Here is a 130,452-nt window from a genome sequence, read left to right on the forward strand (position 1 = left end):
ACTGGCATGGGGTCAATAATTGATGTAACACTAATTTGGCACTGAGAGCACTAAGGTTAATTGATATGCCTTTCCCTCCACCTTTACACTATGTCACTGTTTCTAGCCCTATGACCTCCTTTTACAGTTTGACTTATCCCTCTTCTTTTCAAATATGATGAGAAATTACTAAATATATCATGTTATACATATATACAAATTAAGTAATCTAGTACTGTTATCTTGTAGAACATGCATAATAGATGAGTTTAGGACCTCATGGCCTCATTTTGATTTGGTTTGGATCGATCAATCCTCATTTTAATTTGTTAGATCCCACCTCATTCTATTTTCCTTAGCCAATCCTCTTGTCACCAGTCAATTGTTTCTCTTACATGAACTAAGTTAGAAACAAGTTGTAATGAAAAATAGTATTCATAACACCAACATTAGAATAAATAGGATTTATTTTGTACTACAAATATACAAGATCAGATAAAAACTCGTTAAAATGTGCACTAGTTTCTTGAGTTGTAAGATTTTTTGTAAGTGTGAAGACTCTACGTGTGTCCACGAGGAAACTAATCTTCTTGTCAACTTTTTAACTGTGAAATAATTACCAGCAAAATGTGTTTGTGAGAGGAAAAAAGAACTCTATTGATCCATTTTATTTTTTCCAACATCTTAACGTGGAGCATTTGCTTAAAATATATAGTAATATATTCAAGACAGTTTTACCAACCCTTAAGTCACCTTCAAAATCAAATTTTGTAGTGCCTCATTTTTTTTTCCACTGCTTTATAACCATTAGTTTGTTTTTTCTATTTTTGTCAATAACCCATCAACTAAATCAATTGCTTGAACCGGGAGATGCACCTTTAACAATTGAATTTTAATTAGTTATCAATACTAAGTGATAGCATGCATTATTTGTGCACATTTTCAATCCTTTAGAGTGTGTAAATTACCTTTCATGTTCCCTTATTTCACAAATTATGGCATTTCCTAGTTAATTGGATGATAGGAACTCAATTTCAATTAATGTCTAAATTCTGTTTTTAGACCTGCACTCACTGTTTTGATCGTAACTTTTTCCACAGATTTCCGTTCGGTCTGATTCCAGTTGCATTGGATTCCTCATTTTCTGGGCTATAAAATTCATATGCAGATCATCCAAATTGGAGCAGTTTTCTATTTTCTATGAATTTTTGAAGTTAGGAAAATTGTGCAGGAATTTTTGTATTCGAATTTTGTTCTTGTAATTTCATTTCATTTGTATTAACATTTCATTAGCTTGTAATTTGGGCTGTTTAATCACACTTGTGGTGGGCCCTTCCTTTTAGTGTTGGATCTGATCATAAGTGGTGCCTATTAATATGTTAGAGGCTCCACTTTGCAAACGTTTTGTTTTGGTTTTTTTGTTTTTTTACACATTTTTTAAATTCGGTTTTGTCTCCTAAAATTCTCTCTCGAATTCTCTCTCTTCTCTGGGTGTGACTTTTCGTTTTCTTCTTTCTTCTTTCTTCTTCTCTCTTCTTGACTTGGCTGAGCATTGGATTCAATGGAAGGCTAGGCTTCTTGGATTGATACACAAGGAATAGGGAATTGCAAGGAAGATTCAGAGTGGCTTCAAGTTTGAATTCTCTTTTCTCCTCTTCTCTTTCGTTTTCAAGATATTGATAATGTTTGGGGATAGGAATTGAATTGAATTGCGATTGTAGTTTGATTCATGAAATTGAATTAGATTGATATATCTATTAGTCAAATTCGTAATCTAGTTTGTTAGCAAATTCGATTAAATTAGTTAATGGATTAGATGTTCAAACTAGGGAAACAATGAAGGATGTTCTTTGCATGAACCTATGACTTGTGGATCAATTAATTCTCATTTGATTTCTCTTTTATTCCAGAATTTTATGCGTTTGATCAGATTGTTCTTAAACTTTCAAAATCCCCCAATTTTTTGTTTCATTTTAACAATTTGGCAATGAAGAATTAGATACAAACGTGTCCTCGAGAATTCGACCTTGGTTGACATTATTCTACAAATAATTGCGAAAACCTTGTGCATTTGATAAGTGTTCGATAAAGCTATATCACTAAGCTAGTAATAAATTAATAATTATTAATTTACTAAGTGAGGTTTATGCTAGCAACACTCCTTAATGTATCTGATGAATCCATATTTTTACTAATATTTTAGTGTAATTCTAACCCATTTGGTAAGAAAAATACGTTAGAAAAAGTAGAAAAACTCAGAAAAATAGAATGGTTGAAGGTTTTCTTTTAATATGTAGTTATTTTAGCATTTGTGAGATTTCTGCTTAGAAATTAAGATTTTAATCTTGTTTTTGTAGGAATAATCTGAGTAAGGTTCATGGAAATGGAAAATGAATGGAAAGGAAGAAGAAGAGTAGCAATTATGGACTCAAAGCACAAGAATTATGGAATGCAAGCTGAGCGTGATCACTATTGTCAGTGAAAGTGATCACTCCAGGCATCAAAGAGGAATAAACACTAGGCGTTAACACTCTCGCTGGCAATAGTGAGTGTTCTAGAGAAGACTAAAATTCAGCAAACTTCTGCGTTACCACTTTTACCAGCAAAAGTAAGTGTTCCAGAGAAGACTTAATTTTAGCAAGAAGCGTGTAACCACTTTTGCTGGCGAAAGTGGATGTTCCAGAGAGGAGTGTATCAAGGCAAGTTGTGCATGGTCACTCTTGCTCTCGAAAGTGATCACGCGCAACTACTTGACCTCTTGCGTTGCAACTCTTATCATCGAAAGTGATAGTTCCAGTTCCCAGAAATTACATGAGCCTCTGCGTGGCTACTCTTATGAAGCAAAGTGACAATGCCAGAGTCGGGAATTCTATAAATACTAGAAAAAGCTCATATTTTGGGGCCTTTTGTTCATTTTCCGTTTTTTCTGTTAGATTCTCATTGAGATAGGGTGAGAGAGAGGATTGGGGTTGAACATCGAAGCTCCAAGAGGAGGAATTAGATTGGAACTCGTGAAGATGGCTTCTCTACGTTTCTTCTCTTCTTCTCCTTCTTTCTCTTTCTCTGTTACAATGTTTGCTTAATTCTTCGTAGTTAAGAGTTTATGGTCCTTGAATTGATGTATTGATTAGCTTCTTGCTTCTGAAATTTGAGTTCTTAGATTAATTGAGTTGTTAATTCTGTTGTCATTGAAATCTTTGAATGGGAATTTGTATGATTAATCAAAGAGGAACATTTGCCAATGGAAGTTGGATTTGCTTCTCTGATCTGAATTAGCAACCAGAATTAGGGATTTCTTAGGGATAAGGGAACCTAATCCTGCAATCCTACGATTCTAGTTCTTAATGCAACTTGAAATTGAACTTCACCTAAGGGATTAGGATGGTTTAGTTACTCGTTAGGGTCAATGATTTAAGGGATTAAACTTTGACTATTAATAAGAGAAACTGATTGTCAATTAATCAATTACTTGAATTTTAGAGGCATAATTGAATTGATATTGATATTCTGGTGAAATAAATTCCTAATTATCATTCATCCATTTCTAATCTCAACATCAAATTCGTACTTTGTTTTCTGCAAGTTCTTTACCTTTTAATTGTTCTTGTTTCTTGTTTTTTGAATGTTACAACTCTTGCAAATTCTTATAGCTCAACTAGTTATTGTTCTGTGAATTGACAATTGATTTCTTAATTCCCTATGGAGACGATACTTTGATCTTAAAATATTACTCATTACTTGCTGCAATTCCTAGTGCACTTGTTAGTGTTAGAGATTGGACAACAAGTTTTTGGCGCCGTTGCTGGAAAATTTTGAGTTTTAATATCATTAGTAGCAGAAAGATAGCTAGATAGAACACTTAGTTTCTTTTAATTTTCTGCAGTATTAGACTACATTTAGAATTTTTTTGTTTACAATTAATTGAATAATTAACTCTGTATCTGTGTAGTTCTGATTTTGGATAGAATTTATATTGTTAGCAGTAGTTAGTTTGCACCTACATACTATGATTCAGTTCAATTTTCTGTTTTCTTCATACTATTTCTATATTGTTAATTTTGTATGCAAGGTAGAAATAAAAATAAATCAACTCTGATCTTTGATCCTGATATAGACATAACCTTAAGGAGATTAAGAAGAGAGACTAGAGCAGAAACTTTCCTGGATTCTGATAGTGAATTAGAGGTTGTCCATTCTCCAAGGATTCAGAACACTCCTAGAGTAAAAAGAACAACTAGACCTTTGAGACAACCAACTCTAGAAATAGAAATGGCAGAGCAAAATTGTTGTTCGCAATCTACACTAGCAAGTGCACTAGGATTGCAGTAAGTAATGAGTAAATTTAAGATCCAAATATCGTCTCCACAGGGAATTTAGGTTTCAAATACCACTTCATAGAATTATAACCATTTAAGATTTTTTGAAATTGGAAGGAGAGTAGTAACATGTAATAACAGCAAACTAGAACAATTAAAAGTAAAATGAACTTGCAGAAAATAGAATAATGAACACATAGTTATGTGATAACAGAGGAAGAAACCATAGCTAGGGAATTGCTTCACCAAAACTTCAATGTTTAATCAATAAAGTTCTGAATTAACAAGCAATTGGAAAGAATGACAATCAGTTTCACATTGTATTATTCAGAGGTTAATTTCTTAACTCAGTGAACCTAACATTCAATTAAACCATTCTAATTCCTTAGATCTGATTCAATTCAATATTGCTTTAAGTGTAAGAAACCAAAAGATTGCAAGATCAAAGTTCCTTATCCCTAAGAAAACTATAATCTCGTTGATTGGTTCAGATCTGAAGAACAAATTCAATTTCCATTGACAAGAGTTCCTCTGAATTTAGTTAATCAAATTTCCATTCAATTTCCACGTGAAGTTCAGAATCAATCACTCAATCTATTCCAAAGCTTGAAATTCAGATCCAAATCAATTCAACATGTTCGTTTCAGATCTACAATCCCTAACTATGAACGAATTACACAGCCATGGTAGCAGAGAAAAGAAAAGAAAGAGAAGAAGAGAAGAAGAAACTCAGAAACGCCATGGAAGCTTGCTCCACTCCAATTCCTTTTCGTGAAGCTCCAAGATTCAAATCCCCACTCCTCTCTCTCACTTCCTCTAATAAGAAGCTAACTACAAAAACTGAAAATGAACATAATCCCCAATTTCTGGATCGTTTCTGGTATTTATAAAATTTCCCAGATTTTCACGTCATCACTTTTATGAGAAATAGTAGTTACGCAGAGAGTTTTTGGTTGCGCGTTAACACTTTTCCCAGAAATAGTGGCCACGCGCATTTTCCTGATATTGAGAGCTCTCTGGAATTATCACTCTTGATGATAAAAGTGACAACGCAGAGGCAAGGTAGTTGCGCGTTATCACTATTGCTGATAAAAGTGACTATGCACAACTCGCCAAGTTGAAGACTCTCTGGAACGATCACTTTTGACGACAATAGTGGTTACGCAGAGCTTTCTTGATATTTTGCCTCTCTAGAACTATCACTTTCCTTCTTCTTTGAGCTCTGAAGTGATCACTTTCACTGACAATAGTGATCATGCCCAGTCTGCAATTTCTTATTCTTGTGTTTTTGGAGTCCAGACTTGCTTCTTTCCTCTTCCTTGTCATCAAATCTCCATGGATATGATCCTTGCTCAATTTATTCCTTCAAAAACAAGATTAAAAACTTAATTCCTAAGCAAAATTTTCTTAATTGCTAAAATAACTACAATTTTAAAGAAAACTTCAATTCCTTCTCTTTTTCTAAGTTTTTCTACTTTCTTTATATATTTTTCTTATCAAATGTGTTAGAATTATGCTAAAATATCAGTCAAAATATGGATTCATCAAAAATAGAATTAGAACATTAGAGGATTATGCAATTCCTAACATGCAAGGTTTTAATTCTTCTATAATTAGGCTAATTATCCAAGCCAACCATTTTGAAATTAAACCTGCCTTATTACACTTAGTTCAATAGGATCAGTTTTCTGGTGAAAATTCTGATGACCCTAACCTACACATTTCCAATTTTCTGTAGTTATGCGATACAATCAGAATGAATAGGGTTAGTAAAGAAGCCATCAAACTGAGATTATTTCCCTTTTCCTTGAGAGACAGAGCCAAATGCTGGTTGCAAGCTTAACCACAAGGAAGCATAACAACTTGGATAGAACTTGTGAATAAGTTTCTAACCAAATACTTTCCTCCATCCAAGGCTGCCAAATTAAGGGGTGAAATCACATCATTTGTACAATAGGAAGGAGAGTCATTGTATGAAGCATGGGAGAGATATAAGGAATGACTGAGAAGATGTCCACATCATTGCATTCCAGATTGGATGCAATTGAAAACTTTCTACAATGGAATGAATACATCAACAAGAACAATGGTTGATGCTGCTGCTGGAGGTTCCTTAAACACAAAATCTTTAGAAGAAGCCTGGAGAATTATCGAGATGATGGCATTCTCAATGTACCAAAATTCAAACTCAAGAAATCAAGGAAGAAACACTGGATATAAAGCTAAGGTGTTGGAAGCCTTTCTTGCATAGAACCAGCTACAAAATTAGATGTTTTCAGAACAAATAGCTGCCCTAACTCAACAAATCAGCAATCTTCAAGCAGGAAGTATGCCTACAAGTCAACTAAGCTGTGATTTCTGTGGAGGAAATCATGCAAATGGTGCATGTGATGCATCTACAAGTAAAACACAGGAACAAGTGAATTATATGAACAATTTTCAGAGATAACTATCCTCATTTCCTCCTGAATTTCAATTTTCAAATAATAGAAATCAACAGTATTCTAATTAGAATAATCAATATTCTGCTGCCAAGAATTCTAATTTGCCTTTTTCTAATGCAGGTCCAGCAGCACAACAGTCATATTTTTAGAGAAATCCATCCACTCAATCTCAAGGAAATCAAAAGTTTGCCAAACCTATGAATGAAAGGTTGACTGAGATGGAAGAAACCATGCTACAATTCATGAAGGTGACCCAAACAAGCTTCAAGAACCAAGAAGCTTCTATGGAGAAACTGGAAACACAAATTAGATAGTTAGCTGAACAACTGTCCAGCAGGGATAAACGAAGATTTCTAAGCAATACAATGATCAATCCTAAGGAGCAATGTCGAGCCATCACTACAAGGAGTGGAGCTGTAGTTGCAAGTCTAAAAGCTACAGAAAAGAAAGCAAGTGATGCAGCTGAAGAAAGAAGAATTGAACAAGATCTGCAACAAGAAAATTTCAAATTATTAAACAAAGAGCATTCAGAAGAAAAAGTAGAAGCTCCTACAAATTCTGAGAGGAAGAGAAAGAAGCAACTCTTTGAAGATGCTTGCAAGCCAATAGATCTAGAAAAATACAAGAGGCTACTTTATCCTCAAAGGGTCCAAAATCCTAAATAGGAGAAAATTTGAAAGGTTTCTGAATATTTTTAAGAAATTACAGATTAACATTCCTTTTGCATAGGCCTTGGAGCAGATGCTATCATATGCAAAGTTTATGAAAGAACTACTTTCTAGAAAAAGGAAGCTAAAGCATGACAAGACAGTACCCTTGACAGAGGAATGCAGTGCCATTCTCAAGAGAAAGCTTCCCCAAAAACTAAAGGACACAGGATCATTCAGCATTCCATGTGAAATAGGACAGTGTACTGTGGGAAGAGCATTGTGTGATTTGGGAGCCAGCATTAACCTAATGCTATTGGCTATCATGAAGAAATTAGGGATAGAAGAAGTGAAACCTACCAATATCACACTATAGCTAGTTGATAGATCCTACACTTATCCTTATGAAGTAGTTGAAGATTTATTGGTTAAAGTTGATAAATGCATTTTTCCTGCAGATTTTGTCATCTTGGACATGGAGGTGGATGCTTATATACCTTTGATCCTAGGAAGACCATTCCTTGCAACAGGGAGAGCTCTAATAGATGTACAAAAAGGAGAGCTCATGCTTAGAGTTCAAGATGAAAAGGTAGTGTTTAATGTTTTTGAAGCTCTGAAATATCCAATTGAAGATAATACATGCATGAGAATAGATATTTTGGATTCCATTATTACACATTGTCCTATTGATAAATTTGATGAAAATTCTATATTGAGAGAAACAATAGCTGCAGGGAGTATCAAATCTGAAATTACTAGAGAAGAACATATCATAGAAATTGAGCAACAATTAGAAGCTCTACCAACTCTAACTCCTGCAAAAAACTCAGTTAAAGAGGACTTGAAAAAGGAAGTTAAAGAAGAGAAAAATCAGAAGCTAGAGCTTAAGCAGCTACTCTCCCACCTGAGATATGCTTTCTTGGATAAGAATCATGAGAATCAAGTCATCATCAACAATGAACTCAAGGAGAAAGAAGAGGAAAAGTTGCTGAGAATTATGAGAAAACACAAATCAGCAATAGGCTGGAGTATTTCAGAGTTGAAAGGTATAAATCCTTCATTTTGTAACATAGAATTCTATTTGAAGAGAAATTTAAGCCAGTTGTGCAGCCACAAAGAAGGTTGAACCCAGCCATGAAAGAGGTAGTCAAGAAAGAAGTGATGAAGTTGTTAGATGCAGGGATCATCTATACAATTTCTGACAGCCAATGGGTGAGTCTAGTCTAAGTTGTCCCAAAGAAAGGAAGGATGACTATTGTATCTAATAAGAAGAATGAGCTCATACCTACTAGGACTATCACTGGTTGGCGCATGTGTACTGATTATAGAAAGTTAAATGATGCAACTAGAAAAGACCATTTCCCACTACCATTTGCTGACCAAATGCTGGAAAGACTTCTTGGACATTCCTTCTATTGTTTTCTTGATGGGTATTTAGGATACAACCAAATAGCAGTGGATCCTATGGACCAAGAAAAGGCTGTTTTCACATGTCTATTTGGGGTCTTTGCATACAGAAGAATGACATTTGGACTATGCAATGCTCCTACCATCTTTCAAAGGTGTATGCTTTCAATTTTTTCTGATTTGGTAGAAAAAATTATAGAGGTGTTTATGGATGACTTTTCTGTTTTTGGTTGCTCATTTGATGATTGTTTAGCTAATCTATCCATTATTTTGCAGAGATGTCAAGATACTAACCTTGTATTGAATTGGGAAAAGTTCCATTTCATGGTCCAAGAGGGCATTGTCCTTGGCCATAAGATTTCAGAAAAAGGAATGGAGGTGGACCAAGCAAAAGTTGAAGTTATTAGTAAACTGCCTCCACCAATTAATGTCAAGGGAGTTAGGCGGTTTTTAGGACATACTGGTTTTTATAGGAGGTTTATCAAAGACTTTTCTAAAATTGCAAAACCTCTTAGTGATCTACTTGTGAAAGATGCTGATTTTATATTTGATGATGCTTATTTGCATGCATTTTCTGTTTTGAAAGAAAAACTGATTTCTGCACCTATTCTTGTAAAACTTAATTGGAATTTGCCTTTTGAATTAATGTGTGATGCAAGTGATAGTGCAGTAGGAGCTGTTTTAGGACAGAAAAAGGATAGAAAATTGCATGTCATATATTATTCCAACAAAGTTTTAAATCCTACACAAGTGAATTACACAACCACAGAAAAAGAACTCCTTGCTATTGTGTTTGCCTTTGACAAATTTAGATCATATTTGATGGGATCAAAAGTCATAGTGTATACTGACCATTCTGCACTTAAATATTTGTTGTCAAAGCAGGATGCCAAGTCAAGGTTGTTGAGATGGATTTTGCTGTTGCAAGAATTTGAGCTGGAAATTAGAGACAAAAAGGTACAGGAAAATAAAGTAGCTGATCACCTGTCTAGACTTCCACTAGAAAGTCTAACCCCTAACTCCTTGGAAATTAATGAAGAATTTCCAGATGAAAGACTTTTTGCAGTGGAAGGGATACCTTGGTTTGCTGACATTGCAAACTTTAAGGCTACTCAATTCATTCCAAAGAGGTTCACTTGGCAAAAAAAGAAGAAGTTCTTACATGACAGCAGATTCTATGTGTGGAAAGACCCATACTTGTTTAAAATTGGGGTGGATGGTCAAATTAGGAGGTGCATTCCACAAAGTGAGCAATCTGAAATATTATGGCATTGCCAGAACTCAGAATATGGAGGCCATCATGCAAGTTCAAGGACTGCTGTGAAAGTCTTACAAGCAGGTTTATTTTGCCTACACTCTTCAAGGATGCTAAGAAGTATGTTGAAAGTGGTGATAAATGTCAAAGAACAAGCAACATCTCTAGAAGACATGAGCTGCCATTGACAAACATTTTAGAAGTGGAGTTATTTGATGTATGGGAGATTGACTTCATGGGACCCTTTCCCCCATCATTTTCTTATGAATACATCTTAGTGGCAGTGGATTATGTTTCCAAATGGGTGGAAGCCATTCCCACAAGATCAAATGATGCTAAGGTAGTGATATCCTTTATAAGAAAGGACATTTTTGCAAGGTTTGGAGTACCTAGATTTCTGATAAGTGATGGAGATGCTCATTTTTGCAACAAATATCTTGAAGCAGTATTAATAAAGTATGGTGTGAAGCACAAGGTTGCTACTCCATACCATCCACAAACAAGTAGACAAGTAGAAGTGTCAAACAGAGAAATCAAGCAGATTTTAGAGAAAGTAGTGAGTAGTTTAAGAAAAGACTGGTCAAAAAAGCAAGATGACTCTCTATGGGCATATAGAACTGCCTTTAAAACCCCAATTGGTATGTCACCTTACCAATTAGTTTTTGGAAAGGCATGTCACTTACCTTTGGAGTTAGAGCACAAAGCTTATTGGACTACTAAATGGCTAAACTTTGATTTACCCAGTGCTGGAAAGAAGAGAATTCTGCAATTACATGAATTGGAGGAGTTTAGACAACAAGCCTATGAGAATGCAAAGTTGTACAAAGAAAGAACCAAGAGAATTCATGACAAATTCATCCTGCAAAGAGAATTCAAACCTGGACAACAAGTGTTATTGTTTAATTCTAGATTGAAATAATTTCCAGGGAAACTTAGATCAAGATGGTTTGGGCCTTCTCTCATAAAAGAAATATCTCCCTTTGGAGCAATTTTGATTGAGGATCAAAAGACAGGGAGACAATTAAGGTCAATGGCCAAAGATTAAAGGTCTATCATGGAGAGGAATTTGCAAGGAATATCTCATGTGTCAAACTGGTTCCTCTTGAGTGAGGAACATTTAACGTCAAGCTAGTGACGTTAAAAGAGCGCTTTGTGAGAGGCAACTCACATTTCTAACTCATTTTAAGCTTTCTGTATTGTTTTAGAATTGTGCATATTCATGTTTTACAATTTCTGCAATTTTTGCAATTAGAATTCTGCTGTATCTGGTTTTTTGAGGTGAATTTGATAAGTGATTAGAGGTTTGATGTTGTGAGAGTAAATTGAAAGGATTAAAGTGTGAGAAGTGAGCTAATTGAAGTTTTAGAGAAGTTTGATTAATGAAAAGAGTCACTATTTTATAGGAAAGGAGTCACGTAGAGGCTGTATTTTGATGTTCCCCTCTGTGAGAAGTGAGCTAATTGAAGTTTTAGAGAAGTTTGATTAATGGAAAGGGTCACTATTTTGTAGGAAAGGAGTCACGCAGAGGCTGTATTTTGATGTTCCCCTATGGAACAATCACTTTTGTTGATAAAAGTGATCACGCAGAGGCATGGAGGTCCACACAATCCTCTAGAATAATCACTTTTGTTGATAAAAGTGATCACGCAGAGGTTCATGCAGAAGAACACTCCTCTGGAACATCCACGCTTACTAATAAGAGTGATCACGCAGGTGTTTGAAAGAAACACTTCCCTTTGGAATGCTCACTCTCCCTAGACAGAGTGATCACGCACAGGTAAATTTGAAAAATTTTGTGTGCGTATTGTCACTTTGCCCAGCAATAGTGATAATGCACTTTTCACTCAAAAATAAAACTCTCTGGAACGCTTATTCTGATTAGAATTAGTAACCACGCTGAATGTCTTAATTGCTGTAACGTTCACTTTTCACTTTGAAAGTGGTCACATGCTCACGCGTGGCTATAAATGCTCCCTAAAAGGAACACGCACACACACTTCAACCTAAAAATTCCACTTCTTTATGCGCACTCTCCGACTCTCACTCTCTGCATAGTGATCCAGAAGCATATTCTTCTTTATCACACTTGCATCTACATTTCTGAATCCCCTTCAAGCAAACTGAAAATGGCAAGAACATCAAACAACACTCCAATTGGATCTTCAAGGGGAATCCCAAGGACCAAGAGGGGCAGACTAGTAGCAACTTCATCCTCAAGACCTGTTGCTGAGCATGATCCAAGGTTTAGGAGCATAGCTCATGGGAACTACTTCAGGGCTAACATTCTGAGAAGGAAGATAGTTTCAGATAGAGCATTTGAGATCGCTGCAGACAACTACCCTGAGTACAAAGAAGAAATCAAGAAAAGGGAGTGGAAGTTTTTCTACTCAATGGCTAGCATAGGCTGGAGGGAAATTACACAAGAGTTTTATGCCAATGCCATAAGGTTGAAAGGAGACCAAATACCCAAGTACCAAACAATGGTCAAGAGGATGAGAGTTGATTTTTCTGCTGCTAACATCAACAGGGTGCTAAACATCAACACTGAAAGGTAACTTGGACAACTAGACTTCAGTGTCTTCAAGAATAGTCTAGACAAGGACTATGTGGAAATCCTACAGAGTGTTGGAAGACCAGGGACAACTTGGCAGTTGAACCAGGCAAAGAAGCCCAAGTGCATCACCACCAAGAATCTTCTGCCATTTGCTAAAGTCTGGAGTACCTTTATTCTGAACTCCTTTATGCTGGTAAAGCACAACTCAACATTGGCAATGAAGAGGGCTGAGGTTCTTTTCGCCATAGTCACAGACATGTACATAGATGTGGGGGAAATCATCAGTGAATGCTGATAACAGGATTTTCATTTTGCATAAAGATTTGTTGTCAACCTTTATCAAAGTATGCAGAAAAATTTGTAGTATCTAGGATGCAAGCCTAGGTTATCTCCAATGACTTTGGTTTGCAACACACATTGAACATGTTGTAAACATTTACTATAAAAGCAATTAAACAAGGAGATTTTGTGTGATTCCAATTTTAATGTAAAGGCAAGTGATAAAATTAATGAGTCCAATCAATGAAATGTGCAATCCTTAGTTTGTTCATGTAATTCTATCCCTATCCCTCTCAAGATTCAATACTTTTCCTCTTCCTCTGAATTAGGGTAACTCAAAAAGTCCCATACGAATTAAGCAATTTACATGGGCTCTAACCTTGTTCCCTAAGATTATGCAACCCTAGAAATTAACTTAGGATTAAGCAAGCCAAGTTAAGAATTTCATTAAAACGAATTAGGGTTAATTAAGCAATGTCCTCCTCATTCAAACATTAATTCAATTCAAAGATTTAGGAAATATAAATTCATAAAGGAAAGGGAATTATATTGACCTTCATACCCAGGAATTCAAGAATCCATGAACTCACTAAGGATTACAAGAAAGTTTAGCCTTCCATAAGGATGGGTTTTACAAATTTAAGATGAAAGCAAAAGGAATTCAATGACATTAATGCAAGAATTAAGGAAAGTGAAGAGAAATTGTAAATCAAACCCTAAGATTGACTTTGGCTGTCACCCAAGGATCCTAAGCTCTGCAAAATGCTCCCAAAGTGGCAAAATAATCTAAAGTTATGAAAAGATCCGTATCCTAATTTCTAAAAATCTATATATACTAAGTCTGACGTGACCTCATAGTGATCACTCTTGTATATAATAGTAGTTACTTTGGGTGTGCGTAGTTACTTTCACTTCTGAGAGTAAACACGTGCAGAGTGTTCTGGTTCAGGCTTCACTGGAGTGATCACTTTCACTTCTAAAAGTGTTTACGCGCAAAGCTCTTCATCCTGGAGCTTTCTCGAGTGATCACTATCACTCACGAGAGTAATTACGCGCAGACCTGGTGGTCCTCTTTAGCTCTGGAGTGATCATTGCTGCTTTTGAAAGTGGTTACTCTGGCTTATCCCTTGGAATCAGCTCCCTGGAGTGATCACTATGGTACCTGAGAGAGATTACTCTCAGTTCATATTTTCCCTAAGAGCAAAAAATCCCTGAAATTTGTCTAGAATTTCCTGCACAATTATTCAAATGATCAAAATTGCAAAATATATTCACAAAAATTAGCAAAAATAAGACAAAAATTAGGAAAGCTATAATATTTGACCTAAATCAGGTTTTTATGTTATGTACAATCTCTAAGTCTATTTTTCCTATTAAAATTCTATAAAAAGCCAGACAAAATATCTATAAACTATGGATTCATCACAACCCCAAACTTAAACTTTTGTTTGTCCTCAAGCAAATCAAAACTCAAGAAAATTGAACGTAAAAGGTTGGATTTATCCAAAAAAAATTTCTCAAAGATTTCCATTCCAATCTTAGACTCCAATTGGCACTTTCAATATTTCCATTCAACAAAGCAATCACACTCATATCAATTATTTTCATGCAAAGTCCCACTAAATTGAAACAAAAATCCAGCAAGGTTTTATGCAATCCATACAATGCAAAGAAATCATCTAGCTCACAGCATAGTGTTTCACTCTTCACTCATTAATGTTTCAGGCTAAGTATTTCTCTCAATTCATGCATTTTGCCTCACCCTACCATATGCTTGCCCATATTCTCAATCTTCTTTGCCTAGATACAATGAACCACCTATTATAAGGGCTTTGTTAGTCACAAATGTGGTTAGATTAGGTTCAATTTTTTATCAAGGAAGGACAAAAGCTCAAGTGGGTTTATAAGAGGAGGAAATTCCTTTGAGTGAATGAGTACAACAACTAGAATAGAATGCATTAAATGATGCAGTTTATAAGGTTCAAGCATTCTTTCACCATGTTTTTCATTATATGCCTTATGTGGAACTTCTTTTTCTATCAAAATGCCTTGCTGTATTTCTATTTGTTTTTCTTTTTCTTCCATTCATTCATTTTTGCAATTATTGGACTTTGGCAATCATTCTTTTCTTCAAATTCAAGCATTTTTTTTGACATGTATAATGCTCACCACCCTAAACTTAAGATCTTGCTTGTCCTCAAGCAACTACAGTCACAATTAGCATCACAAACTTAGTTTCTTGCAATCACTCTTGATGCAACTCAAAAGAAATACCTCTCTTAAGGGAAGGAAATTATGTTTGCGGACTAAGTTTGGCAAAAGAAGGGAATGTAGAACAAGGAAAATTAGGAGCAAGGGTGTTCTAGGGTGGGTGGGTATGTGCAAAGAAGGCCTCAATCATCTAGATGAAAAATTGCACAATACATATTCAATTAAGAAATAGGGCAAGTTCTAGAGGATAGATGCAAAAATACATGTAATATGCATATAGAAAAGAAATTTAATGCTCAATTCTCTACCATGGTAAAAGGTGATAGTTACTTAGCAACATATGAGTACAATTCACCTTACAAGAAAATATGCTCAGTATGATAGGAATGGTGATTATTTACAAAACAGAGAATGATTGAGAGTTGAATGGGAAGTGTAATCAAAATATAAAATCCGAATTACAAAACTGAACTTCATTAAAAATAAAGAAATAATGACAGTTTTGTTTTTGTATTTTATCTATGAACTATGCAGGAAAAATAGACTAAGACAATGTGAAACAGAGGCAGAGAGATGACCTCCCTTTCATAGTCACACTCAGAGATCAAATTCATGCTCCTCTTGATGTTACTGAGGGCATTCTCTGTAGCCTAGGAAATAGTTGGTACCCTGCTGCATCTAAATTTCCTTGACTTTGTTCAGTACTTAGCCCCCATAATTACAATCTCACCTTGCAAAAATGGGGGCTATGCAGAAAAACACTGTCAATTTTTGAGGCAAAATGCAGAAAGAAATGCTTAAACATCAAGATAATGAAATATAAGAATAGAAAAGCTTAAATGCAAGACCATCATTTATTGTAGAAAAATAACTAAAATTCCTAAGAACATTGTTAGTTGCCTCTCACACAGCGCTTCTTTAACATGGGATGTGCATATCAATCTCCTGAACTTCCTCCAAGGAGACTAAATATTGTAAGAAGTGCTTCAAACGATGTCCATTCACCACAAAGCTTTTGCTAGTCGAGTCACTCTTGATTTCCACTGCACTATTAGGAAATACTCGTGTAATGGTGAATGAACCAATCCACCTGGAATGCAGTTTTCCAGGCATGAACTTTAGGCGTGAGTTGAATAGAAGCATCTTTTGACCTACAGAGAACTCTCTTCTATCTATCAATTTATCATGATGCTGCTTGGTTCTCTCCTTGTAGATTCTTAAGTTTTCATATGCTCCTAAACGCAGCTCTTCCAGTTCTTGGAGTTGTGGCTTCCTCTTCCTCTTCCTCTTTCTCTTTCTCTTCGTTTTCTTCTAAAGCTGCCTCACTAGTTTAGACCCCTCTTTCAATAGAATTATGTGCATGCACAGAGGAGGGCTAATACCAGGAATGTCAGCTAAAGCCCATCCAATAGCTCTCTTGTGCCTTTTAATTACTTCCAACAATATCTCCTCTTGATCACCTTCAAGCTTGGTGGAAATAATGACCAGGATCTTCTCATTGGCTTCTGAGTAAGTATATTTCAAACGTTCTGGTTGGGGGTTCAACTCCAATATGGGTGGTTCCTCTATAGAAGGAAGTGATTTGGCACTTTCATTTGACAAAATCTCTACAATATTCAAATCCTAGGCGTTAGATTCAACTGTATTTGTTGTACTCAATAAATCACATTCTAACCCTATGGAATTTTCAGTTTCATCAACATTAAAAGTAGTAGAATTTACATTCAAATAATCAAAATTCTCAGCACAAATGTCACATAGAGAAGAACTATTAGAAGGTTCACAAATGAAAGTATCTACACAATCAGAAAAATTAAGAAAATAGTCTCCTTCTAGAAATTCAGACAAACTATCATCTATTAATTCATCAAGAAGGTCAATGTGGAAAACAAAGTGTTCTTCGTTTGGGTGCTTCATAGCATCCAGTATGTTAAAGTGGACAACACTGTCTCCAAACTCCATAGTAAGTGACCCGACATGCACATCAATCTTTGTTCTTGCAATCTTCAAGAATGGTCTTCCCAAAATGATTGGTGCAACACTATTCACTGACTCTTTAATGTCAAGGATGTAAAAATCAGCTAGAAAAATGAGGACGTTCACCCTTACTAACACATCCTCCGCAAGTCCAACTAGATGTCTTGTGCTCCTGTTGGCCAACTGAATAATCACACCTGTAGGATGCAGAGGGCCAAGAGATAGTGAAGTGAAAATAGACAATGGCATAACATTAATAGATGCTTCTAGATCTAGCATGACATTATCAATCCTGTTATTACCAATGGCAGATGGAATAGTAAATGTTCTTGGATCTTTGCACTTCTTAGGCATTGTTGCTCTTTGTTTCTCAAAAAGTGCAGAAACATTCCTACCCATATTTACCCTTTCATTACCCTTAAGACGTCTTTTATACGTACACAAATATTTTAAGAACTTGGCGTATTTGGGTATTTGCTTGATTGCATCTAGCAAAGGTATATTCACTTCTACCTTCCTGAAGGTGTCTAAGATCTCCTTGTCGGTCTCTTCAGATTTCTTGCTTGGCTGGATGACTCTTTGAGGAAAGGGGAGAGTAATTGCTCTTTTAATATTTTCTGCTATCTTTTGCTGAGTAGGTGCAGGTCTTGACTGTTCTTGAGTCTTTTCCCCTCTACTCGAATCAACTGTAGCTAAAGTACAGCTTGAGTCTTTTTTTTTTCCTTAGGCATTATGGGTTCTTGCATCTCTTTTCCAGACCTCAGGGAGATTGCACTCACATTTTTAGGATTCACTACAGTTTGTGCAGGGAGGTTTCCTGAACCTTGAGATTGCATCTGGTTCAGAGATGAGCCTAGTTGTCCCATTTGGTTCTCCAAAGTCTTAATACTAGCCTTGGTTCTTTGCTAGAAGGAGATGTTATTCATGGTCAATTACTTCATGAGCTCCTCTAGTGATGGTTCATTTTTTCGTGGTGCACTTGGTTGTGAGGAAAATAATTGGTGATGTTGCCGGACTTGTTGTGGTTGATGGGATCTATTTGGGCCAGCATGATGTGCTTGATATTGAGTGCCTTGCTGCTGGTTGTGCTGTTGAGAATTGTTCCCCATCTCAAATTTGGAGGGTTCCTCTAGCTTGAGTTATATCTATTGGAAGATAGATCCCCATTGGGCTGCTGCTGTGAATTTTGAAAAGAAAATTTATTAGTATAAATGTTTGAAGCATAGGCCTGAGGATTACCTTCTAGAGTGTCAGACTCTTCCAGTGTGGGACAACTATCAGTGTAATGGTCTGTAGCTGAGCAAATGCCACACAACATGGCTGGAATAGATGGTGGAGGATATGAAGATGCAACAACACTCTTTTGCATGGAAGCCAATTACTTCACCATGGATGTCAGTTCATCAAGTTTGTGCTCCAGCTTACTAGATTCAACAACTTGGACTTTACTCACATTTCTGGTAATACAAGAATTTTGCCTTGTTGCAAATTGTTGTGAATTAGTAGCCATATTCTCAATCAAATTCCGGGTTGCAACTGGAGTTTTGTCAACCAATGCCCCTCCACTTGCAGCGTCTATCATGCTTCGGTCTATAGGGTGCAGCCCCTCATAGAAGTATTGGATCAACAATTGATCACTAATTTGGTGGTGAGGGCAGCTGGCACATAGTCTCTTGAATCTTTCCCAATATTCATAGAGGGTCTCTCTTTCAAGCTGTCTTATCCCACAAATTTCCTTCCTTATGGACGCAGCTCTTGATTCTGGGAAAAATTTCTCTAGGAAAAGCCTCTTCAAGTTGTCCCAACTAGCAATAGATCCAGGAGGGAGGTAGTAGAGCCAATCTTTGGCTACATCCATCAAAGAGAATGGAAAAGCCTTTAACTTGACATTCTCCTCAGGCACACCTTATGGCCTCATGGTTGAACAAACAATATGGAACTCCTTGAGATGTTTGTGCGGATCCTCACTTGCAAGGCCATGAAATCTTTGCAACAAGTGTATTAGTCCAATTTTAAGAACAAAAGAAGCATCAATGTCAGGATATTGTATGCATAGAGTTTGATATGTTACATCCAGTGCAGCCAGTTCCTTAAATGTTCTCTCATTGTCAGCCATTTTTTTCAAATTCAGATTCTAAAGAATAAGGTGATGAATAGATAAATGAAGGGGATGCGATTCCTCAAAATGTTCAGAATTATGTCTATGTAATCTAATGCTACTATGAAATGTCCTATCAATCTCTGGGTCAAGTGGATACAAGTCTCCAGGATTCGATTTGGTCATGCATTTGAAACTAACTATAAGGAATGAAAAGAAGCAAGCTAGATCAAACAACACAAATGCAGAAAAATTCAAATGACAATTATGCAGAGAACTAGTGTCTAATTGCAGTAAAATGAAGCATTAACACTAAACAGCAAAACAGAAAGAAGTTGCAAACGTATGGCACAAACATATCCAGCACACTAGCAAAAATTCTGCAAAATTATGCAGCAAAAACAGAACAAAGTGCAGGAAAATTAAAAATAGAACACTAAAACAAAGCAACTAACAAGTTCAATGCAAAATTAACACCAAAGTCCTCGGCAATGGCGCTAATTTGATGAAGAACGGGATTTTCGTTTTGCATAAAGATTTGTCGTCAACCTTCATCAAAATATGCAGAAAAATTTATGTAGTCTAGGATGCAAGCATAGGTTGTCTCCAATGACTTTGGTTTATAACACACATTGAACATGTAAACATTTACTATGAAAGCAATTAAAACAAGGGGGTTTTGTGTGATTTCAATTTTAATGTAAAGGCAAGTGATAAAATTAATGAATCCAATCAATGAAATGTGCAATCCTTAGTTTGTTCATGTAATTCTATCCCTATCCTTCTCAAGATTCAATACTTTTCCTTTTCCTCTGAATTAGGGTAATTCAAAAAGCAAGAATTAACCTTAAAGTCCCATACGAATTAAGCAATTTACATGGGCTCCAACCCTTTTCCCTAAGATTACGCAACCTTAGAAATTAACTTAGGATTAAGCAGACCAAGTTAAGAATTTCATTAAAACGAATTAGGGTTAATTAAGCAATGTCCTCCTCATTCAAACATTAATTCAATTCAAAGAGTTGGGAAATATAAATTCATGAAGGAAAGGGAATTATATTGACATTCATACCCAGGAATTCATGAATCCATGAACTCACTAAGGATTACAAGAAAGTTTAGCCCTCCATAAGGATGGGTCTTACAAATTTAAGATGAAAGCAAAAGGAATTCAATAACATCAATGCAAGAATTAAAAGAAAGTGAAGAGAAATTGTAAATTAAACCCTAAGATTGGCCTTGGTTATCACCCAAGGATCCTAAGCTCTGTAAAATGCTCCCAAAGTGGCAAAATAATCTAAAATTATGAAAGGATTTGTACCCTAATTTCTAAAAATCTATATATACTAAGTCTGACATGGCCTCATAGTGATCACTTCGTAAACAAGGGTGATTATGCGCAGCTACTTTAGATTTTTTTCCTTTCTACAGTGATCACTCTCACTTCTGAGAGTGTTTACGCTCAGGCACTGTGATTCTAGAGCTTTCTGGAGTGATCACTCTCACTTCTGAGAGTGTTTAAGCGCAGGCACTGGTGGTTCTCTTAGCTCTGGAGTGATCATTGCTGCTTCTGAAAGTGGTTACTCTGACCTATCCCTTGGAATCAGCTCCCTAAAGTGATCACTATGGTACCTAAGAGTGATTATTCTCAGTTCATATTTTCCCTAAGAGCCAAAATTTCATGAAATTTGTCTAGAATTTCCTGTACAATTATTCAAATGATCAAAGTTGCAAAATATATTCACAAAAATTAGCGAAAATAAGACAAAAATTAGGAAAGTTATAATATTTGACCTAAATGAGGTTTTTATGTTATTTACAATCTCTAAGTCTATTTTTCCTATTAAAACTCTATAAAAAAACCAGACAAAATATCTATAAAGTATGGATTCATCAAATAGTGATAACGCACAGGTTATCTTTTGAGCTTAAGCTCGGTAATGATCACTTTCCTCAGATATAGTGATAACACGCAGCACTTGGCTTCATTATTCTTTGCTCTTTGTCTCCAAAATTGCTACTTTCTTCTACTTTTTCTCTTGATCTTCCAACCTTATGATCTCAGTTCAGAGTTTCCTACAAAACTAACAAAATTACATCAGAATTCTATCAAATTCACATAATTGGAATTACTAAAGACAACAATTTACTTTACTGAACATTTATATATTTTTGTGCAGTTTTCACTTTCCAAATTCATTTTCTATCAAAAACAACCTAGAAAACTACATAAAAACCTATTAAAATCTGCATTCATCAAGTCATCCCACACATTGTGTTTGACATCGCTCTTGATCTTTTCCCTTTTAGTCCTTGGTGAATTTGCTGGAAAAACTCCTGCAACTAAGAAATTAACTATATCAGCATACCAAGGTATTTGTGAACTGCACAACTCAAGGAGTCGTTCATCTGTGAAATCATCTTTGAGTGGCATGAGTTCAAGGACTCTCTCTATTATGCTCAGGTGGTCTGCTACCAATTCCTGTGCTCCACTTCTATCCTTGATTTCCAAGTTAAACTCTTGTAGTAAGAGCATCCACCTTATAAGACTTGGCTTGGAATCTGTCTTTTTCAGCAAAAACTTTAAAGCAGGATAATCAGTGAATACCACAACTTTTGACCCTAAAAGATATGACCTGAATTTTTCTAAAGCAAAGACTATGGCCAATAATTCCTTTTCAGTTGTGGTGTAATTGGACTGTGCAGGGTATAGGGTTTTAGAAACATAATAAATAACACGAGGAATCTTATCAACCCACTGTGCAAGGACAACTCCCACTGTATAGTTTGATGCATCACACATAAACTCAAATGGCATTGTCCGATCTGGAGACTGAATAATTAGAGTTGTGGTCAGAGCTTTCTTGAAAAAGTCAAATACCTCCTTGCATTTCTCATCAAAGTTGAACTCAACTTCTTTTTGTAGTGGCTTGGAAAGAGGAATGGAAATCTTTAAGAAGTCCTTGATGAACCTCTTGTAAAATCATGCATGGTCTAGAAAAGAACGAACCTCTCGAACATAAAAAAAGGTAAGGAAATTGTGAAATAATATCTAATTTTGCAAGGTCAACCTCAATTCCTTTTTTAGAGATAATATGGGCTAGAATTACACCTTGATCTACCTTGAAATGGCATTTCTCAAAATTTAACACAAGGTTAGTTTTTATGCATCTTTCCAAATCTTTATCCAGATTAGTCAAACATGCAGCAAAATATGAACCATATAATGTAAAATCATCCATGAAAACTTCTATGCAATGCTCTACTAAATTAGAAAAATGCTTAACATACATCTCTAGAATATGCCAGGAGCATTACATAGGCCAAAAGGCATCCTCGGATAGGTGAAGGTATCAAACAGACATGTAAATGTAGTTTTCTCCTAGTCTTCATGTGAAATGCATATTTAGAAATAACTAGAAAAACCATCAAGAAAGCAATAATGAGACTCACCAGTGATAAATCTACATTTTACTACATTTTTAGCTTAATTTTTATTAGTAAATAAGTAGTTAAATAATAAATAAACATGAAAAAATATCATAAAAATTGCATTTATATTCATAGTTATGTAAATAGTTTAGAATTTTAGATTTTATCTCAATTCTGGAATAATGCTACTGAAAAGAGTTAAATTTGTGCAGAAGCTTGAGCTAGAGAATTTTGAGTTAAGATTCAAATGAAAAAAGTGGAATATTTGAGCTTAAAAAGTCAAGAATAAAGTGATAAGTGTTCGGCATTATAACTTTGGGTGCATAAAGTAGCAACTTTGGAGGTTTTCAGAAGTGTAGAAACTCAAAGTGAACACTTTAAGTGTTCAAAGTTAACACTTGGAAGAAGAAACTCCATGAAGATCATGTGCATAACAACTTTTAGTACTGAAAGTTATCACTCCAGTAGGAAAATATATGAAGAGGCTTGTGCGTAGCAACTTTACCTATTGAAAGTGCTAACGAGCAAGGCAAAATTTCACAAAAGGTATATGCGTAGCAACTCTAGGCACTCAAAGTGTCTACGCACAGTTGCGTGCAAAAACTTTAGGTACTAAAAGTGGTAACGCGCAAGGAAAAATCACATAAAAGACTTGTGCATAGCAACTTTACCCACTAAAAGTACCGACGCACAGTTGCGTGTAGCAACTTTAACCACTTAAAGTACCAACACACAATAACATAATTTGGAAAATCACTTTCAAGTGTCAACTTTGGGTGTTTAAAGTTATACTTCAGCCTTAGAAGCTTCTAGAAGGGTTTCTATGTTACAACTTCAAGTGATTAAAGTTCCAACATGGAGAAAGGCAGGAAAAAATATAAAAAGTGGTTAACAGTTCAGATTGGGATCTTTTGGCCATTTTTTCATTTCCAATTATTTTAACTTCTTAAGAGAGTTAGAAAGAGGGATTGGGAGCCACTTTCAAGCTTTATCTCTAGAGGAATCAGGGTGAAGATTGTATCTTTGAAGATGTTCTTCTGCTCTGTCTTCTTCTTCTCTTGCTTTTCCTTCTCTCATTGTAATGTGGTTTTGAACTTTTTGTTAGGGATTTATGGATTTGAAATGGATGCATTAATTTGATTTTGACTCTGAACTTTAAGTGTTTCATTGGATTGAGTAGTTAATTCTATTAATAAAATAAATCTTTGGATGAAAATTCAATCGATTAATCAAAGAGGAGTCTTTACCAATGGAAATTGGATTTGTTTCTTAGATCTAAATTGATTACCAAGATTATTGATTTCTTAGGGATAAGTGATTTTAGTTTTGCAATCTTAAGGTTTCTAATTCGTAATGCAACATTGAATTAAATTTTGCCTAAGGAATTAGGGTGATTTAGTTGAATGTTAAGGTCAATAAGTTAAGGAATTAACCTTTGACTAATAATTTGTGAAACTGATTGTCAATCAATCAGATACTTCAATGTTCAGAGGCATAATTGTGTTAATATTGAAATTTTAGTGAAATAAATTTCTAACTCATTCATTCATTTATCACCTTAACACAAATTCGTATTGTAACACGCCAAAATTCGTCAACTAAGCTAGTGACTCTTAGATATCGATTGTTTGCTATTTTTGGTTTGCTAGTATCAAAATAATTAGCTAGATGCTGAATTTTCTATTTTATTCACTGAGAAGTGTAGTGACTTGATCTCTAAGTTCTGCATTTTAGAGTAACTGCATGTAATACACTTGGCTCGATATCATCCAAGAATTGTCCTAATTATTTTCGGCTGTACTGCCCAAAAATACCCCTAAGAATCTTGTTCAAAAAGCCATATTTTGTCTTATTTAAATTATTGAAAAATCATAATTATCTGTCTCAAAAAATGTGAGATTTTGTAATCATTTCATAGATTTTGTAATCATTACAAAATATTCTATAATCATTTCAAAAGATTTTATAATCACTGCAAAAAGATTTTGTAATCATTACATAGATTTTATAATCATTTCAAAAGATTTTGTAATCATTTAAAAGGATTTTATATTTATTTCAAAAGATTTTATAATTATTGCAAAAGATTTTGTAATCATTTCAAAAGATTTTGTAATCATTACTTAGTCCTGTAATCATTACTCCAAATCTTTACAAATCTAGTATCGGCCACTAGATTTTCATGCAAAATATTCTTGTTCCCTAAATTGCAAACACCATGATTACCCGAATCTTCCAAAATCTAGTACCGGCCACTAGAATTACATGCAAGAGATTTTGTCTCCTGATTTGCAGACATAATCATTTTGGAACATCCTTTTCTTGTCTTCCAAAATGCTGACACCATAATTACCTTAATTGATTGCCTTTCTTGAATTTAGCACCACATCAAATGTCTCGTCCACATGTCAACCTAGTCATGTCGCATTCTTTTCCGGCCAATCAAATAACATGCAAATGCTACCCAAAATCTTGTATTTGGAATTTTGTGCCAATTTTTAGGAATTGTTCCACCAAAACCGTGTGCATGCAACCCTAAACTATTCCATGCATTTTGCTGGCCAAAATGTACTAACTTTGCTTGCAAGTTTCCCTAAAAAATTCACTATTCCTACTTTAAAACCGTGACACCCTTTTCTTGCACCATTCTCACCAATTTCAATTCAATCCTACTCCATTTGGACCGTGAGCAAATTTTGGGACTTCCAAGGCTTATCCAATAAGCTAACCATGAATTCCTAATTACCTTGGACCATTAAGACTACCTTCATATAAATTGTTCATTTTTTCCATTTGGCCATTTTGGAAGTGAAAAATTGAGACCTCATTTTCTCATTCTCTCTCACTTTGCTTCGTTATTTCTCATTCTCTCAAAGTTTGTCAAAGGAACTGAGAGGTTCCAGCCCCAAAAATCCCACCACACTTTCATCCAAATCACCCAAACACACCACCTCTCCATCACCAACATCTTCCTCCACCTTTCCTACAAATTTCGTGTGGAAGGAGCCCACTTCGGTGGAGAAACTTGAAGATCCTTGTTGCTGTTTTTTGGTCCAGGAAGCTTCCTTTGGAGATCCACCATTTCCAACCTTTCTTCAATTTCACGCCTAAAGCTCAAAGGCAAGGGGGAGTTCTCACCTTTTTATCTTTTATTTGCTTTCCCTTGGTTGAACTTGTGAAAAACCTTGAAAAGATTTCATTTTTATCTTTAATAACTTTAACAAATCAAAATCATCCCTTGTATGTTAAGTTTTCTATCTTACACTTCACTTTATTGTCTCCAAATTCTCGGTTTGTGCTTAGATGAGTTGATTCCTTTGAAAGCTTGACATTTTATCACTTGCATGTTAGTTTCTTCTTGTGCATGTCACGGTTTTGCACTTGATTTGTTGGATTTCTTGTTCAAATGATGATCCACCCTTTGGAGCCATGGAACCATGAACTTGTATGATAAATTCCTTCACTTGCATGTAGATTTCAACCCTTGCGTGTTTTCGGTTCTCTTCACTTGGCTTGATTTTCCTTTCTAAATGCACGTCGTGGTTAAACTTATCGGAGAGGAACCTAGGGCATATGGGTTTTCTCATTCAATCCTTTATGTTATTTTTCTGTTTGACTTTAAATCCAATTTCCTTGTGATTACCAATCATTCATACGAATACTATTAATACCCAATGGTCATGCAATATTAATATTCTTTTCTCTAAATTAACAACTCCAATGGTCATGCAAGACATTAATTTACGAAAGCTTTAGGAGCCTACGAACTTGTTAATTTAATAACGATTTGAAGAGAAAGATTGGTTTGGTCCACCTAATCCTTTGTCTCGTTTTACCCTATAGATCTACTAATTAACCGAAGTACGGTCGCCTGACGATATAATTAATTAGGATTAAGAAAGAAGCGCAATAGGATAAAATCTAATCACAAAATGGAAATCAAATTTAAATTCAAATATCAAAATTCCATAAATTCATGAACAATAGTTCCTATAGCCCTAGTTATGGACTTAGTTACTCATGCTAAAGAAAAGAACTAAAACAATCATAAACAAAGCCATAATCAAAAGAAATAGCAAACTAGAGTGTGAGATGTGTTCCCGGTCTTCAAGTACGATCACTTGAAGCTCCAAGTGTCGCCAAGCATGTGCCAAGGATCCCGTGCAAGAGAGACAAGATCAAATGTATTCTAGAGCCAAAGCCAAGATGTAAAAACGGTCCCTTATGATGCCTGAGATCTTCACTTTTATAGGATTTGAAAACAGTTACTTTTACAACTGCTGTTACACTATAAGTAAACTGACTAGCAAGTGTACTAGTGTTGTTGTAGCAAGTTATAAAAAATCTTAGAATCAAATTGAGTTCCAAGTATTGTCCTCACAGAATAAAGTTCTCAATTACCACTTCACAAGATCACAATTAGTTGAGCTTTACAAATTTCAGATGGATTTGGTATGAATGTATCAAAAATGAAATTAGAAAATAAAACAGAACAGTTAGCATAAAAGTATATAGTAAACAGATGTAGAAAGAGTAGCTAGGAAATTGTTTCACCAGAACTTCAACATTGAATCAATAAAGTTCTGAACTTTCAAGCATTTAGATGGAATGACAATCAGTTTCACGTTATATTAATCAAAGGACAATCCCTTGCCTCAATGAATCTAGCATCTAATCAAATCACTTTAATCCCTTAGATCTAATCCAATCAAATGCTCCATTAAGTTTGAGAAACCAAAAGATTGCAAGATTAAGATATCTTATCCCTAAGAAACTGATAACCTTGGCAATTAATTCAAATCTGAGAAACAAATTCAATTCCCATTGATAAGAGTTCCTCTATGATTAGTTGATCAAATTTTCATTCAATCACTACTTTAACAGCAGAATCAATCACTCAATCCAATCCAAAACTCAAAGTTCAGATCCAAAATCAATTCAACATTTTTATTTCAGATTCACAGTTCCTAACCACAAAGAGTTTAAGCAAACATTACAAAAAGAAAAGAGAAGAGAAGAGAAGAAGATAAGAGGAGAAGAGAATGAACAAAGAAGAAACATCTTCAAGCCAATCTCCAATTTGATCCCTTAAGAAATGAAGCTTGGTGTTTGTCCTCAATCTCCCTCTCTGACTCTCTCAACAACAAAAACAAAACGGAGAATGAAAAAATGAACCAAAAATTTCTTTTTTCTTTTTTTTTTTTAAATTCCTGAGCTAACTGTCTTTTATGGAATTCTTGCTCTGCTGGCGTAATCACTTTTGCTGGTGATAGTAGCCACGCACACTTCAAAGTGTTCACTTTTGTTGAAAATAGTAGCCACGCAGAAGCTTCCCTTACTAATGTCATGCGCGTGTTCACTTTTGTGGATAATAGTGAACACGCGCAACAACTCTTCTTAGGGGACTCTCTGGAACGCTCACTTTTTCTAGAAAAAGTGATTACGCAGAAGCTCTTATCAATGCAACCTCTCTGAAACGATCACTTTTGCCAGTAAAAGTGATTATGTAGGAACTCTTCTTCATTTTATGGTTCTGGAGTGATCACTTTCGCTGGTGAAAGTGATCACTCAGAGGCTCTTCTTCAATTATCAACTTCTTTCCTCCAATTTTTGCTACTTTTCTTCTATTTTTCCTTTGATCATCCAATCCTCATGAACTTAGCTCAGAATTCTCTACAAAAGCATACTTGAATTGTCACTTTTTACATAGAAAATCAATGAATTTTAAAATAACTATGTTTAAAAGTGACATGCAACATTTTATTATTTTTTAAGGGTTTTCTACTATTTCTAGCATGTTATCTTTATTAATTGCACTAAAAACTATTGTAAAATACTGGTAAAATATGGATTCATCACTACCCCAAACTTGAATTTTCGCTTATGCTCAAGCAAATTAGAACATATCAAGGGTGTAAATTCTATTAATTGAAATCCAAAAACTTTTTACATTTTTCAGAAAAATTCAGATTAAAAATCCATTTTACTTTAATGCATTCTAATTATTTTCTCACTAAGTCATTCACCAATTCTTCATTATGATAGTCACACTTGAATTATCTGTTTGTTGTACAATCTCATTCATTTTAATCAAGCAAATCATTAAAGCTACATGCAAACAGAGTTGAGAAATATTATCACAGCTCTCAGAAAGTGTTTCCCTAACTCAATCAGTGTTTAAGCTTGTGTTTGCTCCCAACATCACCAAATTCATCAAACTCTGCCATAAGCTTGCCTATATTCTCTACCTCCTTTGCAAATTTACAATTAATCACATATCAAGAGGACTTTTTAGGTAATATTAAGGCTCAGGGACAGGTATGATTTTAATGAATTTAGGATATCAATGCAGCTAATTTCAAACAGAAAAAGATGCAAATTGAGTAGATAAGCTTTTAAACTTAGTAAGGGCTGCATCAACTATTTCTATTCTTAATCAACTTTCAATCACAGTTTAATTTTTTTGCAAAATTATCTACTAATTTTCTTTTCCTTTTTGATTTGCTGATTTCTTTTTACTTCTTTTTCATTTTTCTATTTTTACTTGCAGCTTTTTACTTCTTTTTCATATTTTCTCTGCATGACTTTTTCTTACTTTCTTATTTCATTTCAATCCTTTTCTCAATCCTTTTCTACCCCAAACTTAGAACATTGCTTGTCCTCAAGTAATGCACTAGAAACATGATGTTACCCCAAACTTAGTTTTAAAACTTATCTTTGATTCAACTCAATTTGCCTCTTTTCTATTTGAATAGGTAAAATGGTTTTTCTAGAAAAGCTTGTATTGAGGTTGATCAAAGAAAGGCTATCAACTCAAAGGGGCTAACTAGGACATTCAAGAAAGAAAGGTAGTCTATTTGGCTCACTAGGTAAATCTGAATAATAGCCTCCATCCTTTATGTGATTAGTGCAAAGCAGCATATTTAGTTAAGAAACAAAGCAAGTTCTAGAGAGTGAATCAGAATTTGAGATCAGTCACACATCAATGAATGAAAAGGTTCAAGTCTCACCAAGGAAGTAAATGGATAATATTCATCAATTCAGTTCACTATTTACTTCAAAAATTTGCATGAATAAAATGGGAAGACTGCTTTATTTTTTTAAAATACAAGTATGACAATCATGTTAAGAATGGGAAAAACAACTTATGTAATTCAACAATCAGAATTTCAATCAGGTGAAAATCAGGTTTATTTATCAAGAAAACAAAATCTAATGCAGTTTAATATTTTTCTAACTTGTGAATATTTTATGCAAAATGTAAGCTGTACACATGAAAATAGAGGTACAGAATTAAACCCCCCTTTTATGGTAGCTGTGCATATTTCAATCATTTCATGCGCTCCTTGTTCAGAGTTTGAGAGCATGGTCTGCACAAAAACATCACAAGTTATTCATCAATTATCACATAAAAATTCAATAAAATTCAAAGCTAATAGATATTTAAAACAGAATTGTTCATAACCAAAATAAAACTAAAATGTAATTACAACACTCAAAAGTTTGAAATTCTAATTACAATCTTTTTACAAAAATTAAACTAACGACAAAAATTTAAATTCCTAATCTACTCTTCATCTTCATCCTCATCCTCATCTTCCAAATCATCATCTTCTTCCTCTTCTGCAGCAGCTGCTGGTGGAGGAAAATGAGTTCTGTAGATGGGGAGGTCGTTGAAGACAGCTGACCTCAGGCATTGGGCATTCTCTGCTTTATCTGGAGTGTGGTACAAGTCTTCTTTAGTCATGCCCATCTTTTGACCAATGTTCATGAGAACACCTTCCAGGAGCATGATGCCAGCCTTCATACTGCTGTGCAACTCATTCTGCCTCTCAGCTAAGGAGTTTTGTCTTTCAGCCATGAAGGCTATCTTCTCCTTCATTGTGGTTGGATTCTCTCTTTTGAACTGGGAGGGAATTGGGGCTACTGATGTGCAAGAGATAGTAACATAAATCTCCTTCATCATAGCTACTGTAATTGGAGGTGCAGCTCTAATTTTGATTTGATAATCTCCAATTTCAATACCTGCATCCTCACAAAGAACAGTTATTAACGAAGGGAAAGCTAGAGAATCTCTTTTTCTCTTGAGGATGTCTAGAATGCATCCACTAATCACTTCTCCTACATCTATATAAAAATCATTGACTATAGCATATAGGAGTTCAGCTCTCTTCACTGCTAGAGTGGAGCTATGCCTAACAGGCATGAATAAACTCAAATAAAGGTGCTCCACACTTTTGCAAAGGGAAAAAGGTTCTTGGTTGTGATGCATTTGGGCTTTTCTGATAGATTCAGTTCCTAAGTAGTCCCTGGTTTCCCAATCCTCTCAAGGACTTGAACATAGTCCTTGTCTTCAGCATCCCTGAACGCTTTAAAGTCTTGCTGCTCAGGTTGTTTTTGAGTCTTAATGTTGAGGACTCTATTGATGTTAGCAGCAGAAAAATCAACTATCGTCCCCTTGACCATTTAATGGTATTTAGGCAGCTGATCTCCCTTGAATCTCATGGCATTGGCATAAAATTCTTGTGTAATGTCTCTCCAGCCAATGCCAGGCACCATGCAGAAGGATTCCCATTCTCTTTTCTGAATTTCCTCCTTGTATTCTGGATAATGGTCTTCAGCTATCTCAATTGCTCTATCTTGGACAATCTTTCTTCTCAAGATATTAGCTCTGAAATAATTCTCATGAGTTATGCTCCTGAACCTTGGATCATGTTGAGGGTTTGGCCTTGATGAAGAGGCTCCTGCTAATCTTCCTCTCTTTGTTCTAGGAGTACCTTTAGAAGAGCCAACTGGAGTGTTGTCTGATGTCCTTACCATTTTTTAAAATTTTCTGCATAAAAAGAATATTTCAATACACTGAAAGACATGAATGCAATGCAATAAAAATTCTGCAAGACATTTTCAATTTAGAACTGAAACAATTTGACATTTTATTATTATTATTTTTAGCACTTGCAATTATGTAGAACATCATTTTGATCTTTCCCTAATTTAATCTTAGAATATCAGAATATGAACAATGCAGAACATAAGAATATCATAACAATGCAGAATATGGTTCCTTGAAACATTTAAACTCAGATATTCATGATTTTGAATGCAAAATGCTAGAGTTGAAGAGTTACATTTATGCAGAAATTTCTTTTTAACTATTTTTCACTTTAAGTCCTAAGGTTAACTCATGCAATCTGTCAATGTAGGTCTTTTTCATCTAATAAATCTATCAATTGAAGTGAGAATTACTCTACATTGCCTTATAATTGCATGTTTAGATTAGTTATTACCAAGAAAATTTCTATTTTTCCATTACTCAGTGTTTTCCATAATTCTGCAAAATGAAGAACCCTAATTTCTAAATCAAAGAAGTAGAATACTGACCTGGATTTGGAGAAATGTGTAGAATGAACTTCAATTGATTTCTTAGAAACAAATTTCGTTCAGCAAAGGGTCAGAAAAACTAAGAATTTGAAAAATGAGATGAAGAAATGAAGATTTGAGATTCTGAAAATGGCTCTGCGTGGTTCCTTTTATGCATTTTAATGGACACGCTTACTGCACGTGACCACTTTTTTCAGAAAAAATGGAAGTTACAGAGGTGATGCTATGTGCGTGTTCACTATTGCTAGCAATAGCGAAAGTTTTAAGAGTAAATAGCATGTGCGTGTTCACTATTGCTAGAAATAGTGAACATTCCAGAGGACTTTGCATTGAGTAATTTGAAATGAGCTGCGCGTGTTCACTTTTTCTGGGCGTGGTTACTTTCACTAGGAAAAGTGATTGTTCCAGAGAAGGGTGTCTTCCAAAGGGTTCTACGTGTTCACTTTCTTCAGCAAAAGTGATTGTTCAGAATGGAACCATGTAATTAAAACTCTGCGTGATCACTTTTTTGCAAAATAATGACTCCTTTTGTTATTCAAAGCTCCTTAGAAACTTAATTGCCTCATGCATTCAATTTCAATCATCTCATTTATGCATCCACAACATGAACCTTCATTGAATTAACACATTATTCCTAAAACACATATAAAACAGAATCTAAAATCAGAAAATTGTAGAAATTGAAATAAAGAATTATAAAAAGTTTAAGTAAAATGCAAATAGAGTAAAAATGGTTCAGAAATGTGAGTTGCCTCTCACAAAGCGCTTTTTTAACGTCACTAGCTTGACGTTAAATGTTCCTCACTGCTGAGAAACCAAGTTAATGCAAAAGGTGTTCCTATTGAATTCTCCTCCATTGTAAATCTTCAGTCTTTGGCCATTGACTTTAAACTTTCTGATCTTCAAGTAACACAACACCAAAGGGAGATACTTCCTTTACCATAAAAGGTCCTGACCATCTAGACTTGAGTTTTCCAGGGAACAATTTCAATCTAGAGTTGAATAGTAGAACTAGCTGCCCTGGTTTGAATTCTCTCTATAGGATGAATTTGTCATGTATTCTCTTAGTCCTTTCTTTATACAGTTTTGTATTTTCATATGCAAATTGTCTGAATTCCTCCAATTCATGTAGTTGTAGCACTCTTTTCTCCAGCCTTGGTTGAATCAAAATTCAGCCATTTAGTAGCCCAATATGCTCTATGTTCAAGTTCCACAGGAAGATGACATGATTTCCCAAACACTAATTGATATGGTGATATACCAATTGGTGTTTTGAATGCAGTTCTGTATGCCTATAATGTATCATCAAGCTTCCTTGACCAATCTTTTCTTGAGTTACTGACTACTTTCTCTAAGATCTTCTTGATTTCTCTGTTTGAAATTTCCACTTGTCCACTTGTTTGAGGATGATAAGGAGTTGCTACTCTGTGTTTTACTCCATACTTATCCAGAACATTATCAAGGTATTTATTGCAGAAGTGTGATCCTCCATCACTAATCAGAATTCTTGGCACTCCAAATCTTGAAAAAATGTTTTTCTTTAGGAAGGAAATCACCACTTTGGCTTTATTTGTTCTAGTTGGTATAGCTTCCACCTATTTAGACACATAATCCACTGCCACAAGTATGTATTCATGAGAAAAATAAGTTGGAAAAGGTCCCATAAAGTCTATTCCTCATACATCAAACAGTTCCACCTCCAAGATATTGTTCAAAGCCATCTCATGTCTTCTGGAAATGTTACCAACTCTTTGGCATTTATCACAGTTTTCTACATAAATTTTTGCATCTCTGAACAATGTAGGCCAGAAAAATCCAGCTGGTAATACTTTGGCAGCTGTTCTTGATCCACAATGATGGCCTCCATAATCTGAATTTTGGCAATGCCATTAGATATTAGCTTGTTCTTTATGTGGAATACATCTTCTCAAAATGCCATCTACTCCAATTTTGAATAGATGAGAATCTTCCCAAATATAGAACTTGCTATCATGAAGAAATTTCTTTCTTTGCTGCCAATTCATTCTCTTTGGAATGTGCTGAGTGGCCTTAAAATTTGCTATATCAGCAAACCAAGGTAATTCATCCACAGTTAGCAGCTTTTCATTAGGAAATTCTTCATTAATATCCAAGTAATCTAATGGCAATGTGTCCAACGAAATTCTGGATAGATGATCTGCAACACTATTCTCTTTTCCTTTCTTATCTCAAATTTCTAACTCAAATTCTTGAAGTAGTAGAATCCATCTCAGCAGTCTTGGTTTAGCATCTTGCTTAGAAAGCAAATATTTCAGAGCAGCATGGTCAGTATATAGCACAACCTTGGACCCTACTAAATAAGACCTAAACTTATCAAAAGCAAATACTATAGCAAGCAACTCTTTTTTAGTGGTTGTGTAATTAATCTGTGCAGAGTTTAGGACTCTACTAGCATAGTAAATCACATGTAGTCTTTTATCTTTTCTTTGTCCTAATAAAGCACCCACTGCATTGTCACTTGCATCACACATTAGCTCAAATGGTACAGTCCAGTCAGGTTTAACAAGAATTGAAGCAGAAATCATTTTTTCTTTTAAAACAGTAAAAGCATGCATACAAGATTCATCAAATACAAATGCTGCATCCTTTAGAAGCAAGTCACTAAGAGGTTTGGCAATTTTAGAAAAATCTTTAAGGAACCTCCTATAAAACCCAGCATGGGCTAAGAAACTTCTAATTCCTTTCACATTCACAGGTGGAGGTAATTTACTAATCACTTCTATTTTAGCTTGATCAACCTCCATCCCTCTAATTGAAATCTTATGGCCAAGCATTATTCCTTCTTGCACCATAAAGTGACATTTCTCCCAATTCAACACCAAGTTGGTGTCTTGACATCTCTGCAAAACAATGGAAAAATTAGATAAACAATCATCAAATGAATTACCAAAAATAGAAAAATCATCCATGAATACCTCAATTATTTTCTCAACCAAGTCAGAAAAAATAGCTAACATGCACCTTTGTTGTCTGAAATAAGATATATGATCCCTGCATCTAATAGTTTAATGACTTCCTTCCTTACCACTTCCTTCATGGCAGGGTTTAATCTTCTTTAAGACTGCACATCTGGTTTAAAATTTTCTTCAAATAAAATTTTGTGGTTACAAAAGGCTGGATTTATACCTTTTAAATCTGAGATGTTCCACCCTATTGCTGATTTATGGGTTCTCAAAATTCTCAGCAACTTATCCTCCTCTTCTTCCTTGAGTTCATTGCTTATGATAACTGCATTTTTATGTTTATGATCCAAGAATGCATATCTCAAGTGAGATGGAAGTTGCTTTAATTCCAGCTTCTGACTTTTCTCTTCTTCTCCTTCATTTTTCAAGTCCTCTTTGATCAATTTTTCTGCAGGTATTAAAATAGGTAGAGTTTCCAATTGCTGCTCCATTTCAAATACATTTTCATCTTCAAAATGCAAAGGTTTAGTATTTCTTGCAGCTATGGTTTCTCTCAACATAGAAATTTCATCAAATCCATTCAAAGAATAAGGAGTGATTATAGAATCCAAGGTATCTACTCTCATACATGTGTTATCATCAATTGGATATTTCAACGCTTCAAATACACTAAATATTACCTTTTCCTCTTGAACTCTAAGCATTAACTCTCCTTTTTGCACATCAATGAGAGCTCATCCAGTTGCAAGGAAAGGTCTGCCCAAGATTAATGGTATGTTTGCATCTACCTCCATGTCCAATATGAAAAAATCTGCAGGAAAAATAAATTTGTTAACCTTAACCAACAAATCCTCTACTACTCCATATGGATAAGTATATGATCTATCAGCTAATTGCAATGTAATGTTGGTTGGTTTCACTTCTTCTATCCCCAATTTCTTCATAATGGCTAATGGCATTGATCAATTGGATTTTTATAACCTTATTTCCTCTCATTCTTAGCTCATTAATCTTCTTTTGTGCCTAATTGGTTTGAATTAGATCATTTTATGATGTTTGAATTTTATTTGGGCTTTATTTAATTTTTCCAGTATTCGGCAAATTCTGATACTGTTTTGGTTTCTGGACCAAATCTTGAGTTGTAGAACTCATTTCATTGTGATTCTTGATTTGTAGGAAAGCTAAGAGAAAGGTGCACAATTCCTATGCAGAGGTCAGAAACCAATTTTGATAATAAGAAGCTGAAATTGGGCCTAGAAAAAGTCAAAACGCTGCAGTCGCGGATCCTAAGCATGGTGCAGTATTTGGGCTATATCTCCGTCCACAGACATCCGATTAAGCCCATTCTAGTGGCGTTTTGAAGCTAACATCCAAGGATACAATTTTCCTTAGGCCACGAACCAAAAAGAGGCTGTTTTCATAGCCGAAAAAAAGGAACAAAGTGACGAACAGAATTTTTGAATTTTAATTTTTTTGGCTCCTCTCCTCTTTTCTTCTCTCTTCTCTCTCTATTTTCGTTTTTTTTCTCCCCTTTCACGAATTGTTTCCCTCCATCTATGGAAGCTTAGATTTCTATCTAGTCCAAGGATTGAAAAAGGGTTGAGACACTCTTGAGGATCAGTTTCATAATTTATTCAACAACAAAATCGGTTTCATCTCTTCCTTCTTTCTTCTTTTGCTAATTATGATTTCGAATTGAAGTTCTTCATTTGGATTGATAATTGTGCAGTTGTTTGATTACATATTATTCGGTTGATTTATGTAATTAATTCTTGAAGGAGTGTGAATTAGATTTTCAGGTTTGAGATCTAAGATTAATGGCATTGGTGAATTAAATTAACACAAATCGATTAGGTTCTAGAGGTTTCTGAACTTTGAGCGAATTGTGTGTTAATCGAATGCATGAGGGTTCTCGTGTGAATGCTTAATTTGAATTGAGGTTTCATTCGAATTTAATGTTAATCACTAATTTGTTGGTTGATGCATCTTCTTAGAATCTGGTGATAGAGTGGTCGTAATTCTTCTAAATTCTTAGATTAGAGTTTTTAATTATTTTTAGCTTTTGATTCTAATTAATTATTCTATAAATCAAACCCCCTCTAAAAATTTTATAATCGTATAACGTTATCATCGTTGGGAGATGACTCAGATTACACCTCTTACTACATAATTTTTATGCAATTCGATTTTTATTAATTTGTCTGAGAGCAACACTTGCGATCAAATTTTGGCGCCGTTGCCGAGGATGATGATGTTATTTGATTATATCATTATGTGTTAATTTGATTGCATTGCATATTCTGTGTTGCGTTTTACATCTAATTAGGATTATGCATAATTAGCATTTTTCATCGAATTAGGATTCTACATAATTAGCATTTTTCATTTAGCATAATTGTGTGTATGCATTCTATTTTAGTAGCCTTTGAATAGCATAGTAGGTAGTCATCTATCCTTGCTTCGTATTACATCATTCAATTCTCTACATTTTGTATTGTGTTTCTGCATTTTTACATCTGCATTCGTCAAAAAAGTACACAGCCGTGTATCTGAACGTGTAGGTATCTGTCCAAACTTAAAAGTGGCATAACTTTTTGCATACAGCTCTAATTTCTTATTGTCATATATGCATTTCATATAGCTCGACGAGACCTACGCAATGGCAATAGGTAGGAGGCCGGTTGGTGGTTTCTGAAAAAAAAATAAAAAATAAATAAATTATTTCTTTTCATTCTTATTTAGATATTATGGCTCAGAGAATTTTTTATATGACTGATCATAGAAGACTAGAGAACAAACTAGATGATTTAGCTTATTTGATCGAGCAATTGACACTGTCACAAATGGCTACAATGTTGTGTGAAATTTGTATTTCACCTGAACATCATACTGATTTCTGTCCTACATTGTATGAGCCTGCAGGTTGGATGAGTCATCCAAACTTGGGATGGAAGAATTTTACGGAGCAACAATATCAACCCCCACCACAAAATGTTGCACCTTCTAAGAATGAGCCTTCCTTAGAAGAGTTGATAAGGGAGATGGCAATTAATGATCTGAATTTTCAACTAAGAACAGAAGCATCCATTCAAAACTTGAAAAATCGGATTGGTCAGTTGGCAACAACAGTAAACGAGCTGAAGTCTCAAGGTCCTAGTAATCTTTCTGCACAACCAGTTGTTGAACCAGAGAATGTTACTTTGAGTTCAAGAAAGACCATTCAAGACTCGCAAGAGCAGCAACCAATAGATGAAGATCTTAATGCTACTGCTCCAGCAAGTGATTGCAGCCCAGCAAGTGTAGAATTTTCTCCTACTGCTCATGCCACTTCTACTGAGGCAGAAGAAAATTTTGAGCAATCTGTTCCTCTTCCATTTCATTCAATTTTATATGATAATTTGTTGAATGATTTAGTTGATGATAATTTGGCTGAGTTTTTTGAATTTTCAGATTGTATTAATTATCCAAACCTAGCCAATTATCCTAATTCTTTTACTTGCATGCATGTAATGATTCTGCAAAATGTAGCATCTGTGTTGAGATTGATACATATGTTTATGGTGATTTTGATGTGGCTATTGCAGATTCTGAAAAAGTAAATCATGATGCATCCACGGCAGATTCAGCTCCAATTTTTACACTGCCTCCTTCTCTAGAGTTGCCCCCTGCATTTGAGTTAAAGCCATTTCCTGAGTAGTTGAAATATAAATATTACATCATTGTATATTCAAGGGAGCAGCCTAGGTACAGCAGCAAGACACGAGGTTCTGCACATCAAGGAAATGAAGAGCATGAAGAGAAGCTTATTAAGTTCATAAAGCAGCTGGAAATCCCTCCGTGGCTATTTCTTCCATGTTCCCAATTAAATGAAGTGCTGTAAATTTATGAGAAAAAGGAGGAATATCTAGGGATACAACTCATAATTATTTTTTTTTTCTTTTAGAAGTTTTCAATTTATTTTCTGCATTCAATAATGGTCTTGCATTTGAGCTTCTCGCCTCAAGTTCTTTTTTGGTAAGCTTCGTTCTAGGTGACTTGGTCCTTATATCGTGACTAAGATTTTTCCCTTGGTGCTGTGCAGATTTTGAAGCCTGGAACGGATAAAGTACTCACAGTGAATGGCCACCGCTTAAAGCCATTTCATAAGGACGTACCCTTGGAGACCACTGAGGAGGTCTGCTTACTAGTGGCCACTTATGCTTAATTAGGGAAATCTTGATGCTTTATTTAATCTTATGTCCCTAAGTTCAGCACTTCTAAGGATTCATTGGAAAATTTATTTATTTTGATTATTCTATGATTTTTTAGGTTACATGTTTTTATTTGCTTGCTTGTGTCTTACATGAGGACATGCAAGAGCTAAGTGTGGGAGAATTTGATCAATTGGATTTTTATAACCATATTTCCTCTCATTCTTAGCTCATTAATCCTCTTTTATGCCTAATTGGTTTGAATTGGATCATTTTATGATGTTTGAATTTTATTTGGGCTTTATTTAATTTTTCCAGTATTCAAAAAATTCTGATACTATTTTGGTTTCTGGACCATATCTTAAGTTGTAGAACTCATTTCATTGTAATTCTTGATTTGTAGGAAATCTAAGAGAAAGGTGCACAATTCCTATGAAGAGGTCAGAAACCAATTTTGATGATAAGAAGCTGAAACTGGGCCTGGAAAAAGTCAAAACGCTGCAGTCACGGATCCTGAACAAGGTGCAGTATTTGGGCCATATCTCCACAGACATCCGATTAAGCCCATTCCAGTGGCGTTTTGAAGCTAACATCCAAGGCTACAATTGTCCTTCAGGTCACGAACCAAACAGAGGCCGTTTTCATAACCGAACAAAAGGAACAAAGTGACAAACAGAATTCTTGAATTTTAATTTTTTTGGCTCCTCTCCTCTTTTCTTCTCTCTTCTCTCTCTGTTTTCATTTTTTTTTCTCCCCTTTCATGAATTGTTTCCCTCCATCTATGGAGGCTTAGAGAAACAAATTAATTCAGATCTGAGAAACAAATTCAATTCCCATTAATAAGAGTTCCTCTATGATTAGTTGTTCAAATTTCCTTTCAATCACTACTTTAACAGCAGAATCAATCACTCAATCCAATCCAAAACTCAAAGTTCAGATCCAAAATCAATTCAACATTTCTATTTCAGATTCACAGTTCCTAACCACAAAGAGTTTAAGCAAACATTACAAAAAGAGAAGAGAAGAGAAGAAGAGAATCAACAAAGAAGAAACATCTTCAAGCCAATCTCCAATCTGATCCCTCAAGAAATGAAGCTTGGTTTTCGTCCTCAATCTCCCTCTCTGACTCTCTCAACAAGAAAAACAAAACGGAGAATGAAAAAATGAACCAAAAATTTCTTTTTTCTTTTTTAAATTCCTGAGCTAACTGTCTTTTATAGAATTCCCGCTCTGCTGGCGTGATCACTTTTGCTGGTGATAGTAGCCACGCGCACTTCAAAGTGTTCACTTTTGTTGAAAATAGTAGCCACGCAGAAGCTTCCCTTACTAATGTCATGCGCGTGTTCACTTCTGCTAGAAATAATGAACACGCAGAGACTACCTTCTTGCGCGTGATCACCAGTGAAAGTGATCACTTAGAGGCTGTTCTTCAATTATCAGTTTCTTTCCTCCAATTTTTGTTACTTTTCTTCTATTTTTCCTTTGATCATCTAATCCTCATGAACTTAGCTTAGAATTTCCTACAAAAGCATACTTGAATTGTCACTTTTTACATAGAAAATCAATGAATTTTAAAATAACTATGTTTAAAAGTGACATGCAACATTTTATTATTTTTTAAGGGTTTTCTACTATTTCTAGCATGTTTTCTTTATTAATTGCACTAAAAACTATTGTAAAATACTAGTAAAATATGGATTCATCAAAAGCCCTAAAAACTCTTCATAATTGGGCTTTTCGTAGATGAGTACGACCGTGCAAGGCCTTAAGCACGACTGTGCATGGGCTCGAAGCACCCCGTGCTTATTGAATGGGTCTAGGCATGTTGACTGCTGCGAAACTCTAATCCTCCATCAATTTGGGCCCAGAATGCACACAAAATCCACTTGCGGCCTCTTTATTCCAAACTGCATAATTAATATATAAATTAGTGTAAAACCCAAATAAAATAAAGGTCAAATATGAATATATGGGCTTTAAAAGAGGGCCTAATTACATACTTATCACTTTCTTCGTTTTAATCTTCAACTTTATATCTTCAGCTCAAGCTTCTACACAAGAATTAAATCTTTTAAAGTCAAATTATTCAAAATTGAAACAAAATCTAAAATTCTAAACTAACTACACAATTAAGAATATTAATACAATTTTTATGGTATTTTCAAGTTTATTGAGTACTGTACTACTTATTTATTAACAAAAACTATACTAAAAACGTAGTAAAATGTGGATTTATCACTTGTCGCTGTAGCGAAAGGTCTCTTGCTGTAGCGACAAAGCCACAGTTTGGGCTGCATTTTTGGTGCAGTCTCGCTACAGCAAGAGAGTCTCGTTGTAGCGAGATTTTGCAGAAATAGGATGCAGTTTTCTCTGATATTTTCACTGTAGTGACAGGTGGCGTCGCTGCAGTGAGAGATGCCTCGTTGCAACGAGAATTTCTCGCTGTAGCGAGAGTGCCGCGACCAGAAAGGGATTTAAAGGGGTTAGGGTTTGTGGAAGTTTCAGTTCTCACTTTCCGTTCGAGATCTCTTTGAATCTCTCATTCCAATACCCTATTTCACCGATTAAATTGCCTCCAAGCCTCTTAGAAACAAGATTGAAGGTTGGATTTGTGTAAGGAACGCTTGGAGGTGAGTTTTAATGGTTAGGGTTTTGGTTTCTCATCCCCATCCTCTGATTTCTCGATTTTCCTAGGTTCTCATGGGGTTCTTCCATGTATTTAGGTGGAAGTTCATGTAAGGGAGCTCCTACCTTGTTGATTTGGTGTATGAATCTTCATTTGAGGTAAGGGGACCTAACCCTATCTCATTGTGTTTAAATTACCATTTATTTTGTTGAATGTTGTGATGTGACTGATATAGAGAGTAGGAAACGTGTGATTTGATGGAAATTATTGTGTGTTTGGAGTGAAATGTGAATTGATTGTAGGGTTGACACACCCTTGATTGAGAATGTGTGTGAGCATGTTGAGGAATAATGATTGAATGATATAAATAGTTGGAAATGGATATGGATGACCTGTTGATATGTTGTGTGATGGGATAATGGCATATGTGTCGAGTATTATGAGTGAATTATGAGCCTGTGTGCCGTGTACTGTAAATGAATGTAGGCCTCTATGCCGTGTAATGTGAATAAATGTGGGCAAAGTATGTCGTGTATGATATGCTATGAATGTTCAGCGATACACTGGAGGTGTGAAAGATGGGGATAGTAGAAATACCTTGGGGAAGAGAGAGTGGTGGTGACACCAATAGTAAACGTGGGTGCACCACAGGCCACATACTCTCCTCCTGACTAAACCTCTGACCACTACCTTTGTTGAGCGACCCATGACTGCCCATGCGATATCTATGAGGTGGGGGTAACCAGCGACCATTCATGGTGTGAAACTGTGTTCACAGTGCCACAGTGAGCGTGGCTAGGTGCAGTAAGTGCACGTGTATGAAATGTTGGTGCAGTGAGTGCACCGGTTGTGCTTTGAATTGGAATAGATGATGAATGATGATTGTGATTGAAATTGTGATGCTTATATTGTGGTTACATGATTTATAATAAATGTTGGTGTAGGATTTGAGGTGAGTCTCTATGTTTATGTGTGATGGATAGTGTGGAGTACTCACCCTTACATTTATTTTTCAAGTGACCAAGACGATTAGCACCAGACTCAGTGAAGAAAGGATGAACTGTGATAGGACTTAGATTGTGTTTTAAAATTATGATGTAATTGAATTAGTCTTGTAGCAGTCTTTGATATAAATTTGTAATCCTTTATTGTTTTAAACTATTTTATGAAACTCTATGATGGAATCTCTTTTATTTAAAATGAAAATTTTACTACTCCCATTTTGCGAAATTATTATTTGGAAATTAATTTAAGGTGTTAAACACTTGGTTAACATGGAATTTGAGTGAGTGTAGGTTCTGGCTATTCTTAGCTATTTACCTCTCCATTTTCATCAACTGTAGTTGAAGTACAACTGGTATCTTCCTTCTCCTTGGTCAGTTTAGGCTCTTGAATCATTCTTCCAGATCTCAAGGTGATTGCACTCACATTCCTTGGGTTTACTACAATCTGTGCAGGGAGATTTACTGAACCTTGAGATTGAATTTGATTCAGGGAAGAAGCTAATTGTCCCATTTGGTTTTCAAAAGTCTTGATGCTAGCTTCAGTCCTTTGTTGGAAGATGATGTTGTTCATTGCAATTTGCTTCATCAGCTCTTCTAGTGATGGCTCATTCTTTTGGGCTGGAATGGCTTGTGAGGTAAATGGTTAATGATGTTAGGTGATAAATGCAAATTTTACTAGGGTTTTAAGAAGTTTTCTAGGTTATTTTTTTTATAGAAAATGTAATTTAGAAAATGAAAATTGCACAAAAATATATAAATATTAAATTGTTGTCTTTAGTAATTCAAATTGTGTGAATTTAATATAATTCTGATGTAATTTTCTTAGTTTTGCAGGAAATTCTAAGCTTCTTGAGGGTAAGGATTAAAGAAGAAAAAGTAGAAGAAAGTAGCAATTTTGGACACAAAGAGCAAAGAATAATAAAGCTAAGTATTGGGCGTTACCACTTTTCGCAAGGAAAGTGATCACTCCAAAGCTTAAGTTCAAAGGCTAATATGCGCGTTATTACTTTTTCCAACAATAGTAAGCACACCCATAAAGAAAGGCGGGAATCTGCACGTTATCACTATTTTGAAAGTGGTTACTTTATGTTATAAAAGTAGCCACGCCAGAAAGGCGGGAAATCAATAAATATGAGATTAGATGAGAAACTTGGAATCAGGCTGGGGGCGACTTCTAAGCTCTGGATTGTGAGAAATCAGGCTGGGGATTGGATTATAAAGAAATTTTGCAGCTCCTCTTCTTCTACTCTTTCTCTCTCTTTTTCTTTTAGGAACATGTCCTGATTTCTTTTTGTTATGGATTGATGGATCCAATTTTGATATTGTAAATTGATTGTGGATCTAGATTTTAAGACTTTGATTGTATTGAATGTTTAATTCTATCCTTAATGCAATTCTTGGATTAGCTATTCAATTGAATTGAACCTAGAGGATTTTCATCAATGAAAGTTAAGTTAATTTCTCATATCTAAATTGAATGTTAAGGTTATGGATATCTTATAAGGATAAGAATTTGAGATCTTGTGATCTCTTAATTTCTAGTGCCTAATGTAATGTTTGACTAAATTACACCTAAGGAATTAGGGTAGTTTAGTTAGATATTAGGATGAATAACGAATTTTCCTTTGATTAATCTAGTGAAATTGATTATCAATAAATTAAGGAACTTAAAGTTCAGATCTACTTTAGTTTTGAATTGATAAAGAAGTGAAATCAATCCTAACATCATTTATATATCATTTCATTTCTAAATTTGTCACTCTATTTTGTTGTTATTTTTTTATTTCTACACTTTATTGCTTTTGTTCTCAAATGGTTCAAAACATCTTCAATATTCATTTGGCTCAACTAGTTATTGATTTGTGAAGTGGTAATTGATACAACTAATCCCTGAGGACAATACTTGGGACCTAAACTAAATTCTAAATTTTATTACTTACTACAACTACCTAGTACATTTTCTAGTTAGTGTTCTCTCAGCTTTGTGACATTAGGCTTGTTGAGGTGAAATTTGAATTTTGATCTTGCAGGGTGGTCAAGCCAATGACGTTAAAAGAAACGCTTTGTGAGAGGCAACTCATATTTCTGACCCTTACTTTTGTTAGAATTTAGTTTAGAAATTTTAAATTTTAGTTAATTTTGAATTTTAGAATTTTGCATGCTTCTGAAATTTGAGTGTGATGAAGTAGCTAATTTTGAGTTTTCATAGTAATAATTAGGTGCAATCTGAATTTTGATCTTACAGGTGTTAATTCAAGCAAGAATGAATGAGACAAAGTGATGAAATTTTATTTAGAAGGATGTTCATCAATTAAGTAATCACTTTGAGGAAGAAAGGTTGAGGTGCAAAAGCTGTTTCTGTGAGATTGACCATTCAAGTTATCACTTTAAGTACTTAAAGTGAACACATAATTGCTCATAATTATGCCCTTTGACTTGAAGTTAAAACTTTATGCATTTAAAGTGGGTATGCAAAGTTATTTTTATTGAGTTGTAAGTTCAAGACTTGCGTATTAACACTTTCAACACTTAAAGTGTTAACACGCAACTGCTATACCCTTTATGTTAACACTTTCATCACTTAGAGTGTTAACGCATAAAGGTGTTTTGTGAGAATTGATGAATCCATATTTTTACTAGTATTTTACTATAGTTTTAATCCATTTAATAAAGAAAATATGTTAGAAAAAGCAGAAAAACTTATAAAATAGAATGATTGAAGGTTGTCTTTAAATACATAGTTATTTCAGCATTTGTGAATTTTCTGTGTAGAAATTAATAATTCAAGCATGTTTTTGTAGAAAATTCTGAGCAAAGTTCATGAAGATGGAAGATCAATGGAAAGATAGAAGAAAAGTAGCAAATTTGGACTCAAAGAATAAGGTTTATAGAGTTTGAGCTGGGCGTGATCACTATTATCAGTGAAAGTGATTGATCCATAGATTAAATGAGAAGTGGAGTTTGTGCGTAATCACTATTATCCACAAGAGTGAGTGTTCCAGAGGCTTTCTTAGAAGAACACAGTGTGCGTTATCACTTTCGCTGGTGAAAGTGAGCGTTCCAGACAAGCTCCAAACTTAGCAAGTTGCGTGTTGACACTTTCATTGGTGAAAGTGGACATTCCAGAGGAACCTCATGCATAACAAAGAGCACGTTGTAACTTTCGCTGGTGAAAGTGGATGTTCCAGAGGAGCTTCATTCATAGCAACTTGTGCATGACCACTCTTACCCATAAAAGTGATTGTTCCAGAGAGACCTTCAGCTTTGCAACTTGCGCGTGGCCACTTTTACTCATGAAAGTGAACACACGCATAACTCGACTTCCAGCGTTTCCACTTTTATGAATGAAAGTGATCATTTCAGTCTTCCAGAACATCAGATAAGCCTTTGCATGGCTACTCTTGTGAAGAAAAGTGATAATACGCAGAAGGTAGGAAAACTTATAAATTGCATAAGCGCTTAGATTTTTGTAGCTTTTGTTCATTTTTCATTTCCACTTAGTTTTCTGGTGTGGAGAGAGTCTGAGAGAGAAAGTAGGGACCGAACATCGAGCTTCAAGCTAGAGGAATCAGATTGAAGATCGATTGAAGATGACTCTTCTGCGTTCATTCTCCTTGATGAATCCATATTTTTACTGTTATATTACTATAGTTTTAATCCATTTGATAAGGAAAATATGTTGGAAAAAGTAGAAAAAATTATAAAAATAGAATGATTGAAGCTTTTCCTTAAATACATAGTTATTTTAGCATTTGTATAGTTTCTGTATAGAAATTAAAAATTCAAGCATGTTTTTGTAGAAAATTCTGAGCAAAGTTCATGAAGATGGAAGATCAATGGAAATATAGAGGAAAAGTAGCAAGTCTGGACTCAAAGAACAAGGTTTATGGAGTTTGAACTGGACATGATCACTATTGTCAATGAAAGCGAGTGTTCTAGAGAGTTTCTCAGGAGAACACAGTGCGCGTTGTCACTTTTGCTTGTGAAAGTGAGCATTCCAGAGAAATTCCAAACATTGCATGATGTGCGTTGTCACTTTCGCTGGCAAAAATGAGAGTTCGAGAGGACTTCAAACTCAGCATAATAGCGCGTTACCACTTTCACTGGTGAAAGTGGATGTTCCAGAGAGACCTTCAGCTTTGCAACTTGTGCGTGGCCACTTTTACTCATGAAAGTGAGCACGCGCACAACTCGACTTCTAGCATTGTCACTTTTATGAATAAAAGTGATCATTCCAGTCTTTCAGAACACCAGATAATCCTCTACGTGGCTACTCTTATGAAAAAAAGTGATAATGCGCAGAAGGTGAGAAAAATTCTAAATTGCAAAAATGCTCAGATTTTTGGATCTTTTGTTCATTTTTTGTTTTCACTTTGTTTCTTGGTGTGGACAGAGTCTGAGAGAGAGATTGGGGACGAACACCGAGCTTCAACCTAGAGGAATCGGATTGAAGATCGGTTGAAGATGTTTCTTCTGTGTTCTTTCTTTTAGTCTTTTTTTTTTCTTTCTCTGCTGTAATGGCTGTGTAATTTCTTCATAGTTAGGGATTGTGGATCCAAAACGAACGTGTTGAATTGATTCTGGATCTGGATTTGAAGTAGTGGAATTAATTGAGTGGTTGATTCTGCACTTTATGTAGTAATTGAATGGAAGTTTGATTAACTAATTGCAGAAGAACTCTTATCAATGGAAATTGAATTTGTTCTTCAGATCTGAATTAATCACCAAGATTATAGCTTTGTTCTTCAGATCTGAATTTGTTCTTCTGGTTTGTTATACTTAAAGCAACATTGAATTGAACCAAATCTAAGGATTTAGAGTGATTTGATTGAATGTTAGGTTCACTGAGTTAAGGAATTAACCTATGAATAATACAACGTGAAACTGTTTGTCATTCTTTCCAATTACTTGCAAGTTCAGAACTTTATTGATTCAATACTGAAGTTTTGGTGAAACAACTCCCTAGCTATGTCTTCCATATCTGTTCATCACACATTTGCATATTCAGTGTTTTGTTTCTTTTCTGATTTCAATATTGTCAATTTTTAATTCCAAACACTCTCTGAAATTTGTGAAGCTCAACTAATTATGGCCTTGTGAAGTGGTAGTTGAATACTTTTATTCCCTGAGGATGATACTTGGGACTCTAATACAGTTCTATCATTTTTATAACTTGCTACATCAACACTAGTACACTTGGTAGTCAAATCAACTTCTGGTTGAAGTGTGACACTCCTTTTCTCTTTCTTTTTCTTTCTCTGCTATAATGGTTGCATAAATTCTTCATAGTTAGGGATTGTGGATTTAAAACGAATGTGTTGAATCAATTCTGGATCTATCTTTTGAGTTTAGAATGGATTAAGTGATTGATTCTACAGTTTACACAATGATTGAATAGAAATTTGATTAACTAATTATAGAGAAACTCTTATCAATAGAAGTTGGATTTGTTTCTCAGATCTAAATCAATTACCAGGATTCTAGCTTTCTTAGAGATAAGAGAACTTGATCTTGCAATCTTCTGGTTTCTTACACTTAAAGCAACATTGAATTGAACCAAATCTAAGAAATTAGAGTGATTTGATTGAATGTTACGTTCATTGAGTTAAGGAATTAACCTCTGAATAATACAACGTGAAACTGATTGTCATTCTTTCCAATTAGTTGCAAGTTCAGAACTTTATTGATTCAACATAGAAGTTTTGGTGAAACAACTCCCTAGCTATGTTTTCCACATTTGTTAATCACACATTTGTATGTTAATTGTTCTGTTTTTCTTCGAAGTTCAATATTTGTCAATTTGAATTCCAAACTCCATCTGAAATTTGTGAAGCTCAACTAATTGTGGCTTGTGAAGTGATAATTAAGTACTTTTATTCCTTGAGGACGATACTTGGGACTCTAACACAGTTCTTTCAATTTTATAACTTGTTACATCAACACTAGTATACTTGCTAGTCAAATTAACTTCTCTTTATAAGTGCGACAAGTTTTTGGCGCAGTTGCTGGGGAATATTTGTTTTCAATATCATTAGTAACAAGAAAATAGCTAGATTGAGCATTTCTTTTTGTTGTTTTGCTTCCAAATTTTTCTGCATATTGTCTAATTTTTCTGCATAACTTTTTCTGCATTTTGTGTAGTTTTCTGCATAATTTCTACACTATGTTTACTGCATAATTTTTTTTGTATTCTTTTACATTTCCTACATAATTTCGTTTTCATTTTTCTGTATAATTTTAATCTTCATTTTGCATAATTTTTTTGTGATTTCTACATATTCTGTTTTGTAGTTTTTGGCATAACTTTTCTGTATTCTTTTGCATTTGTTTGGATAATCTTGTTTTTTCATTTTTCAGCATAATTGTAAATTTCATTCTGCATAATTTTCTATATTTGTTGCATGTTATGTTTTGTAACCTTCTGCATACTTTCATATTTCATTTTTCCTAGCTACAAATTTGATTTGACTTTTGTTAAAACTGGAAAAATAAGTTGCTCTATTATTTGATTGCAACAAGCATGTATCAAAATTTTCACCAAAGCCAAGTTACAAGAAGAAAAGCTTATGAAGAAAATGCTTTTGAAGCTTTAATTAATAATTGTCGAGTTGGAGTTGCCCAATCTAACCCTTTGATGTGTGATTTTTACAGTGAAAATGATTTGAATGAAAACTACGTTGTGGTTGCACCAAAATTTCAAGAAGAAATCAATTATGGAGCAAATTTTCAAAGACCTCAATCTACCTTTCCTTAAGATTATCAGTGTCAAGCTATTATGAGTCAAGCATATTATGATTGGAATCAACAAATGATTGCTGCAACAACACCATTCTCCAGTCCTCAATTTTCACAGCCTTATTTTCAAGCATCATATTCTCAACCTCAAGGAGAACAACAGCCTTCAAAGACTTCTCCAAACAGAAATAATGAACTTGAAGAAACTTTGTTCCAATTCATGGAATTTACTCAATCAAGTTTTAAGAATCAAGATGAATCCATAAAGAAGATGGAGAAGCACATAGGACAAATTTTAGAGCAATTGTTAAATAAGAATGATGAAAAATTTCCTAGCATTGGGAATCCAGTAGAGCAAACCCAAGTTTTCTGCACAAGAAGTGAGGTGGAAATTTCAAGTTCTAAAGCTGCTGAGAAAGAGGAGGCATTAGATATATCTGAAGAAAACAAGATTCAAGATAAGCAAGAAGAGGATTGCAAGGAAGTGCAGTTAACAATTTTAAGGAAAGAAGAACCAAAGGACAACAGCAAGACACAACTAAAAAGAACCAAAAAGCGGTTGTTTGAAGATGCATCTAAGCCAATAGATGAAGCTAACCACAAAAAGCTTCGATTTCTTCAAGGAGTGCAGAATTTCAAGAAGGAAAAACAAAAGGATGATTCTGTTATAAGAGAAGTCCATGTTGTAGTGGCATATCGAATTGATAAAGAGAAGGGAAAGAAGCTTATTGAATTTATTAAGTTGTTGGAAGTTCCTCCACTGTTATTTCATCCAGGTTCTAAATTAAATGAAGAGCTGCAAGTTGGTTGTAATGCCCCAATTTTGTAATGCTGATAAATTATATATATACATATATATATATATATATTCATATGTGTGTTGATTTACTTGATAGTGATGTAAATATATATTCATATGAGTTTGTGGCTGGAATTAGACTGAAGGAAAATAGGCTGAGTTCTGGTGTAGGGCATTCTCGCTGCAGCAAGAGATGTCTCGCTATAGCGAGAGGACCCTGGGTAAAAGGCATGCATCTTTCACCTTCTTGCTGTAGCCAAATTTTGCAGAAACCAAAGTGCAGTTTTCTTTGAGTTTTTTGCTGTAGCGAGAGGATATGTCGCTGCAGCAAGAATATCTCACCGTAGCGAGAGTGTCGCGACCAGATGGGTTTTAGAAAGGGGGTTTAGGGTTTGGGAATTTATTTCTCAAAATTCCTTCAATTCTCTCAACCCAAAACCCTTTTCCGCCGATTAAATTGCCTCCAAAGCCGTGTAGAGGCTAGATTGAAGGTTAAATCCGTGTGGGGAACACTTGGAGGTGAGTTTTAAACGGTTAGGGTTTTCGTTTTTCCTCCATTTTCTCTATTTTTGGTGATTTATGGGATTTTCTTGGAGATTCTCCATGTGTTTAGGTCGAGATCTGTGTGAGGAGCATGTCCAAGGTTGAGTTCGAGTGTGGGTCTTTAATCCAAGGTAAGGGGGGGACTCTATCCTACTCTATTATGTGTTATTTGTTGTTAATTGTTGAATATTGTGATGTAACTGAGTTAGAGGGTAGCAAATTATTGAGAAATGTGATGAGGGCCAAGTGCTGTGAGATGTAAATATTGTGTGTGTTTACCCGAAAGTGATGAATGTGAATTATATGTTAGATGTTGCATGATAGAATGAATATTGTGAACAAATATGGGCCCGAGGACCGTGTAATATAGATGAATATTGGCTATGTGTCGTGTAATATGAAATGAATATAGGCCTAGTATCGTGTAATGTGGGTTGTGTCATGTGTAAGCATGATTATTGCATGCGTGAATGGAATATGTGTGAATGAGTTGTTAGCATCGTTGTAATGTGCTATGAATGGTTCAGCGATACACTGGAGGTATGGAAGATGAAGACGGTAGAAATACCTTGGAGAAGGGAAAGTCGTGGTGCACCGACTGTGGAACAGGTAGAAATACCTTTGAGTAGTGCAGAGTACTCACCCTTACATATATTTTTCAGGTAATCAAAACGATCAGCACCGAGCTCAGTGAAGGGACGGATGGACTGCTGTAGGACTTAGATGTTGTAATTGAACTAGTCCTGTAGCAGTTATTTGATATTAATTTGTAACCCTTCTTTTATTTCGAAATATCTTACAAAAATTTGGTTATTCAAATTTGCAAAATTATTATTTCATTAAAATTAAAATTTAGGTGTTACATTGGTGAGAAAAAGGAAAAACATTTCAAGATATAGCAAGAGCCATTATCATTAAAATCATCTCTTAGAATCAAAAATCAATAGGCGTCAAGCTAGTGACATTAAAAGAGCGCTTTGTGAGAGGAAACTCACATTTCTGAACCATTCTACTTTTCTTGCATTGCATTTGAATCTTCACTGTCATTCTACTTAAATTTTCTGCAATTTCACTACTGTGATTCTACTACATCTGTGGTTTGGAGTAAGTCTGTTGAAGAAATTGAGATTTTATGTTGAGAGTGTGTATTAAGAGGATTGAAGTGATTAAGTGAGCTAATTGAGGTTTTAAGCTCTTTGATTGATGAAAGAAGTCATTATTTTGCAGGAAAGGAGTCACGCAGATACTGTATTTTGATGTTCCCCTCTGGAACAATCATTTTTGCTGATAAAAGTGATCATGCAGAGGCATGAAGAATAACACCCTCCTCTGGAACAATCACTCTCGCTGATGAGAGTGATCACGCAGAGGCTGAATGGAAAACACACCTTCTGGAACATTCACTCTTACTGATAAGAGTAACCAAGCAGAACTCTGAAAGAGATACCTCTCCTTGGAACACTCACTTTTCCTGTAAAAAGTGGCCACGCACACGTAAGTATAAGATATCCCTTTCTGTGTTTTCCCTTTCATTGTCTGATGAATCCATATTTTGACTGATATTTTAGCATAATTCTAACACAAATGATAAGAAAAATATATAAAGAAAGCAGAAAAACTTAGAAAAAGAGAAGGAATTGAATTTTGTTTACATATGTAGTTATTTTAGCAATTGTGAAATTTTTGCTGAGGAATTAAGTTTTTAATCTTGTTTTTGTAGGAATAAATTGAGCAAGGATCATATTCATGGAAGTTTGATGACAAGGAAGAGGAAAGAAGCAAGTCTGGACTCCAAAAACTCAAGAATAAGAAATTGCAGACTGGGCGTGATCACTATTGTCAGTGAAAGTGATCACTTCAGAGCTCAAAGAAGAAGTGAAGCCTGGGCGTTACCACTTTTATTATTAAATGTGATAGTTCCAGAGAGGCAAAATATCAGGAAAGCTCTGCGTAACCACTATTGTCATCAAAAGTGATCGTTCCAGAGAGTCTTTAACTTGGCGAGCTGCGCGTAGTCATTTTTATCAGCAAAAGTGACAACGCGCAACTACCTTGGCTCTGCGTTGTCACTTTTATCATCAAGAGTGATAGTTCCAGAGAGCTCTCAATATCAGGAAAATGCACGTGGCCACTATTTCTGGGAAAAGTGTTAACGCGCAACCAAAAACTCTCTACGTAACTACTATTTCTCATAAAAGTGATGACGTGAAAATCTGGGAAATTTTATAGATACCAGAAACGATCCAAAAAAAAAGGGATTCTGTTCATTTTCAGTTATTTTTAGTTAGTTTCTGGTTAGAGGAAGTGAGAGAGAGGAGTGGGGATTCAGATCTTGGAGCTTCACAAAGAGGAATTGGAGTGGAGCAAGCTTCCATGGCGTTTCTGAGTTTCTTCTTCTCTTTCTTTTTTTTCTTCTGCTGCCATGGCTGTGTAATTCGTTCATAGTTAGGGATTGTAGATCTGAAATGAACATGTTGAATTGATTTGGATCCAAATTTCAAGCTTCGAAATAGATTAAGTGATTGATTCTGAACTTCACGTGGAAATTGAATGGAAATTTGATTAACTAAATTCAGAGGAACCTTTGTCAATGGAAATTGAATTTGTTCTTCAGATCTGAACCAATCACCGAGATTTTAGTTTTCTTAGGGATAAGGAACTTTGATCTTGCAATCTTTTGGTTTCTTACACTTAAAGCAACATTTAATTGAATCAGATCTAAGGAATTAGAATGGTTTAATTGAATGATAGGTTCACTGAGTTAAGGAATTAACCTCTGAATAGTATAATGTGAAACTGATTGTCATTCTTTCCAATTGCTTGTTAATTCATAACTTTATTGATTAAACATTGGAGTTTTGGTGAAGCAATTCCCTCGCTATGGTTTCTTCCTCTGTTATCACATAATTGTGTGTTCATTATTCTGTTTTCTACAAGTTCATTTTACTTCTAATTGTTCTAGTTTTCTGTTACTACATGTTACCACTCTCCTTACAAATTCGAAAAAGCTTAAATGGTTATAATTCTATGAAGTGATACTTGAATCTAAATTCCCTGTGGAGACGATATTTGGATCTTAAATTTACTCATCACTTGCTGCAATTCTAGTGCACTTGCTAGTGTTAGATTGCGAACAACAAGTTTTTGGCGCCGTTGCCGGGGAATTTTGCATTTCAATATCATTAGTAGTAGAAAAGTAACTAGATTGAGCATTTATTCTGTTGCTTTGCTTTCAAATTGTTTTCTGCATAATTTTACTGCACCTTGTGTAATATTCTGCATAATATTTCTGTCTGCTGCATAGAATTTTTACATCTTTGTTATCTGCATAATTTCAGTTTTCATTGTTCTTCATAGTTGTAATTGCCATTCTACATATTTGTACATGATTTTACAATTCTGCAACTGCTAGATTTAAGTTTCTATATGCTTTTACTGATAGATTTTGCATGAATTCTGTTGTACATTTCTGAGTATCAATTGTAGTCTAATTTTGCTTCAAACTGATTTGTATATGCGTGGTAAAAACAAGAATAAATCAATTCTGGTCTTTGATCCTGACATAGACATAACTTTGAGAAGATTGAGAAAAGAGTCTATAGCAGAAAAAGCCATAGGGAGTGATAGTGAGTTAGAAGCTGTCTATTCTCCAGAATCTCAGAGTAATTCTAGAGTGAAAAGAACATCTACACCCTTGAGACAACCAAATCCAGCAATAGAAATGGCAGAACAGAACAGATTTAGAACATTAGGGGACTATGCTATTCCTAACATGCAAGGTTTTAACTCTTTTATAATTAGGCCAACTATTCAAGCCAACCATTTTGAGATTAAACCTGCCCTACTTTATTTAGTCCAACAGGATCAGTTTGTTGGAGGAAATTCTGATGATCCTAACCTGCATATTTCAAATTTTCTGCAGCTATGTGACACCATAAGAATGAATGGAGTTAGTGAAGAAGCTATCAGATTAAGACTATTTCCTTTTCCCTTGAGAGATAGAGCAAAATGTTGGTTACAAGCTCAACCACAAGGAAGCATCACAACCAGGACAGAACTTGTGAATAAGTTTTTAACTAAGTACTTCCCTCCATCCAAAGCTGCTAAGTTGAGAGGAGAAATTACATCCTTTGTGCAGCAAGAAGGAGAATCATTGTATGAAGCATGGGAAAGATACAAAGAACTGCTTAGAAGGTGTCCACATCATTGTATTCCAGATTGGATGCAATTGGAGACTTTTTATAATGGGATGAATGCAGTAACAAGAACAATGGTTGATGCTGCTGCTGGAGGTTCATTAAATACAAAGTCCTTGGAAGAAGCTCAAAGGATTATTGACACGATGGCATCTTCAATGTATCAGAATTCAAACTCAAGGAATCAAGGAAGAAACTCTGGTCATGAAGCTAAGGTTCTGGAAACTTTTCTTGCACAAAATCAGCTACAAAATCAAATGTTTTCAGAATAATTATCTGCCTTAACACAACAAATCAACAATCTGCAAACAGGGAGTATGCCTACCAGTCAGCTAAGTTGTGATTTTTGTGGAGGAAACCATGCAAATGGTGCATGTGAGGCATCCACAAGTGAACCACAAGAGCAAGTGAATTATATGAATAATTTTCAGAGACAACAGCCATCATATCCCCCTAGATTTCAATTTTCGAATAATAGAACTCAGCAGTATTCTAATTGGAATAATCAATATTCTGCTGCAAAGAATTCTAACTCAACTTTGCCTTTTTCTAATGCAGGTCCAGCAATACAACAACCTTATTTTCAGAGGAATTCATCCACTCAACCTCAAGGAAATCAAAAATTTTCCAGACCTATGAATGAGAGGTTGACTGAGATGGAAGAGACTATGCTGCAATTCATGAAGGTGACTCAAACAAGCTTCAAAAACCAAGAAGCCTCCATGAAGAAACTAGAGACACAGATCGGACAATTAGCTGAACAACTATCCAGCAGGGATGAAGGAAGATTTCCAAGCAATACAGTAATCAATCCTAAAGAACAATGTCAAGCCATAACTACAAGGAGTGGAGCTGTAGTTGCAAGCCCTAAACCAGCAGAAAAGAAAGTGAATGATGCAGCAGAGAGAAAATTTGAACAAGATCTGCAACAAGGAAATTTTAAGCTATTGAAGAAAGACCATTCAGAAGAAAAAGTAGATGTTCCTATGAATTCTGAAAGGAAAACCAAAAAGCAACTCTTTGAGGAAGCTTGTAAGCCAATAGACCCAGAAAAATACAAGAGGCTGCCCTATCCTCAAAGAGTCCAAAATCCTAAACAAGAGGAACAATTTGAAAGGTTTATGAATGTCTTTAAGAAATTACAAATCAACATTCCTTTTGCAGAAGCTTTGGAGCAAATGCCTTCATATGCAAAGTTCATGAAAGAACTACTTTCCAGAAAAAGAAAGCTAGAGCATGATAAAACAATACCTTTGACAGAGGAGTGCAGTGCCATTCTTAAGAGAAAGCTTCCTCAAAAGCTGAAAGATCCTGGATCATTTAGTATTCCTTGTGAAATAGGAAACTGCACTGTGGGAAGAGCATTGTGTGACTTGGGAGCAAGCATAAATCTGATGCCATTGGCTGTTCTGCAGAAACTTGGCATAGAGGAAGTGAAGCCCACCAACATGACACTGCAGCTAGCTGATAGATCATACACTTATCCATATGGAGTTGTTGAAGATTTATTAGTTAAAGTTGACAAGTTCATTTTTCCTGCAGATTTTGTAATTCTGGACATGGAGGTGGATTCTAACATTCCTTTGATCCTAGGGAGACCATTTCTTGCAACCGGGAGAGCTTTAATAGATGTGCAGAAAGGTGAACTTATGCTTAGAGTTCAAGATGAGAAGGTAGTGTTTAATGTGTTTGAAGCTTTAAAATATCCAATTGAAGATAGCACATGTAAGAAGGTAGATATACTGGATGCTTTCATTACACAACGCCATATTAATGAAATTGATGAACTTGCTGTGTTAGAAGAAATAATATCTGCAGGGAGAAACAAATCTGAACTTCTGCATGAAGAATACATTATGGAAGTGCAGCAGCAACTAGAAGCTCTGCCAATTCAAAAATCTGCAGAAAATTCAGTGAAGGAGAAGCTAGAAAAGGATGATAAAGAAGAGGAAAAGCAAAGGCTAGAACTGAAACAACTCCCTTCACACCTGTGGTATGCATTTCTGGATGAGAAACATGAAAATCTAGTCATCATCAATAATGAACTTAAGGAAGAACAAGAGGAAAAATTGCTCAGAATTTTGAGAGAACACAAATCTGCAATTGGATGGAGTATTGCAGATCTGAAAGGTATAAATCCTTCATTTTGTAAGCACAGAATTTTATTTGAAGAGAATTTTAAACCTGTTGTGCAGCCACAAAGGAGGTTAAACCCAGCCATGAAAGAGGTAGTTAAAAAAGAGGTCATAAAGCTGTTAGATGCATGAATAATATATCCAATTTCTGACAGCAATTGGGTAAGTCCAGTCCAAGTTGTTCCAAAGAAAGGTGGTATGACAGTTGTACCTAATGAAAAGAATGAACTTGTCCCTACTAGGACTGTGACTGGATGGAGAATTTGCATAGACTATAGGAAATTAAATGATGCAACCAGAAAAGATCATTTCCCACTACCATTTGCAGATCAAATGCTAGAAAGACTTGTTGGACATTCATTTTATTGTTTTCTTGATGGGTATTCAGGATATAATCAAATAGCTGTAGATCCTTTAGATCAAGAGAAAACTGCATTTACATGTCCATTTGGAGTCTTTGCATATAGGAGAATGCCATTTGGTTTGTGTAATGCCCCTGCCACTTTCCAAAGATGCATGCTTTCTATTTTTTCTGATTTGGTAGGAAACATCATAGAAGTGTTCATGGATGATTTCTCTGTTTTTGGTGATTCTTTTGATGATTGTTTAGCTAATCTATCCACTGTTTTGCAGAGATGTCAAGACACTAATCTTGTGTTAAATTGGGAAAAGTGCCATTTCATGGTACAAGAAGGCATTGTCCTTGGTCACAAAATTTCAGAGAAAGGAATGGAGGTGGACCAAGCTAAAATAGAAGTCATTAGTAAATTGCCTCCACCTATCAATGTTAAGGTTGTTAGAAGTTTTTTAGGACATGCTGGTTTTTATAGAAGATTCATAAAAGATTTTTCCAAGATTGCTAAACCCTTGAGTAATTTACTTATAAAGGATGCAGATTTCATATTTGATGATAATTGTTTGCATGCATTTTCTGTTTTAAAAGAGAAACTGATTTCTGCACCTATTCTTGCAAAACTAGATTGGAAACTACCTTTTGAACTCATGTGTGATGCAAGTGATAGTGCAGTGGGTGTTATTTTAGGACAGAGGAAATATAGGAAATTACATGCTATCTATTATTCAAGCAAAGTGTTAAATCCTACACAAGTGAATTACACAACAACAGAAAAAGAACTTTTAGCTGTTGTATATGCTTTTGATAAGTTCAGATCATATTTAATGGGTTCAAAATTGATTGTATACACTGATCATGCTGCTCTTAAATATCTCTTGACAAAACAGGATGCAAAGCCCAGATTATTAAGATGGATTCTACTCCTCTAAGAATTTGAGCTAGAGATCAAAGACAAGAAGGGGAAAGAGAACAGTGTTGCTGACCACCTATCCAGATTACCTTTGGAGAGTTCAACCACTGAATCATTGGAAATAAATGAAGAATTTCCAGATGAAAAGTTGTTCGCAGTAGATAACATGCCTTGGTTTGCTGACATTGCAAATTTTAAAGCCACTCAAGTCATTCCAAAGAGGTTTACTTGGCAGCAAAAGAAGAAGTTCTTACATGACAGCAAATTCTATGTGTGGGAAGACCCATACCTGTTCAAAATTGGAGTAGATGGGTTACTTAGAAGATGCATTCCACAAAGTGAGCAAGCTAAGATATTATGGCATTGTCATAATTCAGAATATGGAGGCCACCATGCAAGTTCAAGAACTGCTGCAAAAGTTTTGCAAGCAGCTTTCTTTTGGCCTACACTCTTCAAAGATGCCAAGAGGTATGTAGAAAACTGTGACAAATGTCAAAGAACTGGAAATATATCAAGAAGACATGAGCTGCCATTAACCAACATCTTAGAAGTGGAATTATTTGATGTATGGGGGATTGATTTCAAGGGACCATTTCCCCCATCATTTTCACACGAATATATTCTAGTGGCAGTGGATTATGTGTCTAAATGGGTAGAAGCAATTCCCACCAGATCAAATGATGCAAAGGTAGTGATTTCTTTTATAAGAAAGAACATTTTTTCAAGATTTGGTGTGCCTAGAATGCTGATAAGTGATGGAGGTACTCACTTCTACAACAAGTATCTTGAAGCTGTATTAATGAAATATGGTGTGAAGCATAAGGTTGCTACTCCATACCATCCACAAACAAGTGGACAAGTGGAGGTCTCAAATAGAGAAATCAAGCAAATTCTAGAGAAAGTAGTGAACAGCTCAAGGAAGGATTGGTCAAAGAGGCTTGATGATTCACTGTGGGCATACAGAACTGCTTTTAAAACTCCAATTGGTATGTCTCCATATCAGTTAGTATTTGGAAAGGCCTGTCACCTACCCCTAGAGATGGAACATAGAGCACATTGGACTACAAAATGGCTTAATTTTGATCTGTCAAGTGCTGGAAGGAACAGAGTTCTGCAGCTGCATGAATTGGAGGAATTCATACAACAAGCATATGAGAATGCAAAATTGTATAAAGAAAGAACCAAGAGAATCCATGACAAGTTCATTCTGCAAAAAGATTTTAGACCTGGCCAGCAAGTGCTGTTATTCAATTCAAGGTTAAAATTGTTCCCAGGGAAATTGAAATCTAGATGGTTTGGACCATTTTTAATAAAGGAAACCTCTCCCTTTGGAGCAATTCTTATAGAAGATCAGAAAACAGGAAGGGAATTCAAGGTCAATGGCCAAAGATTGAAGATCTATCATGGAGAAGAGTTTGCAAGAAACATATCATGCTTGAAATTGGTTCCTCTTGAGTGAGGAACAACTAATGTCAAGCTAGTGACATTAAAGAAGCTCTTTGTGAGAGGCAACTCACATTTCTAACCCAGTTTAAGCTTTCTATAGTGTTTTTAGAATTTTGCATACTATTGTTCTGTAAATTTATGATATTCTGCAAAAATTCCACACAAATATTGCTGAATCTGAGTTTCTGAGGTGCATTTGTTGCTTAATCTGAGAATTGATGAGGTAAATGTGTAGTTAAGAGTTTAGTATTCTGCATAATCTGATGTTACCAACTTCTGGAAGTTTCTGCATAATGTATGTGAATAGTCCACTGAATCTGATTTTCTGAGGCATAATTGAGATACTTGAACTGAGATTCAATGTGGAGAGTGTGTATTTGATGGATTCAAGAGTGAAAATTGAATTAATTGAGGTTTTAGAGGTATTTGATTAATGAGAGGAGTCACTTTATTGCAGAAAAGAAGCTACGCAGGGAATGCATTTTGAGGTTTTCTACTGGAACAATCACTTTTATTGATAAAAGTGATCACGCAGAGACAAATGGGAAAATGAGTTCTCTGGAACGCTTCCTTTTTCTGTCAAGGGTGACTACGCACAGGTAAGTAAACTTCTAATATCTCTGCGTTAGTACTTTTATTGAAAAAATTTATCACTTTGCTGCGCGTTATCACTTTGCTCAGCAATAGTGATAACGCGCGCCTCATTCTAAAAAATTCACTCTCTGGAACATTCACTCTTTCGAATAATAGTGATTACGCTGGGAACAATTAATTTTACAACGTTCATTTCTTTTAAAAAAATTGTCACGTGCCCAGCGTAACCATATATAATCCCTAACCTAAGCACGCACACACACTTTTCATGCTTGAAACTTCATCTCTGTCTAAGTTTTCTCTTCAAATCTCACTCTCTGTGTGTGTCGACCTAGAATCAACCAGCATTTCTCATTCAATACTACATCTTCCTGCAAGGTACACTTACTCTTATCCCTCTGTAACTGTAGCTAGGGTTTTCTGTGTTTACAAACTTGGAAAAATGTAGAATAGGGTACTGAGGCACTGTAGGAGCAATACACTGAAGAAGTCTTTCCTGTCATTTATGGAGCATTCGAATCTACATTGTACATAATTGAATAAAAGTTCTGCAAAAATTGGGATGACCTAAAAAGAATTCAGTGAAAAGTTGTTTGAGCTAAGACTGTTGAATGAGATTAATTGCAACCATACACTGCATGTAATGCAATCGAATGTTAGGAAAATACCAGGACAAGTAATTCTGCACTACTTTGATGGAATAACTTTTTGCTGAGAATGATTGGGTTGCAAATTATGTTTGAAAATTGGTTGAAACTTGAAAATATTGCTCTGTGCTACCCTAATTTTTAATGATAGTGAACACATCTTGAATTTTCAGCTTAGAAATATCTAAATTTCTCTGAATGTGATGAATTAATGTTGAGCATCTATTCTGTGCATATGTATAATACATGTTCTGACAGCAAACTTAATTTCAAATTCTGAGGCTATTTGGTTCAAAATAGAATGGATAATACTTCAAATAGTTGTTCTCTGTCATGTATGTTAGTTTGATGGGATAGTTGAAATTACATTGCATATTATATGAACCACATTTCTGCAGAATCTGAACTGATAGCAACAGAACTTTCTGAAACTGTAGAATGGAAAATTAGAATACATAGCTGTGCTGAAATTGAGTTAGACATTAAATTGGGACTATCTGAAATGCATACTTGATTGCAAAATGAATACAACTTGGGAATTTTGGCTGTCAGCGCAAAATCAGTTTGAAATTTTGGTTAAGACATGTAATTATCTTTCTGCGTTACCCTGATAATTGATAAGAGTGTGCACTCTGAAATTCTACTGTTAGATTTTGCATGTTTTGAATAAGTTGTGCAATTGGGTGTTGGTACTATTAGCAGATTGCATGATGAGAAGTATTAGAAAATTTTAATTTCTGCAAACTGCTTGATTGAATTTTCTGCAGTATAGGATTATTCTTTGATTCTAAAATTTTAAACTGACAATTACTCCTTCCATGCAGAAAATTCCAAAATGGTTAGGACTTCATTCAACACACCTGTAGGTCCTCCTAAGAAGAAGCAAGCTGCATCTTCTACCACTCCTAAGAAGAGGCAAGCTGCATCTTCTACCACTCCTAAGAAGAAATGAGCTGCATATTCCACAACCCCAACAAGAAGATCCAGCCGAAATCTCCAAGCTGCTGCATCAAAGAGGGCCAGAACTAATGGTGTCTCAAGCTCTTCACCTATTCAGATCTCTGAACCCTCACCTCAGACAAGATCATCTGCACCTACATCTGAACTTTCACCTTCTCCACTACCTTCAACAAGATCTCCTGCACCTGCACCCTCACCTACACCATCACCCCCACCAAGAACAGCTGTACCCTCAAGATCCTCACCACCAGCCACACATGATCCGAGATTCAGAAGTTTGGCTCATGAAAACTTTTTCAGAGCCAATATTCTAAGAAGAAAAATTGTTCCTGACAGAGCATTCCAAATAGCTAGGAACAACTACCCTGAATTTAAGGAGGAAATCCAGAAAAGAGGCTGGGAATTCTTCTGTGCAACAGCTGGCCTGGGTTGGAGGGAAATAACTCAGGAATTCTATGCCAATGCCATAAGGTTTAAAGGGAAAGGAACCCCTAAGTTCAGCCCCATGGTCAAAGGCATGAGAATTGACTTCTCACCAGCAAATATCAATAGGGTGCTGGAAATTAATTCTGCACAACATGTTGCACAGCTGGACTTCAAAACATTTAAGGAAAGTCCAGATATTGATTTTGTGCAAATTCTGGAAAGGATTGGGAAACCAGGCACCATATGGGAGCTCAACCAATCTAAGAAGCCAAAGCATATTGTCACCAAGAATCTTCTGCCCTTTGCCAAAGTATGGAGCATGTTTATTTTAAATTCTTTCATGCCTGTCAAACATAGCTCCACGCTAGCTGTGAAGAGGGCTGCTCTGCTTTTTGCCATAGTCTCCGACATCTACATAGATGTGGGAGAGGTAATAAGTGAATGTATCTTAGGAATACTGAAGACAAAAAGGGATTCATTAGCCTTTCCTTCAGTAATTACACTACTTTGTGAAGACGTAGGAGTAGAGTTTGGTGATTATCAAGAGAAAATCAGAGCTGCACCATCCATTTCTGCAGCTCTGATCAAAGAGATTTATGCAACTATTTCCTGCACCTCTGCAGCCCCAATTCCTTCACAATTCAAGAAAGAGAAACCAATGATGATGAAGGACACTCTGAAGCAGCTAACTGAAGGGCAGAATCAACTTGCTGAAAGGCAGACTGAGCTGCATAATAGCCTCAAAGCTAGAGTCATGTTAATGGAATGTATTATGCTGAATATTGGTCAGAAATTGGGAATGACCAAAGAAGAAATGTATCATACTCCAGACTTAGCAGAGAATGCCCAGTGCCTTCGTTCTTCTGTTTTCAAGAATATGCCAATATACAGAACCCACTTTCCTCAGCCACCATTTGAAGAGGTAGTGGAAGAAGAAGAAGAAGAAGAAGAAGGTTCTGAAGAGGAAAGCTCAGAGGAAGAAGATGCAGCAGAAGATTAGTCTAGGAATTTAATTTCTGTTATTAGATTTCTGTAAAATTCTGGTAGTTTAAAACTTTTTGGGTTGTAATCACTAATTGGTACAATTTAGTTTAATTTTCACTTACCTATTTTGCAATTATATTAGCTTCTTAACTAATCACCTTTCTCTTGCTGCGAGTTAATGGAATTCTGGTGTTTTTGTGCAGAGAATATCACACACACAACACTCACACACATTGGATGGTGACTCTTGCACAAGCTGCCATGAAAGGGGGGTTTCATTCTCTACCTCTTATTCATGTGTAGCCTCACATTACACTGAATTGTTGTTGAAAAACACCAAAATACTAGAATAGATAATAAACTGCTGGCTGTGAATTTTGTGTGAATTTCTTTTTAAGTTGTTTTTCCCATTCTCAAAATGAGATCACACTTGTATTTTCAAAAATGAGGCAGTTGCCACTAGGTGCATATATTTCTGAAAAGTGCATTATGTTTTCATTAATCCACATGATCACTTATAAATGCCTAGTGAGACTTGAGCTACCTACTTCTTTCCTTGTGTGATTAATCAGATTTACTGCATTCTCTAGAACTTGCCCTTGTTCTTAATTGAATATGCATGTTACAGTTCTCACACACATGATAGAGGCCATGTTTGATATACTTAGTTAGCCTAAAATGCCTTCCCTTATGATTAATTGCCCTAGTTTACCCCTTTTGAGCTTAATATTCCCTTTTCTTGAGTTAACTTCATTACACGCCTTGCTGAAAAACCAATTTTACCATTCAAATTGATCAAAGGCATTGTGAGTTTAATCAAGAATGAGTTTTAAAACTAAGTTTGGGGTAGCATCCAATTAAGTTGCTTGAGGACAAGCAAAATTTTAAGTTTGGGGTAGGGGAGTAGCAAGCTATCTAAGTTTGAGTTCAAAACGTCAGAACGAAAGAACAAAAGTGCTGCAGAAAAATTAAAAATTATGCAGCAAAACTATGGAAGAGTTAAACATGAGTTCAAAAATAGAATCTGAGTTGAAAAGAGCAAAATGGAGATCAAAAAGAAGAAATTAGCAGTAAACTGTTGCAGAGAAAAAGAAAAAGAAATTCAACGAAAAGAAAAGAGTAAATGGAAGTAAGAGAAGAAAAAGGAAAATAAAAATTCAGCTGCACAAAAACGATTAGTCTGCTGCATAACTGAGGAATTTAATGTGAATTGATGCTAAACCAGACTAGTTTTAAAGTCGTTCACTCAAAATGCTTCTGATCTTTTGAAATTGCAACTTGTTTCTTATTTTGTTCAGTATCTACCTTAACCTAAGCCCTGTTATAAACTGTAAAAAGTCCTCTTGATGTGTGATTGGCTGTACTAAGCAGAGGAGATAGAGAAATTGGGCAAGCATATGGTAGAGTGTAGCTGAATTGATGATTAAAGAGAGAAAACAGTACTTAAACACTGCTGAGAATTGAGGGAAACACTGTCCAGTGAGAAGTGATCATGATTTTAATGTTTCTCACATGAACTTGGCTGATATATTCACTTAGATAGTAATTCTTGCTTAAAATTTAATGAATGCATTGTGATTGCAATGATGAGTAATTGGATGAATATCTTGATTGAAAATTTTGCAGAAAACACAGAATTCTAAATTGGAAAATTCTGATATAGCAGTTGTGAAATGGTTTCTGAAAAGTGGAAGAATTACCCTTGGTTTAATTTGATTTGCTTGAGGACAAGCAAAAATTCAAGTTTGGGGTAGTGATGAATCCATATTTTGACTGATATTTTAGCATCATTCTAACACAAATGATAAGAAAAATATATAAAGAAAGCAGAAAAACTTAGAAAAAGAGAAGGAATTGAATTTTGTTTACATATGTAGTTATTTTAGCAATTGTGAAATTTTTGCTTAGGAATTAAGTTTTTAATCTTGTTTTTGTAGGAATAAATTGAGCAAGGATCATATTCATGGAAGTTTGATGACAAGGAAGAGGAAAGAAGCAAGTCTGGACTCCAAAAACTCAAGAATAAGAAATTGCAGACTGGGCGTGATCACTATTGTCAGTGAAAGTGATCACTTCAGAGCTCAAAGAAGAAGTGAAGCCTGGGCGTTACCACTTTTATTATTAAAAGTGATAGTTCCAGAGAGGCAAAATATCAGGAAAGCTCTGCGTAACCACTATTGTCATCAAAAGTGATCGTTCCAGAGAGTCTTCAACTTGGCGAGCTGCGCGTAGTCATTTTTATCAGCAAAAGTGACAACGCGCAACTACCTTGGCTCTGCGTTGTCACTTTTATCATCAAGAGTGATAGTTCCAGAGAGCTCTCAATATCAGGAAAATGCACGTGGCCACTATTTCTGGGAAAAGTGTTAACGCGCAACCAAAAACTCTCTGCGTAACTACTATTTCTCATAAAAGTGATGACGTGAAAATCTGGGAAATTTTATAAATACCAGAAACGATCCAGAAAAAAGGGATTCTGTTCATTTTCAGTTTTTTTAGGTTAGTTTCTGGTTAGAGGAAGTGAGAGAGAGGAGTGGGGATTCAGATCTTGGAGCTTCACGAAGAGGAATTGGAGTGGAGCAAGCTTCCATGGCGTTTCTGAGTTTCTTCTTCTCTTCTTTTTTTTCTTTTTCTTCTTCTGCTGCCATGGTTGTGTAATTCGTTCATAGTTAGGGATTGTAGATCTGAAATGAACATGTTGAATTGATTTGGATCTGAATTTCAAGCTTTGGAATAGATTGAGTTATTGATTTTGAACTTCACGTGTAATTCTTTCCAATTGCTTGTTAATTCATAACTTTATTGATTAAACATTGGAGTTTTGGTGAAGCAATTCCCTAGCTATTGTTTCTTCCTCTGTTATCACATAATTGTGTGTTCATTATTCTATTTTCTGCAAGTTCATTTTACTTCTAATTGTTCTAGTTTTCTGTTACTACATGTTACCACTCTCCTTACAAATTCAAAAAAGCTTAAATGGTTATAATTCTATGAAGTGATACTTGAATCTAAATTCCCTGTGGAGACGATATTTGGATCTTAAATTTACTCATCACTTGCTGCAATTCTAGTGCACTTGCTAGTGTTAGATTGCGAACAACATTGACAAAAGTAATAACGCTCAGGAAATAAGCTTGCGCGTTGTCACTTTGCCCAGCAACAGTGACAACGTGCATTTCAATCATAAAAATTAATCTCTCTGGAACGCTCACTTGGTTGAAAAATAGTGAACACGCTAAATGCTTTTAATTTTGTAACGTTCACTTCTCCTTTTAAGAGTGGTCACGTGCCCCCGCGTGGTTATAAATATTGCTTAGATCACGCACACACTCTTAAACCTAAAACTCACACTTCCCTCTGTGTGCTCTCTGATTCTCACCCTCTTTGTGTAACATCCTCAAAATTTGGTCCATTTCTTTTAACAAACAGACTGTCCATTAATGTATTTTGTGGAAAAAAACTTTCTTTTCTATCTTTATCCTTCTTTTCCCCTCTTTTCATTCTAAGTTATGCTCTATTCCACTGTTATCATGATGTTGTTATTTATGTTATTATTATTTCTTTTGAAACATACCTGAATTCCTCTTGCACAATGAATGTCTTGTAACTCTCCTTGTTTGCCTTAAATGTCCATTGTAATTACTTTCATTAGTCCAAGTAATGCGATGAAAATTGTAGTAGACTATTTTATTCTATTCATACATCCCAAAAAGAAAAGAGAAGAATTGCATTAGGTGTAGTCTTTGTACCTGATTAGGAGCCTTTTTTCGTCTAGCTATTCATCTTCTCACGCACTCCATAAATTGATATGACTACTCATGAAAATCAACTCTAAGTGGAGTGTTATAAATTAATAAGGAAAGAAGTAAAGGGGCTGAAACATCACTTGGTTATCCATAGCGGAGAGAGAGAGAAAATAGACTTAGTGGAGTGGTTATATGATTACCCCTTTTAAAGCTGGACATTACGCTTAGAAGGTTACTATTTGACGAGAAAGACCATATGCCCTTAGTATTATGTTTAAATGTTCATATAAATAGGAAGGCCATTGTTGTTTCACTCCTTTTCTCACAAAGATGCCACTTGAGTGAAACACTGAGAGACTGAGAGATCAATTAACATTTCACAGAAACTGTACCTTTTCCAACACTCATTTCATCCTAAAATCTCTCACCTTGACACCGCACCAGTGGACCAAAAGATTTCACATTCAGAATTCTGCTACAACGGAAGGAACCTCTAAGTTTCTCATTCTCCTCGTGATCAAACAAGGTAAGGGGAGTCCAATGTTTTGCTGTTAAAATGTAAACATGTACTAGTGCATATTATTGGTCCTCTGTCCATCAACTACTCCAATCAGGTTGCATGCATGTTCTTACTCTCCTTTCTTTATGTTTTTCTGTTGTTCAATGTATGAAATAGTTTTGGGTTGTCTGCATGAAGTGCGATCATGAATAAATCCTTAGTGCATGTTAGATTTATTCCATTTTTCAACCTGTAACACCTAATTTCTACCAAGATCTCATCTTATCATGTTAAAATTTAAGGCTTCTATAGAATGGTACACCCAAGATAAACGTGTACAAGAACTCATGCAAATTAACATCATAGCGAATCTATTTACTGATTACCATCCATTTCACAAGAGAATAAACTTCAACTTTCAACTCTCATGGTTCTTTCAAAGGTATCTCCACGAATAATCATAATAAAATCCCTTCTCATGCTACTCAACACTAACCATGTCAATCTACAATATTCTCAATTTAACCATAATTCAGTTCATCGCACAATTCAAATTAAATTGAAGATATAATAAACGCAACAAAGCGCCTTCAATGAGTCCGTTCATCACAAAATCATATATTTTAATCAGTCCAGTATCTTAACAACATGCTAATCATTCTCGTTGATCACCCTAATTATTCGTAGAATGATCTTATAACAACGATAGAGATAACCGCTTAACATCGCACACCGTTTGAAATAAAATTCTAAAAGTATGACGAGAAACACATAGATAAAAGAAAGTATATATATATAAATCCTTCAGCCAAAATGTGCAAGGTAAAACCATAGTAAAACAAAACCCCAAAGTTTAGTATTTCAAAAAAATAACGAAACAACCCAAAACCTATGAGCAGTGTTCATCCATGACAAAATAAAATAACAATCTATAAATAAAACTCTAACAGAAGGGAATCCTCACTAGGGCCAGATTCCATTCCATCGGAGTTGGGAGAATCATCCACTGACTGAGGGTGAGGGAAGGGCGACAAGTCATCTGGGACGCTATTAATCCAACCAATGGTAGGTGGTGGTGAAGGGCGTCGGGTGGAAGGTCCAGCCTCATCGAAAGAAAGTGCCTGAATATGAAGAGAGTGACGGGGTATTGACCTAATGGAAGACTCAACAATTCTGACGTCTTTCCACTCAGGTGTAGGAGAAGGGCTAGGACAAGGAGTAGGCTCTGGGTCAAGGTCGATGATAGTTTTACCTTTATCAACAAAAGTTTTAAGTCACTTGGCAGGGGGTTCTTGAGATGATGGAGAAGAAGGGGGTGAGTGAATAATGATACTTCTCTCACGCTGCAGAGGCACGGAGATGTCATAAAAAAGATGGTCATTCCAATTAGGCTTCCAGCCATCTTCAGCAAGAGGTCCCACAGTCATGGAGACCATTCCTTGGTATATGAGGCGGCGCGTCGCTGCATTGTACGTCGATGCCTCCTTCCCTCCGGAGTCCTCTCCCCAAATCCTCGCTCGGAGTGGGTCTATCTGTCACACAATCATGCAAACACACAAGGGAATACTTCACAAGGAAAATCACGAAAGAATGGGTGAGTTCCAACATAATAATCAATTAGCAATCAAATAAACAAGGTAATCAAAATGACATAAAAGTAGGCGAGAAATCAAGTTACTGGAAACACAAGAAAAATCACATAAGTCTATCAACAATACGACCCAAACCTACGCCACTTAGAACATTACTACTCCCTTAATTTTCAGCAATCCTCCCGTCAAGGTGATCAAAGACCCTTATTCCCTACAAGCACATGTTGCACATAAATAATCAAGGATAATTCCATATTTTCATCTTGGCTCCTCAAGAATGAGTTCTTCCACGATCGTCAGCAATGCTTGCTCGCGTCAGGATTAGTGAAGGCTTTGATGGCGATGTGTCCCGGCCACGGTGAGCTATTCCGCGCCATTGGGGCAAACCCCCTTCACTACCCCCAAGGTTCTCCCCTTGAACCTAAACACTCCACATTCCCCAGCTGTGCCAAACTGTGACCTTGACTCTTCTTTTTACCTCCATGCTCACGAATAACTTAAAAGAAAATTTTGTGCATGCTTAGAATTTCTCAAAGTCAACTTTATCATTCTCGGATGGCACACCCAACAGCAAGGAAAACATCATATTTAGTAACCATTATCTCAATGCAAAACAAACTCGACACTTAAGTCACGATAACCAAATAAAATAATAACATTGAAATTTTAAAAGTCTTCTTTTTCGCAATTAAATCCCAGAATACATTTAAGGAGGAAAAACTGTGACCATACACACATTTGCACTCGATTTCCAGATTAAGATGAAGGAAAGAATAAGAGTATAAGAGAAGTGGAGATGATTATAATACATTCTCAAGAAATTTTTGAAAGAAAGAAAAAAAAAATAAACATCTTTTAAGAAAACAATATTGAAACTTTTACCTAAGGTAACCGTGGATTTGTCACCATGCAAAAGTCAAGTTTTATAAAATAATGAACAAAGCAAATCCGAGACTAGTAATGAACTAAATTGTGTTTAGCTTAGGGTTGACTTTAAATCTCTTTGTTTTTGCGAAAACTATTCCCTTTACTTTTGGTCAAACAAAATAAGAGTAAGGTTCATATTCTTTCTATAAACCTTTGTTGAGAAAGAGGAGTGAGTGGTGAGAAAATAGAAAAGAAAGTCTTACTAAAGAGGCTACATGCAACGAAGTAGAGAGAACTTGGATCGAAGAGAGATGAAGAATATAACAATAATAAGGTACTACACTTTTTATTTTGAAACTATCCCTTATACCCAACCGAAAAGCATCAATAAAGAAGAAAGGTAGGAATATCAAACAAGCATTTACATGCAAAATCACCCTAACCATGATCTAGCTTATGCAAGCCATAAAAACGAAATCTTTACAACATTATTCGATTAAAATCATCAAGCGATGAGAGGAGATCTTTTCACTTAAAAGTTTTTCAGCAAGAACTTAGAGCAAAGATGAGAAAGAGATGCATGCAAAGTAGACAACCACACACACAATCAAGCACAAGCATGAACTCCCCTAACCTTGTTTGGATTAAGAATGAGAAAGAGTGGAAGGCTTGGCCTTGACATTTGTAAGCACTCGCCCAAGCTGTGGCTCCTTGGCAGTGGCAAGAACATTTGAAGAAGGTGGAAATGCAGGCGGTTCTTTGTGTCCATTTTTGTTTTTTTGAGAGGTGAGGTGGAGGGTGTGTTTACGATAGAAAGAGAAGAATGAAAGAGTGCAAGAGTATGGCTTTCAGAGAGATGATCAATGTGAGGGTTTCTGAAAAAGAAAGAATGAAAAGGGCGCATGAAGGTAAGTAGGGTCTTTATATAGCGTGAGCGTAGTGCCTATGTCTTTTTGTTTTCAAAGGGGCGTGACGGTTTAGGGCTGCTCATGGAGGGTTAGGTTTAGGGCACCTGAAAAGACGTGGCTCTTGGCTTCTTCTCAAATGGTCACGTTACTTGGAGTCTTTGGGTAAGTCTATTACGAGCAATAAATGAACGACATGGGAAAAGAAGCAACCATTTAATGTGCTCACACGTTTTCTATAACTAATCATCATGGTGGAATAACCGAGTGGTGGGTTGGCCTAGGCAAGAGTGATCAATTAATATAGGTTGGCGGCTAGGGTTTATTTGTGGAGGGAAATGGGTTCAAACTCTTCGTGTCCCATGAATTTGAAAGGGTTGCATCCTTCGAGTGGCTAGTGAAAGAGTAGTGCCTCCAACATGGCCGTGTAAGTGAAAGGTCTCCTCAAGAAATGAGGATTACAACAAGTAAATGGAAATTTAATGGTGGGCACGGTTTTAGGGTTTTAAATGCACTATGTGGTAACTTCTCACTTGACTCGTTGTCCCCTAAATACAGCTGGCGGTTCCAATCATTTGGGGGAGGAAATTAGAGCGTGTGTCTATTCATTTTCTCGAGAGGTTGAAAATAAGTGGGAAGCAATTAAGGCAATTATGGTACTCCTAACAGCTAGGTGAAGGGTTTTTCGTGGGAGTGATTAAGCATGGGAAACTTCCTTAATAAATCACCATGGAAATGAATGCTAATTTAACTCAAATTGGTCAACTTTAATTAGAGACACGAGAATAGGAAGAGCCCACACTTTGGGAAAGGATTAGGGCTCTATTTTCGATTACACCATAAATGAGGAATTTTCAAATGATGGTCAATCAAAGTGTAACGGTTCATGGGTGGCGGCTGCATTTATATAGGGTAACTTGGAATAATGAAATTTGCATGAATTGTAGTTAATTTGGGTGGGAATATAGGCTATCAAAACTGATTCTCTCTCTGTCTCCCAGACATTGAATGATCTTTCGGTTACTAAGCTTAAAAGAGGCAAGATAGGAATGTGTCTCTTGGGTTCCTTATGGTGCACGTGAAATCTAGGGCAAAAGGGTGGTGGTTTCCATTAATTGACTATCTTAGTGTGCATGGTACTTAGGAAAAAATGAAAAGATTCGTCTATACCCATTAACTAGGACCAAGTTGACAATTAAGGCAAGGGAGGAAAAGTCACACGTGTAGTTTTCCTAATTTAAGAAAACATATAACACAGTTAAATAATATAAATTAAAAGAAAAATGTGCGAGAAGCATAAGCTATTACATGAGAAAGCCTCCCAACCCGCTGAGCTAGAACAGCTCCAAGTGCATAGTTGGATGCGTCACACATGAGCTCGAAAGGAAGCTCCCAATCAGGTGGCTGAACAATAGGTGTGGTGGTAAGCCGCCGCTTCAGCTCCTGAAAAGCTAGCTGACAAGGCTGATAAAAAACAAACTCTACCTCTTTTTGCAGAAGCTTGAATAATGGCAGTGCAATCTTGCTGAAGTCCTCTATAAATCTCCTGTAAAAACCTGCATGTCCAAGGAAGGAACGCACTTCTCTCACAGAAGTAGGGTAAGGTAGAGAAGCAATGATATCAATTTTAGCTTTATCAACCTGAATACCCTGACTGGAGACTAAGTGACCCAAAACTATACCCTCTGTGACAAAAAAATGATACTTCTTAAAATTTAACACAAGGTTAGTTTGGATGCACCTATGTAACACCTTAGATAAATTCTCTAAGCATGCATCAAATGAAGAACCATAGACAGTAAATTCATCCATAAACACCTCCATGCAACTCTCCAAAAGGTCAGAAAATATACTCACCATACACCTCTGAAAAGTGCCCGGAGCATTGCACAAACCAAATGGCATTCTGGTGTAAGCAAATGTGCCAAATGGGCAGGTGAATGTGGTCTTGTGTTGGTCCTCTGGTGCAATATGAACCTGCATGTATCCAGAAAATCCATTTAAAAAGCAGTAATGGGATTTACCTGCCAGCCTCTCCAAAACCTGATCGATAAATGGAAGAGGGAAATGATCCATGCGAGTAGCCTGGTTAAGTCTTCTGTAATCTACACAAACTCGCCAACTGTTTTGAACTCTAGTTGGAACCAACTCATCATTCTGATTCTTCACCACAGTCATCCCAGTCTTCTTTGGGACCACCTGCACAGGACTAACCCACTTACTGTTAGAAATGGGATAAATAATACCTGCTGCCAGTAGCTTTGTGACCTCCTTCTTCACAACATCTAGAATAGTAGGATTGAGTCATCTCTGTGGCTGTCTCACAGGTCGAAACTCATCCTCCAATAAAATTCGGTGCATACAAATAGCAGGACTAATTCCAGGAAGGTCAGCAAGAGTCCAACCAATGGCCTTCTTATGCTCTCTCAAAACCTGCAATAATCTCTCCTCTTGATCAGAGTTGAGATCACGAGCAATAATGACAGGAAGTCGTTGGTTGTCCTCTAAGTAAGCATACTTCAAATGTGCAGGCAAAGGCTTAAGCTCTACTGATGGAGGTGGAGATAAGTCAACTGCTAGTGTTGAAACATCTACTAGTGTAACTATATCTGCTGCACCTGTAACATCAACACTACAAACAGCACAAATAGATGAATCATCACAAGTACAAGATGGGTTAGTGAAATCTGCAAAATCAGCAAATAAATCATCAAAATTTTTGCAATCATCAACAGTTAAATCAATAACATCTAAATTGAAAATAGAATGATTCTCTGCTGGGTGTCTTATTGCTTCAAAAATGTTGAAATGCACCAAATTGTCACCAAACTCCATAGAAATGGTCCCTGCATGAACGTCTATCTTTGTTCGTGCGGTCCTCAAAAATGATCTCCCAAGGATTAATGTAGCATTGCTGGGTAGGTCGTCCTCCATCTTTAGAATGTAAAAATCAACAGGAAAAAGAAGGTCCTCAACCTTGATAAGAACATCTTCCACGACACCAAGTGGTTGCACAGTGCTTTTGTTGGCTAGCTGGACTACAATTCCTATAGGAATCAAATCTCTAATCTGCAATGATCTAAAAATAGATGCAGGCATAACATTAATTGAAGCACCTAAATCCAGCATAACATTTGTAAAAACTTCCTCTCCAATAGTACAAGGAATGGTGAAAGTTCCTAGATCTTTGCACTTCTGTGGTAACTCAGGTGGAATGATCGCCGACACATTCTTATTCTGGAGAAGTGCAGAACCATTTCTCCCCATACTCACTCGCTCATTACCCTTCAGCTTCCTCTTGTTAGTACACAATTCCTTTAGAAACTTTGCATATTTTGGAACTTGTCGGATGGCATCAAGGAGAGGAATATTTACTTCTATTCTGCTGAATATGTCCAGCAACTCATTATCTGACTTTGGTTTTTTTCTTGATGCTACTGGTCTGTTCGGGAAGGGCAGTGGAACATGTTTCTCAGTGGCTGCATCACTATTGTTTTTAGAATCTGGTGCTGCAGCTACAACTATTGGTAACTCTTTTCCACTCCGCAGTGTAATAGCACTCATATTTCCCTTTGGATTCATGACTGTTTGAGAAGGCAGATTACTGGAACCTTGAGACTGAATCTGACTCAATTGAGTTGCTAGCTGTCCAACCTGAATCTTCAAATCCTGGACAGTTGCTTGCATGTTCTATTGAAACTGCAGGTTGTTTGTAGCCACTGTTGCATCATCTCCTGAAATGACGACTCACTTCTTTGTGCAGGAGGGGGTGGTGGAGGTGGCTGATAACCTTGTCGCTAAGGTCTCAAAAGTAACTAAATTCCTCACAAAAACATGTAGTTTAGGGAGCAACCTAGGTCATCTCTCACAAGGATGCAAATGCACATTGTTTCAATATCAATTATGCAGAAAACATTTATGTTTGGGGAAGTTTTATGATTAAATGCAGAAGATTAAACGCAGAGAATGAAAATCGAGATCCAAACACACAAATCCAAAACTGAGAATGAAAACTGAATTGTTCAAATCTCTCCCGCACAACAAACAATTAATCGATTACTTATTATGTGATTAAGAACAATGCACAATTCAATCGAACAATGCTTTCTATGCAATCGCAAAGGTATGAGATCAGGAAACAAACTCGGAGCATCAAAAACGTCTTGAACAAATGCGATCTGGACCTTGGCAATGTAATTGGAGAAGAAACATGGAGGAATTCATCTGGAAATTGCAGAAACTAATCGCCTTTCAATTATAAATGTAGAGCAATGCAAATTCGAAGTGAAAAATTGCAAGAGAAGAAGAGAATGGGTAAAAATTTCAGAGGTTCTATTGGAAGCGGGAAAGTTATTACAAAACTGAAAAACAAAAAAAAAATGAATTAAAAGTGCTTCCAAGTCAGCCCCTGCAGGCCTCTATAAACAGTAGTCCTAAAAGAGCAAAACTGAATGGGCCAGAGCTGGGCCGAAAATAAATACAACAAAATCGCAAAACAAAAGCTAGACAAAAGCTATACAAAAGTCTAAACTTCTAAAATTCGTAGAAAATAGCTCCAGACTCCAAAGAGCACGATCCATATGTCCAAATTGAAGCTCTGGAAGTAAGGAATCCAATGCAAAAAGAATGAGCCAAAAAGGATATTTACAAAAACAGTTATGGCCAAATTAGTAACTAAAGGTCAGAATAGAAAATATGAACAAAAGTATAGTATTTACGAAAATTCCTAATTAACATGATAAATGCAAAAACATATTAAATGGAAGAAATAAGGGAATGAAAAGACATGCAAAGGATGCAATAAGACTAAAAATGTGAGAACAAAATATGAGCTATCAGTGGCTGTTGCCTGAATGGAGGCTGATATTTGCCTACAGCAAGTTGAAATGAAGGTTGGAGAGATCATCCAAATCTGATGGTGCTGATTTGGAGCTCTATATTGCTGCTGTTGGTTTGTGTAGATTCCAGAAACATTCGCCTCTGTCTCTTGCAATGTAGGCATGAATCTGTAGGGTGCTTAGTGGAAGTACATATGCCACAGACTCTTACTGGTTGCTCACTTACTGCACTTACTTGTTGTTGACCAATTGCCAAATGCCTCACCATGGTGGTCAACTCGTTGATTTTGTTTTCCAGCCTCTGATTTTCCACACCATAAACAGTACTAGTACCAAGACCAAGTGCTATCTCATTCACTCCCTTAGTAGCTCCTCTGAATCCAAATTGTTGAGTGTTGGCTGCCATGTTTGTAATAAGTTGCCTTGCAGCGTGTGGTGTCTTATCCATCAATGCTCCTCCGCTTGCCGCATCTATCATACTCCTATCCATCAAAGTTAGTCCCTCATAAAAATATTGAATTAGTAATTGCTCACTTATTTGATGGTGGGGACAGGTAGCACACAACTTGTTGAATCTCTCCCAGTAGTCATACAAAGTCTCCCCATTCAGCTGCCTTATACCACAAATCTCTTTCCTTATTGTTGCAGTTCTGGAGGCAGGGAAGAATTTTTCCAGAAATAACCTCTTCATTTGATTCCATGTAGTGATTGTTGAAGGTAGGAAGTAAAGCCAGTCTTTTGCAACACCATCCAAAGAGAAAGGAAACGCCTTCATCTTTACATGGTGTTCAAGCACTCCTTGAGGTCTCATGGTGGAACACACCACATGAAACTCTTTTAAATGCTTATGAGGTTCTTCACCTGCAAGTCCATGAAACTTTGGCAACAAATGGATAAGTCCAAATTTAAGCTCATAGGAAATTGTTTCGTCTTCAGGATATTGGGCACACCATGACTGATACACAACATTAGGTGTGGCCAATTCCTTCAAAGTTAGCTCAGGGTTATCAGTCATATTCTCAATTTCAAGTTCATATTCACTAACAGTAGGATTAACAATTTCAGAAGAAACACCAAATACACTACCACTGTTTTTGCTAGCTCTTATCCTACAAAGTGTTCTTTGTATCTCAGGATCAGGTTGATTCACTACACTAGGGTTGGCCCTGGTCATGTAAGGTTAGAACCAACAAGAACAACAAGCAATCAATGAATGCACAAAGTAGGTTTACAAAGCAAGTACCATTAAAATGCAAGATATGAATGAAGTGGGACCATGATAAATCTCTTTTTGGTATAGAAAAACACCACAAAAAATTTCATATTTTTTTGAATTGATTTACTATGGAAACTAGAAGCCTAAAATCAAGAAAAATAGGTCAATAAATGCTGAAAAATAAAAAACTTTTAGAAAACATGCGATTTTTGAAAGTTGGGGCAGCCTTAACCAGCAAAGTTGGTTGCAGTAGTTAGGAAATTTTTTTCTACCCCAAAGTCATGTGTGGTGGGTTAATTTTTGACATTCCTAGCAAAACTTATGGCACTTTTAAGTTTCACAAACTTTCTCTTGGCCACCACAATGTATCTCTTTTTCTATTAATGATTTTTGCAATCTACCAACTCTAAACACTAATAGACACTAAAAGAAATGTGGACACAAAAATTTAGATCAAAATTCAATCTCTAGGTATTTTTTTGGAATTTTTCAAAATCTGATGAATAGTGCATGAACAGTAATATATGATATCAAAATATGCAGCAACTATGTTTTTCGCATGCAGCCACAACAATTGAGCCAATCACAATCACACACTCAATTGCAATTAAATAATGGAATAGACAATCAAAGGATCATGAATAAACATTAAAACATGAATTGATCAACGCACACATATGAATTGAAATGCAAAACTAAATTTGCAAACGAACAGAGAAACATAAACACAATACGCAGAACGGAATAGACGAACAAAATGAACTATGAAATAAAAATACAGATGAAATGAAGCACAAACACAGAAACACCAAATCAGTTAGTACACATGATGAAATAAAAACAAATTGACTTATGTCCCTGGCAACGGCACCATTTTGATAACCATGTCGAAATGGTATCAAACAAACTAGATTTTCTTAAAAATTTTGCAATACAAGGAGTAAACCTAGGTCATCTCACAAGGACACAAGATACATTCTATTTCTGGTTCCATCATGTGATTTCATATTAGCTTAGAGAAGGATTGTTTTAAATTAAATTGTAAACAACAGAAAAGAAAAGAACAAGGAATAATTATAACGAAACGAACTATGAAATTCAACCAAATCAAGATCTCAATCACTACAACGCAATTCTCATTGTTACACGAATATAATTCCAACGAATTTCCAATCAACACTAATTCAATACAATATTAATAACCCAAAATCTAAATCTAGATTATGAATTTCATCAAAACAAGAACTGCAATCACAAATCCAATTCTTTAACAAAATTCAAAACAATTGATTTATTGAATTAGGTGAATTCATTTATTTCAAATCTGAAATTCTCATTCTCTGTTTATAATGCAAACGAAAAATCAATATCATGAAAAACGTAATTATCCTAATCAGAAAAGAGGATGAAAAGCGCGAATTCGATAGAACCTAACCCGAAACTCAAACGCAATGTTGTTCTTGAAACCTTGAACCGATTGATGGATTAACCTTGCTTCATGATCATGTTTGCTTCGGCCAAAACTAGAAAATATGAAAAGATGGAAGGTAGAGAGACGAAAATAAAGGAAAGAATTTAAAATAAAGGCTTTTGTAATTCTGAAAAATTGCGGGGAAAAAAAAACAAGGATTCGTACATAGAGTCATAACCTCTATTTAAAGATAAAATAATTGGGCTTAATTAAGGCCCAACTCCCTAATGAGTTTCCTAAACACCTAACTAAGTAAAAGACATAATAATTGGGCTTAATTAAGAGCCAACTTCCTAACTAAGTAAAATCAACAATACAATCAAATTCTGAAAATTTTAGTGCAGGGCCGCAACATTGTGACGCAATTTTGGACTTGAAGATGCTCGAACTGGGATTTGCTCCCAACAGAGAAGTTGTAGATCTATGTCTTATCTTTCTAGGGACACCAATTTTGTCCAATTCCGAGTAGTGTAGCTCCAGATATGGTCTTTGTAAGAAACTGTGTCAAAATAAGAAATTATGGCAGGAATTAAGAAAGATTTATATTTAAATCCTAAATTACTTACTAATACAAATCTAAACTAACACATCAAAATAATGCACTAATGAAGCACAATTAAACCAAAAACATGGAAAGAAAGATGTACTAAAATATGACTATCATATACCGTAGTGTCCATGAGAGTACGCACTCAATGTATTAGATTGATTGGCACTATATGTCATTATATTTTTTTTTAACGAAAACATTGAATTATGAGTTGTTGTAATTGCATTCTGGACTATGAATCTTGGTTGTATGAATTTATTTTATTTCATGAAATTATGAAGAATGAATCAAGAATTTACAGGAGGCAAAGGAACTCCATTAACATTGTATTAATATAGGTAAAAAGAATTCCTAAGGAACCACTATTTAAATAAAAGCTTAAATGAGAATTTTGAGGGAAAATGATGACCTTATATTCTTACTCTTTTTTTTTCCTTCTATGTAATGGACTAGATACCTTCTTAAAAATAAAAATAAAATAACATAATACAATAATTAGAAATATTAACCAATAAGTTCGATTAGAGTAGACTAGATTGTACCTACACACCATGTTCAGTGAGAAAATGTTAATAATCATGTGAATACACATATTTTTTTGTTTGATTCTAAATTATTATTGTGAATGAAGTGTGTTGTTTAAAATAGATGTGATACACATGCTTGTGATATTTTAATTGGGTCTAGTTTGTTGTTATAATTGAAAAATATTGTTTAAGATAGATTAGTGGTTACTTATCTATTATTCTGTTTGGGTCAGATTGTTATTTTAAAGTAATATATGCCAAATAATTGAAAATAATTATAAGTACCATGTGACATTTAGAATGGTAGTATGGTATTCATTATTTATTCATTGTATTATCCATGTGAGGACGAAGAAGAGTCAAGGCAACAGTATAGCACAACTGAGGAATGCCTGTGTTTAGGTTCAAAGGGGGACCTTGGGGGTAGTAAGGGGGGATAACCCAATGGTGTGGAGTAGCTCGCCACAGCCGGGTCACGTCACCAACAAGCCCTTACTAATCCTAACGTAAACACCCATTACCAAGGATCGTGGTAGTCTTATCCCAAATTAGTAAGAATATTGTGCTTTTGATTATGGGGAATGAGGACTCCGACCGCCTTGACTGGAGGGACAATGGAAGTCAGAGGAAGTGTAGATTACTAGTTATATGTATTCCATTGCATAAATTCATTTAAATACTTATGATTATATGATGTATGTCAATAATGTTTGATAGGGTGATGTTTTGTTGACAAAATGTAGTGTCTTTTGTTAGCCCGATACATAATTGTGAACATTATATGAATGATTATTGTTTGGGACTCACCTTTTTGCTTATTCCTTCTTCTTTTGTTTTCCTTTCTTGTCCTGTTTGTTTCTTGCATTCCCAGATGACTACCGATCAGGCGAAGATCTGGATAATGGACAGCGACGAGGAAATGTGGCTCTATGATCTGCAAACACATCATCACATATTCAAAGGACTAGTGACCATGGGCGTGGGACCCATAACTGATGAGGGCTGGAAGTCCTATTAGAACCATAGCCTCCTTGCTGAGATTTATATGCCATTACGAGAGGCTGAGCCTCATTTACCCTTCTCTGTCCTTCCCTCATTTCCCCGTCTTCTGTATATGTACAAATTCCAGACCCTCATAGAGACCCAGAAAGAGAAAGACTCCTATGAATTCTGAAACTTCACCTACTTCCAGATCAGAACCTTTACCTGAGTCTGAGTGGAAAGACATCCCTATTATTGAAGCTTCCATCCGACATATACCATCCAACCCTACTAGTGCCCCTCCTCCACCTCCAGGTGAAGCTGGACTCTCCGTACGACGTCCATCAGCACCACCACCTCAGTCTTACTCTCCACCTCCCATAGTTGGATAGGTAGATAGTGACGACGAGTAACCTCTTTCCCTCGAACCTCAAACGGGAAACGACCCCTCTACTTCTGGTGGAATAGAGTCTGATCTAGTGAAGACTCTCTTCCGATAGAGTTTTACTTATGATTATATACCGTTATGGATTTTGAAACTGCTCATAGTATGGGTTGTTTTGTCGCTTTTTGAAAAATTATGTACTAAGGGTCTATTTTGATGTGTATATACTTATGGGTTTGTATGGATGGGTGCTTTAGATAACCCTCTTTACAATTATATGTGAATGCTTGATACTTTAATATACCTTCATGTAAACCACAATGTCTACAGGTTTATCTTAATATGGTTGGTTATTAACGAACATGCATGTTATGCACGCACCATGAAGACCTATTTTAGAGGTAGTATTGTGTCATGACACTGTGTGCCAATCCAGAAGAATATTTTTCTCCCCCACACGTGAATCTACATTTATGGAAAATGTTTGTGGGTTGGGGTCTGTACGTTTGAAAGCTTTGCAAAATGTTTGAATAGGGCAAATGAGAAAATATTCTAAGTTGTTTAATTCAAACATGGAACGAAAAGATACTGTGGCTAGGTTTTCACTTTGTTGTTGATGTTTTTATTTAGAGATTCGAGCCTGCATTACTATATATTTAAACAAGCTTTCTGCAGAATTTGAGTTGACCTAAAAGGACTTCAGTGAAAATGTTTGACATGAAATTTTTGAATGTGATTGTCTAATATTAGTTGATGCTCTGTACTAGATTAAATGTTTGACAAATTTCATGCCAAATAGTTCTGCATTATTCTGATGAAAAGTCTATTTACTGAATTGAAGAATTCTATGAAAAGTTGAAAACTTGAAAATGTCCTTCTGCGTTACCCTATTTTTTTGTGATAGTGTGCATTTTGAAATTGCAATTGAGAATAAATATTACAATCTATCTTAGTGTCATTGCTAAATGCTGTGCATCTATAATTTTCACATATGTGTATGGATAATTGCATTAGCCTAACAACAGAATGCATTTTAACTTGTGTAACGATGAACCCATAATTTACTAGTATTTCAATATAGTTTTAACCCATTTGATAAGGAAAATATGTTAGAAAAAGCAGAAAAACTCATAAAAATATAGACATTGAAGATTTTCTTTAAATACATAGTTGTTTTATCATTTGTGAATTTTCTGTGTAGAATTTAAGAATTTTATCATGTTTTTTAAGGAAAATCTGAGCCAAGTGCATGAAAGATGGAAGATCAATGGAATGATAGAGGAAAAGTGGCAATTCTGGACTCAAAGAACAAGATTAATAGAATGAAAACTGGACGTGATCACTATTGTTAGTGAAAGTGATCATTCCAGAGCATAAATAAGGAATATAGTATGGGCATGGTCACTCTTATCAATGAAAGTAAGTGTTCCAAAGAGTTTCTCATAACAACACAATGGGCGTTACCACTCTTGTTGGCGAAAGTGAGTGTTCCAGAGGACTTCAATCTCAACGAACTTGTGCGTGACCACTCTCGCTGGCAAAAGTGAGCATTCCAGGAAGCTTCACACATAGCGAGTAGCGCGTGGTTACTCTTGCTGGCAAAAGTGGATGTTCCAGAGAGAAGTGTATTAGGACAAGTTGCACGTGGTCACTCTTGCTAATGAAAGTGAACATGCGCACTACTCAACATCCTGCATTGTCACTTTTAACACTTTGAAAGAGAAATTAATTTCTGCACTTGTACTTATCAAACCTGATTGGGAGTTACCTTTTGAGTTGATGTGCAATGCTAGTGATGTAGCTATAGGAGCAGTTTTAGGCCAAAGAAAAGACAAGAAACTGCATGTCATTCATTATGCTAGTAGAGTTCTTAACACTGTACAAATTAACTACACTACTACTGAAAAAGAACTCTTAGCTATAGTTTTTGCATTTGACAAGTTTTGGTCTTATTTGATAGGGTCCAAGGATGCTAAACCCAGATTAATAAGGTTGATTTTACTCCTTCAAGAATTTGAGTTAGAGATCAAAGACAAGAAAGGGAAGGAGAATGGAGTTGCTGACCACTTGTCAAGATTACCACTTGAGACCATACCATTTGAGGTAGAGTAGATAAAAGAAGAGTTTCCAGATGAGAGCTTATTCAAGATTGAATCTTAGCCATGGTTTGCTAACATTGCCAACTTTAAGGCTGCACATCATGTTCCAAATTGGATGAGTTGGAAGCAAAGAAAAAAATTCTTTCATGACAGCAATTACTATGTGTGGGAAGATCCATTGTTGTTCAAAATTGGAATAGATGGACTACTGAGAAGGTGCATACCAGAGGAAGAGCAGGAAGATGTTTTGTGGCACTGTCATAGTTCAAAATATGGAGGACACCATGGTAGTTCAAGGACAGCAGCCAAGGTCCTGCAATCTGGTCTTCTTTGGCCCACATTGTTTAAGGATGCCAAGAACTATGTGGAGAGATGTGATAGATGCCAGAGAATGGGAAATATTTCTAGGAAACATGAGATGCCATTGCAAAACATAATTGAGGTAGAGCTATTTGACACATGGGGAATAGACTCATGGGTCCTTTCCCTAGCTCATTTTCAAATGAATACATGTTAGTAGCAGTGGACTGTGTGTCAAAATGGGTGGAAGCAGTTCCTACCAAGTCAAATGATGCAAGAACTGTTGTTTCATTCATCAAAAAGAACATCTTCTCAAGGTTTGGAATGCCCAAAATTTTAATAAGTGATGGAGGAAGCCATTTCTACAACAAGTACCTGGAATCAGTCCTAGAAAAGTATGGAGTCAAGCATAGAATAGCTACACCCTACCACCCTCAAACAAATGGCCAAGCAGAGATTTCCAATAGGAAAATAAAACAGATTTTAGAGAAGGTGGTAAGCACTTCATGGAAGGACTGGTCTAAGAAAGTGGATGATGTTTTATAGGCATACAGGGCAGTCTTCAAGACACCAATTGGCATGTCTTATCAGTTGGTGTATGGTAAGGCCTGGCACTTGCCAGTGGAGCTAGAACATAAAGCCTTTTGGGTTGTGGAATGGTTGAATTTTGACCAAGCAAGTGCAGGAGAAAAAAGACTACTACAGCTTTATAAATTGGATGAGTTCAAGCTCAATGCTTATGAAAATGCCAAATTATACAAGGAAAGGACCAAGAAGTTGCATGATAAAGTTATCTTGAAAAGGGATATTAAACCTGGGCAATCAGTTTTACTTTTCAATTCAAGGTTAAAGTTGTTTCCAGGGAAATTAAAATCTAAGTAGTCTGAACCTTTTGTGGTGAAAGAGGTCTCACCATATGGTGCTGTACTGATAGCAGATCCCAAGGATGGCAGAGAATCAAGATGAATGGACAAAGACTAAAAATCTACCATGGAGGTCAAGTGGAGAAAGCCAAAGTGTGTATGAAACTGGTTCCTCTTGAGTGAGGAACAATTAACGTCAAGCTAGTGATGTTAAAAGAGCACTTTGTGAGAGGCAACTCACAATTCTAACTCATTTTAAGCTTTTTGTATTGTTTTAGAATTTTCATTACTCATGTTCTTCAATTTCTAAAATTTCTGCAATTTGATTCTGCTGCATATCTCTGCTGAGGTGAATTTGGTACTTGATTTGAGAGTTAATGTTTAGAGTGTGTATTGAAAGGATTAGAGTGTGATAAGTGAGCTATTTGAGGGTTGAGACGCAATTAACTAATGAGAGGAGTCATTGTTTTGTAGGAAAGGAGCTACGCAAAGAAGCAATTTGATGTTCCCCTATGCAACAATCACTTTTGCTGATAAAAGTGATCACATAGAGGTAGAAAGGTTAACACACTCCTCTGGAACGCTCACTCTCACTGATGAGAGTGATTACGCAGAGCCAGATGGGAAAATAACCTCTCTGGAACATTCACTTTTCCTAGAAAAAGTGGCTATGCTCAGGTAAGTAAAAGTTATCCCTTTGTGCGTTATCCCTTTTATTGAAAAAAGTTATCATATAGCTTGTGCGTTATCACTCTGCCCAGCAATAGTGATAACGCGCTCTTCACTGAAAAAAAGATATTAATTCTCTAGAACGCTCACTCTGGTTAAAAATAGATGCATTTAATTTTGTAACATTCACTTTTCTTTTTGAAAGTGGTCACGTGCTCAAGCGTGGCTATAAAAATAACTAAGAGTGAACACGCGCACACACCTTCACCCTAAAAATCCTCTTTCTCTCTAACCATTCTCTGCAATCTCAATCCCTGTGTGTGTCGACCTAGCAGCAACAAGCATTTCCCATACATTCCTGCATCTTCTTGCAAGGTACGCTTACCCTCATTTCTTTGAAACTGTGGTTAGGGTTTTCTGTGTTTGATGTTTTGGGGAAAATGTTGAATCGGGTAATGGGGAAATGTTCTGAGGTTATTTGATTCAATAATAGGATGGGCAATATTCGGAATAAATTTTCCCTACCATGGATGATGGTTCTTTTAGGGATAGTCGAACCTACATTGCACACTTTATGAACCAAATCTCTGCAGAACCTAAGTTGAGCTAAATAATTTTCTCTGAAATATGGATTGATAAGTGTTGAATATGATTATCTACAAGTATCTACTAATTTGAAATATAATTGAATGTTCAAAATTGTCATGAATCATCAACTCTGCATTATTTTGCTAAAATAGCATCATGCTGGAATAGATTAGGGTGCAAAACCATGCTGAGCATTAGTTGAAATCTGAAATTAGCTCTCTGTGTTACCATATTTTTCTGTGAGAGTGTGCACTCTGAACTTACAAATTAGGGATATCAAATTAAAATTTCTCTGAATGTGGTTGTTAAATAATGTGCATCTGTGCTTTTATATTTGCATATTGACATACCCTGTTCTGCTAAAATTTATTTATTTTTTATTGAAATTACAAAGTCTTATTGAAAAATTAATTGACAATATGAAATTATCCCTATGCATTACCCTGATATGTTCTAATAGTAAATGCATTCTAAACTTTCAATTTAAGGATACAATTAAAAATTTCTCTGAAGATTCGTTACTCAATACTGTGCATCTGTGTTTATATACCTACATATTGAAATACCATGACAACAAATTGCATGTTAACTTGTTAGAAATATAGCAGCAGTTTGTATTTTGTACCTCTGAGTTTGCAAAATTAACTTGCCAAATTGGTTCTTTATTGCAGAAAACTGAAAATGGCAAGGACATCAAACAACACTCCAGTTGGATCTTCTAGGAAAACTCAAGCTGGATCCTCCAGGGGCACTATAAGATCAAAGAGGGGCAGAATGGATGGAGCTTCAACTTCCAGGCCAATTGAAGTGCATGACCCCAGGTTTAGGAGTCTTGCCCATGAGAACTTCTTCAGGGAAAATATTTTGAGGACAAAGATTGTCCCAGACAGAGCTTTTGAAATAGCTGGAGACAACTATCCTGAATACAAGGAGGAGATCCAGAAGAGGGATTGGGACTCTTTCTGCTCATTAGCTGGCATGGGTTGGAGGGAAATAACTCAAGAATTTTATGCCAATGCTATGAGATTCAAAAGAGACCAAATCCCTAAATTTCACACAATGGTAAAAGGGATAAGGGTGGATTTTACTCCTGCAAATATCAACAGAGTCCTGAATATCAACTCTGCAAAGCAACCAGGGCAGCTGGAGTTCAGTTCATTCAAGAATAGTCCTGACATAGACTATGTGCAGATCCTGGAGAAGATTGGAAGGCCAGGAACAACTTGGAAGTTGAACCAGTCCAACAAGCCCAAATGCATTGTCACCAAACAACTGCTGCCATTTGCCAAAGTGTGGAGCACTTTCATTTTGAACTTCTGTATGCTAATCAAGCACAGTTCAACATTGGCTATGAAGAGGGCAGAACTTCTTTTTGCAATAGTTAATGATATGTATATTGATGTGGGAGAGGTCATCAGTGAATGCATTCTAAATATTCTGAAAACCAACAGAGATTCACTTACCTTTCCTTCATTAATAACCTTACTTTGTGAGGATGCAGGGGTTGAAGTTAAAGATTACCAAGAGAGGATTAGATTTGTTCCTCCTATTTCTGTATCCATTGTGAAGGAAATCTATGCCACCACCTCCTGCACTTCAGCAACCCCTATTCCCTCTCAGTTCAGAAAGGAAAAGCCCATGATGATGAAGGACATCCTGCATCTGATGGCTGAACTCCACAACAATGTCAAGGCTGGAATTATGCTAATAGAGTGCGTCATGCTGAATATTGGTCAGAAAATGGGAATGACCAAGGAGGAAATGTACCATACTCCTGATTTGGCAGAGAATGCTCAATGCCTTCACTCCTCAATTTTTAAGGATCTGCCAATCTACAAAACTCACTTCTCACAGCCAGCTGAAGAAGTGGTGGAGGAGGAAGAAGAGGATGAAGAAGAAGAATCAGAGGAAGAAGCAACCTTAGATGAAGAGGATGAAGCAAAAGATTAGATTAGGACTTTTAATTCTGTTTGTTTTTAATTTCACTTTATGTAATTTTTAACAATTAGGAGTTTTTATTTCTGTAAATGCAGTTAGTTGTTCGAAACAATTTTAATACTTTTCAGTTGTAATGAAGTTCAATTTCTTCTAGTTTTAAAATTCTACAACTTTAATTACTTTACTTTTTTGATAATTGATGAAATTTTTGGTGATTTGTGCAGAAAATGTCACAATCACACAACACTCAAACATAATGGATGTTGACACTTTCACAAGCTGCCATGAAAGTGGGGTTAATTCTCTACCTCTTATTCATGTGTTAGCTTCACAATACACTAAAAAATGTTCAGAAAAAAAAAAACAAAAATTAGTATCGATATTGAACTATTTTCTGTGAATCAAATGAAGTCTAATTGATAATTCTGTGAATTTTGTTTGAATTTTCTTTTCAAGTTGTTTTTTCCATTCTCAAAATGAAATCACACTTGTATTTTCAAAATGAGGCAGTCTTGCTACTATGTGCATATAATTCTAAAAAAATAACTTGTGAGTTCATTGATTAACATGTTCACTTACAAATCCCTAGTGAGACTTGAACTGCATGCTTTTCTTTCATGTGTGATTAATCATAATTTTGTTGCACCCTCTAGAACTTGCCTTGTTTCTTGATTGAATATGCAATTTTATAGTTCTCACATATATGATGGAGGCCTTGTTTGATTATGCCTAGTCAGCCTAAATGAACCTCCCTTTGTGCTTGACTATCTTAGTTCACCCCTTTGAGCTTAATATCCCTTTCTTGATTTTCCCTCATTATAAGCCTTATTGAAAAACCAAATTTCCCATTCAAAGGAAAAGAGGCATATTGAGTCTGATCAAGGAGGAGTGTAAAACTAAGTTTGGGGTGGCATCCAGATTTCTATTTGCTTGAGGACAAGTAATGTTCTAAGTTTGGGGTGGAGAATAGCAAAGCTATCTAAGTTTTGATTTCAAAAAGAAAGAAAGAAATAGCAAAGTGCTGCAGAAAGATATGCAGCAAAGTTGTGGAAATAGCAAGTTGTGAGTTCAGGAGAAAGATTTGCAGCAAAGTACTGTAGAAAAAGGAAAAGAAAATCAATGAAAAGAAAATAGTGAATGAAAGCAAGAAAAGAAAGAAGAAAAATTGGAATTTTGCTGCATGAATAAATCTGTGTGCTGTGTGCTGCATAATATAGAGAATTAGTGAGAAATAATGCAGTTCCATGCTAGTTTTAAATTCATTCACTCAAAATGTCTCTGATCTTTTGAAATTACATGTATTGTTCCCCATTTTGTTCAATACCTACCTTAACCTTAGCCCTGTTATAACCTCAAAAAAAAGTCTTCTGGATGTGTGATTGACTGTATTAAGCAGAGGAGATTGAGAATATGGGCAAGTATATGATAGAGTGTGGTAAAAAAATTGATTTAGAGATAAAACAGTACATAAACACTGTTGAGTGCTAAGGGAAACACTTCTACTGAGTTGTGATCATGCTTTTCAATGTTGCTCACATGAACTTTGCTGAGATATATGAACTTAGATAGCAATGCTTACTCAAAGTATGATTAATGCAGTGTGACTATCATGATGAGTAATTGGATGAACAACTTGATTGAAAATTTTGCAAAAAAGCACAGAATTAGAAATTGGAAAATCTGAGAAAAGCAATTTGTTAATTGAATTTGAAAATGGAGGAACTTACCCTTGGTTTAGTTTGATTTGCTTGAGGATAAGCAAAAATTCAAGTTTGGGGTAGTGATGAACCCATATTTTACTAGTATTTTAATATAGTTTTAACCCATTTGATAAGGAAAATATGTTAGAAAAAGTAGAAAAACTCATAAAAATATACAGATTGAAGATTTTTTTTAATACATAGTTGTTTTAGCATTTGTGAATTTTCAGTGTAGAATTTAAGAGTTTTATCATGTTTTTTAAGGAAAATCTGAGCCAAGTGCATGAAAGATGGAAGATCAATGGAATGATAGAGGAAAAGTGGCAATTCTAGACTCAAAGAACAAGATTAATGGAATGAAAGTTGGACGTGATCACTATTGTCAGTGAAAGTGATCATTCCAAAGCATATATGAGGAATATAGTCTGGGCGTGGTCACTCTTATCAGCGAAAGTGAGTGTTCCAGAGAGTTTCTCAAAAGAACACAATGGGCGTTACCACTCTTGCTGGCGAAAGTGATCGTTCCAGAGGACTTCAATCTCAGCAAACTTGTGCTTGACCACTCTCGTTGGCAAAAGTGAGCGTTCTAGGAAGCTTCACATATAGCGGGTAGCGCGTGGTTACTCTTGTTGGCAAAAGTAGATGTTCCAGAGAGAAGTGTATCAGGGCAAGTTGCGCGTGGTCACTCTTGCTCATGAAAGTGAACACGCACACTGCTTGACATCCTGCATTGTCACGTTGAAGATGGCTCTTCTGCATTCTTCTTCTTCTTCTCCTTCTTTCTCTTTCTTTGATGTCATGTTTGCTTAATTCTTCGTAGTTAGGAGTTTATGGATCTTGAATTGATGTATTGATTCGATTCTTAACTCTGAACTTTGAGTTCTTGAATTAATTGAGTGGTTGATTCTGTTGTTAACGTGATCTTTGAATGGAAATTTAATTGATTAATAAAAGAGGAACCTTTACCAATGGGAATTGGATTTGCTTCTCCGATTTGAATTAACTACCAGAATTAGGTGATTCTTAGGGATAAGTGAACTTAATTCTGCAATCCTATGGTTCTAATTCTTAATGCAACTTGAAATTGAATCTCACCTAAGGGATTAGGGTGATTTAGTTGATTGTTAGGGTCAATGAGTTAAGGGATTAACCTTTAACTATTAATAAGTGAAACTGATTGTCAATTAACCAATTGCTTGAATGTTTAGAGGCATAGTTGAATTAATATTGATATTATGATGAAATAAATTCCTAACTATCCTTCATTCATATCTCATCGCAACACAGAAATAAATTCCTAACTATCCTTCATTCATATATCATCTCAACACAAAAAATTCATACTCTATTTTACTGCAAGTTTAATTCTTTGTATTGTTCTGGTTTATTGCTTTACATGTTATAAACCTTCCAAATTTGTATGGCTCAACTAATTATTGCTCTGTGAAGTAGTAATTGAATTCCTAATTCCCTGTGGAGACGATATTGATGAATGCATATTTTATTAGTATTTTACCTTAGTTTTTAATACATTTGATATGAAAAACATGATGGAAAGAGTTGGAAAACTCATAAAAATAATAGAATGTTCAATTTATTTCTAAATAGTTTAATTGTTTAGATTTTGTGAATTTTCTATGTAAAAAGTACTAATTAGAACCTATTTTGCAAGAAACTCTGAGTTAAGATCATAAGGTTGAGGATTAAGAGAGAAAGATAGAAGAAAGGTAGCAAATCTGGAGACAAGGAACAAGAATTGATGAAGATGTGTTGGCTGTTATCACTTTCGCTGGTGAAAGTGAACACGCAACCTGTGCGTTGTCAGTTTTGCTGGTGAAAGTGAATGTTCCAGAGAAGCTCAATCATTGCAAGTAGCGCGTTATCACTCTTGCTGGTGAAAGTGAGCATTCTAGAGGACTTCAATCTCAGCAAAGCTCTGCGTGGTTACTCTTGTTGGTGAAAGTGGATGTTCTAGAGAGAAGTGTTCCAAGGCAACTAGCGCGTGGTCACTCTTGCTAGCGAAAGTGAACACGCGCACTACTTGACCTCTTGCGTTGTCACTCTTATCAGCAAGAGTGATAATACACAGAATCAGAAATTTCTATAAATACCAGAAATGCTCATATTTTTGGGGTCTTTTGTTCATTTTCTATTTTTTCTGTTAGATTCTCATTGAGAGAGAGTGAGAGAGAGGATTGGGGTTGAATTTCGAAGCTCCAAGAAGAGGCATTGGATTGGAGCTCATGGAGATGGCTTCTCTGAGTTTCTTCTCTTCTTCTCCTTCTTTCTCTTTCTCTGTTACAATGTTTGCTCAATTCTTCGTAGTTAGGAGTTTATGGATCTTGAATTGATGTATTGATTCGACTTTTGCTTCTGAAATTTGAGTTCTTAGATTAATTTAGTTGTTAATTATGCTGTTATTGTAATCTTTGAATGGGAATTCGTATGATTAATCAAAGAGGAACATTTGCTAATGGAAGTTGGGTTTGCTTCTCTGATCTGAACTAACAACCAGAATTAGGGATTTCTTAGGGATAAGGGAACCTAATCCTGCAATCCTACGGTTCTAAGTCTTAATGCAACTTGAAATTGAACTTCACCTAAGGGATTAGGGTGGTTTATTTGCTTGTTAGGGTCAATGATTTAAGGGATTAAACTTTGACTATTAATAAGAGAAACTGATTGTCAATTAACCAATTGCTTGAATGTTCAGAGGCATAATTGAATTGATATTGACATTCTTGTGAAATAAATTCCTAACTATCTTTCATTTCTAATCTCAACATCAAATTCATACTCTATTTTACTGCAAGTTCTTTACCTTTTAATTGTTCTTGTTTCTTATTTTCTGAATGTTACAACTCTTGCAAATTCTTATAGCTCAACTATTTATTGTTCTGTGAATTGATAATTGATTTCCTAATTCCTTGTGGAGATGATACTATGATCTTAAAAATTACTCATTACTTGCTGCAATTCCTAGTGCACTTGCTAGTGTTTAGAATTGTAACAACAAATACTTGGATCTTAAATTTACTCATTACCTACTGCAATTCCTAGTGCACTTGCTGATGTTTAGAAATTGTACAACATGTAATCTGTTAAATTGGTTTTTAAGCAGCAATCTAAAAATGGCAAAACATCCAACAACACCCTAGTAGGATCTTCAAGGGGCACTCCAAGATCAAAGAGGGGTAGAATGGAAGGAGCCTCAGCTTCATGGCAATTGAAATGCATGATCCTAGATTTAGGAGCCTTGTCCATGAGAACTACTTCAGGGCCAACATACTGAGAAGAAAGATAGTCCCAGACAGGGCATTTGAAATTGTTGGAGAGAATTACCCTGAATACAATGAGGAAATACAGAAAAGGGAATGGGACTTCTTCTGCTCTATGGCTGGCATGGGCTGGAGGGAAATTACACAAGAGGTCTATGCCAATGCCATGAGATTCAAGGGAGATCAAATCCCCAAATTTCACACAATGGTCAAAGGGATGAGGATTGACTTCACTGTTGCTAATATCAATAGGGTGCTGAATATCAACACTGAGAAGTAACCTGGGCAGCTGGAGTTCAGTACCTTCAAGAATAGCCCTAACAAGGACTATCTGGAAATTTTGCAGAGAATTGGAAGGCCAGGAACAACTTGGCAGCTAAACCAAGCAAGAAGCCCAAGTGCATCACCACCAAAAATTTGTTACCTTTTGCTAAATTTTGGAGCACATTTATCCTGAACTCTTTCATGCTAGTCAAGCATAGTTTAACACTAGCAGTAAAAAGAGCAGAATTTCTTTTTGCAATTGTCAATGATATATGTAACACCCCAAAATTCGTCAACTAAGTTAGTGACTCTTAGATCTAGTTTGGTTACTATTTATGATTTGCTAGTAGCGGAATAATTAGCTAGATGCTGAAATTTCTATTTTTATTCTCTGAAGAGAATATTAACTTGACCTCTAAGTTCTGCCTTTTAAAGTAACTACATGCAATTCACTTGGCTTCGATATCATCCAAAATTTCCCTGATTATTTTCAGCTTAATTGCCCAAAATGTCCTTAAGAATCTTGTTAAAGAAAAAAAAAAGGTCAAATTTTGTCTTATTTAAATTATTAAAAAATCATAATTATTCGTCTCGAAAAATGTGAGATTTTGTAATCATTACAAAATATTCTATGATCATTTCAAAAGATTTTATAATCACTGCAAAAATATTTTGTAATCATTACGAAATATTCTATAATTATTTCAAAAGATTTTATATTTATTTTAAAAGATTTTATAATACTGCAAAAAGATTTTGTAATCATTACAAAATATTCTATAATCATTTTAAAAGATTTTATATTTATTTCAAAAGAATTCATAATCATTGCAAAAGATTTTGTAATCATTACTTAGTCATGTAATCATTACTTTAAATATTTCCAAATGTAGTATTGGCCACTAGATTTTTATGCAAAATATTCTTGTACCTTAAATTACAAACATCATAATTACCCAAATCTTCTGAAATCTAATACCGGCCACCAGAATTACATGGAAGAGATTCTTGTCTCCTGATTCGTAGACATAATCATTTTGGACCATTCTTGTCTTGTCTTCCAAAATGTCGACACCATAATTACCTTAATTAATTGTCTTTCTTGAAATTTGCACTATGTCAAATGTCCCGTCCACATGTCAACCTAGTCATGTCACATTCCTTTACAGCTAATCAAAATTCAAGCAATGCTGCCCAAAATCTTCTCTTTCGAATTTTGTGCATGTTTTGAGATTTGTATCACCCAAAACCATGTGCATGCAATTGGCAAATCTTTCCATTCATTTTGGTTGCTAAAAGTGTATGTGTTATGCTTGCAAGTTTTGCTAAAAAGCTATTATTCCCATTTAAAAACCATGACCACCTTTTCTTATGTGATTTTTAACCATTTCACTTCAATTGTCACATTTGGAACCTTGCCTAAAATTTGGAACTTGCAAACCTTGTCCAGCAAGCCAAAACCGTAAATGTCCAATTGCACTTGACAATTAAGGCTTTGACTCTCCATATAAATTAATTTACTTATCCCATTTGCTCATTTTGCTTTCCAAAAAGCCGAGAACCCTTACCCAAACCACCTTGCCACTTTCTCTTATATTCTCTCATTCTCACTCTCTAAAATTGTGAAGCCCTTACCTACAAACCTAAGTTACCCTTCCATTCTTTCATTCTCTCCTTTTCTCTCAAGGAAACTGAGAGACTCCTAGCCTAAAATCAAACCTTTCTCTCATCCTCTCTTTGTTTCCTTTCAACCAAAACATTCCTCCATCCTTCTCTTCAAGAATTTGTGAGGAACAACTCAAATTTGGAGGAAGATTCAAGCATTTTGGTGGAATTCTTGTTTGGTCCAGCAACCAAGCCTTGGAGATCAATTTTGTTCAAGCTCATCCTTTTCATTTTCACGTCTTCATCCAAGGCAAGGGGGAGTTCTCACCTTGTTTGTCTATGTGCTTGCTATTAACTGTGCCTTTGATTAAATCTAAGAGTTTCTCTTTTGAAGTTTTCTTGTGTTCTTGGTTTGTGGATGCAAAGTATGTTGATTTATCTCCTTGCATGTTGAATCTTGCCGTTACATGTTGATTTCTCTCCTTGCATGTTTCAGATCTTTCTCTTTTAAACTTGAATTCAACTTCAAATTGAAGTTACCCCTTTTAATGATGAAGCCAAAGTTTGCACGTTGTTTTATTCTTTGCATGTCACAAATCTTTGATGGAAATCCATGTACAGTTTTAAAGTTACTTAAAAGGTTACTCTTTTCATGTTTTTGGTACTTTGAACTTCTTGAAAAATTTGTGTGATTCAAAGAAAGTATTTGGTCTGAGAAAAATGACAAATCTTGCTTGATTGTCTCAGTTTCTTTGCTTTAAACTTGATTTCTACTTCTAAACAAAATTCTGCCCTTGGATGATACAGCGAAGTGTTTGCATGTTAATTTTTCACCTTGCGTGTCACAGATGTTTTAGTGGAAAATTTTAGGCAGTTTTGATTTCATTACAAGAATTTGTGTTTTCATGCTTTGGTGTCTTGAAACTTCGGAAAAAGAAGAAAAAGGGGCTTAGATGAATTTGAAGAGATAATTGTACAAAGTAAAATGCTTAAACCTTACTTGATTTTCTCGGTTTTGATCTTGGAAAGGCACTAGAAATATGAACGTTGCTTTGTATGCCTTGATTTTGTAAGAAAACTAAATGAAAGTGAAAAATGGTACCTTTTAGCTTTAAGATGGTTGAATCCGTGTAGGGCTGTATCTCATCTTGATTGAATAGAACTTTCCTATAAGTTTGACTGATTGACATTGTGTGAACCTTGATGTGTGTTTTGGTTTTTACAATTGATGTTGTGCTGGAAAATCTGAATTTAAATGCATATGATGTGTTTGGAATATGTGAATGGATGTGATCCTTTGAACTATTCATTTTTGGTTTTCGTGACTTGGAAACCATGTGGAACTATGCTTAAATCTATTGGTGTTTGCTGAAATTTTGAGATGATGGTCGAGTAAATGGGTGGATGTGTTGTTATTCATAGTGTGAATGTGCCGTGAAAGGCTAGTGGAAAGTGAGTCACATGCATCATTCATTTGAAACATAAATTAATTGATAAATATTTGATAAAGTTCAGCTATTTTGTGATGATGATTCGGTGTGAATTTGATGAAGTTTGTGCCTTGAGGGCTATTTGAGAAATGAATGGTGAACAAAGTGTTTATGTTGATTTGATGGATATGCTTGTGTATGGAGACCATGAGAGTGTGAAAACATTTGATAGAGTCTTAAGTCTGAACGACTATGGAGAGTCAAAAATCGAGAGGTAAAACCATATGAGTTTGGGAATTAATTCACTTACTTAAGGATAATATGATGGTTTGGAATGGTTTAGGGATTGATGAGAAAGTTAAAATACTAAGGATTAAAGTGGGACAGCAAGATCACATGACGTTTAAGTAATTGGAATAAATTAAGTTAAAGGGATTAGACATTTAAAGGATGTAAGTGTTGGAGTAGGTTTATGATCTAATAAAAGTGAGTGAGTGTAACACCTAAATTACTACCAAGATCCTATCTCCTAAAAATATATGTTTTTAGACTCCCCTAAGATAGTGTACCCAATTGAACATGAACAAGGAATTATTCATTCGACATTAGTGTGGAACTAAACAACAATTTCACAATTTAATTCATAGGTGAGGGTACATTATCCTTCATTTCTTCATTCAATCTGTTCGTTACCAAATCATGCATATTGTATTACGTTTTACTAGTGTACTTGAAATTTCTTCAAATTAATTTCTTTTTATGAAAGAGATAAAGGTGAGTGCTCAACATCATATGCTTCGTGGAATGGAATTTTGAAATCATAATGAGAGACATGTAAATAGGGAGAAAATTTTGATTTTGTGCAGATACGTCCCTAGTGTAAACGGTTCAAGGTAAACCATCGTAAAACGAACAAAAGAGAAGACCTCATGGTTCAGTATTTCAAAATTAATTATAAACAGCCCCCAAAAAGAAAGGAAAGTATAAAACTTAAGAGCAATGTTCATCCATGACAAAAAAAAATAAAACATCTACATATAAAACTCTGGTGGAAAGGAATCCTCACTAGGATCAGATTCCATTCCATCAGAATCAGGTGCAGCATTCACGGGCTGAGGGCGAGGGGAGGGTGGCAAGTCGTCCGGGTCGCTGTCAATCCAACCGATGGTAGGCGGTGGCGATCTCGAGGTGGGTGGCAGTGGTAGAGAAGGGTGTCGGGTGGAAGGTCCAGCTTCGTCGAAAGGTGGCGCCTGAATATCGAGAGGTTGACGAGGGACTGGCCTGATGGAAGACGCAACCACTCCAATGACTTTCCATTCAGGTGCGGGCGCAAGAGTAAGGCTAGGACAGGGGCTGGGTTCAGGGTCAAGGTCAATGATAGTTTTACCTTTATCCACAAAAGTCTTAAGACGTTTGGCGGGAGGTTCATGAAATGGTGGAGAAGAGGGAGGTGTATGAATGATGATACTCCGTTCGGGTGGTAGGGGCACGGAGATTTCGGCAAAAATGTGGTCCATCCAGTTGGGCTTCCATTCGCCTTCAGTGAGAGGTCCCATGGACATGGAGACCATTCCCTGGTACGTCAAGCGGCGCGTTGCTAGGTCGTAGATCCATCCCTCCTTTCCTCCCGAATCCTCTCCCCAAATCCTCGCTCGGAGTGGGTCCATCTGCCATGCATTCATGCGACACACAACAACAGCAAGACAAGACGCAACACCAGACAAAAACAGAACAGAAAGGGTGAGCTCAATACATTCAATTATCAAAAATCGAATAAGTAAGAAAATCAGCATAATAGTAACGAACCTACTGACTCATAGTTCAATAATCACATTATCATAACATAATATTCATCAAACAGCCACAACGTAAATAAAGTGAATGAGTTCCTCATAACATAATTATACTCAAGGTATTTGAAACGTCACTACTTCTTCAGTTTGTTCCCACTATTCCTCCAGTCAAGGTGATCGGAGGCCCTCGTTCCCTACAAGCACACATTGTATGTAATCCATCAAGAATATTCTCCCAACTTAACCATTTCGGTTCCTCAGGAACGAGTCCTTCCACGATCCTCGGTAATGCTTGCTCGCGTCAGGATTAGTGGAGGTTTCGATGGCGACGTGTCCCGGCCGCGGTGAGCTATTCTGCACCATTGGGGCAACCCCCTTCCACTACCCCCAAGGTTCTTCCCTCAAACCTGAACACTCACATCCCTCAGCTGTGCTAGACTGTGACCTTGACTCTCCATCCTCCATATCATGCACATAAAGAGTTTCGTAACCGCATCCTCCTTACACCATTTTTGAACGCACATTAAATTCCCAAAGGTCACAAACCACATATCCAAATCCATGCTCATAAGAGCTAGCACGTTCAAAGAAAAGAAGAACCATTCATCCACAGTCCGAGAATAAAAGAAAAGGAGAGGAGATGGAGATAGTTATAAAATTTCATTAAAATATCATAGTCAAAATGTACCTTCGCAAACAAAATAATCATCAAAGAATCATGGAAATAACCGCAAGTTTAATCACACATGCAACTTATTTCTACCACCAATTTTTCGTAAAATAGTGATTAGGTGGTAGGAGAATTCTTTCATGGTTAAGAAAAAGCGTTCCTTGGTCATTCAAAATCAAACCGAGAGAAAAAAGTGAGTAGTTCCTCAGTTAAAACAAAAGGATGGAGGGTAGTCGATGAAAACTGAAAAGAACACAAGGATTCATATAGTTACTTTAACATGCAATCGGATATTCATCAAAGTTACCAACTTTATTCATTAATAAAGGTAAACAACCGAGACTCATACAAGGATTTCAATATAATCAACATGCAAAACTATTTCAACCTCAATCAAGTTCACGCAAGTTACAAAACATGGATTTTTAAAACACCATCCAAATAGAATCACCACGAGATGAAGGAAAATGGTTTGCATGAAATTTTAATTGATGAAGGTCAGAGACGAAAACAAGAAGAAGAGAATGCATGCAGAGTTTACAAGTTAACGAACAACCACATGCATTCAAGCGCAAACAAGAGCTCCCCTAACCTTGTTTGGTATGAGAAAGAGAGATAGAATGGAAGGCTTGGTCATGGTACTAGCAGAATCTTGATCACGACTTGAGTCCTTGGTGTTTTGTCGCCTCCTTAAGGTTGGTGATGGAGTGTGTTGTCCACCAGAGAAAAAGGTGAGTAGAGGTTTTGTGAGAGGGTGAGAATGTGTCGAGAGAGAAGAGAAGTGGTGAGATTGAGAGTGTTTTTGGAAAATAAGGGAAAAAGGGCGCGTGAGGATTAGAAGGTGTTCTTATATAGTGTGGCTTAAAGCTTTGCCCATTCGTCTTCCAAAGGCTGGCGGTGAGTTGCACAAGAAGGGTTTTAGGGTTAGGTTAGGCGAAGTGACACACCCTTTCGCCTTCTTACTTGAATAGTCACGTCTCATGGTGTCCAGGTGCAGGTGATGCGCCTTCTCAAGAGCATTCAACGCACAGAGTGTAAAAGAAGCAAGCCGTAGGTGATCCACACATCTCCACACGCCATTCATCATGATGGAGTAACCGAAATGGGGGTTTGACCTAGATAAGAGTGGGTAATTAATGCACGTTGGCGGCTAGGGTTTGTTGTGGAGGGAAGCGGGTCCCACAAATTGAAAAGGGTGATGTTATTTTGAGTGGTTAGTGAAAAGGTGGTGCCTTTCTCTTTGCCTTGGACGTGTGGCTAGTGTCATAAAATAGGAAATAATTGCATGTGATTAATGGAGCATAATTTCCAGAAATATGTTGCTAAGTTTTTGGCTGTACATTAAGTGTAGGCTGGCGGCTAGGTCAACTCCAGAAGGAAGTTGAGTAGGTTTTTCCTTTGTTTTTCTCGTGAGGTTAAATGCGGTTAAGAAGTAAATTAGGTAACTTGAATGATGGTTTAAATGAGGCAAGAGAGGCCCCTCGGTTTTAAGCAATTTAAAACATGGTTATTAGGAACAAAATAATGTGAATGATTGATTATTTTCGGTAATGCCATGCAATTAATGCAGGGTGGCTACTTAAATTTTCTGATGGAAGGTGGCGCCACTTTTTGGCCATGCATTTACACAAATCTCCCTAGAGTTTTACCATAAATACAAGGTAATTAAGGAAGGAATATACATAGTTGATGTCAGGCACGGTTCTGGGGAATTAATTGCCTCAGGTGGAACGTTTCAAGCTGATTGGCACGCCCACTAAATGCATGTAACCGATTGGATTAATGTGGAGGGAATCAAGCAGGCGCCTTTTCACTCCCCTATGGTATTTAATGTAAGCGGGTAATTAAGGGAGTTTAATGGCGGTTAAATGAGGAAATGGGGGGTTTCTTCGAGTAAATGGAAAGGCAAGGGTATCTTCTCTAATTAACTACAAGATTCTCGCTAATTTATGATTAATAACCTACCTTAATTAAATGTGCACGAGAATATGGAAAGTTTATAATTAAGGAAAGGAATAGAACTCCATCCTCGTCTACACCTAATTAGAGTAACTAGAGAATTGATAATTGTATTAAGTGCAATTATTTAGGCTCAGAATCTAGGTCATTATGGCCAGTGTCTTTCTCTTTCCTACTTAAACAAATAACGAAAATCTGATTACCTTATTTAAAAGAGGGGTATTAAATAAAATCATGAGGCGCATTAATGAATAGGGTGGCAATTATGTGTAAGTGCCGAGAATATGGAAAGTTTCCTTCTAGAAGAGGATTGGGGCTTTAAATTTTCAGTTGCACTATATATATATAAAAAAAAAGGAAAGTTTTTAAATAAGATCCAATCAAAATATGGCAGTCCAAGAAGTGGCAGCTGTATTTATTTAGGGTAACCTGGAACAATGGAATTGCATTAAGTATACTTAATTTGGGCTAGAATCCTAGGCTATTAAATTCGATTCTCCCCTCCTGGACATGAATGAATTTTTGTTTACTAGCACTAAATGAGGAAAGATTAAAACTTGCCTCTTGGGTCCTTTGTAGTACACGTGACTTCTAGGGTAAAAAAAAAAAAATAGATGATGGCTCTCATTAATGGTCTAACTTAGTGTGCATGGTACCAGAATACTGGAAGACTTAAGTACATCCACTATTAGAACCTAATGAACATTCAATATAAATAAAGAAAGTTACACGTGCAGTTCCACTTAAATTTAAGAAGCACATCACACAATCAAATAATAAGAATTAAAAGAACTATGTAACATTAATAACAATCATCAGGGGAATGAAAGAAATAGGGTCCATTCATCTGACTCAAAGACTATCTCGCCCCCAGGCTAATCTCACTAACCTTGGGTTAAGTCAAGGTAACTTCATCACATAATCATATAGACATACACATATGAAATTAACTAAACACACCCTGGGAGAAATAATTATGCAAGCAGGAAACATAATATGATTAAACAGTTGTAGCAAGAATTAAACTAGAGTACTAAAAATCAAACAAAAGAGTCACTAATTAATAATTAACACTCTCTGCCACGTAGACTGAAATTTGGGATGTTACAGTGAGATCTTGAGGTATTAAAGGGATAAGGAAGTAAAGGTTTAATTTATTGAGAGTGAGTTCATTAGTGGGATTTTGATGTGGTTATTTTGAAAGGTTTAGTTTACTAAGATTGAAATTGCTAATGGGATTCCAAGTGGCTAATTTCAAGGGTTTAATTTACTAAGATTGAAATTGATAATGAGATCTCAAGTAGTTATTTTCAAAGGTTTAGTTTACTAAGAATGAAACTGATAATGAGATTTCAAGTGGTTGATTTGAGAGTTAGTTTACGAAGAGTGAAACTTGTGATGAGATTTCAAGTGATTTGATTTGAAAGGTTTGATTGGTTGAGAGTGAAGTTGTTGATGAGATTACAAGTAGTTTGATTTGAATATTGTTCACTGAGGTGCTGCACTTGACTTAATGAAATTATGATATAATGAGAAACAAGAATATGTTTTAAGTCCATGAATGAGTTGGATATCTATATCTATGATAATGAGAAATGATAATGTGTCAGACCATGAATGAGATGGACGGTTGTACTTGTGATAATGAAAAATGATAATGTGTTTGAGTCCATGTTTGAGATGGACGACTGAATTTGTAAAATATTGATGAACTGATGAAATTTGATTATGATGAAAGCTAGAAACTGGCTATTGATATTGACCACATGGAGTTTGCCATGATGGGAGCCCTATATGGCTATTTTTCTATCTGTGCATTTATCCCTGAGATGGCTATGTTAAAACGAGAAAGCTTGTGAATGAAAATGATAAGCTTTACAACATGCTTCATACTTTTACAAGTGATAAGGCATTGGCAGTGCACAGCTGATGATGTGCAGGTTCAGGTGTCATGTAGACCTACAGGGGGTGGTAAAAAGGGAATAATCGACCTAGGGGGCGCAATCTAGCTCACTGTGGCAGGGTTATGACCATGCAAACCTTGGCCAAACTTGACAAGAACCACACATTCAATGGTCGTTGAGGTCCATTCCCGAAACTAATGGGTGTATGCGTCTGATTGATCATTGATCATGATATATCTATATTTCTATCTCTGCTTTTGTAGGGAATGGCGTCCTTCGATCGCCTTGTTGATTCTGGTGGTTGATGATTTGATGATTTTGGTGATGAGATCCCTATGCATCATTTGCATACTATTGAAACATGAGAGACTATATGGGTGAGGTTGAACTTGCATTCATGCATCATATGCATTACTACTAGGTATTGTCGATTGAGTCTGAATTTGGTGCTGAGTATGACTGTCATTTTTCCTCTAATATCTTACTAAGTACTTAATGATGCATGCTGATTGTTGAAATTATTTGTGATTGTGACGCCACCTTCCTTGGGGGTATGGCTGATTGGATGATTGTTTGTGTGTGGAGAACTCACCCCTTTGATTTGTCTTGTGTCGTGCTATTTCTCTTATGTATATATATATAAATGGACAGGAACAAGGTGAAGGCATGGCACCTACCTTTTAAGAAGGATATCCGGTACTTATTCATCCCCTCGCGCTGCTGAATGGATCGAGGAGAACGATGGAGATCTTGCTTCTACTTTTACTCCTTCTTCCCTTACTTCTTCTGAGCAGTTTGATCCTGTCGAGGATTATTCCCCTTACGATTGATGTGATGGTTTTATATGTTTATATTATTAGGGGAACTGCTCTTAAGGAGTCTGGTTATACTAGAATATGTATTTGGATAATGTTATTATTTTAAGTTGTGTTAAAGTATTACGACTATTTTCCCTGATGGATCAATTGATATTTATAATATATGGAGGCTTTTTCAGATTATGAAATTGTGATTAATCTTACTAGTGATGAGATGTTGGAATAATATTCTATCTATGAAATGATGAATGTTGAAATACAATATATATGTTAACTTTCTCTTTCAAAAAGAAAAAAAAAGGATATATACTTATGTACTTACACTTGTATTTGCTTGGAAAAAAAATGTACAAATCACATATCAAGAGGACTTTTCAGGTGAAATTGAGGTTAAAGGATAGGCAGGTGTTCAATCAATTTGCGAAACAATGCAGGTTATGCCAAATAGAAAAGATGCAATTCAAGTAGATGATATTCAGAATTTAGCATGAGATTGCATTCTCTTTTCTTCCATTCAATTCTTCACAACATTTTTTGAATTTTTGAAATATTTCAAGTGCTTTTCATATATCAGTTTATGCATATATGTACGAATTTCTTTTCTGTTTTTCACTTTTCCTATTTCTTCTTTTCAATACTTTGCTTTTTCATTCAATCATTCTTTTCAAATAACTCATACTTTGCTGTTACCCACCCCAAACTTAAAACTTTGCTTGTCCTTAAGCAATGTCATATAATATCACAACATGCCACCCCAAACTTAATTCTGTAAATCATCTTTAGTTAAACTTAAATTTCCTTTTTCTTATTTGGAAAAGTGTCATGGTTTTTCAGTAGGGCTTGAATTGAAGTTTACCAAAAGACAAGTTAAAGGCTCAAAAGGGAAACTAAGATTTTCAGCACAAGGGAGGTTTATTTAGGCTCTAAGCATACACAAGGAAGGCCTCTATCATATATGTGACTGTAACATATTATAAATTCAATCAAGAACAATGCAAGTTCTAGAGGTGCAGCAAAATAAGAGATCTATTTCACACATCAAGAAATGTTATGCATGAGGCTCAAGTCTCACCAAGGAATTAAAGTGAAAATATTAAACAATTAAGCTCACAATCTACTTTTTCAGAATTGAATGCACAGAATAGCAAGACTACCTAATTTTGAAATTGATAAGTGTGACAATCATATAAGAATGGGAAAAACAACTTAAAAGAATTTGAAATTCAGAATTTACAGAATCTCACTATTTTCAATTATTTCAAAAAAATGCAGTTCAATGATTCATTTTCAGTTATTTTTGTGTTTTTCAGGAAGTGTTTTCAGCTTAAAATCATGACGTAGAGGTATAGAATTTCACCCCCCTTTCTATGAAACTTGTGCAAGTGTGCAGTCCAAGTGTAAGTGTTGTATGCAAATGTGAAGTGTTCTGCACAAACGAAATTCAGATCATCATCAGTTTAAAGGAATTGCATGAAATGAATATTGCAGAAATTTTTAAAGTAATCAACAACAAAATGCATTGCAACTAAAAAGGATTTAAAATGTTGTTAGCATTCAAAAAGTGCTAACTGAATTATACAAAATACAAATTTTCCTAAGCACTAAAACTTTTACAGTTGTAACATAAAGCAAAATAACTCCTAATCTGTGCTTCTTCTTCCTCTTCTTCCTCTGAACTGATTTCCTCTTCTTCCTCTTCATTTTCTTCATTTTCTCTTGGAGGAGTGTGCATGGCAGGAGTGAACAATGGGAGATTGTTAAATGTAGTGGCCCTTAGATATGGCACATTTTGAACTTCAGACTCATACAACTGCTCCTTTGTCATTCCTAGCTTCTTTCCTATGTTCATCATCATAGTGTCCATCAAAAGAAGTCCAGATTTATGACTTTCAAAAAGAGCATCCTGCCTTGTAGCTAAGGACTCTTGCCTATCCAAAATTTTCTGCAGTTGAGACTTCATTTTCAAAGGTGATTCCTTTTTGAATTTAGTTGGAAGAGGTGAGGCAGCAGTGACAGGGGTGTTGGTGTATATTTCCTTGATCATAGCAGCTGTTATAGGAGGAGTGGCCTTAAGTTGTTCTCTGAAATCTGCAAAATCCACTCTAGCATCTTTGCACAGCAACGCTAACACTCCTGGAAAAGTTAAAGAGTCCGGCTTTGATTTTAAAATTGCCTTGATGCTGCTGTTAATCACCTTCCTAACATCCACAAAGAAGTCATCCACTATTGCAAAGATCAATTCTGCTCTCTTGATGGCAATAGTGGAGCTGTGAATTACAGGCATAAAAGAACTCAAAATAAAAATACTCCATACTTTTGTGAAGGCTAGCAGATTTCTGGTTGGGATATTCTTGGCCGTGGAGATGTTTTTGGCCTTATCTCTTGCTTTCATTTCCCAAGTTGTCCCTGGTCTGCCTATTTTGTGCAAAAATTTCTGTATAATCCTTGTCCTGCTTATTCAAAAATTCATAAAAATCTTGCTGCTCTTCTTCCCTTTCAACTGTGATCTGCAATACTTTGTTGATGTTCTCAGCTGAGAAATTGATCACTTTGCCCCTAACAAAAGTATGATTGGGAGGTAAATGTTCTCCCTTAGTCCTCAAAGCATTAGCATAGAATTCCTGCATCAACTCTCTAAATCCCTTGCCAGCAGCTGATACAAATAGTTTCCATCCTCTCTTCTTAATTTGGTCAGAGAATTCAGGGTGTTCATCCTCCTTTAGTTCAAAGTTTCGGTCATGCACTATTTTTCATTTCAGAATATTAGCCTTGAAGTAGTTTTCCTGTGGAATGCCTCTGAATCTAGGATCATGGTCAGGGATTGTTCTTGAAGAAGGACCTTCTGAAAATCTGCCTCTTTTTGTCCTAGGAGTTCCCCTTGGTGTGCTTGCCATTTTTCAGTACCTATCACAATTTTACACCAAAAAAGAATGAGTTCAGAATTTAACCAAGTGTGCAGAAATTAATTCAACAGGTGCAACACTTTTTCTAATTTCAAACACAAAAAATATGCTATCTTAAAGCTTATGTGAACCATCAACAAGTTATAATTTCAGTATCGAGCTATATCCAAAGTTTTCAGGTTCATCTCAACTTTCAATCTCCATGTTCAATGTGCTAAATGTAGAGAAGTATGACAACAACTGCAGGATCAAAGTTCCATGATAAAAAAAATAAAATTCAAAACAATTCATTGCAATTCAAAAATCCCCAGGCGTGGCTACTTCAATTGTTCTGCGTTTCAACTTAAAACCCTTATGCAGCTCATGTGCTCACTTTAAAATGAAAGAATTTAAGGTTTAAAGATCTGACCTTTGCGCATGTTGGCTCTAAACATCTAGAGTGAAGGTGCGCAACTGCGCATGGTAACTTCATTCAGTTGGCGTTAAGGCGCGCCGCTACTCAGAACGCGTCTTGGCTTTATTCACTTAGAGTGAAGGTGCAGTTTTGCGCGCCAAGGCGACATGTGAGTAGAGTGAAGACACGCAAGTGCTCCTCCTCAGCGCTTCACTTAGAGCTTATGCGTTTTGGCTCTATCCATTTAGCGTGTCAGCGCGCAACTGTGTGTTGAAGCTTCAGTTGTTTAGAGTGGAAATGCACAACTCACTGCTTTAGATTCTTCTTTATTGGTCTGCGCGTTTTAGCTTCAAGTGTTTAAAGTTTCAACGCGCAGATCATAAGGTCCCTGTGTTGCTACTCTACTCACTTGAAGTCTCAACTCCCATGATTGTTTTACTACATATCAGCTTAAGAACTGCAATTTTTTTTCTACAATCTGAATTCCTTGATCATGACTCATCTTGAAACTTAAGTTCACCATCTAATTTTTCTCTGAATCACAGCAAACAACCAATCAATTTTTCACTATACTTCCTTATCAAAAATCAAATTTCAAAATATTAATTTCTACCTAATTCAACAAAATATACTACTATGACTCTCAAAATTAATTAGAAATTCAACATCTAAACTGCAATTAATAAAAGTTCAGGTTTTAGAAACGTGAGTTGCCTCTAACAAGTGCTCTTTTAACGTCACTAGCTTGGTGTTTGATGTTTCTCATTCAAGAGAAACCACTTTGATGCATGGAGGAGGCCATCATATCTATAATTCCTTGAGCTTCTTCTAGTGATTTGGTGTTCAAAGAACCTCCTGCAGCTGCATCTATCATGGTTCTAGTTGTTGGATTCATCCCATTATAGAAGGTTTCAAGTTGTATCCATTCTAGTATGCAATGATGTGGACATCTTCTCAAGAGTTCCTTGTATCGCTCCCATGCCTCATATAAAGTTTCTCCTTCTTGCTGCATGAAGGATGTGATCTCTCCTCTTAGCTTTGCAGCCTTAGAAGGTGGAAAATATTTAGAGAAAAATTTATTGACTAGATCTGCCCAAGTAGTTATGCTCCCTTGTGGTTGGGCTTGGAGCCAACATTTTGCTTTGTCCCTCAAAGAAAAAGGAAACAATCTCAATTTGATTGCTTCTTCGCTGACTCCATTGATCCTTATGGTATCACATAGCTGCAGAAAATTAGAAATATGCAAGTTAGGATCATCTGAAATTAAACCAGAAAATTGATCTTGTTGAACTAAGTGACATAAGGTAGGTTTAATCTCAAAATGGTTGGCTTGAATAGTTGATTTGACAATAGAAGAACTATATCCATGCATATTAGGTACTCCATAGTCTCCTAAAGTCCTTTGTCTATGTGGTTCAGCCATCTTTGCTTCTGAATTTACAGATGAAGTTGGAGAATTGGCTTGTTTTTCTGCTGAGTTTGGTGAAGAAGGTGTAAACTGCGAACTCTGCTTCTTTTTAACCAAGTTCTCTACCCTTAATTCGTTCCTTATCCTTCTCAAAGTTCTATCTATGTTCGGATCAAATACAAGAACATATTTGTCTTTATTCTTCCCACGCATATAACACAAGGAAAACTAAACACAAACACTAATACTTGAACTTTGATTAGAACACAGAGCAATGAAGTGCAGAGAATCTACAATCACAATATTCTTCAAGAGCTAAAAGATAACCTATGTTTATTTAAAAACAGAACAGCAATGCAATATTACAAAAAATTAAAATAATAACAAATAATATATGTAAAATCACTACCAAAACTCAATACGAAATTGAACTATCAAACAGAATTGAATTAAAACAGAAAATAGGTAGTACAATCTAGCTATCCTCTAGTTACTAATGATGTTAAAAACTAAGATCCCCGGCAACGATGCCAAAAACTTGATACACATTTTCTATCGTAGTACTTAAATGGTGTAATTCACTACTAGCAAGTGTACTAGGTAGTTGTAGCAAGTTATAAAATGTGGAAATCAGATTGAGTCCCAAGTATCGTCCTCTAGGATCTTATATTTAATCACCAATTCACAAGATAATAACCATTTGCACCAAACAATTCATTGAACATATTTCAATATGCAAGAAAATAAATTTTAGAATTGAAGAAATGAGAAATTGTTAAAAATAGAATGTTAATTTGTACTCTTAGAATGAATTATGAATTGAGGAAAGTTAGGAATTTATTTCACTAGAATATCAATATCAATTCAGTTCTGCCTTTGAACATTCAAGCAATTGATTGATTGATTGACAATCGGTTTCTCTTTACAATAACCAAAGATTGATTCCTCAATTCATTGGTCCTAATATTCAACCAAATCTTCCTAATTCCTTAGGCCAAATTTAGTTCAATATTGCATTACGAATTAGAACCAAAAGATTGTAAAACTAAGACCACTTATCCCTAAGAAAATCAATAGTTTTGGGAATTAATTCAGATCCAAGCAACAAACCCAATTTCCATTAGTGAAAGTTACTTTTTGATTAATCAATTGAATTTCCATTCAAAGATCAAGTAAACACAGAATTAATCCCTCAATCAACTCAATTACTCAAAGTTCAGAGTCAAAACGAAATCAATATATCAATTTTAGATCCATAAGTCCCTAACAAAAAGAGTTAGAAACACATTACAATGAAATGGAGAGAAGAAAGAAGAAAAGAAGATGAAAAGCAGAGAGCCATCTCCATAACTTTGCCTTCCCCCAGATTCCTCTAGCAAAGAAGAACAAAAGTTGCTCCTCTCTTCTCCCTCTGACTTCCCTTGGAAGTTAAAACGGTTACAAAATGAATACCAAAAACTAAAAATGATAAAAAGCTCCTTTTTTTAGTTTCTAATTCCTATTTATAGAGTTCCTCTAATTCTTCGACTTCACCCTTGAAATTCTGATAGTTAGTTGTCCCCAAGTGTTCTAGAATCTTCTAAAAGTGATACAAAAGCTCCAAACGTCCAAAATTGGCAAAAAGAAGAAGTTATAAAAATTGCAGAATTCTTTGACAAAACGCGCAGTGGCTATAGTAAAGGTGCGCAGTTGTGTGCCTTGGCTGCATGTGATCTATGTTGCAAGGCACTCTTGCGCGCCAAAGCTTCAAATGATGTGCATTTCAACGCACATCACTTCAATGAACGCTTCTTCCATGTGCTTAGCTCTGCGTTGTTACGCCATCTGCTATGAGTTGCCACTCTCTGTTACACGCCAAAGCGCCAGGTGATGTGCGTTTCAACGCAATGGCAGTTATCCAGTTTCAGTTGCTGGAGTGTTAACGCGCATCACTCAGAGTAGCCACGCAGACCTAGTGTTGTATTTTCTTCTTTCCACGTTCAAACGCCAATCACTTGGAGTTGTAACGCCCAGCTCTTAGGATTTCTTCAAGCTTGATTCTTTGACTACTCTTCTTCAATTTCAGCTTTTAATCCTTCCTTTAAGCACTTTCAACAATTTTCCATCTTTTTGCATGAACTCCTACAAAAATATAAATAATTTTTAATATTTCAACAAACCAACAATTTATACTAATTATTTTATTTTTGTGATCTTTTCAAGTTTATTTTAGAACTATTTTCCTAATTATTAACCAAAAACTATACTAAAAACATGGTAAAATATGGATTTATCAGTGTGTGAATGGGCATGTTAGCGCTGTTGTAATGTACTATGAATGGTTCAGCGATACACTGGGGGTGTGGAAGATGAGGACGGTAGAAATACCTTGGAGAAGAGGGAGTGGTGGTGACACCGACTGTGGAACGGGTGCACTATAAGCCACACACTCTCTTCCTGACTAGACCTCTGACCACTACTTTTGCTGAGCGACCCGTGACTGCCCACGTGGTATCCGTGAGGCGGGGGTAACCGGCGACCATTCATGGTATAAATCTGTGATCACAGTTCTACAGTGAGTGTGGCTAACGTGCACATGCATGGGTTTGTGTATTGTACTTATGAATGTGAAATGTTGCCGATGCCGTAAGTGCATCGGTGTTGAATTGACATAAGCTATGTGGCTATGCTGCCTGTGATTGTGTTTGTTTAATGTAGTGGAAATGTGCTAGAGGTGAGACTTTATGCTGACTGTGTGTTTTTGGGTAGCATAGAGTACTCACCCTTACATTTATTTTTCAGGTAATCAAGACGATCAGCACCAGACTCAGTGAAGGGGTGGATGGAACTGCTATAGGACTTAGAATATTATTTTGAAAACTGTTGTATTTGAATAAGTCCTGTAGCAGCTATTTGATGAAATTATAACCCCTTTCTTTATTTTGAAATGTTTGACGAAACTTGGATTAGAAATGGGAGTTTCATTATTTCAAAATTTTCTGAAAATTCCTTATTTACTGAAATTAACTTTAAGGTGTTACAATTTTGGTATCAGTGTAGTTCATCCAAACCAAACTGGGGTATCGGGCTGAAGCATCCAAGATAAGTGTTGATTGTTTTGTTTGCCTAAATTATAATGTATAAATTGATCTAATGTGCTAGATTGAATATGTCTGGTAGAGGTAGAGGTAGAGGAGCTAGAGGCACCAATGACCTCATGGAATGCATGGCTCAGATTCTGGAAGCCATAGTGCATAATCAAGGCGGAGAGCCGACTGAATATCGAGGGTTATCTGCCTTCACTAGGCATGATCCTCAAGATTTTGAGGGTGGATTCAACCCTGAAGGAGCTCAACGGTAGGTGGCTGATGTGGAGAAGATCTTCAATGCAATGGGGTGCCGTGAGGAGAACAAGGTTACCTATGCCACCTATTTACTGGGTGGGGAGGCTGAGGACTGGTGGAGGTTTGCCAGTCAGACCCTACCACAGGAAGACAGCTATATTCAGTGGGCAGCATTCAAGACCATCTTCCTAGGGAACTACTTTCCCCAGGACTTAAGGAAGCAGAAAGCTAGGGAGTTCCTTGAACTGAAGCAAGAAAGTATGATTGTGGGGGAATATGCAGCTAAGTTCCAGGAGCTGATGAAGTACTGGCCTCATTATCAGCATGGTGATGGAGAGGAGGATCTGTGTGCTTAGTTTGAGCATGGATTGAGGCCGGATATCCGAGCTGCAGTCAGTGTGTTTTAGCTAACAGACTTGCCCACCCTAGTGAGCAAGAGCAGAATCTTTGAAGCTAACTCAAGGGGGAAGATAGTGGACACTAGGGGAGATGGTCCGGTGAGACATGATAGAAGACTCCCAAGGTTCTCAAAAGGGCCGTATTCAGGCTCGAATAGTTCTCAATCCCGAGGAAGTTGTTCTCAAGAGAGGAGTAGTGGGAGTGGCTCTTGAATGAGTTCTTTCAGAGGACCGCTTAAGTGCTTTAGGTGTGGAGGGCCACACATGGTGAAGGACTGCCCACAGCTGAGGATAACTTGTAGAAACTGTGGAAAGTCAGGGCACAATGCCAATGAGTGCTGGGCCGCTAAGAGGGGAGGTAGTACAAGTGCAGTGATAACCACGTCGCAATGGTATCAAACAAACTAAATTTTCTTAAAAATTTTGCAATACAGGGAGTAAATCTAGGTCATCTCAAAAGGACATAAGATACATTTTGTTTCTGGTTCCATCATGTGATTTCAGATTAGCTTAGAGAAGGATTGTTTTGAATTAAATTGTAAACAACAGAAAAGAAAAGAACAAGGAATAATTATAACGAAACGAAATATGAAATTCAACCAAATCAAGATCTCAATCACTACAACGTAATTCTCATTGTTACACGAAAATAATTCCAACAAATTTCCAATCAACACTAATTCAATACGACATTAATAACCCAAAATCTAAATCTAGATTATGAATTTCATCAAAACAAGAACTGCAATCGCAAATCCAATGCTCTAACAAAATTTAGAACAATTGATTTATTGAATTAGGTGCATTCATTTATTTCTAATCTGAAATTCTCATTCTCTGTTTAGAATGCAAATGAAAAATCAATATCATGAAAAACGTAATTATCCTAATCAGAAAAGAGGAGGAAAAGCGCGAATTCGATAGAACCTAACCCGAAACTCAAACGCAATGTTGTTCTTGAAACCTTGAACCGATTGATGGATTAGCCTTGCTTCATAATCATGTTTGCTTCGGCCAAAACCAGAAAATATGAAAAGATGGAAGGTAGAGAGACGAAAATAAAGGAAAGAATTTAAAATAAAGACTTTTGTAATTCTGAAAAATTGCTGGAAAAGAAAAACAAGGATTCGTACATAGAGTCATAACCTCTATTTAAAGATAAAATAATTGGGCTTAATTAAGGTCCAACTCCCTAATGAGTTTCCTAAACACCTAACTAAGTAAAAGACATAATAATTGGGCTTAATTAAGCCCCAAATCCCTAACTAAGTAAAATCAACAATACAATCAAATTCTGAAAATTTTAGTACATGGACGCAACATTGTGACACAATTTAGGACTTGAAGATGCTCGAACTGGGCTTTTCTCCCAACAGAGAAGTTGTATATCTTTGTCTTATCTTTCTAGGGACACGAACTTTGTCCAATTCTGAGTAGTGTAGCTCCAGATATGGTATTTGCAAGAAACTGTGTCAAAATAAGAAATTATGGCAGGAATTAAGAAAGATTTATATTTAAATCCTAAATTACTTACTAACACAAATCTAAACTAACACATCAAAATAATGCATTAATGAAGTTCAATTAAACTAAAAACATGGAAAGAAAGATGCACTAAAATATGATTATCAAATACCCCCACACTTAATCCTTTGCACTCTGGGGCAAAACTTTCTAATGAATTTCCAATGCAAAGAATAAAGAAAGAGAACAAACATTTCTAGAATCAAGGCAACAAACAATCAATGACACACAAATGACATTAAAAGTAAGCAAGAAGGCGAGTTAAAATAAAGAAAGATTAAAAAATGATAGAATCTCACAGATAGTGTATAGCTCTCAACTCTCAAATATTTTCGGCTAGTATTTACGTTCAACACAACATGAAAACTAGCACAATCAAGCTTTGACAAGCTTCTAATTTCCACAACTTGAAACACATGCTATTAAAGATCAAAAGGACTTTTATTTAGCTTGTAATGTGGCCAGGGTAAATGTTAGATGGAGAAGACATTTAGGCTTAAACAACCAAAGAGAAAAGAGGAGCAATGGGGAATAAGTTTAAATAAGCAAAAAGATTACCCCTAGAAAAATCTCCTAACCCCAATGGTTTTCCACATTTTTTTTTTCTTTTGCTTGCTTTTCTTTCTTTCTCTCTTCTTTTTTTTTTTTTAAATACCAAACAACTCAATATCCACAATATAGAAGTATTTCCTAGAGGCACCCGCACACTTATTAAAGACTCATTCCCAAAACAATTCCAAAGCTCCTATAATCCCTAAGGTTATGGAACATCATGGTTTTTCACTATATGGCTTATAATAAGCTAAAATCAAGGAAGGGTTATAAAGGCTCAAAGGGGGTAAACAAGAGGAATCAATGTAAGGTAAGTCAATTTGGCAAAGTAGCTACAATTTGAAGAAAGGCCTAAATCATATCAATAATGCATGTGACAAGAAGCTTCAGAAAGATATAAGGCAAGACCAAAGGTAATCTAGCAACATGAGTAAAATCACACAAGAAAGAAGTAAAATATGCTCAAAATTCTCACAAGGTTTATATTCTATCATTAATGAATCAAACTCAAAATTTTCAAGCAACTTGCTCAACTAAAAATGTAAAAATGACTCATATCAAGTATTGCAACCTATCAACTAAAAATGGTGTAACAACTTTCACAATTCCTACATCTAGAAATTAAAAAGAAAGGATGAAAACTCCAACAAAACATCATCAAAACAGAAAAATAGAAGCACAAACTGCAGAAAACAAAAAACAGAAAATGAAAACTATAGAAAATAAAAAAAAATAGAAAATGAAAACAACAAACGAAAACTGCAAAAAACAAAAACAGCAACATAAGTTTTCATGCAACTCCCCCCACACTTAAAAGTTACATTGTCCTCAATGCAGCCAAACCACAAAGACAATTTCAAAGAATAAAGAATGGGGAAAGAACTCCCTCAAGGTTCAAGAGTTGGTGCTTCCAAGGACATGCTTTCTACAATTTCCTCCTCCAACTTTGGACTTTGATGAAATTCCTTGAGTTGATGTCCATTGACCTTGAAAATGCTACCGGTGACTTCATTCTTAATTTCAACTGCACCATGGGAAAATACATTAGTAACAACAAAAGGACCATCCCATCTAGATCTAAGTTTACTGGCTATAAGTTTTAGGCGGGAATTGAACAAAAGCACTTGTTGGCCCACTTTGAACTCCTTTCTCAAAATGTCTATCATGAAAGCGTTTGACTTTTTCCTTGTATATTTTTGAGTTCTCATAGGCTTCCAAACAAAGCTCCTCAAGCTGTTGTAGTTGAAGCTTCCTTTCCATCTCCAAGTTACAATGTCTTACTGCCCAATATGCTCTATGCTCAATCTCAACAGGCAGATGACATGCTTTACCAAACACAATCCTGTCAGGAGACATCCCAATCGGTGTCCGGTAAGCTGTCCTATGAGTCCAAAGAGCATCCTCCAAAAATTTGCTCCAATCTTTTCTATTGGGGTGTACTATCTTCTGCAAAATCTGCTTGATTTCCCTGTTAAAAACCTTAGCCTGTCCATTAGTTTGGGGATGATAAGCTGTAGACACTCGATGCATAACCCCATACTTATGAAGCAAAGCCTGCATGCTTCTATTGCAGAAATGGCTTCCCCTATCACTGATAATGGCTTTAGGCACACCAAACCTACAAAAAAATGTTAGATCTAACAAAATCCACAACAACTTTAGATAAATTCTCTAAGCATGCTTAGAGATGGTATGCTGAGGAAGATGTTGCTCCCATTGGCCTTCTTGTTCCAGTACACAGGCTCTCAAAAGATCCTCTAAAGTCTGGATAGTCCTTTCTGATTGTCCATCAGTCTGAGGATGGTATGCTGAGCTAAGCTTTATTTTTGTTCCAAGGGATTGATGAAGACTTTGCCAGAATCTTGAACTAAAACGGGGATCTCTATCCGATACGATACTCTCGGGTACTCCATGGAGTCGTACAACCTCCTTGATATAAATTTGAGTCAGTCGTTCCAGAGAATGCTTCATGTTTACAGGCAGGAAATGGGCTGATTTGGTGAGACAGTCAACTATGACCCAGATAGCATCATTCCCATTTCTGGTTCTTGAGAATTCAGAAACAAAATCCATAGCAATGTCGCTCCATTTCCACTCCGGAATGCTCAATGGTTGGAGTTGTCCCGCTGGTTTCTGATGTTCCACCTTTACTTTTTGGCACGTTAGGCACGAGCCAACATATTCCGCTACTGCTCTCTTCATTCCGGGCCACCAGAAACTCTTCTTCAAGTCTTGATACATCTTTGTGGATCCGGGATGAATACTCAGAGCGCTTTTGTGAGCTTCCTCTAAGATTATTCTTCTTAAATCTTCGTTGTCAGGAACACAAATCCGCTCCTTGTACCTAATCAATCTTTTCTCATCTTGGTAAATATGGGATTCTTTTCCTTTCTTCCTTGCTTCAAGCCTTTCTAGCAGATACTTGTCATCTCCTTGAGCCGATCTTAATTGTTCCAGGAACTCATCAGTGATCTTGAGATTTCCCAATATTATGCTAGAAGGAGTAAATTGAGTTGCCAAGTTCAAATCCCTAAACGATTCTAGCATTTCCAGCTCTTTGATCATCAAAGTTGACACATGTAGTGACTTACGACTTAGAGCATCCGCTACAATGTTCACTTTACCAGGGTGATATCGCAACTCAAAGTCGTAATCCTTAAGAAACTCCATCCATCTCCTTTGGTGCATGCTCAGTTCTTTCTGGTCAAACAGATACTTCAAACTCTTATGGTCACTGAACACCTCAAATTTTACTCCATACAAGTAATGTCGCCATATCTTGAGTGCGAAAACTACGACTGCTAACTCAAGATCATGGGTTGGGTAGTTCTTCTCATGTGGTCTTAATTGTCGAGAAACGTAGGCCACAACCTTCTTATTTTGCATCAACACACACCCATGTCCTTGGTACGAAGCATCACAGTATACATCAAACTTTTGTTGTGGATCAGGAAGTACCAAGATAGGTACAGAGGTCAAACGAGTCTTTAATTCTTGAAAACTATCTCCACACTTGTTGTCCCATTGAAAAGGTTGGTCCTTGCGAGTCAGTCAAGTCATCGGTGTAGCTATCTTGGAAAATCCTTTGATGAAACGCTGATAGTATCCAGCAAGTCCTAAGAAACTCTTGATCTCCGTCACTGACTTAGGTGGTTCCCACTTCAATACAGCTTCTACTTTCGATGGATCTACTACAATTCCTTCCTTCGAAATTACATGTCCCAAAAATTGAACTTCTTTTAGCCAAAACTCACACTTAGAAAGTTTTGCATAGAGCTGCTTTTCACGTAATATTCCAAGAACAATCCTTAGATGTTCTGAGTGCTCTTCGGGAGTGCGAGAATATACCAGAATATCGTCGATAAAAACCACCACAAATTAGTCCAAGAAGGGATGAAAAACCCGATTCATATAGTCCATGAATACCGCAGGTGCGTTCATCACTCCAAAAGGCATCACTTGATACTCGTAGTGTCCATACCGAGTCCTAAAAGCTGTCTTTGGAATGTCTTCTTCTTTAACTCGAATTTGGTGCTAACCTGACCTCAAGTCTATTTTGGAGAACACTGCGGCTCCTTTTAATTGATCCTTGAGGTCATCGATTCATGGTAGCGGGTATCTGTTCTTAATGGTGACCTTATTCAATTGGCGATAATCAATGCACAATCTCATGCTTCCATCCTTTTTCTTCACAAGTATGACTGGGGCTCCGCAGGGTGAAACACTAGGTCTAACTAGTTGTTTAGCGAGTAATTCTTCCAGTTAATTCTTCAGTTCTGATAATTCCGCAAGTACCATTCTATAAGGTGCAATAGATATGGGGCCAGTGCCAGGCATCAAATCTATGGAAAACTCGGTCTCTCTAACTGGGGGTAAGCCAGGAATATCATCAGGAAATATTTCAAGAAATTCACAAACCACTAGAATATTTTCTAATTTCTCTTCTCCTTTGGCTTCAAAAGTGGCCAAAATAACATAGGCTTGAGCTGGTTCTACTAAGACGCCTACCTGGTTTATAGTACGAGACTCTGGATGACTCAATTCAGTATGTTTAGGAAGATCAAAAACTAAGGTCTTCTCTTGGCAATCTAAAAGGACATGATTGGCAGAGAGCCAATCCATTCCCAGGATAACATCTAGGTCAGAAAGAGGCAAGCATATCAAATTAACAAGAAAGCTCTTGCCCTCTATTTGAATTGGACAATGTAAGCAAACATGGGATGCAGTTACGGGATTATTAGTAGGGGTAAAAACAACAATATCACATTTCATGACAAGAATAGGTAATTTCAATCGCCTCACACAAGATTCAGAGATAAAGGAATGTGTAGCGCCTGAATCAAACAACACATTAAAGGATGTCCCGTTTAGAATGCATGTACCTTGGATTAGGTTTTCAGATTGAGCAGCTTCAGCACCACTCATTGTAAATACTCTTCCTCTTGTACTAGGTCTTCCTACCGATGTTCGAGATACGTTGACGGGGTTTTGACTTCTTACCTCACTTTGATTACTGGGATTCCTTTGGCCTTGACTTGGGTTCCTCCGGTTTGTTCCCACAGAGATAGTGTCATTGCTGCGGGTAGGTTGTCTACAGAAGCGACCAAGATGGCCCGTCCTTTGACATTTAGAACAAGGATTACGGTGTTGACGGCATTTAGATTTGAAATGAGGACCTCCATAGTTGTAGCACATCAAGGGTGGTCGACTTACACTTCCACTACTTGACCTCTGACTTTTTACAGGTTCACTCCAATAACTCCTTGTTGGCGTAAAATACGGCTTACGTCTCTCATGAACTTCTTTACCTTTTGAACCGAAACTATGAGCGAGGCGATGAGGACCAGATTGCTTCCATAGAGTTTGGCGAGCTTTGGTGTCATTCTCATATATTCGACATCTGTCCACCAGGGTTGGAAAATGTTGGACTTGTTGACAGCTGATAGCTTGCTCGATATCAGGTCGAAGTCTGCTTTCAAACTTAGAACACCTAGACCGATCATCAACTTGAGCAAAATATGGGCAGTATTTTGACAGTTTGTCAAACTTAGCTGCATATTCTTCGACACTCATCTGTCCTTGAGTCAGAGTTAAAAACTCTTGCTCCCTCCTCCTACGGATGTCCTCTGGAAAATACTTTTCAAGGAACCGGCGGCGAAAGATGGTCCACTCTACCATGATTCCTTCAGTCTCTAATTGTTGGCGAGCAATCCGCCACCAATATTCAGCCTCTCCTACTAGCATGAAAGCTGCATAGGTTACCTTTTCCTCTTCAGTGCAAACCATTACCTCATATATTTTCTCCAATTCTTCTATCCAAAGTTGAGCACCATCAGGGTTAAACCCGCCTCAGAACTGCGAGGGTTTATTCTTGCAGAATTCAGACAATCCACGATTCAAACTGGTTCATTCTGCCTTTCTAAGATATCTACTACTCTCCTCAATAAAGTTTCCATGACATCATCCCTAACTCTCCTAGCCATAACTTTCTGAAATACAAGTAAGCGCGTTACTTCTAAAGAATCATCACTATTATAGCAGAGTCACAACATACTACCACATAAGTCAGAAGGACTTTCAAACAATTCAAAGACTCACACATAAGTTAGGCAGTTAGGCCATGCCCAAGGCCTTAATAGACCGAACTGCTCTGATACCACTAAATTGTGACGCCTAAAAAAATAGCAGGATTTTTTTTTTTTGTACGAACATAAGCTCTCTCTTCATAGAGAGTTTTAATCACACAATTAATATTCCGTATTCCATAGATAATCATCATTTCGCTTCCCAATTTCAACCACACAGTGGGATAAAGACAAACATAACTCATGACATAAAGGTACCTCAAGGTATTTAAACATCAGTTTGGCAGAAATAGTAAAATGTTCAGATAGCGTCGAGAGCAACAAACATTAATCCAATCCATCAAACAGAATAGCAACATAAGTAAACCAAACGCCCTACGAGCAGTCCCACAAGGACAGAAACAAACAACAAACGTCACCCATAAGGTGAATAATCTTCAATGGGATTAGACTCCTCAGAAGATGTCGGGGAAGCAGAGCTAGAAGAAGCAGCATCCTCAGTGTCCTCTTCAATCCATCCAGCAGTGTGAAGTGGCGAATTGCATGTAGTGAAGGGCAAATGGGTGTTTGGGTAGGTAGGGAGCATGTGGGGCAGTACATCATCATTCCTCACTAAGGGTTCTACCATATGAACATCTCTCTCAGTGGCCACAGGGGGTGGAGTAGGATCCTCAGTAGGGAATGGTACAAGTGCAGGTACTGGTCTAGAATTGGGAGTAGGGGGATCAACAGACATGGGAGAATGAGTAGCTGCAAGTGCAGGATAAGGTAGGTGAGAATCTGCAGGTGGGGTGGAGAAAACAAGCTCGATGGGGGTGTCAACCATAAAGTGGGTGGTCCATGAGTGTCTGACATCCTGTCCATGAATCACTCGTGCCATTCCATGGAAGATGCTTTGCTGTGCTGCCGCGTCGAACACCTAAACGTCCTCCTCAGATGGCAGGATCCATACCTTCACTCGGAAGCTGGTCATCTATATAAGGCATATACAAAAGTACAACAACACACACAAACAGGGGTGAGTTCTCCAAACACAAACAAACATTCAATAGTCGTACCCCAAGGAAGATGGCTTTTCACACCATCACCCAAACAACATCATTATCCAATCTCAAAACAAACATCGGTACAATATAAGTCGGTTCATACTTCTCATAGAAAATTCCTAGGTTCATCAAACTAATAATGCACATGATGCATGAATGCAAGTTTCTTTCCTCGCCATCCATCCCTCGAATTTTCGTTTTAATGCATATGGTATGCATGGGGATCCCCTACTCTACTGCTAGCGACTTGCCCAGCGTTTAGTGTAGAGTTACAATTTCATATTCAAGTCGTGTGGCGATCAGAGGACTCCATTCCCTGCATCAAAATTGCACAGAAAAGAATTTATATCATTATTCAAAAACACCCAAACTGGTGCTGGCCCCAAACTGGGTCTCTTCGGGAATGGACCTCAACGACCCTAGGATGTGGAGTTCTTGTCGGGCTTGGCTAAGGCTTGCAAGTAGGGTCATGACTCGGCCACAGAGACCTCTGTTGCACCATCTAGGTCTACTGTTCCCCCTTTCGCCACCCCCGTAGGTCTACTCGGGACCGAACCTCCAATACTTACAGTTGTGCCTCTGTTATGCCATCAAGTCGTTCCAAAGAAATGTTATGATGCATGGAGCATGATTTTCTTTTCTCTCCCCAATGTTTTCTCAATCTTGGATCACATGGAATTCAAGCACAGAATCAAAGCCCTCACAAGGCCTGCTCAATCATTATTCACTTTCTCATCCAGCACAATGTAATTACACCACAATTGAAAAAGAATTGTTGGCCATAGTCTTTGCACTTGACAAGTTTAGATCATATCTGTTAGGGTCAAAAGTTTTGGTTTTTACTGATCATTCTGCCTTGAAGTATTTGCTGAAAAAGACAGATTCTAAGCCCAGGCTCATAAGATGGATGCTCTTACTTCAAGAGTTTGATTTGGAGATCAAGGATAGAAGTGGAACTCAGAATTTGGTAGCCGACCACTTGAGCAGGATAGAGGGAGTTCTTGACCCTATTCCTCTTTTAGATGTTTTTCCTGATGAACAACTCTTGGAGTTGAATACTTCACAGGCACCCTGGTATGCTGATATTGTCAATTTTCTTGTTGCAGGGGCCTTTCCAGCAGGTGCACTGATAGTCATATTTTAGTACATCTTTCTCTCCATGTTTTTGGTTTAAATTGAGCTTCATTAGTGCACTATTTTGATGTGTTAGTTTAGATTTGTGTTAGTATGTCATTTAGGATTTAAATGCAATTCTTTCTTAATTCCCGCCATAAATTCTTATTTTGACACAGTTTCTTGGAAAGACCATATCTGGAGCTACACTACTCGGAATTGGACAAAATTGGTACCCCTGGAAAGAAAAGACAGAGATCTACAACTTCTCTGTTTGAAGAAAATCCCAGTTCGAGCATCTTCAGGTCAGAAATTGCATCACAATGTTGCGGCCCTGCACTGAAATTTTCAAAATTTAATTTTATTATTGATTTTACTTAGTTAGGTGTTTAGGAACCTCATTAGGGAATTGGGCCTTAATTAAGCCTAATTATTTTATCTTTAAATAAAGGTTATGACTCCATGTACGAATCCTTGTTTTTCTTTTCCCGCAATTTTTTTAGGAATAAAAAAAAGTCTCTTTTTTAAATTCTTTCTTCTTTTATTTTCGTCTCTTTACCTTTCATCTTTCGTATTTTCTAGTTTTGGCCGAAGCAAGCATGATCATAAAGCAAGGCTAATTCATCAATCAGTTTAAAGTTTCAAGAACTACATTGCATTTGAGTTTCGAATTAGGTTCTATTAAATTCTCTCTCTTCCTCCTCTTTTCTTATTAGAATAATTATGTTTTTCATGATATTGATTTTTTGTTTGCATTCTAAATAGAAAATGAAAATTTCAGATTTGAAATAAAGGAATTCACCTAATTCAACCAATCAATTGTTCTGAATTTCATTAGAGCATTGGATTTGCGATTGCAGTTCTTGTTTTGATGGAATTCATAATCTAGATTTAGATTTTGGATTGTTAATGTCGTATTGAATTAGTGTTGAATGGAAATTCGTTGGAATTGTATTTGTGTAACAATGAGAATTGCGTTGTAGTGATTGAGATTTTGAATTGGTTGAACTTCATATTTTGTTGGAATTATTCTTTGTTCTTTTCTTTTTCTGTTGTTTACAATTTAATTCAAAACAATCATTCCTTAAGCTAATCTGAAATTATATGATGGAACCAGAAACAGAATGCATTTTATGTCCTTGTGAGATGACCTAGGTTTACTCCTTCTATTGCAAAATTGTTAAGAAAATCTAGTTTGTTTGATACCATTGCGACGTGGTTATCATGCACCCAAAGATAAAAAGGATAAGATAAGGAGTGATGCCAAACACTACGTTTGGGATGACCCTTATTTATGGAAATTCTGTAGTGACCAAGTCATCAAAAGGTGCGTGCCTGATGAGGAGATTTCATCCATACTACAGTTCTGCCATGCCTCAACCATAGGAGGTCATCAAGGACCTCAGAGAACAGCAAGGAAAGTGCTAGATGTAGGACTGTACTGGCCTTCAATTTTTAAGGACTCATAGCAAGCATATTCCACCTGTTAAAGATGCCAAAAAGTGGGAGGAGTGATTACTTGGAGACAGGAGATGCCCTAATAGCCCATCCTCTATTGTGACATCTTTGATGTTTGGGGTATTGATTTTATAGGACCCTTCCCTTCCTCTTTTGGCTTTCTTTATATACTTCTTGCTATTAATTATGTCTCAAAATGGGTGGAAGCTAAAGCCACCAGAACTAATAATGCTAGAGTTGTTGCAGAGTTTATCCGTGGCAACTTATTTTGTAGGTTTGGAATCCCTAGAGCCATTATTAGCGATTAAGGAAGTCACTTCTGCAATAGGACTATGGAAGTCTTGTTGAAGAAATATGGAGTTGTACACAAAGTTTCTACTGCCTATCACCCACAAACGAATGGACAAGCTGAGCTCTCTAATAGAGAAAGCCAGAAAATACTTGAGAGAGTTGTGCAACCACTAGAAAAGACTGGAGTCGCAGGCTTGATGATGCCTTGTGGGCACATAGAACTGCATTCAAGACACCCTTTGGGAATGTCACCATATAGGGTGGTCTATGGAAAAGCTTGTCATTTGCCAGTTGAGGTGGAACACAAGGCTTACTGGGCAGTGAAGACATGGTCACCCCTACCACACAACAATGACCCTTTGGGGAAGAAGTTTCAATTTCAAACCATCAGAGGTGACCACTTCATTTCATAGTAGTCACTTTCAGCTACAAGTAAGTGATTCCACTCTCTGTAGTTTGTGCGTGATCACTTTCGATTCATAGTAACCACGTGCAGAGGCACTGGGAATTAAAGGGGTTCTCTATAGTTGTCAATATGGTTCCATAGTAGACACTACATAGACACCCCCTGGGCACACATATGTTGCGCGCAGCTACTCCCATTTCATAGCAGCTACGCACAACCCCTTCATAAATATTGAACAATAAGTGCTCTCTGTAGTTATCACTTCCCCCCCATAGTAGTCACGCGCAACATCAATTTAGGAAAAACACAATTGCGCATGTCCACTATGATTTGAAAGTGATAACACCCAAAGCCTATATAATTAGAGAGTGACCACTCTAGCTTTCACTTTCACGCAACCTCTGAACGCTCTCACTTTCATCCCAAACCTTCCTGTGATTTCTCCCTTTCACCTTCACTGTTTTGTGCTAAAACCCATTCCATTCTGTGTAACACCTAAATCTCTACCAAAACCCCATCTATTTATCTTATGGTTTTAGTATCTATAAGATGATACACCTGAACTAACGAGTAAAAGAATTCATTGTCAAAATCGCATTATAGAGAGATTCTATCAGCTACATACAATTCATATCACAGGGCATAATTCTGACTTTACATCCTCCATGGCTAGTTCAAAATGCCTCCATAGACAATCACAATACAATTCCTCATTGTACAATTTAACGCTAACAATATTAGCTTTTGGTATTCACATTTTTGCCTCAAGAATTTATTCATTTAATCATAACAACTCCAATCAATTTTCAGAAATAAAAAAAAAAACATTAACATACTTGATTCGAGTTCACCTATCACGAATCATATTTCCAATTAGTTTCATTTCATACAACATACAATGCTTTTATGTGAACTACATTAATAGTTTCCAGAATGGTTTTATAACAACATCAGAGTAAGTACATAAAATCGTAAATCATTTGGAGTAAGATTCTAGAAATATAGCGGAGAGAACATGAGTAAATGAAAACGTCTTGTAAATTATCCAGCCAAATGTCCAAAGTAAAGTCCACGGTAAAGTAAAACCCCAAAGTCTAGTATTTCCAAAAGCAACAAAATAACTCAAAGCCTACGAGCAGTATTCATCCATGACAAAATAAAGTAACAGCCTATAAATAAAACTCTAATGGAAGTGAATCCTCGCTGGGATCAGATTCTAATCCATCAAAGTCGAAAAGGTCATCCACTGGCTGAGGGCAAGAAAAGGGTGGCAGGTCATTTGGGTTTCTATCAATCCAAACTGCTTTCTCCCCAGAATCCTCTCCCCAAATCATTGCTCGTTGAGGGTCCATCTGTCACACAGTCATGCAATACATACAAACACACAATAATAGAACATGAACAGAAAGGGTGAGCTCCAATACAATCAGTCATCAGATATTGAGTAAGTAAGAAAATCAGAGTAATATCAAGAACTTGCGAAGTCACATCTTAATAAACACACAGTCATAACAAAATGCCCAATAAACAGTTACAAAATGCAGGCAGAGTCACAGAGGTTCGTCGCAACATAATTTAAATACTAACGCTTAAAACGTCACTACTTCCTCAGTTTGTGCTCACAATTCCTCCAGTCAAGGTGATCGGAGGCCCTCGTTCCCTACAAGCACACATTGTATGTAATCCATCAAGAATATTCTCCCATTTAACCATTTCGGTCCCTCAGAAACGAGTCCTTCCACGATCCTCGGTAATGCTTGCTCGCATCAGGATTAGTGGAGGTTTCGATGGCGGCGTGTCCCAGCCGCGGTGAGCTATTTGGCAACCCCCCTCCACTACCCCCAAGGTCCTTCCCTCGAACCTGAACACTCACATCCCTCAGCTGTGTAAAACTGTGACCTTGACTCTCCATCCTCCATATCATGCACATAAAGAGTTTCGTAACCGCATTCTCACTTCACCATTTTTGAACGCACATTAAATTCCCAAAGGTCACAAACCACATAACCAAATCCACGCTCATAAGAGCTAGTATGTTCAAAGAAAAGAAGAACCATTTGTCCACAGTCCGAGAATAAAAGAAAAGAAGAGAAGATGGAGATAGTTATAAAAATTTTGTTGAAATATCATAGTTGAAATGTACCTTCGCAAACAAAATAATCATCAAAGAATCATGGAAATATACGCAAGTTTAATCACACATGCAACTTATTTCTACCACAAATTTTTTGTAAAATAGTGATTAGGTGGTAGGAGAATTCTTTCATGGTTAAGAAAAAGGGTTCCTTGGTCATACAGAATCAAACCGAGAGAAAAAGGTGAGTAATTTCTCAGGTAAACAAAAAGGAAGGAGGGTAGTCGATGAAATCGAAAAGAACACAAGGATTCATAGAGTTACTTTAACAAGCAAGTGGATATTCATCAAAGTTACCAACTTTATTCAATAATAAAGATAAACAACCAAGACTCATACAAGGATTTCAATATTATCAACATGCAAAACTATTTCAACCTCAATCAAGTTCACGCAAGTTACAAAACATGGATTTTTAAAACACCATCCAAATAGAATCACCGCAAGATGAAGGAAAATGGTTTGCATGTAATTTTCATTGATGAAGATTAGAGATGAAAACAAGAAGAGAGTGCATGCAGAGTTTATAAGTTAACGAACAACCACATGCATTCAAGCACAAACAAGAGCTCCCCTAACCTTGTTTGGTTTGAGAAAGAGAGATAGAGTGGAAAGCTTGGCCTTGGTACTAGCAGAATCTTGGTCACGGCTTGAGTCCTTGGTGTTTTGGTTGCCTCCTGGAGTGGTTGGTGATGAAGTGTGTTGTCCACGAGAGAAAAGGGCGTAGAGGGTTTTGTGTGAGGGTGAGAAGGTGTCGAGAGAGAAAAGGAGTGGTGAGGTTGAGAGTGTTTTTGAAAAATAAGGGGAAAAGGGCACGTGAGGATTAGAAGGTGTCCTTATATAGTGTGGCTTAAAGCTTTTGCCCATTCGTCTTCCAGGGGCTGACGGTGAAGAGTTACACAAGAAGGGTTTTAGGGTTAGGTTAAGTGAAGTGACATATCCTTTCACCTTTCTTGTTGAACAATCACGCCTCTTGGATGTCCAGGTGCATATGACACGCCTTGTCAAGAGCATTGAATGCACAGAGTGAAAAAGGAGTAAGTCTTTAATGTCCCACACGTCTCTACAAGCTAGCCATCATGATGGAGTAACCGAATGTTGGGTTGACTTGGGTAAGAGTGAGTAATCAATGCGTGTTGGCGGCTACGGTTCATTTGTGGAGGAAAATGGGTTCAAACCCTTCGTGTCCCACGAATTTGAAAGGGTGATGTTCCTTTGAGTGGCTAGTGAAAAGGTGACGCCTCTTGGACTCCTCGAGACAAGGTGGCACTTTTCTCTTTACCTTGGGCATGTGGCCAGTGCCATAAAACAGGAAATAATTGCATGCAATTAATGGGGCATAATTTCCAGAATAAATGTTGCTAAGTTTTTGGTTGCTTAATAAGTGCAGGCTAGCGGCTGGGTCAACTCCAGAAGGAATTGGAGTAGGCTATCCTTTCGTTTTCCTCGTGAGGTTCAATACGGTTAAGAGGTAATTTAGGTAACTTGAATGACAGTTTAAATGAGGCAGGTGAGGCCCCCTCGGGTTAAATGAAATTAGGACGCGGTTATTAGGGAAAAATAATGTGAATGGTCAGTTGGTTCATGCAATTAATGCAAGGTAATTAAGGAAGGTAAATATGATCAATGTTGGGCACAGATTTGGGGAAGTAATGGCTCCATTTGAAACGTTCCAGGCTGATTGACATGCCTAAATAAATGCAGGTGGGTAATTAAATAAATCCAGTGGCAGTTAAATGGGGAAATGAAAGGTTATTCGAGTAAGTGGGAATGAAAAGGGCGTCCTTAATGATTGCTTGCAAGAATCATGCTAATTTATGACAATCTGGTCAGCACCAATTAAATACACATGAGAATCTAAAAAGTTTGCAATTAAGGGGTGAATATGCAATTAATGTCATGCATGGTTTTGGGTTTTAAATGCCTTAGGTGGCGACTTTTCAAGCTAACATCATCACTCCCTAAATGCGGCTGGCGGTTCCAATTATATGGGAAAGGGAATTCGAGCATGTGTCCATTCATTTTTTTCAAGAGGTTGAAGGTAAGTGGGAGGTAATTAAGGTAATTATGGTGCATGTAACGGCTAGGTGAAAAGGCTTCTCGTGAGAGTGACCAAGTATGGGGAATTTCTCAATAAATGATCATTGGAATAAATGTCAAATGGGATTAAATTGGTCAGCTATAATAAAGGGCATGAGAATAGGAAGATTTTACGTTTTGGGAAGAGATTTTGGGCTCTAATCTTCCTTTAATTCTCGGCTGCACCTTTTATGAGGGAATCTCAATTGATTGCAATTTAACATGTAACGGTTTAGGAAAGGACAAACGGCTACATTTAATTAGGGTAACTAGGGAATTGATAATTGTATTAAATGCAATTATTTAGGCTCAGAATCTAGGTCATTATGGCTGATTTTTCTCTCTCCTATCTCTTATGCATTAACGAAAATTGGTTGCCTAATTATATTTGAACAAAATCATAAGGTGTCTATTCGAATTTCTCCCTCCCCCTAGGCATTGAATGGCTTTTCGGCTACAAGACTTAAATGAGGAAAGATTGAAAATGTCTCTTGAAATTTTGTGTTGCACGTGGAATCTAGGGCAAAAGGGTGGCTTTCCTTAAGTGGCCAATTAAGGTTAGAAAGGAAAAGTTACACATGTAGTTCTACTAGTTTAAGAAAATATCTAGCAAAATTCAATAACATGAATTAAAAAGGATAATGTAAGCATTAATCACAATCGTCATGAAGTAAAATGGGGTCCTCTTATTTGACCAAAAGACAAATTCGCCCCAGGGTTAATCTCACTAACCTAGGGTTATTTAAGGCAGTCATACCACATGATCATATAACACATGCACATAAAAATTTACATTAAACATTACCAGAAAAAAAAAATATAACAGGCTCTATTGTGCAGCAAAGACCCTAGCAATTCAAATAATCATCATTAAAAGAGAACATTCATAAAATCAACTAATCCACAAAATTATAAAAAATGTACCAAATTCAATCAATATAATAATAGCAGTACTAATAAAAGCTAACTAAACTTGGACAACCCTAAGTACAAAAATCAAAATTGTGGATGTTACATTCTGCATTTCTACAATAATCTCGAACTTCTATCTAGGTAAATTTTTCAATTTTTTCTCTTTTTGTGTTAGGGTTTATAACTACAGAATTTAGGGTTTAGTCTGGGGCTACATGCTTTGAAATTTCTGTGTAAATTCTATTAGTCGAGGTATGATTGCCTGATTGAAAGGGATTAGGGGTGTTTAATTGTGATAAATTGTGCATTTTGCCACTGCTCTAACCCTAGCGTGATCGTTGTCAATTGGGGATTTTGATTTTAAACCTCATCTGTTGGAATTGTTACACAAATTCTATCAATTGGAGCATGATTGTGTGTTTGAAAGGGGTTGGGGTACTTAAAATTGGGTAATCTGCTGTGTTCTGCCATTGTTGAACCCTAGGGTAGTCACTCCCATTCGAAATTATGAATGATTGTGTGTTCTGATGTCGTAGCGACCATCCTAGGTCTGTATTTACAGATTTTGGGTATGCTGACATGATTGCCAAGGGGTCTGGAGTGTTATCTTAGTTTCACTCAATGCATTTTGGATGACTAAACCCAGCACAATCACGGTTAGTTGGGAATTCCACTCCAAAGCCTCGTTCACTGCAATTTTTGTGTACATTCTATTATTTGAAGTGTGACTTGGTGATTTAAAGGAATTAAGAGTGTTTATTTTGGTTAATTTGTGTTCTTTGCCATTGTTACATCATAGGGTACTCACTTTCATTTCTAGTGGTGAATATCTTGCATGTTTGATACAATAGGGACTGATTTAATTTTCCATCTGCATGATATTCACTACTTCACTGCAAATCACTGCCACTAGCAGTAGCAACTAGTGTACAGGCAGGGAATGCATTTCATTCACTTTGCATTATCCTTGTTCGTACCTAGTACACGCATTTATGCCACACCTTCACACACCGTTGCTCAAATTCTGTAACTTGAAAATGTTCAATTTTTTGCCATAGCCTTCTCTAAATTGTTGTGTTATTGTGTTGTTGCATCTCTTACCCTAGTTGCACCTTGTTTAACTTACTTAATCCCTGGTGCACCCTATTGTACACACACACCTCTGATGAGACATTTACTTATTCATGTTAGCTGCATAACCCCACTGTTCCACTGCACACATACACGTTTCCATTCAAGTTTGCAGATTAGACTTTGAACTGCACTGCCTATCATTTGAATGAGTTTTTCTTAAAGCTGCAGTGATATACATACTGGCCTGTTACATTAATCTGGAATCCTATCATTATTATACTAATTATGTGTATTCTCTGCATCAAATTCATCTTGCTGCTACATTACTTTTGTGTCTATCTCCATACCTTCATGTTGTCATGTCTACTACTGCATTACAACACACTTTATGATCTGCCTTGTTCCCTTTTAATCTAAATTTCACTTTGTTTGCCATATACATCCTGTATCATATCAGTGTGCATCCAACTAAATATCTATTCCTTTCTTTTTGCAGCAATCATGGCCAACACACCCAGGAAGAACCCTTCAAGACCTAAAAGAGCCAAAATTGCTGGTGCATCCTCCTCTACACCTCCACCTACCCATGACCCAAGATTTCGGTCATTGGAGTATGAAGAGTACTTCAAATCCAACATTCTTAGGAGGAAATTGGTGCAAGACCGCAACTTCGAGATTCGAGAAGGCACCTGCCCCCAATTCCAAGAGGAGATTCAGAAGAGAGGCTTGGACCTCTTCACTACATATGCTGGTAACAGGTGGAAGGAAATCACCCAAGAATTCTTTGCCAATGCCATAAGGGTTAAAGGCGACACTCTCCCTCCCAGACACAACATGGTGAGGAGAAAACTGATCAACTTCACCCCCCTCAATCATCTAGAGAGTTCTTAACATCTCAGCCGTACCTAGACTAGATGGCCAATTG

The 130,452-nt window shown here is 36.3% G+C and overlaps 1 protein-coding gene, 4 non-coding genes and 1 pseudogene across 5 annotated transcripts; 3 read left to right on the forward strand and 3 right to left on the reverse strand.

The window, feature by feature from the left end:
• Window positions 1–6,216: 6,216 nt before the first annotated feature.
• LOC113864143 lies at window positions 6,217–6,323 on the reverse strand. Its single transcript, XR_003504746.1, has one exon. It is a non-coding gene; the product is annotated as a small nucleolar RNA R71 (small nucleolar RNA).
• A 3,960-nt stretch (window positions 6,324–10,283) lies between these two features.
• On the forward strand, window positions 10,284–11,093 carry LOC113862344 (uncharacterized protein K02A2.6-like). The gene is made up of 2 exons (XM_027495433.1): window positions 10,284–10,686; window positions 10,975–11,093. Exons 1-2 carry the CDS (start codon window positions 10,284–10,286, stop codon window positions 11,091–11,093), a joined length of 522 nt encoding a protein of 173 aa, XP_027351234.1.
• Window positions 11,094–54,924: 43,831 nt separating this feature from the next.
• On the reverse strand, window positions 54,925–55,031 carry LOC113864010. The gene has a single exon (XR_003504619.1). It is a non-coding gene; the product is annotated as a small nucleolar RNA R71 (small nucleolar RNA).
• Window positions 55,032–76,455: 21,424 nt separating this feature from the next.
• LOC113864076 lies at window positions 76,456–76,562 on the forward strand. The gene has a single exon (XR_003504680.1). It is a non-coding gene; the product is annotated as a small nucleolar RNA R71 (small nucleolar RNA).
• Window positions 76,563–107,156: 30,594 nt separating this feature from the next.
• Window positions 107,157–107,263, forward strand: LOC113864113. Its single transcript, XR_003504717.1, has one exon. It is a non-coding gene; the product is annotated as a small nucleolar RNA R71 (small nucleolar RNA).
• A 7,837-nt stretch (window positions 107,264–115,100) lies between these two features.
• Window positions 115,101–118,715, reverse strand: LOC113862345 (annotated as a pseudogene).
• Between the last annotated feature and the right edge of the window lie 11,737 nt (window positions 118,716–130,452).

Source organism: Abrus precatorius, unplaced genomic scaffold (assembly GCF_003935025.1).
Source record: "Abrus precatorius isolate BTA unplaced genomic scaffold, Abrus_2018 Scaffold3, whole genome shotgun sequence".
NCBI classification, from domain to species: Eukaryota; Viridiplantae; Streptophyta; class Magnoliopsida; order Fabales; family Fabaceae; genus Abrus; species Abrus precatorius.

Bases quoted from the DNA above. Each gene is read 5' to 3' on its own strand.
- LOC113862344 (XM_027495433.1), top strand. From the start codon at position 10,284: ATGGGACCCTTTCCCCCATCATTTTCTTATGAATACATCTTAGTGGCA. The intron at 10,687-10,974 runs GTATGTCACCTT...AATAATTTCCAG, and splicing joins TGCCTTTAAAACCCCAATTG to GGAAACTTAGATCAAGATGG.